Here is a 106,031-nt window from a genome sequence, read left to right as displayed (position 1 = left end):
GCCAGCCGCCGCGGGGAGAGTGTGGGGGGTCTGCGGTGCTCGCTTGCCCTGGGGAGAGCCCCAGCAGAGTTCAAGCACCTCTCCAGTCCCTGGGCACAGGGAGCCGGCCCGCCTGAGCCGGTGTGCGCGGCTCCCCATCACCACCACCCGCACATCTGCACCTGGAGGTACACTGTGAAGGCTGGGTATGTTTTCCTAGGAGATCATCGTGACAGCATCAGGACTTTGCCATCGTCCGTGCAGAGGGTACCTGCAGGCCTCACCTCAGCTCGCAAAGCTGCTGAAGAGACGGCAGCACATTCCCGCATCCTCAGAGTGACCACCAAGCAGTGGGCACTGCACCCTGAACATTGCACACACCCCTGCAACACATACTAGTGTGCCAGCCTTAGCTGGAAGCCTCGGGCTGGCTCAGCAATCCCTGACAGATGGGGAGACACTGTCCCACGTGGGTCCAAAGCTGTAGAGCCTCCACTGCTGGCCAATGGCTCTAGAAAGCTTCTCATGCCTGCAGAGCACACACTCAGGCTTTGGGGCTAGTTGGTACCTCGGCAGCACTACAAGCCCACCAGGTACCCTGGTTGAGGCACTTGGCAAGTAGATAGCAATGCCCAAGATCAAAGGGCAGAGGATGTTTCCTTGGCCAGGTCACCAGCTCAGTTAATACCACTCTGGTCCTGTGTGAGCAGAGCCTGAGACACCTGGCTCATCTCCACGCTTTGGTCCCACGAGTCTCCAGGCAGCAGCGGCAGCTCAGGGCTGAGCCAGTGGGTTTGACAAGACTGTGAGACTGGGTGTCCTCCACAAGTGGGATGCTGCAGTTCAGGTGTTTCTGCTTTGATTCTGTGATGGTGAGACAGGAGTCACCCGGTCCCTCAGGGCAGCTGAAGACATTTGGGGGAAGGAAAAGCAGGCCCTTCACAAAGGCACTCCCACCAAATCCTTTGAGGGAGCTGAGCAGAATTTCAGAAACAACCAGAAGGCCCCAGGAGTGACCTCCATGCCTGGCTGCCAGGTGCCAGGCTTGGACAACTCAAGAGCATGAGACATAGCTGTTGAGAAGCACTGTCCATAGATGGAGTGCAGGAAGCAATCCAGCTGTGGACATGAATTGTGGCTGCTTGTGCAGCAGCTGTCCTGGACCCACCCTGCCTACAGGAACCAAAATGACTTCTGGAATCCCTCAGGACCCTTGCAGCACATGCTTACATCTTCACCGTGGAGAGGTACAAGACAGGCTGGGTACCAATGCGCAGATGATCTCCAGTGCTTTCTTTCACACACACTGTGCTCCAGCCCTGATTGAGCTGTAGAAGGTTGTGTGCAGGACTGACAAGGGGGACAAAGATGTCTTTGTCTGAGGTTATTGGTGGGAAACATTTAGGCTGCATGCAGCCCTGTCCACTGCAGGCACCCAGCTATGCCAGCCCTGCACAAGTGCCGTTCCTCGGAGCTGTTTTAGGTGCTGACAAAGTGGATGGGTTTGCTGCCCATTCCCCTTTGCAATCTAAGACTGGGTGACTGGGACTGGTGCCTATACTGGGGCATCGTCGGTGACTAGGCTGAAATCTACTCTCTGTCTCCTTTCCTGGGACTTCTCAACAGGTCATCCAACACCACAGACCTGGATGACCAACGGCTGCTGACAGCCTATGCCCACGGAGGTTGCTTGTGGCAAAGAGCATCCCCACACAACACTTGTCCTGCTGTACAAAAGGCCCCCAGCAGCCTCAAAGAAAACACTGCTGGTGCTTTCTGTTGGGATCCAATAGCAGAAGTTGGAGCAACGTGCCCTGTAACTCTCTGTCATCCCACATCCTGAAGTGCCAGAAATCTGGCCAGAGGCAGGTTAGTGTCACCTCTGGACATCTCTCCCCAGCCTGTGCAAATTAATTAAATGGGGAAAGGTACCACTGCTGACGAGCAGAGTTTATTACATAGGAGAGCCTGACAGCAGCACAAACACCACCACTGGCCCACTGCTAGCCAGAAACTGCGTGCAGCACTGCAGCCTGCAGCAAGCTGCTGGGAAGAGCAGAGCCGGCACCTGTTGTGACTGCTCTGCTGTTGTATGAGCTACATCAGCGTGGACGCACTCATGACATCTGCAGCTATGGGCAAAGCACCTCCCACCTAGCTGGGGCAGCTCCCAGGGAGCAGGATCCTGCCTTGCAGGGAGCAGTGGCAGCAGCGGATGAGATGAGACAGAATGAAAACAGCTTTCTGCTTCGTCCCAGCCTGCTGAGGATAAGGGGCCCGACATGCCCATGGTAGGTTTGGATGGAGCCACATGGAGGAAGCTGCTAATTAGTTATACCCAATTAGCATCATATTTAACAAGAACTTCCATAGTTCCTACCTCTCCTGGTGTTATTAGTTCCAGCCCTGCAAAGTCCAGTATCACTGACTGCGCCACGTGTATGGAGGCAGCTGGCAGGGAGAGGTAGGGTGGAGGCTGAGCCCACGCAACATCCACCAGCCTCAGGAGCTGATTAAAACACCATTGTGGTGGCACTGTCAAAACTGGAAGTCTTTTCAGAGTCTGTGGCATCAGCATTCCCCCTCCATGTGCAAGAGCCTTTATCACATTGAAAAATGTTAAATTATTGGAATATGAAGCAAAAAATATCAGTTGGTTTTAATTTCCTTTTGGAACATTTCCTCCCCGCAAAATGCCTCCATAACCAATACTTCTGTACTAACAGAATCACTTTATAAAAGAAAAAAAATAAAGGCATTATTTTTAGCAGGGGGCTGTGATGTTGGGCTGACTCCTGATTTTTTCCCAAGGGACTTCTTTGAAATTTAATTTTACTACCTTGAATGTTGCCTGAAGTCTCAAAGCTTCCTACTAACTTGACACCAGAATGTGCCAAAGAGATTCTGTATCATGAAAAGTAAGCTTAAAACCAGAGCAAATACGGATCCACCAGCTGGAATCTGAAAACCAGATTTCGCACTTGGCAGGAAGCCGTCAGTTAGCAACAGGAAGAAATGGGGACTTTGTCTCAATGGTAGTGGACCATGCACCTATGGCAAGCATCAGGCTGCAGCGGGACAGGGGACCCCTCACCCTAAATGTGCTCGCCACAGTTAGCGGTACCTCCTCCTTCCACTGACTGACCTGGTGAGCTCTTTTCATCCCTGGAGAGCTCCTGGAGCAGAGCAGCAAGCACAGTGGGGACACATATGGTCACGATGTAGCATCTCGGTGTGGCCCACAGCCTCTCACTGAACTTGAGGAAGGGGTTAAATTGCTCCTGAGGGCATTAAATTACAACAGCTTCAGTGCCATGGCTCTGCTGTGGGAAAGTGGTTTGTCTTCATGCACCTGGCATGTCCCTAGGCCAAACAGAGTGAATGTTCTGTAGAGGAGCTCTTAGGACTGAGAAATGGCTGGAGAAGTCCACGTTTTGGTTCAGGCCACCAAATTGAGCCCTTAAATGGGAAGAGAGCCAGCCCCAGGTCTGGTGTCTGCAATGGTGGCAGGAGGTTGCCCAGCCTTCGAGCTGGAACAGAAACTCAGAACTGCAGGGTAACTCCTGCTGCAGGGTGTTGTTGCTTCCCGCTCATGGGCAATGCCTTGTCCCTTAGCTCTCTCCTTCACCCTGCATGAGAAGCTCAAGCTTGGGATAAACATTAACCCAACACAGAAACAACCTCCCCAGGAACACCTTTTCCGGGGCCATGTGCCAGGGTACAGGGGTGGATCAAGTGTCAATGCTGTGCGGTAGTAAGCTCTTGCTTGCAAGGGCTTAGCCACAGCATGCAGAGGTAATGGTGGCTCAGACCAAAGATCCTTCCAGCCCAATACCACTCAGAGCCAAAAAGGGGGGAAGAAGGGACTCCTCCTAGCCTCTGCCTCTTTGGAGCTCAGGGACTTACTAAGCCAGCAGTGGCTTTCTGTGTGCTTGGCCACCCCCCACCAACTTGTTCTCTCAAAACCATATAAATGTTTGGTGGCTCCAAAGTCCTGCAGAAAGGTAATTACAGGTTAATTACACATTCTTGGGGGGCAGGGAATAGAGACCGTCCTTTTTAGGGTTGAGCTGGTATCCCAAGGTTATATTAATGCAGAGACAGAAGGCTAAATTTAACAAGTAATGTTATGCATACAGCAAAATTCAGCAAAGGCTGACTCTGGGGTGGAAAGATACCCGTTTTATCCACAGGTGCCAGCACAGACAGAGGGACCTACTGGGCTGTACAACCAGGTCAAACTGTTTTCCAACCACAGCTGTTGGCCATGGCACCACAAATTATCTCTATGCAATTCACACAAGGGTAACTTCTGTCCAAAACACCCCCAGCACTGACGATACTCGCTGCAGGTCTTGCAGAGGCCTGAGGGACTGGCATAAGGCTATGCTAACCTCTGGGCCCAGCTGGCATCTTGTGACACAGCTCAGCACTTTTCAGTAGCCCCGAATTTTGTAGAGAGGAAGGGGAGTAGGGCCCATGAGGACATGCTAGCTTGGCTGCAAGGTGCAGATATTCCTGCATCCACCACATTTTAGTACAGAATGATCGCAGATGACTGGTTGGCAGCATGACCAGAGGAAATGGCCCTCAGTGAATACACATGTGGAGCAAAACAAAGAGCTGCTAAAGACAAAACAGGACAGAAATTTCTAACAATCCTGAGATGTCCCCCCCTTCAGATTTCAATTAAAAATTATTTTCAGAATTTCCCACTAAGGATAACACCTTGGTCCTCTTCCTCAGAAATTTTTTTTTTAATGGTTCATTATATACAACATAAACCAATGTTTATTTATATACTGTAGACATATATCAGGCTATGGTTTGGTCCCATAATGCACATTTAAAATTACTTTTTTAAAAAATGTAAGGGCAGGATGGAAGAAAAGACTTCTAAGCTGTTTCAAAAGGCTCTAGGAAAAATACAATTGTAAGTATACTCCTAATTTCTATGGTCATGATTTAAAAGATAATGCCTTCCAAAAGTCCATAACAGTAAGTAAAAATCTGTATTGTGTGCACCCATGCACATAACAGTATGAGTAAATTAGGTTAGTGGTATCATCTGCAAGGAAAAACCTTCTGTCTTTTGAGCTTCTCCAGCTAGGTGGCATTATTTTAAAGCCAATGCATTTTTTTGAGGTAAGACTCCAGTAACATCTTCTTGTCATCCCACACTTGGAATGTGTTCAGCTGTCAGTGACAACCAGTGGATCTACCTCACTCTTGCCTATCTATCCACTCTTTTCCAAAACCTCATGCCCACTTTGACTACTTCCATACTGTGTGGTTGGCCTCCACAGCTCTCTCCAAAATCAGACTTTTACAGTCCTCTGAAACTGGGTGATCTGTCCAGTTGCACCTAAGGCAGAGTTGAGGCAGACCACATGTCTCAGGTGAACAGAGGTTGCTGCTGTTTCCACTAGAGTCTTTGACCTTGGCTACAGCCCACCTGGCTGAGAACAGTACGGGCTATGAATGCTTCTTTTCCCTTCCTATGCAAGCACTAATGACTTTGTACCACAAGATGTTTAAAGGTGGCATCATCCACTGGACAAATGGGTTTGGTTCAAGGTCAGTCTCAACACACAGAGCAGAGTCCCACTTACAGCAGGGTCTGCTGCATGCTGTCAGTGCCAGCGCTGTGGGTACAGCTGGAATAAAGCACTGCTCAGCAGCAACGCCAGACAGCAGGATCTGGCACCATGTTAGGGAAAAGCAGTTGTATTTATCTAAAGCACTGGCCTCATCCTGTGCCTGTGGAGGACTGAGCTGCACAGGCAGGGCATACAGCCCAGGGGATGGGAGAGCCTGGCAGGAGGCAGGGGAGAAGGCTGTCAGGCCCCATTCCCAAAGGTAGGCAGGGCATCTCTGTCTGCTAGACCCATGGAGGCTAGCTCCTTGGTTCAGGGGAAATTAGTATTTTTTCTAAAGAATATCAAGACATCTTTTGTAACCCAGACCAAGTGGTTTGCAGGTTCACCCCCAGAGTGCCACACTCCATGGGTCAAACACCTTCAGTATTAGACACTCCTAAAGAAAAGTCCTCCTCCCTCCCAATGTGAACAGGAGACAGAAACAGGGACATCAACATAGAAACCCAGCACAGGAGGAGCATAACTGTGAGGCAGAGAGAGATGGCCACACACTCATCCTGGCCAAGTGTGAGGCAATCAGAAGACCCAGATGTCCCCAGTCATCAAGGTCTCCATAACATTAGGCCCTGCCTGCACACAGGCTGCAGTCGGTTGCACACCAAGACGAGAGCTCCTCTATGGAGCAAACTCACCCCTGGAAGGCACTGTGTTGCCAGGGCCAGGCCAACTCAATAGATGGCTCTGGTCAAAGCTAAACAGAGGAGAGGCAGCTCCCAGTATTTCCCAGACAGGTAGGGAGACATATCTTGTGCTCCCATGGACTTCCACGGGAACCAAACTAAACTGGAGAAGCAACTCTGCTCTCCCACAACCCATTTCACTTGTCCCAGCCTGAGTCTCATGGGAAGATGTCATCCAGCTCCCAGGACTTCCTCAGGCCCAACACTCATCTGGAGACACTGTCATGACTCAGTGACTACAGTGTTACACACATATTCTTCTAGCAGCCTAGCCACTGGTGGCACCATGCCTTCAAAGAGCAGGTTTTCTTTCTGACCAATTCAGAATCTTTAGGAATGAGGGAGTGCTCTCAGTTCATTATTTACAGTAATTTTACTTATAGATAAAGGTGTCTTTCAAGCCCCCATCAGAAAAGGTAGAAAAGCTCTGCCTAGCTGGGTCTTTGGCACCATGTCAACTTCTGTCATGGTACCAAAATTGAGATTTCCTATGGACCTTCAGCTGTTATCCTGAACTGCACAGCACGGGGAGGCCTTAACAGGGAGAAACACAGAAGAGGATAAAACTCCCTTGACACCCTTCAATCCATTACAAAGTCTGGCTTGGTCCCCAAATGGTCTTGTACATACATCTTTGCTGTGTGGGGCAGATGAACTCCTGCTGTGACCACCTCTCCCCCTCTGCTCCATCTCTTAAAGACAGTTGCTGTTGAAGACCTGCAAGGCAGAAGAAAGTGATGAGGAACTCTGTTTTCATTAAATCTCTTCTTCCTCTTCACTGGCAACCTCCTGCAGGTCCTGAGGCCTCTGCTCTGCTCTCTCTTTTACATAGGCTGCCTTGACCTGTTCCAGCTCACACAGTTCTGTTTCCAGCTCTTCTCTGTGCACTGACCGCCGGTTCCTCAGCAGTTTCATGGGGAAAGGGTTTAAGTCATTGAAGGCAATGTTCATCAGCTTCCTACAATGGCAAAGACAGGTCTGGTGAACCAATTTACTGGCTGGTAACAGATGGCAACAGATACAGCAAGTGCATCCCAGTGCAGGCAAACAGTAGGGCCTCAGATTTCAGCTCTCTGAGCTCTGAAGTCACCAAGCAGCAGAGGAATCATAGGTAATTCCTTCTCACATAAACACCAACCCACACACTTCAAACAGCCTTACACTACACCACCTTTTAAGGTACCAGCGTGCAGCCACCAGTCAGGAAAGGGTGGATCACGTGCTGGTGGATCACATGCCGATTCTTTTGGCCCCTGGGGGAGCAATACCCCCGGGGTATTAAAAGTTACCTCTTCTGATGACAGAGATCTTCCTCTCAGATACATGTTGCCATTAGAAGTTGTCAGTAGTGCTGTGCTGCCAAATACTCCAACTAGAGCTGAGAGAAACCCAGGAAGTGGCAACACAAAGTTTCAGCTGCTGCAAAGAGGAGGCTGGCCCAGACTTTGTGACCTGCTCTGCTGCAGAATGCCTTTGCCCGAGCCAAAAAGAGTTTAAGTAACACCACGAAGGGAAAGTAAAAACATAACAAACCAATCTGTGTCCCACAGACCTGCCAACATGCGTGCATCTCTTTTAACAGACTGGTCACAACTCTTTTCAGGCTGACCTAACAGGCAAGCAAGTACAAGCCCAGAATGGAAGGCTGCCTACAACCCACAGTCTTACCTGCCATCCATGATCATTCTTGTGAAAAAGCGTAGGTACTGGTAGATCTCCACGCTGTCATGAATTCTTAGGATTTCTTCCTCATTGTATTTAAAAATAGCAAGAGCATAGCGGAAAATCACCTGGAGGGTTGAAAGGTATAGGCAGTTGAGGGACCAGGCTCTTCTGGTGTAAAACATGGGGTGGGGCACACAGCACTGCAGTACAGGCTGGACACTGGGCTTGTCCTCCTCTCAACAGGCTGTGTTAGGGCAGGCCTAAAGAAGCACAGAGCTAGTCCCAAGAGAATAACCATCTGCAAGCTGATTTACAACCCCAGAGCATACCAGATCCTCCAAAAGGACCCCACAGGGATTTCACAAAGGTTTTCCAGTTCTTCCTATGCACAGGATCAAGGCAAGTCTCACATTTTCAGATACTAACTCTCTGCCTATCTTCTGCGCCCTGTATCGGTCATACTCTCAGCTGCATCCAGGTCACAGAGCAGAAAACACCACAGCCTGTCAGACAGCTGTTCCATAGCAGGACTACCTGCTAAAAAGTGCCAGGGATACTGCGCACAGCATCAGGGACAAGATCTGCCTACCGGCAGCAAGTACGCAGACAACCCAGAGGCTGGGAGGCATCAGTCCGGCCAACAAACAGGCAGGATGGGACAAGAGGCTCAACCCTTCATCTCTTCAATACGTGTCTACGTTCATGGCCCTGCCGTCACATCACAGAGGTGGCACAGATGAGAGGAAGACCTAGACTGAGTCGCACCTTAGTTCCCTCATACAGGAAGGCATCCCACACTCGCAGGAGGATGTCGCTGACCAGGCTGTCCACAAAGACCACCAGAAACCAGTTGAAGGTGATGAGTGAGACATCAATACGATACTGCTCAAAATGAGCCATGAGGCGAGGCAGCTTCTCCGACAGGAAGTCTTTGAAGACTCTCTGATCTACCTAAAGTCGGCAAAAATGAAAACAATGAAGTCCTGGTCAAGAGTAGTCCTGTTGTTGGAGGAGAAGAAATGGTGCAACAGGACAGTGGCTGACTCTTCCCAGCTCTTCAAAATTACTGAGCTCTGTATGTGGACACTGTACCCAGTGCAAGGTGTGGAGCTGAAACAGGGCCAAGATACATCTCAGAGGATCATATTCCTTTCCAGCCTCAAAGTCAAGAGGGAAAATGCTGCTACCTCTTCCTGCATCAATCTTACTAGGATTTTCTGTGGTGTCACGAGCATCCAGTCGAATGGCAGGGATTAAAAGCTGCCCAGGTCTGAATGACTGCAGTGGCCCAGCAAAATAAACACCTAGAATCCCTCTGACTTGCAAGCAGGACCTGATCTTCTCACACAGCTTCTCTTTGTGGTCAGAGTACTGTCTGTGCTCTGCTCCTAGTTGCATGAGACACAGAAATGCAGTTGGTGACATCCTTGACCAGGTTTATTAAGGCATCATCTCAGGAAAGCCAAGGCTTTAGGAGGGGAAGTGCTAAGGAGCAAGATCATGGTTAGATCTTCCCCTAAGCTATATCATGGACATACCAGCCCCACGCAGCAGTACAGGCTGGGGCAGAGCGGCTGGAAAGTGCCTGGTGGGAAAGGGCCTGGGGGTGCTGGGTGACGGCCGGGTTAGGGGTGTGGTTTAGTGATGGACTTGGCAGTGCTGAGTTAACAGCTGGACTTGATAACCTCAAAAGTCTTTTCCAACCTCAACGATTCTATGATACTATCATACTAGTGCCCAAACTGTGTCAGCTTACTTAGCTGTGGCCCAGTGGTATAAATCAGATGAGGTGATATGCTTGGTCTTTAAAATCTGCAAGAGCTAAAACAGGGGTCCTCAAACTACTGCCCGCAGGCCAGATACAGCCCCCCAAGGTCCTCAATTTGGCCCCCGGTATTTACAGACCCCCTGCCCCCCCCGCCAGGGTTTGGGGGGGGGGAAACCAAGCAGCCGCAGATGACTGCCTGCCACTGCATCCGCGCCGGCCCCCTGGTTAAACAGTTTGAGGACCCCTGAGCTAAACCTTAAGTTTTGCAGCCAACTCAGAGCTTTCACTTTATCAAACCAACCAAAGCATCACCCTAGGCCTTCCTTTTTATGTGGGTCTTTCCTAGACTTCCAGAGATCAACCACAAGGTCAGAAAGTCTTCCTAAAAAAGGCTCCCTCAGCTAACAGTCTTTTCTCACGGAATGTAGGGGAGCCTCTGTGTCTTCAGTCTCCCATGTTTACCCTGTCAATCACTATTTTTCAAGTATTGAGCACTGCCTATAAAATCTCACAGCTAACACTACCTGCTCTGGATAGGCATTTTGCAATTTGCACAGTGATTTGGCTGCTTCCCCAGTCTGTGGGTTGGCCTCTCCACCAGCACACAAGTCAACCAATTCAGTGTAGCCCCTCTCAGCTACTGATGCCTGTAGCCTCATGTATTGTGGGCCCACAGATACAACACCCTTCTCCCTGGAAGGACACACAATAAAGACACGAGGGTGTCCTAGATTTGGCTGGGATAGAGTTAATTTTCTTCTTGGTAGCTGGTACAGTGCTGTTCCAGATTTAGGATGAGAATAATGTTGCTAACACGCCGACGTTTTAGTTGTTGCTAAGTAGTGCTTACTCCAAATCAAGGACTTTTCAGTTTCCCATGCCCTGCCAGTGAGTGGGTGCACAAGAAGCTGGGAGGGAGCAGGGCCAGCACAGCTGACCCCAGCTAGCCAGAGGGATATTCCATACCATAGAACATCATGCTCAGTATATGAACTGTGGGGAGCTGGCTGGGAGCTGCCCATCACTGCTGGGGGACTGGCTGGGCATTGGTCAGCACATGGTGAGCAATTGTACTGTGCATCACTTGGAGTTTTTTTCCCTTGGGTTTTATTCCTCTCTCTCTCTCTTGCTCTCTCTTTTTCATTACTATTCTTATCCTGATTATTTCATTTCAATTATTAAACTCTTCTTATGTCAACCCATGAGTTTCACCCTCTTTTCCCCACCGATTCCCCTCCCCATCCCACCAGGGGGGAGGGGAGTGAGCAAGCGGCTTCATGGTACTTAAGTTGCTGGCTGGGGTTAAAGAATGACAAAAACTCACGGCCAGGCTCACCAGATTGGGCACTGCTCACAGACTGGGTCATATGGGCACACGATTACTATTCCATTGAACTAAATTGGATTTATTTTGGCTCTGTGTTTGCCTGGGAGGATGAAGTATTTCTAATATAAGACAACACTTCTTGAAAACCTTGAAATGTAGTAACTTTGAACCAGGAGGGTATATTACTCACAGAGCAACATTTTACATCAAATGGTCAGAAGTTTTTCTGATCTGCAGAGAACTGCAAAGCCACAACACACACTGTATTTGATCACAAACTGAGGCAAGCACACTGCATGTAAACATCTCTATATTTTCTTCCATCTGCATGTGGCACTGAAAAGATAGGGTGCAGTTTCCAAAGAAACATTTGAAGGGCTGTAGAATGGTGCCTTCTTCATATTTGGTTCTACAGGTGTTGGAGTTTGCTGCTTCACCTCTACTAGGCCCTCCTTAAAATAAGTAACTGTGCAGTTAATGGGCACTTTTCCTTCTGACTAACCTGACCGCAGTGATTACTCTGGAGTGCTCCCCTGTTTCCTAGCGCTGGGGATCAGTTTTGCTGCTCCTGTGTGTACAGTTTCATACCCTCAAGTCTACAACACTTCTGCAATGGAAAGGATTGCAAAGTGGTGGTATCACTGTCCTGTGAGAAAGCAAACACACTGCAAGCTGCTTGCTTTCTTTTAAACTTTTACTGTAAATCACTGTATCAGGGTCCAAAGAGATGTGAGGGTACTCAGCTCACCTGTGATGTTATCAGTGTGTCACTGTAGTAGTCTGCTGGCATTATGTTCTCCACAATATGGACCAGGCACCAGAAAGCAAATTCCTCATCTTCCAGGACCAGTAGGGCAACAGCTGCCAATCTGTGATGGACAAGACATGTTGAGGCAATGAAACATAGGCCAGCACAAGAACTGTAGAATCCAAGACTTCTCTTGAAATGTCCGTAACTCCATGAGTGTCCAACAGATCAAATGTGGCAGAACAGTTGGTCAGAGAGGCAAGTCATCTGTTCTGCATGTTCCTGAAGGAACCATGGGGCTGTGATTTTCTTTCCCATGTGCCTCCATCAGCAAACAGGAAGCATCAAACACACGGGTGTGACAAAGACAGGCTCCTCGCTAATGGGATGTTCTATAGATCTGCTAAAGTTAGCAGTGTGCTGATTTTGGCTATTTCAATACAGGAGCTCGCTCAGAGATAGTCTATATTATGTGACATAACTCACCTTCCCATGCATTCTTCTACAGCCCTTACCCCCTTCAGCTCTGACTTACCCCCTTTCAGCCAGACTGGAAAGATGATACCTAATATTAAGGGCTCTCTAGAGTGGCAAATGTCTTTCTGAAGACCATCCAAAGAAAAACAGGCATAGCTTACATAAGCTTTCCTCATGTGAAAAGGTCCAACTGGAAATTCCCTTCTTGCAGCTAGTGCCCACGGCCTCTTTTACTTGACGGCACAGTTCTAAGAAGTCTGGTTTTATCTTTCTTAAAAGTCTTCTTTGGGAAGGAAAAGCAGCTTTTAGATTCCCTGAACCTTCTCCAGACAGAAGGACCCCAGTTTCCTCAGCCTCTTCTCATGTCATTTGCTGCAATTCTCTCAACTCTAACACTTCCCAACATGTCCTCCAACTCTTCTCAGCAAAAAGTAGAATCATGAGGGTGTTCTTCTGCTGAGCACATTAAGACTTAGAAATTCAGCCCCAGCCTCATGCTGTTATTCTGGGAGTGCCTCACTCTGCCTCCTGTAGCTGCTCCTTACTATTCTGTAACTATGGAGATGCTAAGCAAGCTTGCTTGATCCCAGCAACAACATGGGGTGAAAAAAAGACACCACATGCAGAATTCCACAAAAAAATACCTAGAGCCAGGACAGAACTCTAGAGGGGCAGGAGTCTGGGGCTGCTTGAGACAAAGCCTAGAGTATGTGTCTACACCTTCTCAGCGCTATCCCATGAAGAAGCAGTATACCTGGTTCCTCACCTGTTCAGTCCCTGGCAGTATCCAATGGCAGGATTGTGCCAGGAGAATGCCAGCAAAACCCTCCGGAGCTTGGGGATGAGCTGGGAAGTGGGAGAGGAAAAATATTTGTTGTTGGTCAGTGTGCGGGGCAGGTCAAGCTCAATCTGGCGGCAGGCAGGGTGCTCGGTGCTCTTGCTCTGCCGTAACAGCCGCTGGTAGTGGTCAGGCAGATGACTGCAGTGCCGGCTGACAATCCATCTCCAGACCCGTTGCCGATGCTCCACTGGAATGCCACTTCGGATCAGGCTCTTCAGCTCTGCAGAGGGGCTCAGCTCTCCAACACTGTTCCACTTGTCACGGAGGGGCTTCTCCACTACTTCCTGGCTCCGCAGATTGTTGGACTTTATCTCCAGGGCCTGGATTTTGGCCAGAAGCTTCCAGTCCTCAACTTCATAGTCTGGTACAGTCATAAACCCGTACTCATCATACTCACTGGAATGACACAAGGCAGAAGTTAGTTCAAAGGAAAGCGCTGGTACCAGTGTCAAGCGTCATTCACTGCCTGGGGCCATACCAACTACAGCCTGCTGCCAGGTCCCTGTCACCCACGCCAGACCACAGGTAGTCCTCCTTCACCTGTCTGGTAGCTGCATGGGAAAGCCTGCCATGCCCACTGTCTCAGAGCCTTGAAGACAGAGAAGAGTCTGCAGCAATGGCATACACACACATTACTCGAGTGTAACTTTGCTCTGAGCTACAGCCCAACCTCATCAGACCACTCTTACCTCACCTGCTCCCCTGCCCCCAAGGGAGTAGCTAGCGCAACTTGTGTACCTTCTCCCTAACATGTCCTAGTGTGAGATAGTTCTGTAGGAAGGGACTGCAAAGCCTTTGGGGCATCAGACCAAAGAACAGAGATCCACAGTCCCTTCTGATGTCTCCCCTGTACACAACACAAATCTCCTACTGACTGGAAGACATGAGGAGCACTGATAGTACAGCTCATTGAGGGTTTGTGCACCATCAGTCCACAGGCTGGGATACTTGTAAGTTAACATTATATTCTTGACAGAAAAACCAAGCGTGGCCGTGGGGTCTCATCTCCAAAGCCACCCAGAGAACCTGTGAATCTGACCAACCGATGAAATAGAACTGCTACAGAACTGGGGCACTGACTGGCCAGGAAAGCATAAACACAAATGCAACAACACCAGCAGCACTCATGGCAAGGCTCTCTGGAGGTCTCCAGTCCAGCTGCCCTTCACTGGCAGGATTTTCCCCAGCACCAGAACAGGGCAACAGTGGCTTTGTATGGCTGGGACTAGAAAACCCCAAAGGATGGAGATCCCCTGCCTCCCAGGTGACGTCCTCTCCTACAGAAGGAACTTATACTCATGTCCAGTGTTTACTTCCCAGGCATATCATGGCTATAGGTCACTTGTCATACTGTCTGCCACTGTCAAGAAAACTTTACCTGTACTATCTTCAACTTCCCCTTCCTACAGTGATACGCTGCTAACAGATACTCGTGGTCTCCACACCACCAAACTAAACCAGCCTCCACTCCTAAGTTATGGCTCTCAGTCCCTGCTATAGAAATGTCCCTAGATCTTTCTTGCCTGCACGTTCCCCTCCATGGCCAGACTCCTACAAGGGTGTGAATATTCCCATGCTCTTGCCTCTCACCTTACAGGATTCAGATTAAAACCTTCTTCTGCTTCTTCCTTCACATCCCACTGGAGTGCTTCCTGGATGAGGTTCCTCACCAACTCAGCATGGGAGCTAGGCAGCCCAGGCACAGCCTCCTGCAGCTTCCGCAAGACTGTCAGGTATTTGCTCTCCATCTGGCAGTTTCGTGCTTGCAGGCAGGCACACTGATGGGGAAACAAGAAGGAACGGGCTGGCTCACTGATGGTTCCTCCTGTGTTGCCACTGCTCTCTACTGACCTGGTCTACACATAAGGTGAAGACTCCAGAACAGCAAAGCCCCAGAAAACACATCCAGAATTCTTCTATAGTCAGTAGAATTGTAGCCATGAATGAGTCACTATGGTCTATGAACAAGCACAAGCTGCAGTAGCTAGCATGCAACAGAAGTTGCTTATTGAGTGGGAGACATACTACACCATCACTTACTTTAGGCAGACCACACCTTAAAACCCAGGGAAGTAAAATCCAGGGAAAACCCACAAAACAAATGCCAGCACACACCACCAGCCTGGGGAAGCAGTTCAGGACAAGAAGGCAGGATTACACAAGTCTGAAAGTAACCAGGTTATGCACACTTACAAGGCTAGAAATAAAAACAGAGCTTAAGAAAACATAAGAACCCTGATCTAGCTGCAGGACTGAGGGTGCTGCCACCTGGCACTGCCAAGCCTGGTAGAGAAATCAAGACTAGGTGAAGCCAGGGCTTAGTCTGCCAGCTCTCAAGAAAATGTTCTGATTCCCTACACAGTGTTGTTTTTTCATCTGTATCCAAAAGCATAGCTGAAGTGCAGAAATCTGGGTTAAGTTTCAGCACTCTTAAGACTGAGGTTTGCAAGTATTTTGCTTTTATTGAAGAATGAAAATGATCGTATCTAATTTGGGACCAAAACAAAGCAGAAGAAAAGATCTTAAAAACTAAAAAAACACACTGTGAAGAAGGCTTTTTCCTGGTGCATTTTGGACCAAGATCCATCCCAGTGCTGACTTTGGAAAGAAATTAGTAACAGTTCTCACCAAGGAAAAAAAGTAATTTTGCCTTACCTTCATCAGAAGGGCTTTTTCATTCTCAGCAACGCTTGTCCAGAGTCGAGTAACTTGGTGAATCTCTGAGTTGAGAAATTGGTTCTGGGTTTTGTATGCATCAATATCATCCTGCCACAAAGCAAAACAGACACACAAGGAGAATTTTTGAGGGGCTTGGAGTCCTCTCCCAGTTCAGGAACTCAAGGCAAGAAAATATTTCAATAATTTTATGCTCTGGGGAGAAGACAAGACTGCCCAGGACAAATATTTCCTACCAAGGAAATCAAGGCACAACATTAAATAGGAGTGTCATATGTGGACAAGACACTTGAAAAAGCTAAGTGCACTGCCTGTACATGCTTTGAAAACAGTCATCAAGGTGACATAAAGCTAAGGTGACATAAAGCACCTAAACAAAATGAAGAAAATACATGTTTTGTTCTATTTTTAAAAAAACTGACACAAATCTCAGCCCCATGGGCAGCAGCAAAAACAAACACTCTCCCACAATGCAGTAAGTGGCTCTTTTGACAGTTCTCCATCCCACACTAACTGGTCATTATAACTGTGCATATAGTGGCACACAACAGGCTGGATTTGAAAGAACCAGGGTGTATTGGGAAACTGTTTGCAAGAGGGAAACACAGAGGAGCAAAGGTAATGAAGGCAGCAAATGAGACTGCACCTGTGAAACAAAAGAAGAGCAAAGAAAGAGGCAGGCACTGAATGGTGACACCAAGTCAAACAAGCTCTGAGATGAAGCTGAAACTGACCCAGATGCTTTTAAGTGCCTTACTGCTATCAGGAGAGGCCCTTCCAGCCTGCCTCTAAGTTTGGAGACAGATGGAGCAACTAGCAGAAGTATATTCTGTGCTTCCCACAGAGAACACCCTCCCACCAAAGCAGAGGGCACAGAAATGGAAGCCTCCAAATGACTTGTGCAGTCCCACAAACCTTGAGGTGCTCAATCTCCTCCTGCTGCTTATACAGTGTCTCTGCAGTGATAGTGTTGGCTTCTTGCAATGAGTCAGAGAGCTCTCTGGCCATCTGCTCTGTCAAGGCCATGATGACTTCCTGTTTGGCATGGTTCTTCTCCATTAGAAGCTGCACATGCTCCTTGAGTTCCTGGATGTGGCTGTCTCTCAGAGCCAGTATCTGCTCCAGCTCCTTCTTTTCTTGCTCAAGAGCTTCCAGTCGACTGGTGAGATCTGCAATTTGTCTCACTTTGTGTCGCACCAGCTCCAGCCTGTCCTTATCTTCTGCTGCAGTGAGATACATGTTAGATACTCGCTTCTCCTGCTGGGCTGCCTCCAGAGCTTTATGGAGAAGTTTAACCAGCTCCTGAAAAGGGAATGCAAAGCCATCACATCACAGTGCTGCCCAGACAGCACAGATCCAACCAGTAATGGGTGAACAGTGAAAAGTCCTCAGGATCTTAAAACTGACTCCTTTAGAAGCAAAACCAAATGCAGCAACCTTGAAATCACAGTGCCTCCCCAAATAGAGAAGTTCTGCTTTCAGGGCTGAGCGCGGAAGATCTCTGCAGCAGGCCACAGGTGACATGACTCAAGGTGGATTGCTAACAGACAACCTGCTGCTCACACAGTCTGAATTCTGGCTTTTCTACAGTCATCATTCTTGGGAGGCCCACCACAGACCAGAGAAAATGGAGATCTGGTCTAGCCCTGTGGTAAAATGGGAGGGAGGGAAATAATGCATCTGTCTCTAGTACCAGAAGATAGTAGAGTCCTCCCTCTCTCCATCCCACATGAAGCTTACCCCAGCAACATGATGCTGATTCAGGCTCTGCCATCTCAGCCATTTAAGGAAGCCAATCAAGGATGCAAATGACTGCCCACACTGGGACCTGGCTCTCCTGCCTCTTCTGCTGGAAGAGCTATCAGCATCATTAGTGGAGAGCCTGGCATTGTTCTATGCTTTTCAAGAAGAACAGTACCATCCAGGAGAGACAGCCCTTGCTGTGACCCATGCATTGACTTCTACAGTCAAATCACCTCTTAATGGGGGATCACTGTTTGAAAAGAATGACCTGCTGTTAACAGTATAACTCAACCTGGCAGTTCCTGCTGGTGTCACAGTACTTATTCAGGACTCCACTTCGTACTTTGACTAATACAGATGCACAAGCAAGACACCTGCAGAGCACACTTGGATTTGTTTTACCTCTTTTCCAGCCCATTTGCTAGCTGCACTTCTGATAACTGAAGGACAACTCATTCTCCCTTGTGCGGGGCACAATCAGGCACATACAAACGGGCAACACCAGCAGCTCCAGCTGGTCCCCAGTGAGTGTCTGCCGAGTACTTCTCAGACTAACACCAAAATATAAGGCAGTCACTGTGACCAGTCTCAGGGCCCTGTCCTTAGCAACAGCAGACTCTCTGCCACACTCACCTTCTGTGACTTGACTTCCTCTGTAAGTGTCAGGATTTGTTGTTGTAGGACACTCACTTTATCCGTTGGGTTCCTCTCCCTAGACAGTTCTTCGTGCAAGCCTGGGAAGCCACTGTTCATCCACCTGGCTTTCCTAACCCAGTTCAGCCTGGGCTCCATCCTCCCATCCTCCGGGGTCCCCTCCTTAACTGAAGAGAAATAGGATTAATTTACACAGAACTGGGTTGCTACTATGGACTCCTGAGTCTTACTATGGCAGGACTCAGAACATTTCAGTAGAGAAGGCTGACACACAGGACAAGGAAAATCAGCCTGCTGGGATCCACAAGGCTGAAGCAGACTGTAGGGATCAGCCATAGGTACCCCAGAATAAAGCCATGATGGTACCTGTTAACCCACCACTGCCCATCTATCCTGCACACAGCAAATGCAAGTTACCACCATGAACAGGTAACTTCCCAGTCATGGAGTGGAGCTGCTGAGTTTAGCCTGTGACCGTGCAGCAATTTAACATCTACCTCAAAGAAATACCTGTATGGACTGGCACCATGGATGGTATTTTTGGCTCTGCAGAAGGTTCCAGAGGTAGGAGACAGACAAATGCAGCCTGAAGCAGAGCCAAAAGAGTCAGTCTTATGCCAACAACACAGGAAGGGAACTGAGACAATGTGACAGTTTTCACGTCCCATAACAACTGGTCACCCTCTTCCTGCCTTTCCTGATAAGTCTGACTCCTTGCTAGAAGCCCTCATACTCAGACCAGCTCACACAGCCAAGAAACAGGCACCTGTACACCCTGCCTCCATCTCTGCTTCTTGTTCTTCAACCAGGTTCTCAGGATGCTCCTGGAATTCACTGAAGTTGAAGACATGCCCATTGTTCCCCCAGAGCTGCTTGGAGCCACAGATATTGTAGACAGTGTTTCTGAAACAAGAAGAGATAAAGACAGCCTAGTGAACCCAAGTCATGATCACTGCAGTCAGTGCATATTCAAACTATTCCCTGCTTCAGTTCTCCTCATATCCCACCCCTCTTCCCAAAACGTATCTCCTTCATGCACTCAAAAAATTAACTGTTCACAGCACTGGTGGATCTGAGGGAAACCAGGCTGTAATTGGTGTAAATCAGGAAGGTGCCACAAAATCAGTACCAGCATAGCAATGTAGATCAGCTGGTGATCTTTCCCTGCATGCCTGAGCCCTGTTACATACAAAGCAGGCTGGACAGAGGGATTAAAGGTAACAGCAGACCAACACATCCCTCCTTTCCTTCTTTCCTTCCCTCTCTCCTTCTCTCCTTCCCTTCCTCCTTCTCTCCCTTTCCTTAGCGCAGAGCAGAAATCCTTAGGTGCCAAGAAAAGCTCAGCTACTCCAGCACAGCCCAAACTGCCACAGTGATCGCATCTGAAGCAGCCACAGGTCCTGTGCTCCAAACCCCATTTAATAATCTTGCCATTACAAACTCAACAGACTTCGATGCAGTAAAAGATTCAGGAACAAAACTGAAGTCAGACCTAGAACCAGTTTGTCACAACTGCTGCTGTTGAATATTATCAGAAGCACTAAGAGATGACTATACAGCATCACGCAGAACCACAAATGCACAAGTATTTTCTGTAAAACCTACACAAGAAAGTGAGGCAGTTGCCACTCTATACATGTCTTTTCCTTTCTCTTCCTGTGTTTTCCATCACCTAAAAGAAAACAAGCCCCTTGTTTTGAGGTCTACAAAAGACTCAGTGTCCACACCTTCCTAACTGTAAATGAAGTTGGCATTTAGATATTGTTCTCCTTTTGCCTTGCTTCTTTAAGGCTTCACAGCAGAAGATCAGACACTTCTGACCTCAGAGAACACATTGGCATATAAGATCAGCAGATCTTCATACCCTGTAGTCTGCAGTTGGCACTCACCCAGTGTAACTTTTCTGCTTTTCTCTACCCCATGCTGCACTCTGGTTTTCCTCTGAGACAGCAGCAGAGGAGCCAAGCAGAACCTGGCTGAAGTCAGACAGGATACTCTCACTAAGACCCAGCCTGACAGTGACAGAGCCTGAACAAATGTTCACAGAACAAGGGGAGCAATACAGTTTGAAGCTGAAAAGAAGCAATTGTTATTCAAGCTAGCAAAAGCAAGGCTGGGGAGTGGGGAGGAGATATTATCATATTATTTTTAATAAAGTGAGGCGGAGAGAATGCATAGCCTGCAAAATAGTACCGCTGACTCTGATCCTCTTTGGTCCCATGGGGGATCTTTCTTCCTATCAGTGTAAGATTGTAGTGACAAGAGTAGTAGTAAAAAACTATAGCCAACCTCCCCACTGGAAACATCTGGCAAGTGTCAAGCTACCTACCACACTCTGTTGCAACTTACACATTTTTGGTTATATGTTAATAAGTGACTAGGACACACTTAAGGAGATATTGATGGGGTTGTCTTTGTGCAACTGTAACTGCCTGAGGCTTGTAACTTGTAGCCCTGATCGAGCTACATATTGCAACTGCAGATATCAGGCACAGTGGAAATATTCACATACTAGGAACTCAGCAAGGAGTAACAAACTGTGTGGTGTTGGGCCATATTACAGGCTATAGGCCTTTTGCTTGGAGTTCCTGTTTTCAAGAGTGCACTACATTCAAGGTCCTTTGAAACCACTGGGAAGTGCTACTGACCTTCTGTCACTAGCCTACAGAGTACAGCTCAACCTGCCCATGTGCCTTTCCAAGAGCAACATGCAGATGCATTGGGTAGGGATGCAAATCACTACCTACACTGAAGAAATTTTAACCAAGCCCTAGGTCGGCCACTAGGATCTTTGCCAAGAGAGCTAAGTGATGTGAAATGCATTGGAACAGGTGGATGTAAAAGACCCTCTGGCAGGAAGTTTACTTTCACCTGGAATATCCTTCAAAAAGCTGCTTCATAGTTCCTCCTCCTAGGCAAGAGTCCCATTTCACAAAATACCTGACAGGCAAGGAAGGCACAAAGTGGCAGGCCAGTATGGCAACCGCACTGCAGCTCTCCTCACGCACTTACTGTATCTCTGTCCAAGGGTGCTTAAGGGAGATGTTCTGCAAAGCAGTAGATGTTTGGGGTGCAGGCAAAGACGCTGCCTTTAAACCCACTGCTTCTGTTGGCGTTTTCACCAGAGGCAGAAAGTCATCATTGTCAGCATCTGTGTAAAAACAAACCAGGACACAGAAACAAGTGAGCAAGACAGAATTCCATTAGACTTCAGCTCCTTCATGTAACTTGAGAGTCACAACATTTTATTACAGGTATACGTTCCATGTTCAAGTGGCCAGTTGTAACAAGGACAGCACAGCATGTTTCCTTAGTTTTAGGTCAAATTACGGAAGGTTCCATGTGCAAATAGAGTCATCTATTCCAGGGCAATCAAGTGACTTCAACCATTTGTATATGACAGTAACTAACTGTAAACAATCAAAAATTAAACTGCCTAAAAGAATAGGGAAGGGAGCTGGTGTTGTTCTTTTCCCCATTCCAAACATGTTTCACAGCTTTAATGTGTAGATTACACTCCACAAACACAGTTTGCTACCTGTACTGCCTGCTGTAGCAAAATGCCAAGGCACCCAGAACCTTTTAGATCAGACACTTACTAGTGGGTTATTTGCTTCAAACAAAATGTGCATCTAGTCATAACTAAACAGGTGGACACCCTGCTTGTGCCCTCCCCTGATCCACTGGTAGGAATGCACGTCTTCATCCTACCACCACTGAAAAAAAAGTTGCTTGCTCTAAATTTCACAGACCTCGCAAGAGGAAGGGGATATACCAAATGTGCTCACTTCACATGCATGAGGAAAATCAAGAGAATTCATGATCACAAGATACCTGAGCATCTCCAACCACTTGCTGTGCATTAGGAGACAGCCCATTCATGTTCACCCATAATAAAACCAGAAGCTCCAGACATTGACCAACCATTGATAGTTGGCACCTGCATTTAAAAGCCTGGCCAAAACGTCTTCCCACTTACCATTCATCACTGGGGGGCTGAAAGCAGAAGAAAGACTGATATACGCAACACCTACTTGTTCTGCCAGCCAGAGGTTCATTCACAAGTTGGGAGCTGCCCACAGGAAATCTGTTCTGAGTGCTGCAAAATTCCCAACGCCTCATTTGGAGCTGCTGCAGCCAGTACATCATTGCCTGTTTGCTGATTGCCTGACATAACACAAAACAGGAAGGGGAGGGGAGTAATCTCACCAGCATGAGACACGTCCTGAAGGGTGGACCACCACTTCACTGCACAAGTCAGCAGAAATAAAGGCCAGCTGTGTCAATCCTATGCTATATCCTCTGGTCCTAACACTGACTTGAGAGGACTGAGTAAATCTTCAGCACGGCCTTAGTAACAGAACCTTAGTGGATCGCTGACCTCATTTTAAACATTTCTTCGTTTACTATGTTCCAAGGCTAAGCAGAAATGTCACAATCATTTTAGCCAGGAGTCACGCACAAGGCTTTTTAATAGCAATTTTCACAGAGATAAAAATCTAGCAAAGGTTCCTGCTGGAGCAACCTTTTTAGACAGAGAAGCTCATTTCTGTTTAGCAATTTACATATGGACTGAAGGACTCCTCAATGATTTTAATGTAACACCCAGTTCAGCTTTTACTCCTATTCTGTTAAAACAACAACCATCTCACAGGTAATGGAGTCTCAGTTTTGTCAGAACAGTGCAAGTAATTTAGGTCCAAATGGTAACAGTCCAGACCGGGAGGACTAAAGTAAAACTCAAGCTAAAAAGTATCTTAGCAGAGATGTGTCTGTCCTGATTGGGAATGTTTCATAACAGCCCCCAAAAGAAGATGCTGCCCCTTACCTTCAAAGTAAAAACTCTGCTTGGTGTTCTGATCTCAAAAACCCCTTCCCCATTTTCCATCTTGCAGTCAAAGCTGGCGCTGGAGAGATCAATGGACCCCAAAGGGTTGATGTCCTGTGCAGTTCTGTAGTATAGCAAATGACATTTGGTTTCATCATAAAAGAACCAGCGAGACTTCCAGGTTTTGATTGGTCCCTTGATGCCCAGTTTGTTTAAATAGCCACAAAGTTTTTTTCTGGATGTTTCTTTGCTGGGCTTCAGCTGCGCATTTTCCAGTTCTTGGGAAGAGGAAAGCACGTCTTCCTCTTTTGCTGAGGCTCCATTGCTGCTGTTATTGTCCAGATTTGACTCCACTAAATTACCTGGAGCAGCAAGGGGACAAGCTCTGCTTTCTGGTCCTTTTTTCATCTCTTTCAGGAAACACACTCAGAACCGGATTGAAACAGGAAATTCTCTAGGTAAATAAGTAACAGCAGATCCTGACTATACCATCATTACAGAACCTGCAGCAAATTAAAAAGAAGGAATAAGTTCACATCTGGCATATGGAACAAAACATTCCAAAGCTTTCAAACCGCCCAGCTAAGGTCTCTGACTTGTATCTTTGGTCACTGCTCCCTGCCTTCCTTGGCTCAGATGACCTCTATGTATGTTTTTTCCCTTTTCTATCCCCAAAATTAGCCTGGACTAGCAGCCAAGAAGCAGTACCACAACCTCTTGGGTGAAAAATAAGTACAGTCTACGGGCATACCAAATCAATATCATATCCAGGACATCTGAAGCCACAGACAACAATGTTAAGTAAAAGTTGCAGAAAAATGGCAAGATAAGAAAGAAGCTCAGCTGGGGGTACATACTTGGGGTCAAGGGATCTCAGGTAAGTGTATGCTGGCATTTCCGCTCAGTGTTCAGCTAATATTTTAAACCATGGTGCCTGAAGAAAAACCCAACCTTATGCAGCATCCTCATAAATCATTTGTGTTACTTGAGGACTGCTGTTAAAAAACCTGCATGCCATGTTAGGTCTCCATCCAGTAGGCCTCATATGATGAATTATGCACAAGAGAAGGTGATTCTGTGATCCTTGCAAAAGAGATCTGGTTGCTCAGTGGCCAAAGTAACCTGCTGGGTTCCCAAGAGAAAAATAAGGCTGGAAGGGATCTGTGGAGATCTCTACACCAACTTCCCTCCCAAAGAAGGGGCAAACTTCAAAGCCATAGACAGCTGCTCAGGTCCACATTCAGATGAATTTTGATCATATGCAAGAATGGCAATTCTGGCACATTTCTGGGTATTTTTAAAAGTGCTTAACTGCATGGCAGAAGCAAGTTTTTGCTCAGAGCTGCAGACACCCATGGCCCTTGTATAAAGAAAGCTAAGAACACTCAAAAAAATATCTACAAATAATTTTTTGCATTTTTTCGTAAGTAAAAACATGGTTTAAAAATCAATAAATGGAAAGACTACCAGAGGCTTCAGTTCAGACACTAACATATCTGAAGCAAGTGCGTAAGCAAATAAAATTGTTGCAGTGTTAAGTTAGTGGGAATCCAACTGCAGACACTAAACTACTGAACACAACAGCCAGCTGTGTGACAACAAGTTAATGGACATTAATACAGTGGAGCACACAGAGATGTTGCCCAAGCTCATGCTCTTAGGAATGACTCAGCCTCGTGACTGAAAGAATCTTGGCTATCCTAGTGCTGGCTGAGCCCCGCCACATTTATTGTTCAGACAACCGTAGATGAATGTTCACTCTTTTTGGAAAGCTGCTGAACTTCTTTTAGTTCACTCCCCCTGACACCATGGATCCTGCTGCTGAACGCATTCACAAGTGCCTGGAACAAGCACCCTTCACGAAGGTGCTGCCTCAGCTAAGCTTCTGAAATACCCAAAAGCTTCACTTTCAGGCTATTTTTGTTTGACACAAGGAACCATCATGAGGAAGAAGATGCAGTCTCAAGTCTCCCTAAAAAAACCCTTGGGCTTTTATGGCTGTAGTAACATAAGGTCCTCCTGTACCATCTGAAGACTCCATCACACTTCTACCTCTTGCTAGCATGATGGTCCATGGGTTCACACTGTGAACAGGATCAAATAAGCATTTTGGGTTCAAGCACAAAGTTATACGGAGTCACGTCAGCTTTGCATTTCAAAGAAGAGATCTCACCTCCTGAAGAGAAGCAGAGAGATGCCCCTGGGAAGTCACCGCCTGCCGGCATCTGCTGGCACAGTGCTACCGCTGCAGGCGCTGCCAAGCAGGTAACCACAGCCTCCAAAACAAATCCAACAGCAACGCAAGAGAGACTTCTGCCTCAGGTTTCTTTCGCTTCAGTTGCTGCCTGGGAACTGTGTGAAACACGTATTATTTAGCTGAAAGCAGCCTCTGGCGCTGAATCATCGGTAAAACGAGAAGATCAGGGTGAAGCCCGCAGAAACCTTTACGGACTGCTGGTGTGAGCAGCAGAAGGAGCCCCCCTGCTCCCCCCCACCCCCCTTCCCCCGCCTCCCAGCCCAGCTGCACAGCGCCAGCCCGCAGGCGAACGCTGCCGGCGCCTGGCACAGGGCAGCGCTGCCCCGGCGCGCCGCGACCGGACCCTGGCACCGCCCAGCCCGGGGCGGGCGGGCAGCGGGGGCCGTCCGGGCCGGCGGCCGGAGGACGGCTTGGGGCGAGGGAGTGGTGCGGGTGTCCCACAGCCCCGATAGCGGCTACCTGCTGCGGCCGCACGGGCTGCAGCGGCCCCGCACCGAGCTCCCACGGCGGCGCGGCGCTGCCCGGGGGGCGGCGGGACGGGGCCGCGGCAGGAGCCGTGCCGGGCGGGGGGCGGTGGCTGCAGCGACGCGGGAAGAAAGGAAAAGGAAAAGGGCCGTTGCAGCGACAAGGAAATGATTCATCAGACTGACGGGGCACACTGAAAGCAAGCCCAGAGAGGGGCAGTTCACGGGCTGGAGGGGAGCAGCAAGGGCCCATCTGCTAGCGGGGGTGCACCCCAGGCCTGCAAAAACACTGGGGCAGCGGATGTGGACACGCTGGTCACCAGATCCCAAGTGGGAGAAACGGGTCTTTGCAGTCAGCTGGGGCAAATGGGGTAAGGCAAACACATCTCACACGGTAAAAATGGTGGTACCGCAGGAGATTGGCGGCCAGTAGGATCAAGCCAGGCCAAAGGGTCTAAACTGACCTTTGAAAAAGCCTCAGAAAGAGGTACTGCAAGGAACAGGGGTGTCAGAGACTGCCCTAAGCCAGCAGCACAGGTCTCCAGGAGTGCAGGGGGACAGGGCACACAGCTCTGCCAGGTTCACACCCTCTCCGGCAGCTGCCTCTCCTCCTGTCGGTGCTGCCAGGCCCTGCTGGGCTGGACTGGGCTGGGTGGCCACTGGGCTGGCCTGAGAACGCACTTCTTACACCCTGTCCCCAGGATAAGGTGTCTATATGGCTTTGACTTTCTCTGCGTGCAGTGGTAGCTCAGCCTTGATGGTATGACCATTCTGCTGGTCTTGGGAAACCCCTCTGAGTTTAGCCAACATTGCAGAGTTTTTATCACCAACTTTAGCCAACTGTAGTACCGGAGCAGCAAGAAGCAAAAGTTTACGGATGTCCAGTGGCTCATCCTTCCGCTGGCCTAAGCTCCCAAACTGCAGTGCACATGAAACTGATTACAGCACACAAACACTACACATTTCTGTAGCCAAAACCAGTTTGACCCAAAGTCACCTTGCACAGCAGCCAGCCATTACACTGGATCAGCTCCACTAGGCAAATGCGGAAAGCGTGAAGGCTATACCTGTGGATGCATGAAGTCCTTCTCTCCTCTGAAGCCTGAACTGCCTTCTCCTCCCTCTCGGCTACAGCTGGAGGGAGATGACCAAGTGTGGTAAAAAGGGTGGTATCAGGGCAGCACTGGGCTGTCTATGTGTAGGCTGCCCTGGAAGAACCTCAGAAGCCCCATGTGGAGTTCCTCAACTGGTCCACACCAGCACAGCTGCAAAACAACCATCCCACTCCCAGTGTTACCTTACACCCCGGCGGTGGCACAGCCCCTCACAGCCACACAGGGAAGTGAGAGCCAGTGAAGGAGCCGGAGCACCGCAGCCCCACGCGGCCCCAGAGCCAGCACGTGCTGCATGACTCACGAAGGGGACGGTGGCTGCAGGACCAGCAGCAAAGGTGGTGCAGGAGGAGCACGGGACACCGCCGGCTCCACGAGGATCTGACACGGGTAGATATCTGCCAGCCCCTCGCCGCACACACAGCAGGCCTGCCAGCGGCTCGGGCAGGGTCCCAGCAGACCTGGCGGGAGCAGCAGGCGACAGCGATCTGCACCAACACGGGCGGCACTGCCGGGCACAGCACTGCCAGCAGCAGTGCCTCTCGACCCCAGCCCGCACCAGGAAGGCTCTGATGCCTCCAGGAGCCGCTGAGGAGTGTTTGACGCAAACCCGCGGCGCAACGGGGGAGATGGCGGCCTCCGGGCCCAGGAGCTCCGGGCCCAGAAGCCCCGCCCGGCGCGCCCAGGAGCCCCGCCCCCCGCCCGGCGCGTCCAGGAGCCCCGCCCCCCGTCCGGCGCTCCGCCGGCCCCGCGCATGCGCCCCCCGCGCACCGAGCCGGCGCCGCCGCCGGGCTGCCCCCGCGCCCGCCCCGCGCATGCGCCCTGGCCGCCGCCAGCCCGCCCGCTGGCCGTGGAGAAGATGGCGGCGCCGTGAGCAGCGCGGCGTTGCCCAGCACCCTTCCGCTATGAGGAACCTCCGGCTGCTGCGGACTGGCGGGCGCCGCTCCGCCGCCTCGCTGGGCACCCCTCAGTGCTTCTGCCTCAGCGCCGAGCGCGGCGCCGTGCTCGTAGGCTCTCAGTACGGCCTGCTGGAGCTGGGCCCCGCCGGAGACTCGGTGAGAGCCGCCGCCGGGCGCACCGGGGGCCGTGCCCGCTTGTCGCTGTCAGGGCTGTGGCTTCGGGGCAGCGTGCCCGTGCCTGTCGGCTGTGGCGCGTCGCTGCAGACGTGTTGTTGGGGCGGCTTTGCTCCGCCCGTTGCAAAGCTGGGGTGAAGCGTTTGGGCCCCGCTCAGCAGGAGCCCGTGGGTGCCCGCCTCGGGGGGCGGCGGCTGCCCTAGGGTGCGTCCCGCTGTCCCCAGCGGTGGTTGCGGGGTTTTAGAGCTTCCTGCGGCTCCTTCCAGCGCCTGCCGCCGCCTCAGGGTGCCGGGGAAGCGGGCTCTGAGGCTGCGCGGTGATCTGGGTGGCTGAAGCAGTTTGCCGTGCTTTTAAAATGCTAAATCTGCCTCCAGGAGGGGGGTCGTGTTTGACGGGGGTCATTCCTGTGGTGATCTTCAGCCTAATCTGGCAAACGGAGACACAACTCGCAAAACAGAAGCAAACAGGCAAAGGGATACCGAAGAGTACGTGAGGAAGCTTTTGACACCGTGCTGTAGGGAAAAAGCGCCAACATATCGCTAAAGAAAAAAAGTGCAGTTGAGCCATGAATTCCTGTTAGAACTGTTGCAGTGCCTTCTCTGGAAGCACCGTGCACCCTCTTGAGGCGTCTCCTTCAGTGTGTGCAGGTCTGAAGTTAGCTGACAGAATAACTTTTGGGCTTTCCTGGAATCTCATTTTTAAGAAAGAGTGTTTTCTGAAAATTCCATTGTGGTCTGTTTGTGAAGTCATATCAACTGAAATCTTTCTAGAATTAGAAAAAAACCAAACCTCTGAAGCCTATCTGAAGTTGCTAAGTATGTCAGCTTCCTTTTCTGTTTTGGGAGGGGGCATTACTTCTGGTCTTTATTACTGTGGGGTTTTTCCTCATGACTGGATGTGTAAAACATTGATGCAGCTAAGCTAGAGACAGCTAGTTTAGCTAAAATTTTCTTGTTGTTCTGTGCTTGAATGCACATCCAAATGGCTTTCCTTTTAATTTCTTTATGCTGTGTCTGTAAAGTCTCAATGACCCTTTAAAAGTACTGGGACATCTACCCATTTACCTCTTAATGTTGACACTGTGTGAAGAAGTATTGAAAAAGGGGTTGAAAGATCAATGGCAAGACAAATTGGAGGTCATACTATTGCCATTTATTATTTGCTCCCTTATTTGAGTTTTCTTATTGTCTGTCTAGCGCTCTTTAATGTAAGAAGACTTTCACCGTTTCCAGTGCTAAAGTGAAGATACATACTTGCACATCATCTGTTCCCTGGTGCTATGTGCATAGTCACTTCTGCTGTGTAATGTTTTGTGCAGTTGCAGTACGGTGAAATATACTCATGGATGTTACTCTGTCATTTCTGAAAAAATCCTAGTGGTATGTATTTAATAAGTGATTGGCCTCTCTGTGTCAAGGTGACAAGAGAAGTTTCCTTGACTGCGGAGGGTTTCATGCCGGAGGATGGAAGTGGCTGCATCGTGGGTATTGAAGATCTTCCAGAGCAGGAGTGTGTGTGTGTTGCTACAGCAGCTGGAGACATCCTACTGTGCAATCTCAGCACAAAGCAGGTAACATGGCAGGAAGGACACAACAATACTGAGGGATTTCAAAAGGAAGGATGACACTTTTAATTTCTTCAGGGGATGGTTGTATATTACATAGCTGTGATTAGTCTCCCTTTTCTGAACAGATGAGCTGATTTTTGTGGGAGCTTTGAGCAGGGTTAAGGACGAAATACACACTCTGTAAAAGAACCAGAACTGAAATGGTGACTTCTCTGTCCACAGCCCTAGTAATGTATGTTTGCTCAGGGGTCTGTTGCATACACCCAGCAGCACATGCTCCACTAGACAGTCTTTCAGAAATAGGATATTGCTGAGACTAGGTACAGAATAAAGTAATCCATTCATAACTCATAGTGTAGCTACCTTGTTTATTATCGGTCAGTACAGAACATCATGCTGACATGCCTTAACTGAAGAGAGGATAAAATGTTGTGTGTTGTGATTCGAATAACATTTGGAATAAAAAGCCCTAGAAAACAACAAAGGGAAAGCAATATATCTTAGCTGAGTAAACATGGCAGGAACTGAGATCCTTGCTTTCTCTTCCTTCCTCAGTGTCAGATGTGTACAATCTTCAGCAAGACTCTTACATACCACAGCAGCACCCTCTGAAATCTGCATCAGCCCAACAGTGCAGGTGTAGGTAGGCATGAGATGGTAGTGGTCTGTCTGGGTTAGCTGTCAGATTGTGGTTATTTGCAGCTCACCTGTTTTTGTTCTTGTTTGGGTTTCATTTGCAGACACCACTTAAACAGACAATCAGCTGTACCTGAAAAATTCATCCCATATTGCAACTTAAAACTTCTCATAAGGGAATAGAGTTTAACAAAAGATGTGGTACCTGAGAATTTTCTTGCACTGATAAATGAGTCAGAGTTGAGGTTTAAGTTGAGATCCTTTATTTCAAGCCTTTTTGGCTTACTTTCTCAATTTTAAAGTTTTTCTGGTGCAATCTGAGCACCACGAAAGAAGTCTTGAAGGTTACTGTGCTTGTTTTGAAACATTTTGCATGTGAGTGACAGTTACTGTGCCCACCAGTGCTCAGTCCCACTTTATTTACCTGTAAAGATTGTGACACTGAAGCTTAATTCCTTGAATGGCATCATCTGGCTGTTTATCACAATTGTTCCGTTCCATGCCTTTTGCAAGTCAGGGTAACAATGCATGACAGAAGTTCTCTGCTCACTGCTATTGCTTATATACTCACAATGGCCCAGTAAAACTGGCCCAGTTTTTCATGAACTTTGAAATTTGTGCAGCTATATACAGTTATCAAGTTCAGCGCATGCAAGCTGGTCAGAGTTTTAATGGATATAGTGTCCCTTACCTGCCCATTGGAATTCTCTAGGAAAGAACTAATATGTCTGTGTTTTGTGATTTAAGTATGTTTACCAATGTAACCACAGACCTGATTCAGCAATACTAGTGTTAACTTTATACATACTGACATAAGACTGAGAGCTGCAGAGCAGAGCTCTTACTAAAACTGTGTATCGTAGAAAATCCTAATCTCTAGATTACCTGGGCTGTCATACGTAAACATTCTGGAACCATCTTTGAGTAGAAATGTTTGTTTTGTTTTGTTTAACACAAAGGGTAAAGTAAGACTTGTGACTTTTCTAAGCAGGAAGGGATTTCCCTGCCTTGGTGACTGATTGCTTTTCTGCTGGGATGGTGCTGCACTAGTATTCTGCACTTCTGTGATCTGATTTTGGTCTTGCAGGTGGAATGCGTTGGAAGTGTGGACAGTGGTCTGAGTACCATGAGCTGGAGTCCTGACCAAGAGCTTGTTTTGCTTGCAACAGGTATCAACAACAGCCTGTAAACTTTCTGCCTTTAGGAGTCAAATTATGGCCAAAATGTAAAACACAGTTAAGTTTAACATAGAAGAGGCAAAATGCAAAGTTATGAAATTTGGACTCAGGCTTAAAGAGAGAAAAAAACCCCACCTGATCCTATATGTGAGTTTCCATTTAATGATTCATGAGATGCTTTGGTAGTCCAGGCAGAAGCTATTCAGACCCAAAAACCTGGGTTTTACAGAACCGTAATTAGTCTTTCAGACCTTCCAAGGAAGCATATTTAATCTTGCTTCTAAAACATAAAAGGCTTCTGCTTTATATCCCCATTTGATTTCTTAGTAAAAAAAACTACTTCTCATCCTTTTGTAGGAAATACACATGTCACAGGCTCACCTCGGCTACAGATGTGTCTCACCTAGCAAATAAAGTTAGCCTCAAGCAAAACAGAATCACAGAATGCTTGAGGTTGAAAGGAAGCTCTGGAGATCACCTATTGCAACCCCCTTGCTCAAAGCAGATTGTCTAGATCAAGTTGCTGGGAACCATGCACAGTCAGGTTTTGGGTATCTTCAAGGACGGAGACCCCACAACCTCTGTGGGCATGCTGTTCCTGTCTGTGACCACCCTCACAGTAAAAATTTGGTTTATTGTGTTTTAATGGAATTTGCTGTATTTTAGTTTGTGCTCGTTGCCTTTTGTGCTGTCCTTAGCACCACTAACAGTCTGGCTCTGTCCTTCACTGTACCCCACCTTCCACATAAGAGATTTATACACACTGATGAGATTCCCCCTTAGTGTTCCCTCCAGAGCAGCCTGACTTCTCTCAGCCTCCCCTCATGTGACTGATTCTCCCAGCCATTAATCAACTGTGTGGCACTTTGCTGGACATATGTCCTTGTCTGTCTTGTACTGGGGAACACAAAACTGGAGCTGCCATTGCACATATGTCTTACCAGCACTGAACAGAGAAGGATCGCCTCCTCAACCTGCTGGCAACACTCGTAATGCAGCCCAGGATGCGGCTGGCCACCTATGCAGCAAGGGTGTAGTTCTAGCTCATGTTCAACTTGGTGTTGCACAAGAAACGCAGGCCACTTCTTTTGACAAGCTGCTCTCCAGCCTCTTGGCTCCCAGTCTGTCCTAGTGCCTGAGATTATTATTTTCCAGGTGCAGGACCCGGCTTTTTCCCTTGTTGAGCTTTATGAGGTTCTTGACAGCCCATTTTGCCTATATGAAAAGGTCCCTGTGGACGGCAGCACAACCTTCTGGTGTACTTGCTACTCCTTCCAATTTTGTGTCATCTACAAACTTGCTGAGGGTCCCATCCTCCAGGTCATTAATGAAGATGTTAAACATTGTCTCTGGTGTCCAGGGGCATGCCACTGGTGGAATTCCTCAAGCTGGAATTTTTGCCACTGATAGCAAGGTTTCGAGCTTGGCAGTTCAGCTGGATTTCAGTCCACTTCACTGTCCCCTTATCCATCCTGTCCTTCATGAGGTTGTCTATGATGATGTTATGGCAGACAGTATCAAAAGCCATATTAGAATCAAGGTAAATGACATCCAGTGGTCTCCCCTGTCCACAAGTCAGTCACCTCATTGTGGAAGGCTATCAGGACATCAGGCACGATTTTCCCTTCATAAACCTGTGCCAACTGCTCCCAATCACCTTGTCTTTCATATCTTGAGAGAAAATGTTTAACGGTGCCAGGTGCTTATTTTGAATGTGGAAAGAACTTTTTAAGGTTAGGCCAGGAAGCATGTTTTTGAAGAGAGAGACTTGAAAGTGTTCTGTTCCAGTTTGAGATTTTCTGCTGTGAAGGATGTGTTCAGTATCATATAACCATTAGAAATATTTCTATATTCAAGTCCATGACACAACAATAGGAGAACATCAAGTTTTTATTTGCTGGAGATACCATTACCAATGCTGTATTTAACATCTGCCCTGCAGGTCAGCAAACACTCATCATGATGACAAGGGATTTTGAACCAATTACTGAGAAGCAGATCCACCAAGATGAGTTTGGGGAAGGTGAGAGGTGCACTGAAATGAAGTTGTTCAAACTGATGTCATTGGTGTGTTGTAAGCACATAGAAAGTAAAGAAAGGGAGCTGAGCACTTAGTAGGGCCCAGGAGACGTTTTAGACTAATGCTGCTGGGCAGCTGTGGGGGAACCCTAATTTTTTACTTGTCAGTGTAAATTCAGGGAAGTTTCCTGAACTAGAGGACTTCCTGGGCTACGTGAATTTCCTGCAGGTTTTCAAAATTAAACATCAATGGAAGCTGTGGCTGTCTTGGAGCTGTGTTTACCACATGGTACAGGGTAGTGCTGTAAATCTTCCACTACAATGATTTTTTCTTTTTCAGGAAAGTTTGTTGCTCTTGGCTGGGGTAAAAAGGAAACACAGTTTCATGGATCAGAGGGAAAACAGGCAGCACATCGCAAACAGACGGTATTGTACTCGTTCTTTTATGTTAGGTCCATGCTGTCTCTGGGAAAACATGTATAAAGGGGATTTCTGTTATTCCTGTGGTTCCAGCATGCCAGCACCTTTCTGGTAGTTGTCCTCATAGGCTTCTTCTGTTTGTTTCTGTTATCTGAAATCCAGCGGGTTTGTCCTTCTCCTTATTCAAGACAGCAGCTGAGAGTACTTATGATTGTTTGTACAGAGCTGAAAGAAAGATTTGCAAGCACTAGTGCTTGCAGAGGTAAAGCCATATTTAAGAGTCGGTGGAACAGATTTTGCTGAATGTGTGCTATGTATTGAATTGTTCATATGACCAAGAGAAATACCGTGCTGTTTGGCTGAGAGGAGCAGAAGTAGTAGTAGTTTGAGCTCCCAAAAGGCAAGAATAGAGGGGTTTGGGCTGCTGAGCATCGCCGGTCATGTGAGGCAGCTCCATGGACATACACATTTTGGCTCTTCGCTCCTTTGTCTAACACTTATCAGGTAGCTAAAACACTTCACTGTCTTTTAAGTTTCAAATTAAAACTGTCCTGTTGAAACCTGGCAGGCTGGAATATAGAGACATGAATTGTGGCCTGTTCCAGCTTTACTGTTAGTAGGAACAGGATGAGGCTAGGCTGTATCTGGGACAATGTGCCTAGTTTGACAAAGTTAAACCTTTCTTTGAACAACTGCCTCTTTATGTGCATTCTGTTTTGAGTTGTTTTTTTCCTGTGTTGTTCTGTGAAGAACCTGTTTGCTTGGAAGATCACTACTTCTCATCCCAGCTTCTGTCTTGCCATACAGACTGCTTGGATGGCATGCCTTTCTCCTTCCTAGGGGCTGTGACTGCAGGCATCAGTCATGAACCCTGATTCACCCTTGGGTCCAGTTTATGCACAGCTGGTTTATAAGCAGAGAGAGACCCTGGTGGAGGGGAAGGATAATGTGTGATCATATGAATAAGACAGTCATATGCACTTGCAGGAGGAGCAGATTGGATTTACAGTTTTAATTCTAGGATTTCCTAAAATAACATTGAGTAATGAATTTTTAACTTTGCAGCCTTAAGATTTTTTTAATGGATTACTTTCATGCCAAGGCTCTTAAAAAAGCTGGCTTAGCAATACAGTCTGTTTAGACAAAACCAGCAGTTGCCTTCCCAATCTTTGATGCAACTTTCTTTTGTGTGACTTCAGGAAGTGTCACCTACTTCATCCTGGGATGACGGCAGGCTTCGGGTGACATGGAGAGGGGATGGGCAGTTTGTTGCAGTGAGTGCTGTCTGTCCAGAGACAGGTATGGGACCAAACTTTGAAATGCCAACATGTGTCAGAGGCTTAAGCAGAAACTAGGCAAGGCAAGAACTGGCTGGTGTTCATGGTCTCTTGGCCACTTGAAGCAAGGATGAGTTCGGCTAGATAACTGCTCTAGTATCTGTTTTGGTGTTCTCAGAGGCATTGTACAGGCACATTCTTTTGAACACTTTCTTTGCCATTTGGTTTTCAGTCCAGTGAGAAGCGAGGAGAGGTTACTACTGGGTAGTTACTACCTGAACTCTTCATTCACCAGTGTTAAATCACTGCTTAAACCCTAAGCAGTCTCTGATGGGCTCCCAGTGCCAAATGAATGAATCTGTTTCGCTTGCCGTAGCCACTGTGCCTCATCCTAGCAGTCTGGCCTTGCACATGTTAGTTTAGGTACTGGTAATACTTTTCCCTAGGTTTTGCCCTAAAGCCAAAGAGATGATGAGCACATACATTTCTTGTAAGACTGCAATTGTATGACTTCCATGATAAATATTACCTAACAGTTTTAAATTTATTGGTCAACACATTGACCTGCATGAGACTGCACTGCCCTTAAGTAGTTTGGGTTTTTGCCTTCAGTACTTCAGATGAGAGAGGATCTTACACTTGATTTTCACATTTCTGTGGTGAAAGTTGGAGGGGAAAACAGCTATGACTGAGCCACACCAGACTGAAATTCTTACTAAGTTCCTTTAGAGTCACAGAGTTACTGTGGGAGAAGTGCCTGAGACAGAATTAAGTTTTTACCCCGAAGGTGTGCAAGAGAAAACTTTTTATTCATGTGCATCAAAATCTGCTCTCCTACTCTCAAAAAATTAGAAAAGTCTCTTCCCAGTGCTTTCTTAGACGTTTGTCTCATTGCTCTCTCAACCTGTAGGTGCTCGGAAGGTCCGAGTATGGAACAGAGAGCTTGTGCTGCAGTCAACAAGTGAGCCTGTCTCAGGATTAGAACAAGCATTGTCCTGGAGGTAAGTAGCAAAGCAGTCTGCATGCTGGCCAGAGAGTGTCGCTTTTTATTCCCTGGTCACAGTCTTTGATCAGCATCAATTTCATTTCTCCTGTGTTTCTTTATTTTTCCCAAAACTCGCAGAAGGCTTCCTCCTGATCCAGCATGAAGAAGGGTAGCCCTTTACACCCTGAGAAACCTTGTACTTGCATTTCATGTGGGAAGAAGGGATAGATTCTTTGCAAAATCTCACTGTCAAGCAGTTTTGGACTCAACTGTATAAAGAGGAATATTACAGGTCCCTTTCCCAGTGCTGACATTTACTTGCTCACCTGACCATATCATGAGCCTTGGAAAATATCTGTGTTGGACCTATGACTTTGTCTGAACAGTGCTGCCCTTTTCTTCATGTCTCTGGAGAAAATGCAAGATGATTGGTGTTTTTAAAATGACAGCTAGTGATTAGGTGAACAATCACTTTTCATTTGGCTCTTTTTTTAAGGCCCTCTGGAAACCTGATAGCATCCACACAAGAAAAAAACAACAGCTACGATGTGGTTTTCTTTGAGAAGAACGGACTTCTTCACGGGGAGTTCACCCTCCCGTTTCAGAAAGGGCAGGTTAAAGTAAGTGCTGTGTCTGGGCTTTTATTATTAACTTATTTAATTGGAGTGTAATGGGGAGGAGGACTAGATCTTTTCCAGATTCTAGAAGGAAGTTTTTAACTTAACCCTTAGTGCTGGTCCTAATGGAAAAAAATTACCTGAAAAGAGAACAGTGAAGAAGCCTCTGGAGAATATGCAGTGCTCTCTGCAGGCCCTTAATTCAGAGACAATACAGAGGGGTTGTTCTGGTCTCAGTATGCTTTCTACAAGGCAAATGCTTAAAAAACACTGTTCAGGATGTCAGCTGGTGCAAGAGTAAGGTGAAATACATTATCCCAAACAAGGGAAGTGAGAAAATACTGCTAGGGTGTACTTCAGTTTCTGTGTTTGGATGCCAAGAGGTCTTTTTGGCAGATGCTTCCTCAGTGCCAAGGAAAGCAAAGAGAACACTGCTGTCATTTTTGTAGTTGTATCACCTCTTCAGCTGTGTGGAACCACTGTGACAGGTTCTGCTTCAAGTGGGAGCTTTGCAGTACATGAGGGCTATGTTAGTATATTAACTCATGCACCTTACGTTATTAAAAATAAGGAGCAACTCATGGTCTTGCAAATCAATTGCAAGCATACCCACCCTACGCAGAAGCAACAGTATCACTAAGAGCTGTGTTTGTTTCTGCAGGTTAATGAACTGCTTTGGAATGCAGATTCTACAATCCTGGCTATATGGCTGGAAGACCTGAAGGTGGAAAACTCCAACCCAAACAGTTACGGTGAGATCACTGTGTGAGGCTCTGGCTCTTACACTTGCCTGCAGATGTGGTTGGCAGTGGGTATTCTCTGCAGGTTAGGAGACAATGGGGGGGCTTACCTACAGCTTTGAGATGCATGTGCAGGTCAGGAAGAATTGATAGTTCAGCCTGAGCTCAAAGCATCTTCCAGGCTGCTATAACTGGATAACTGGAAGAGGTATTAATGGGATGCTAAAGGTGTGTGAGCCTCTGGTAAAACATGGGTACCTTTTCCCAAGGAGAGCTCAAAGAATTCTAGGACTGACTTTTGCACTAAGTCTGTTGTTAAGTTTTCTTATTGGGCTTTGCTGGGTGTTGTATGACACAGATTGTGTGCTGAAGGCTAGGATTATTATTTTCATTGCACTTAAGCCATCCCTAGAAGAGCAGTGGTGGTGGGGAGGGTTTGAGATGGATGTCAAGTAGCAGTCTGTAGTAACCATTTGTTTTTCTATAGTTCAGCTGTGGACCACAGGGAACTATCACTGGTACCTGAAGCAAAGTCTACATTTTGGTAGCTTGGAGAAGAATCAGTTGGTGTCGCTGCTGTGGGACCGAGAGAACCCATATAGACTGTATCTACTCTGCCAGGGTTGGCATTACCTCTTCTATGACTGGCATTGGACCACAGACCATGGGATGGGGGAGAACAGCCAGCATGTGGCAAATGTGGCTGTCATAGACGGAGGTAAGCAGTGAGACTGCTTTGCAGCTGTAGGGTCAGAAGAGTCTTTGGATAGTCTTTGGATGCAGTCTGGATGGGATTATTGGTAGTTGTTCTGTTAGCTCTTTTATCTACAAAGCTGATAAAGAGGGACACCATGTAATTGATGGAAGCTTCAGAAGTGGTTCAATGGAGTTAACTGCTAAAAGCACGGCAATTGTATTTTCCTGTGACATTGTTCCTACTTTCAATTTTTCCTACTAACAAAAGCATCGCTGGCATTTGGACTGTGTTACAGCTGGTGGGTTTTTTCTCTTTTTATTCCACAGATAAAGTGCTTGTCACAGCATTCCGACATGCTGTGGTGCCTCCACCCATGTGTACCTATGAGCTCCAGCTCCAACAGGCTGTTAATCAGGTTGCATTTCACACAGATCCCAAACGTAGTGGAGACATGGCTGTCCTGGATGCTGATAACAAGATCTCTGTGTACAGATATGGTGAGAGCATGTTGCACTGTCTTGCTAAAGGCAGCCAGCCTTCTGTCCCTGACAGCAATACCCTGGGGGACTAGTAGGGTGATGGTCGCTTAAGCTTTTAGGAATCAGGAGTGAGATGTATCTGGTTCAGCTGTGCGCTGAAGCTCAGTTCTCTTATCTCCAGTAGTTTTGGTAGCAGAGGAGCATTTTGGTGGTGTGTTGGCTTTGTGAGAAGGCAGCATTCAGCGCATAAGCATATGTGCTTATGCTGCTAATATTCCCCAGCCCAGCTTTGGCTTGAGTAAAGTGCAGCAGGTGGTATCTTGTGTACTCCGTTCGGATGGCATGTTACTGATTAACACTGGAAATGTCTGAGAACAGCTGCCTAGAGTGTATGTGAGGCAGCCAGCACTTCCCAAAGCAGTGCTGTATACAGTGTAATACTCAGTGTGCTGTGAGATGAGGCTGTTGTAGGGATGGTGTTTTCTGACTTTCATAGGAGTTTCCTGTAACATCTACTTTTTTATAAGAATGAAGATCGGGGGGTGTGTGTGTGTGCTTTTTTGGCAGAATCTCTAAACTCTGCTTTGTTCTGTGTTTGCTAGGACAGAGCGTAGTGAATGACCCCACTGTCAGATTTGGAGCTGTGGGTGGAAGTGGATTTAAAACAGCTATGGAAACACCATATCTGGATAAAACCTACAGGTAATGTAGAACTAGTACACTGTAATGGTAGTGTCTGGCTGGATGTTTTAGAGGTCACCCCTCTGACCAGTTGTCTCAAGATTCTGAAGAGGTTGTCAGATAAAGGGGTTTCATTGTGCTGACACTGTGGCTGCAACTAGTGCTAAGGACTGGACAACACAGTGGGCAGTTTATCTTGAGAAGTGCCTTTGAATGAGGTCTTGGTCCTGATAGCCTTTACTGTGCCTGGTGCTCTTGGCATTGTGGTGTTGGATTTTGTGCTCCTTCCAGAGCAAAAGGAATGGCTGTGCAGTGCCCAGGCCCACGATCATGGCACACTGAGTGACAGAGCTGCTTGTGTGGCATAGGAACAATAACAAAATAAAAAAACCCCACCCTGTTCTGTAGTTGTTCCTATACACAGTTGGCATGGGAGCAGTGCTGCCTGGGAAAAACAAATGGTGCTCCCTGGGTCTCATCCTTCGTCACCAGCCCAGCCTGTGGCAGAATTCATGCTTTGGGTGACTGTGTTTGTGCACTGGAGCCCTCCTAGCCATGCTGTGTGTCCGAAGAGCCAGGCTGCGCCTAAGAAGACCTTTGCCTCTCCCATGAGGTGGCCTACTGAAATCAGATTTTATTTGCTTCTCAGTCTCTTTTATTTTGTGACAGAGTTGATGTGGGCAGCGACTACAACGAAGTGATGAATCCTCTGGGACTGCGATTTCTCACCTGGCTGCCAGATGACAGCTTCCTGGTGGTTGGTCAGGGTCAGCATACTGCTCAGTCTGTCCTTCATCATCTGACTGCAGTGCCTCATGTGGCTGGAGCCAAAGAAGGGTGCCTGAATTTAAGGTATAGAGATCAGTCAGTTGTGGGTGAAGTCTGACACCCCCTCTGGACAGTGCCTAGAAGGAATTCATGTCTCTCAGTAGACATGCAGCCTGGAGTTTGTGGGTTGGGGAAATTGCTGTCTTCCTGCAGGAGAATCAGACAGCTCATGAAGCTGCCAACTGGTCAGCACTTGCCTGTAATCCTAGTGCCTACATGCAGCCTGACAAGACAGTATATGCTACATGCCTGTGTCAGTACAGGATGTCTCTGTTCCTCTGAATTCCAGGCGCTCAAGGGAACTGCATTCCTCCATTCTACCCTTTGTCCACCATTATCAATGTCCAGAAGGGGACTGGTAGTGCTTGTTACTCCATCTTCTTCTCACCTGCTGGGCTTTGTGGGATCAGTTCAACTAGAACCAGATCACAAAAGAAAGCCAGCTGGCGTACAGAAATCTGCTTCCCAAAGGGATCCTGAGAGTTGCTTTCTGTAGCACTCACACAGCAAAGGCTGATTTGCATATGAACTGTAGATTAGAACAAAAGAAGTGTGGGCTTTGCTGTGTGTCTTAAGTGTGCAGTGACTAGCACAGTTATGCAAATGACTGTTGGTTGGAGTTGCTGGTGTTCTGTGGTGCCAGTATCAGCTGACTTAGGTGTGAAAAGACTGCAGAAAATCCTTATGTGAGCAAGGTATCCCTCCATGCTGGAGGTGCGCATCCGTCCATCTGGCCACAAGAAATGCAGGCTCTAGGTTTTTAAAGTGTATCTCCTGTGGCTGATGTTCTCTGTCTTCTGTGTCTTGCTTCAGGATGTCTGTGCCTGTACATGGAGAAGTGATCAGCCTGTGCTGCAGTCCAGTGACCAAAACTGTAGCTCTCCAGCTGGCTGATGGACAGATCCTGAAATACCTGTGGGGTAAGCTGGGCCCTATTAAAGTACCTGGTCTGAGACATAGTTATTGGAGATGTCTGAAAAGGTTTAATGAGATGATTTGTCTTTCAGGGATACGGGTGACTCTTGCTGGTAGTTGGTTCTGCTTTTCATGCTCCCTCTGTTCCCAGAAATGGGCCAAAATGATTTGTGTCAAGAAGTTGTTCATGTTGTTGAGAATGGTAGTTCAGGCTTTATGGTTTGAAAAGATGATGACTGGTTTAGTGATTTCAGAAGTGCTGACTGACTGCCACATCCTCAGCACTTCTCTTTTGTTCCACAGTGGAATAAATGTGCTGCTGAGCCCCTAGAAGCTACCACCTTCTTGTTTGCTATGTCCTGGACTTCTGTGTCAGCGTTCCTCTTCTCTGTCAGATAGTGTAGCTTATTGCCAGCTCTAGTTTCCTTGAAATACATGTCATGTGGTTGTAATGTCTGAATCTTTGGCTGGAAAACGGTTTGATCTTCTTTGCTCTTTAGAGGCTTCTGTTCCAGTCCTTCAGCCCTGGCAAACTAGCAGTGGCTCTGCGGTTTGGTTCCCCTACCTTTGCATGCAGACTTCTATCACAAGGATCAGTGATGAGGTAAGTAAGATTGTGAGCAGATAAAATTCCCTACTCTGTTGTTCTCTGTATCAGATGTGCACAATGATCCTCTGCCCAGGGTCCAATGATACTTCTTAATGGCATTCTTCGTAAGGCCCTGTACAGAGCTGAGAGCATATATTCCCTTGTCTTCTAGAGCATTTCTGATGGCTTGCAGTTAAAACCCTATCTCCTCATTCTATGAATACAACGAAGAATGTCATTGAAGAGTGAAAAATTTCAGATTTAAAATTTCCAGCAGTCACTGCCCTAGTCTTCTTTTAAAGTAGCTTTTTGCTCTGTTTTATCTGAACTTACCCTATTAATAAATATGGCTTGCATTGGGTTACTGCAGATCTCCTGATGTTCCCTGTTGGTGATGGCTTCTTGGTAGTTACAACAGCTTAAGGAATGACGAGCTATTTTTCTGGTAGTTTCAGGGTTTCTTTCCTTCAGCATACATCCAGGTGAATGCAGTATGGAGTTGCTTTGCTCTGCTCTGTACTATGGTTTTCATCTGGTATCTTGGACCAGACACTGCTGAATAGAAAACTAAATTTCTGATTCTATTTTGTTACTGTGCAGTTTCTGTTACAGGGTAGACCAAGCTGGGTTTCCAGCCAGAAGTGTGTAAAGACTCTTAAGTAAAGCCCTGCTGGTATAGAGGTTGCTTGACTTCTTGTCCAGCTTCTCCAAGTAATTCATGTGAGATACTGAGTACCTAATTATAAGGTACTTCAATCCACTGCTAGTCAGTGTTGTGAAACATGTTGAAGGCTGTGAACTCTGATAGCTTATATTTGTCATCCTTTTTATTCACAGGAGGTGATCTTGGGCCTCACAGATCGATGCCGGTTTTTTGTTAATGATGTTGAGGTACCAAAGTTTTTGCCCCTCCTTTTCCTCTGCCAAAGACAACTTTCCTGTCCCACTGTGATAAACTTCTTCATTTTCCTACAGGTCGCTTCCAACATCACCTCATTTGCAACATGCAATGAGTTTTTGTTGGTGACAACCAACTCCCACACCTGTCATTGCTTCTGCTTGAAGAACACATCAGTGAAAGGTAAGTGCCAGCTCTGGCTGCCTGCTGCTGGCAGCTCATGGCCATTTTCTTGTAACCACAAAATGATCCCATTTTTCACATCTAAACCTGCTGTATTGAGTCACTCAGAGCAAGTACTTAAGAGATGGAGGAAGAGAGCTGTTTTCAGAAATCTGTCAGAGAGCAAGGAGCATAGGGAACTGACTTTGTGTATCACATGCTCCCTCCAGGGAGCAGGATTTGTCCTGTAGTTGTTGTCTCTTCACTGTTTTCAGTAGCTTAGCCCTGCATTCTCTCCCATCCCTCCACATCCAAAACCAGAAAGGGCCATGTGCTGTTTGAGGGTGTGTGGTAGAGAAGGGATTCTGGTGGCATCTGGCTATGAGAGGTATGAGGACCCTGGGAAAGGCAGGATAAGAACTTACTAGTCCCTCACACCTTTCAGCACTCCTTTCATCTGCTCTGTTGACCTTTTGTGACCTCGTTGTGCAGAGGCCATGTCTCTACTTTGTGTACAGCAGTGCTTAGCACTAAGAGGTCCTCTTCCTTTCTGGAACTGTTGAAGATCACTGCTGTTGACTCGGTTGGTCCAGTATGACTTTTCAGGGACACATAGGAAAGCCTGACTGGGGCACTGTGCTGTGGCGTGCCATGTGTGCTGATAAATATGCTGTCTTCAGCCCTTCAGGCTGGTCTGAGCAGTGCTGCACCCAACAGTGAGACCCTGTGCAAGGTGGAGCGAGGTTCGCGTATCGTCACCGTTGTGCCCCAGGACACAAAGGTCGTACTGCAGGTCAGTGTCTGCTGTCAGGGGATGTAGAGGGGCCATCTTGGTGGGCAGCTGGCCAACCTGCAAACAATGTGTGTACTGCTACAAAGCTGCTGCCCTGTACTGCTGCAGCACAGCACCTCACAAATCTCCAGCTGCCTGGGTGGATGCGGAGGGATTTTGAGCGTGCCTGTGGGAGTTGGTTCAGCACAGGCAGCTGGGTGTGTACAGAGCTGGGAAGGGCTGTTCAGATTCCCAATGGCTGAGGTAGCATAGTGCTACATATCGTGGCCTCTCACAGTGAATCTCAGACTCACCTCTTACTACTTGCTGTATTTGCTACCAGCCTTCCATTAGCCTTGGCGTAAAAGCTAAGCTTTTGTGAAGTGCTGAGCTCCCTCTTCTGAACCATTAGAGATTCACAGAATGGAGAAGGCTGTCATTTGAAAGGCATCTCCTGGAGGTGTGCAGCCCAACGTCTTCCTCAAAGCAGGACTCTGAAAGCTTGATCAGGCTGCTCTGGGTCTTGCTGGTTGAGTGGAGTCCAGCCTCCTGAGAAAGGAATGGTTTTGAGCTGAGAGAATTTCTGGATATTTTTCCGCAGTTGCTGAAATAGCACGTCCTTTGAAGTGAACGAACAGGCTCATGCACCTGCAAGTAGCAGACAGGCCTAGAAAATGGGCCAGTCCTCATTTTGCCTTCAGTGTAGGCAGAGTAACTACAAATAAAAAACTGTGTGAATCTTGCATTATAGATGCCAAGAGGAAATCTGGAGACTATTCACCACCGAGCTCTGGTTCTTGCCCAGATTCGGAAGTGGCTAGACAGGTAAATGTCGCTGGTGTATTCTGGTCTTCCCTCCCTCAGTCTGAGCTGTTGGAGGCTGGCTGGGCTAGTTCTTTTGTGCTGGAGAACAAGGGGAGGCTAAACTCAAAGGAATTTGTTAGTGTGAATGAAACTTTCTGGGGCTACCAGCTAGAAGCCCAGCTTTCAGCAGTCCAAGCTGCCCCTCACTTCACCCCTGAAGGGTTTATGTGTGCTGAGACTGTGTGGGTGGGAGAAATCTTCAATTGCTCCATTTTCCAGACATCTCAATCACTTGAAGCTTGCTGGTTTTTGTATTTCATTTGTTCAATCGATTTACATTAAAGTTTTCTGAAACACAAGTTGGTCCATTAGATTAAAATTTAGTTCTCTGTTTTAAGAGAAGAAAATAATGCATGGCCTGTATTGCTTCCTCAACCTGGTATGCTGGACTGTCCCACGGCAGAGGCTGACAATGAACAAGACTGACCTTGCACATTTTTTCTGAAAGGCAATCTATACAGTTTAGTGCCTAGGATATTCCCTTCCCAGGGGCCTGTGCTTACCTGTAGTCGGTTGCCTTTGTTTGCAAATACTGTACCTTTCACTATGTAAACTGTCCCACTTGATTAATTCCTCCAGGCTTATGTTCAAGGAAGCTTTTCAATGTATGAGGAAGCTGCGAATCAACCTCAATCTTCTCTATGACCACAACCCCAAGGCAAGTATGCCCACTTTTGTTGCGTTATTTTCCATATCCACCTAGCCTGGAATCCATTGAAATTGGACAGTGGGCTTAAAAGAGTAGGTGGTGCTGTCGGTTCTGCTTTGAGCAGAGGTGGCTGCTCTGCACTGCTGCATCCTCTGCACGCAGATCATATTTAGCATCTCTTCATCTTGTACATTCAGAGAAGGTCTTTGAATTAGTTCTTGTCCTTAATGTACTTACTCAGAATAACAGTAGTAGTACTTTCTGTTCATTTCAGGTATTTCTGGAAAATGCAGAAACCTTTATCAAGCAAATAGATTCTGTGAACTATATCAACTTGTTTTTCACAGAACTGAAGTGAGTATAATCTGTAAATGGAAGCATACGTGTAATCAGTGGTGGTACATTATTTTGTCAAAATATTGGCAGCTCTTCAGCGTGCGTGCAAGGAGTCAGAAAACTGGCATGTTGGGTCATCAAGACTCAAGTAAGCTCAGTAGTTTCAGAGACTGTCAATGTGTCTTGTTGGGAATTCCAGCGTGCAGGCACCTATTAGACCTTTCCAGCAAGGGATTAGTACATCATCTGACTGCTTTTACTTGTCTTCTGGTTTGCTGTACAGGGATAAATGTGAACAGAGAAATTGTTCCCTCATAAAGTAGCAAGACAGCACTGCTTATCTGAAGCCTTGAGGCTAAGGTACTTGCTTAGACTCCCAGTTTAGGTCCCCTGACCTCTTTCTCAAAGGTTGAGTGACAAGAGGCTTTATGGCTTTGGTAGCTTCAGGACTTCCCAAGCTTGATGAGGTAAGTAATTGTTTAGGAACTGGAGCTATCACTTAGCTGTTCTGTTTTATTTCTAAATTTTGACCTGACCTTAAATCTTAGTCTGGAAATAAAAGCAAATGGCTTAATTTTCAGAAGTGCTGTGAGCTCAGCATCTCAGTAATGAATTAAGTAGAACAACTGTATCTTGAAAAGTTTTGTCTTCTGATTATTTGTACAGCTAAGGTAGTTGCTCTGACCAGTTCTTTTCAATGCCTGTTTTAGCTGAGAATCAGTTGGGGTGGACGCAAGACACTGGAGAACTTCCTAGTAGTGTGGCAGGTGTATCAGTACTGAATGACATATGAGCTACATTGTTGAGTAGTTATTTTCTGCATATATTTGTGTTTTTTAATGTTCTTTTCTTTGTGCTGGGCTGTGTGATGGACCATGCTGGTATTCATGGCATCTCTTTTTATTTAGAGAAGAAGATTTCACAAAGACTATGTACCCATCTCTGAATGGTAGCAGTAATGCTCAACCACGCCAACATCCTGATCAGAAAAAAATAAACCTCATTTGTGATGTGATGAGAGTTGCCATGGAACGCATTGACCCTCAAAAGTGAGCATCTTATTTTCTCATTGCAGAAGGTGAAGCTGCCCTTAACATCAGTTATTTTGCTTCAGGGCCTCTGACGTGAGCCTGTGCTCCACAAAGCTTACACCACCATACCTTTCCTCTGCTAAGGATGCTGTCCTGAAAACCACAACATCTAATGAGCACAACTTTTTACTACAAGAATTAAACTAGTAGGTGCAGGATGCTTATGAGAGTTTAAGAAATACACTCAATTTAGGAGCCGTCTGTGTGGTGTAGGGGACAGAGAGACATGGGCAAGATTGTCATCTCAAGGAGATGCTGTCTTTTTGGAGCAGCTGGTCTTTCAGAAAGTTCTCAGCTGTTCCATTTTGAGACTGAATTACTTCTGTAAATCTTCTGCACATTTGTGAATTAGTACTTTTTTATTAACCATCTGCCTTGGATGAATCAACAGTGGACAAGGATAAAGTGTGGGAAAACAGGATAATAATAGTGGTTAGTGAAGCAGTGTTAAACCATTGGCAGCTTGTATATGAAACAGTGGATAGAGGAGCAACAGTGTGTTGCTGCTGAACCCTGAAAACCTGCACAGTTTCAGCAAACTATTTTGGAAAACAAAGCATCCCCTTGGCTGGGAAAGCTGTTTTGAAATAGTACCTGTGCAATGTATGAAAGTGGAAATAATCTAGAAAGCTTTTATCTTATAAAAAAGACCATTTTCATGCCAAATTTCAATTGGAAAACTGTGTCCAGCTACCTGAGCTTTCAGAGAGAGGTGTTCTCTCTCCATTATGCTGGCTGGCGTGGTAAGGAAGCTCGTTCTGCTGAGAACACACCTCCAGTCTTGTGACATGTTTGGGAAGACAAGTTGAGTAGGGAAAACCTTTGTGGTATATTCCGTTCTCTTCCCATTTTTCCTGCCATTCTGTAAAAAGATAGACATACCTGAGTAGGGTTTTTTTGTTTGTTTTGGTTTTTTTCTACTGAAATGTAAGCTAGAACTTGCACAAACTGTGCTAAAATAGGAATGAGCAGTGTTTCTGCCTTCTCACTTTTTCATTTGCTGTTGGTTTTTTTTTTTTTCTTCAGATACTGCTTATCAATACTGACAGCACACGTGAAAAAAAGTCCTCCAGAACTGGAAATTGCTCTCCAGAAGGTTCATGATCTTCGAGGTTTTGTATCTGGAACTCAAAAGTTTTGAAAATGGGGTGGTTTGCAGGAGCTTTCATTGTTAACATGGTTCACCCTGAAAACTATTTTAAAGGTGGCTGTTCATGGAGTCAGAAAAATGTGCTTGAAACTAGCTGTATGTTAATGCAGCAACATATCTGCCATAAGATACACTGCTGTACATGCCCTCAACTCATCCTTTTATCTAGGTATGTCAGCAGATGGCCCAGAGTTGGAGCTGTTTTCTCTTTCCAGTCAGAACTCTGGTTCCCCAGCATGGAATAGGAGGTTCCCATTCTGGGTCCTGATATCTTAAACTGGCAAATTTTGCTTTTACTCTGTGCTGATATTTCTGACTTGCTAAGTATTCAACAGTGACAAGTTACTATGCTTGAGCTGGTCCTTGAAGTAGCCTAGGAAATGCAAAGTAACCCCTCCTGCAAGATTGCATAAGCCTTTAGTTTGATGGTCCCTATCTGGTGTCAAGGATGTGCTTGATAATACGTCCTCCCTCAGAGCGGGGTTCCACTGCTGATTGTACACTTTATCTTGTTACAGAAAGCATTGCTCAAGATGTCAAAGCTGTGAGTGCAGAAGAAGCACTGAAGTACCTGCTTTTCCTTGTGGATGTCAATGAATTGTATGATTATTCCTTGGGGACATATGACTTTGACTTAGTCATCATGGTGGCAGAAAAGTCTCAAAAGGTCTTGGCTTATAGTTCCAGCCAAGGAACTATTTTTCTGCTTTCCCAAAGGTTCTTTGTAGTCTGCAGATCAGCCCACATGTTTTATTAGTCACAGCTCTCTACCCAGGCAGGATTCAGTTGCTCAGAAGTCCTGTGTGTGCTTGGGATGATGCTGGGATCATGTCTCTACATTCATTAATATTTCTTTAGCAAATTAGTACTTCTGCTCAGGGTGAAATAGAGCTCTTCTAGAGCAACACGGCAGAGCAGCTCTGGTGAAGGGAGGGACTGCAGTCAGAAGTGTTGTGACTGCATGCCTTAGCATTCCCAGTTCTGTACACTTTTGGTTATTGTTTAATTGGTGGTGGCCATAATAGTGTGCATCTTCCAGCAGATTTAATTTGAAATCTCTGACTGGAAATGCCCTTCAAGATCTTCAGAGTTTCCTAATGTTGCAGCAGAGCCTGCTGTCCATCAGTTAAAACACCCAATTAATGTTAACAGGTTTTATGACCTTTGTTGTGGGGAAATTGATCAGCTTTATAGCTGCAAATTTATAGATGATAATAGCTAATAGAAAACAGTATTTGGTATCATACATAGTCTTGCATTTTAAATGTCACCAGTGTTTAGATACTGCTGAAGTCTATGTGAGATCCTGGTAATTTAAGTTAGTTATTCCTGGCAACAGTACATATACAGAATTGATTCTTTGAGATGGCTTACATTTAAAAAAATATAAAAAGCTTTTTTAGTGTATTATTGTACAATTTCAAATATGGGACTGTCTCTTGGTGAAGATAGGGGCCAAATAAGGATCTTACTGGATTAGCTCAACGGGTTTTTATTATTCTTTGCAGGACCCAAAAGAATATTTGCCCTTCTTAAATACCCTCCGGAAAATGGAAACCAATTATCAGCGATATACAATAGACAGGCACTTGAAGAGATACAAAAAAGCTCTTGGGCACCTCAGCAGATGTGGTAGGTGTCCTGCACGTGCAGCATCTTTAAGGAGAATTTCTGTAGTGGAACATAACCGTTTTGGAGAGCCTTTAGGGGGAAATAGCTGAGGAAAGAGAAGGATTGCACAAGGTCATCTTACTTCCTGATAGTGGATGGTTAACTTACTTTTGTTACGTGTTTTTTGTAGTGTACATTGGCATGGGCAGAAAGGAGCAAGGATGTGTACTGCTCTGTGATTGCGAAGCATAAGTTTTGTTTTGTTCCTGTGGTAGGTGACTTGTCCCCAGTCAATATTGCTGGCAGAACCGGAGCAAGAGAATACCTTGATTTTACAATAGCAGAATAGGTGCTTGTGTGCTCTTCCACACAAGCACCTCTAGTTGCTTCTTGATCCAGTGAACCCAGACTGGCAGGGAGCTGTGAGAGACTTGCGCTTTCTCTTTTATTGCTATGAAAAATAAATTATTTCTGCAGGTCCTGAACACTTCTCCGAACTTTTGAACTTGGTGAAGGATCAGAATCAGTATTGTGAAGCCTTGAAGCTGTACTCCTCCAGCACACAGGAGTACAAGGTCTGTAAGCATGTGACACTGCAGTGTGCACACTTTTAGTCTCACGTGTGTGTTTGCATGTCGTCAACACCTTGAGTGAGGGTGGGAATGAGAGAGCAGCTGGTTGTGTTCAGGCTCTGCAGGTCATTGTTATTCCTTAGTTGTCTAAGACCCTCCTCTGAGATAATAGCTGGAATGACTCTCAGCATTAACCCTGCAAGGTCTGGTGATCAAAGGAGTGGCTGTTAGGTGTTTGATCCTGTGGCCCACAGAACACCTGGGAGTCCATTTTCTGCTGCACTGTCCTGTGGTGTGCTGGAGAACTCCTGTTACCACAGAAACACTTTTCTTCCTGTCTTCACCTTTGTGATACCAGCTTTCTGTCTGGCACTTGCAGGTTGTATGAGGACACTTTGTTATCTTTAAACTAGTCTGAAGAGTGCTGGAGAGCTTGGCACACTTTTAAGATGTGCTGTTCCCTAGCACATACTGTCCCCCTACTGGTTTCAGTATTAATGAAGAACTTTAGCTTGCTCAAGGCTGAGATAAAATGTAAATGAATGCATTTAATGTAATTTGATTTAGATATTGTAAGTAAGACACAGGCCTTTGTAAAAAGTAGATGAAGAAGTAAGAGGAGAAATACAGAAACTCAATCTGTTTGCAACACAGTGAAAGCAGAAATGACTCTCCCCATGGGGAAGGACTGTTCCCAACTGGCTCATTGGGAGTCTTTGTTTCCAGTCAAACCCACCTGCCGCTTCTTGATAGAGATTGTGAGCTTTGCCTATTGTAATGAGGTTCAGGGTATTGATTCACAGCAGCTTGTGTGCCTAGAGAGCTGCAGGACTTGCATAGTCCCTTGTGCCAGTATTTAACTGCTGAAGTAAGCTGGGTCAGGGAAACTGTCTAACGAAAAACCATTCATGTGAGTGGGGAAGAAGGAACTGGTTTCCTGCAGTATGTAGTTTACCCAGCCTTTGGTGTGGGGAGATAGGTACCCACCCAGTGTCTCTTGCTTCAGCTCTGTGAAATGTCTCCATGTGCTAATCATCAGCCCTTGGCTGGACACAAAGTTAAAAGTGGAAACATTTTTGCTGGAGTACCTTGGGGGAGGAGGAAGTAGACTTTTGTTGATGGGCACTTAATTTTTGCTAATGGAGGACTGCTACTGGCTCTACAGCTGATTTCTTGTTTCTCTTGTCACTTTCTTGCAGGATATCAGTGATGCATATGGGGAGTACTTGATTCAGAAGCAGCTACATGAACAGGCTGCACTGATATTTGCTCGTGCTGGCATCTTTGCAAAAGCACTTGATGCTTTTCAGAACAGTGGCAGCTGGCAGCAAGCCCTGTGCATGGCATCACAGCTTGGTTACACGAAGGATAAGGTGTCCAGCCTGGCACAAAGCATGGCAGGTAGGCCTTCAGGAGATCAAAGTGTGCAGGGCAAAACTGGCTGCTGTTATTTTCGTTCATTTGATTTTCCATAAAATTTAGTGAAAACCTCAGTCTTCAGCAGCATTTTTCTTAAAGGAAGAACAAAGATCCCATGTTTCCCAAGGGTTTGTACAATTGCACAACACCTTTGTTTCTCAGTGGAACCAAGAGATGTTGGAGCTGAGCTGGTAGGCACACAGGAGTTGCCAAGCTAGCTGTGGCCTTGGCTGCCCCATGCTGACTGTTTCTTGCACTTTTTCCTTGCAACTGGTTGCTGAACTGCTATTCCAAATTGTCTCCTTGGTTAACCTCAGGGAATGGAGACTCTTCGATGTGTCTGACATGACTGAGGCCTCTAGATATTAACATAAGTACTATGCCTAGTCACAGACTTCAAAGGCTATCGAATAATTCAGAGTTGTGTCTTACTTTTTTCTGCTTAAAGACTGTTAGCAGCTAGGACCAGCAGGAGAAAAAAGTAGCTGTTTTCAGAATTTGTGCTCACTAGGACATACCAGACTGCATTTGTGAGATGTATAGTGGACCTGGCATAAATTTTAGCATGAGAAATGGAGCATCATCCTGACTTCTTCTTTACTCAGAGGCAGAGTTTTTGAAGGGCTTATTTACGCAGTGGGAATATGGCCTCTGGGATTGTAGTCTTCCAGAGTTGTGGATAGTCCAGTATTTTCTTCTTCTGTCACTTAATGCAATTTAGATCCTTCATGTCCTGCCTTTTTCTGGTGCCCATCTTAAATCACAACTGTGATTTAGCAAAATGAGCAGACACAAGCTGTCTTGGATGAGATTGCTTTCCTTTCTCTTTCTGATATTGTATATCACTTGCTGTCTTACATTGCATTGGAACGTACTAACCACTGTCAAAGCTGGTTCTGACTTTAAGGAGACTAGAAGCCCTGAATCCCACAAACTCAGTGGCTGTCCATACCACAGAGAGCAAGCAGGTGGCAAAGTGCTCCTTGCAGACAGCAAGGCTGCTATACACTGAAGCTTTCAAAAGAGGTTTCCTTTTTACATCCTGCCCCCCTCCACTCAAGAGACTTCTCACTATTTCTGCCTTAGACTGGGGGGTGTATGCTCTCCAGCTGGCCTTTGCAGATGAGCAACAGCAATTTCACAAGCACCTGGCTGATGATGTTGCAAGTTACTGATTTCTTGGCGTAAGGCAGCCCTTCTTTTTACCAGGCCGATTAAATAAGTGGGTGAGCAGGTAGAAAGTGCTTCAGTGAGTGGGTTTTTCTTCTACTTTGTAGTTTTGTGTGGCACAAAATCCATATGCTTCTGAAAGGCTGAATTCCACCTTTTCTTGTAGGAAAACTGGCTGAACAGAGAAAGCATGCAGAGGCAGCCGTACTCCTGGAGCAGTACACTCAGGTAATGTAGTCACCCTCCTGTCTGTGCCCCAGTAATATCCTCTCTCAGAGAAATGCACTATCTGTGTTTTCTCTGTTCTCCTGGGGCACATGTGACTACGCACATGCTGACAGAAAAACAGTGTGCCATGGTCTCTCTTCAGGAGGGCAGAGCAGGTCTGGGTGATGCAGTGATCAGGATGGGGGTGAATGCTGTGTCCCTGAGTTTTGCTACTCACGAAGCTGCGTCTGCTTTGGTCTAAAAAGCTTTTTGTCTAGGAGAGATGGAGCATGGGGCTGAAGTAAGGAAGGTGAAGTTCCAGAGGGATTTCCCATCAGCATGGGAGAAGTAACATTGTTTGGTGTAGTACCTGGCATAGTACTGTGCTATGTCCTGACTGTGGTACTGTTGCATAGAAATGTGCATCTGAGTAGGTGCTACCTGAACGTGTATTGCTAACCTGCTAGCCTATTTCCTTCTAGGACTATGAAGAGGCTGTTGTCCAGCTCTTAGAAGGGGCTCTCTGGGAAGAGGCTTTAAGACTGGTAAGACATTTCAAAGCACAAGAACCAGAGTGGAAATACTTCTTAGACTGCATGAACAGAGGGGTAGGATCTGAGTTAGATCCTTAAATAGTACTTTGTTTCCTTTCCCTGATCCAGATTCACAAGTATGGTAGACTGGATATCTTGGAGACCAACTTCAGACCTGCTATTCTGGAAGGTGAATCAGTGCAAGAATCTGAGACTTCTCGGTGCTGTAGAGGCTGAAGAAGGTCTTTACTGGGTCTGTAGGAAGTCACAGCTGTCCAGTACTGGAAGCTGAATGAAAGGATGCTTTGATTCTGCCTAACTGATGCTGCCCAGTTAACTGCATTTGGCTCTGCTCGATGCAGCTTGAAGCCCTGCAGTGTCATGGACTCTTAGCTTAGTCAAGCTCTGTTTGAGCTTTTTCAGACCACACAGTCACAAACTGCAAGAGTGTCTGTGTCTGCATGTCCATGAAGAAGCAGGACAGTCCGTGTTCCAGAGCACATGTGGCAGAAAGCTATGGGCTAAGAAAATGGCTAGCAGGAGTAGTTTTTGAAAAATATGATTTGATAGCTGTATTATCCCTTCCGTCCAGAAGGGATGGTTGGTTACAATTGGTTGCTTTTGCTTTTCATGCTATGGGCAGTAGGCGTTATGAGTTGAGGGATTCTTTTCTTTAATTTGAATCTAATGAATGTAAAGAGATTTGGCCACAGAGCTTTTTGTTCTTCCTGTATCAGAAACAGACTCTTGTTCTAGAAAATGTTTCTCTGGCAGGTTAATTCAGTCCACATCCAGGTGTATCTTTTTCAGTGGGCTCCTGTATTACAAGGTTTGAATTTCCTTCCACTTGAGTTCTTTTGTGTGCTTTGCACCTGATGATTTCTGAGCTTGTTGAAGGACTGTGCTCCTTCCAATTTCTTATGTAAAAAATACGCTTTTCTGGTTCTTTTGCACAAATGTTCATATTCTGATTTTCTTACTAAGCAGCTCAGAGAAGTCAGATGATCTTCCTAGATTCTCAGAAAACAGCATTTCTTCACCATAAGACTCGTCTGCAAGTCGTCCGAGAGCTGAAGGAGAAGGCTTGTGAGAGCCTGCAGGGTTGGTATTGAAATGCGTATGACTTTCTCCTGCATAAGTAACTGATTTTTGTTTGTGATTTCCATTTGCTCTGGTGTAGCTGTGCTCTCTTCTAGCTCAGGTGGTATCTACAACAGCAGAACGGCATTCTTCTCACGCCTTCCTCACACCATATTTAGGATGTGAGATTGACCTTGCTTATTCTGTAAAGACAGCTTTATTTTCAGTGCTAGCTGTGTCACAGCTTTCGTGGGATCAAAATGCACCTGAAAGCTCTTCAAAATGACACAGCATTGTCTCCACAGTGCCAGCTTGGCTGGGTCAGACAGTGCTCAGCGTGTCCTTTGTGCAGATTCACCTGCCAGCTCACACAGGCTCAGGGACATTTTCTGAAAGCAGAATGCTTTGTCCTGGTCCAGATCTGCTGCACTGAGATTGTCATCCCTCTCATTGTGCTGTTTAATATCACAATCCTCACCAGGGCAGAGGAGCATTCTTCTCGCAGTTACTGTTCCTTCTTGTGTGCTGGCTGAGCGGAGTTAAGAGCTTCTAAGGCTGTGAAATGCCAGCAGGTAAATGAATCTGCCCAAGCTGCTTCTCCAACAAGCTACAGAGATTGCCCAGAGAGAAACTTGGAAAAACTGACCTTTTTCCGTACTGTGACAGCTGTTAACATGTTTTGCAGATTATGAAACGCCAAATTGCCCAGAATTGGATCTTTTTTCTGAAACCAGCAGTGTTGTGACAGCCAGTGACATGAACAGCAAATATTCACACAGCAATTCAAGAATATCAGCGTAGGTATCTGCCTCCAAATTGGGTAGTGGCTGCCCTGGCATCAGCATTTGGGAGTGCAGCTTGCTCATACTTGGCATGCCTCTCCTTGCAGCTGTGCATGCCTTGAAGCTGCTTTAATTACAGGCATTCTGTGGTTACTCTAACTCTTTACCAGGAGGGAGAGAGCAGAAAATGCCAGAAGCTACTAGTGCAACAGGAACTGAATGCCCAGCAGAGGAGCTGAGAACACAGACTTTGCGCAGGAGCTGGCTCTGTGGGTGTTGGGCATGTTGCCAGAGAAGCTGGTGATAGGAAGCTTGACACAGAATATGGGCAGAGCTCCTCAAACATTAACAGCTTGTGCATGTGGCTTGTGCTCTTTGTCCTTGATGGGTGTTCTTCTGCACTTCAATGGGTGGAGATTGCTACTATATGTCATACCTATGTTTTCCCCCAGCGGGCGTCTGCGTTTCTTTTGAGTGCTCTTGAGAATGCCAGCTGCGTGTGAGGTGCGGTGTGTTAAGAGGCCAGCGTAGTCTGTGGGATCACTTCTGAATTCCATAGCTGAAATGTGGAAAAATACAGTTGTGCGAAAAGTGTGGACTTTTTAGGGCTTTTTCTGTGGCCCGGATGAAAAGAAGAAGAAAATGCGACCATAGTATTCAGCATACCAGTGTCAGAGTGTGCTTATCGTTTGGGGACGTTATGCAGCTAGTACTGGCCTATGATGAGCAGTTGCTTTCCTGTGATAGTGGGCAGGAGCTGAGCCTTATTAGTGCATAGCTTGTGGAGATAGCAGAAATTAAACTGTGCACAGGCAACACAGACCCTAGCACCCAATTGTTTTAGATGGAGCTCAGCTTTGCCTGATAGTGACTACTGCCAAACAATTTACCCTACTTTGAGCTTAGAGCAGTGCCTTAACCTTGCTGGAACATAGAGCGGTCTACTTCATAGCAGAGAAACAGACCAACTACTGACTTGTGTTTCAGACCACAAAGGATATTGGTTGAGTAGCATTGAAAACAAAGATACATAAAGTTATATGCAATCCTCTCTCACTGGAGAGAGTAAGGACTTGAGTAACAAATTTCATGCGCACCATTGATGTTCCTTCAGATTTACCCTGTTAGAGCTAATCCTATTGTGCGCGTTATAATTAAGCATCCTCCTTTTCAGACGATCCTCAAAGAACCGGCGCAAAGCTGAGCGCAAGAGATACAGCTTGAAGGAGGGGAGTCCTTTTGAAGATACGGCACTTCTGGAAGTCCTGGGAGAAAATGTTCGTGCTGTTGAGACTGTGAAGGGTAGGACACTTGATCTTAATCCGCTCCACAGCTTGTGAGGACAGCTGAGGCAGTGTGCCCCCTCTTGTTCTGAATGGGTGTGCTGGGGAGAGAAGCTGCCTGGTTCATAAGACCATCTGTGTTGGACCTTGATTTAGTTGATCTGCCTCTGTGCCTGGAAGAACATGTAATAATGCGTTCTCTCCACATTTTAAGTTTGGGAGCAGAGAAATGAGACCTTGTCAGTGCCATGACAGATTTATCTCACATTTAGACACAGGCGCTGTAGGGGCTGGGTAGGGACAGAACCAGTTCTAATTTACTGCTCCCCTTCCTGTGCCCTGATACCAGAGAAATACAGCTGTTTGTTTAGCATACCTGTTTTAATTGCTATTGCTTGTGCTTCTGTTCCCTCCTGCAGGAGACATACACATCCTTCTGAAGCAGCTTGTGCTGTTTGGTTATGATGAACAAGCTGGGGCACTGCAGCAAGCCCTGGAAGATGTTTTGCAGTTGATAGAGACCTCGATCCCAGAAATCTGGACTCCAGACCTGCAGCAGAGCTGTGTCAACCCGGTCTGTGTTCATCTGCAGTACCTATCACACTTGCTATACAATACCAAGTATTCAGCAGTAATTTGCGTTCTCCAGCAAAGAGTCCAGAATCCTTCCCTGGCTTTTCAGACCAAGTCAGTACACTTTAGATATGTACAACAGGTATAGCCTGCTGTGTGCCTTGTACTGAAAGCCACGTTGGACATGTAGCGGTCTCGTAAGGCTTGTGTTACCTTGTCCTAGTGGTGACTTCTTTTTGTAAGCTGTATCTTAAGCAATCTGTAGAACATAGGAGCACTTGTTTTCTATTTTAAGCGTGATGGTTGAAGTGTTAGCACAGCTTTTACATATTGGAGTAGTGGTTGTCTAACCTGGTATTGTGAAGTGACAAGCTACCCAGACTGGTCAATTTAGTCTGAACCAGTATATCGTAATGAGGTTTGGGTGTTGGTTTTTTTTTTTTTTTTTCAAAAAGAAGGGTTATGTCAGCCTTCTAAGCTTCAGCTTAATGTAGAATAGGGAAATCATGACTGCACTTATATATGTTTATAACACAAATTTCTGAGTGTTCATGGTGAACACAAGATAGTCCCTAGTATCTTCTCCCTAATTACTGATAAGCAAGACCCTAAGGACAGATTAAAACTGTTCTATGTGACAGGGAGCTGAGACTCACACAGACTCAGCTGTGACTAATTTCAAATATTGCTGGCACTGTAATGAAAGTAGTCCAGAGTCATGACACTTACTGTGCTGTGAAGAAGTAGGTGCTGCCGTAAGGGTTCTGCATCCTGAGAAGCTGTCCAAAAGTAGTTCTCTCTTTCAGCCTCTGTGCTAACTTTTCTGAGACATTACCAGGCTTTGATCACATACTCCTGGTCAGTTTGTAGTGTTTTCACTCCTGCAGGCAGCTGCTTCTGATTTTGGAGACTTAACAGCAGAGTTTTCTTTGTAGGTATCCCTGCTCTTAGCCTTGCTTTGTGCAAGTTGTAACATGGGTATTGCTCCTTCACACAGGTCCTGGGACCCAATTCAACTGCAAACAGCATTATGGCTGCCTATCAGCAGAAAAGGATGATGACTCCTATTGTACAAGGTTAGTTGAGGCTCTGAGTTAGGTGTGGGTGTGAAATGTCAATGCTGTCAGTGGGCTTTGAGGCTTCCCAAGCATTGCTAACTGCCAACAGTTGTAGCATTTGGTCAGTTGGAGGAGTTTCTTGCTTTTGTGTTGTATCCTACTGCCCTGTGGCAAGTAAGCAGCCCTCTTAATAAGGTTTTATTTGGTCTGGAGTCCTGTGCCAATATGGTCTGAATTGTGTTTCTGGCTTCCTGTGTGTGTACTGCCTGTCTGTTGTGAGGGAATTGGAAGTCTGATTTCTTAGAGAGTGTGTTAGATAATTCTGCTTATAACTTACCCACTGAATTTTTCTGTCTGGCTTTGGCAGCTAGGCCAGGTTCTTGACCAGGCCAGGCTACCATCTGTCGTGGTGTTTGCCTTCTTGAAGTCCCTGCAGTTAATACAAACTTAGGACTGAGAGATGCAGCAAGGGCTAGTCACACCTCCCTTCTGTCTTCCCTCTTCCCCACTAGTCCTGCAGTCTCTTCCCCTACTAGTACTGGAGTTGCATGGAGAAAACATCTAGATGTGACCTGCCTATTGCCACTTGCCAGGGCTGGCTCCGAGGAAAACTACATGCCTCGTACTGATACTTAACACTACCAGCTGGCTGTTGTGTATGATGTCCCAGTCCTGACAGAGTTCTGCTTCCTGCCATTTATGGTTGCCTTCTCATTCTGAATGGTAACACTTAACAGAGGGGGGACTTGATTTGCCCCAGAGATTTATTTTTGTAAGCGGTTCTGCTGGGGTCACTTTTCCGTGCAGGCTGGTCATCAGTTACTAAAGGGAAGTGCTGTGCCACAGACTTCTCGGTGTCCTTTGATGTAAAGAAAAGTAAACAAAGTAGTTGACAGCTTCTAAAGAAACCATATTGCTGTTACCCACTGTTATGACACTGGTCTTGTTTGCCTTGCAGATCCGGAATTACTGATTCCACCAAAACTCAATAAAAATCTACAATGGAAGCTGCATCTTCTCCAATAAATAGAAGCAAAGGAACCCCAGTGGACTCTGAACTCTTTAACTTTTCATATTATTTCATTACATCTTTACAGAAACTATTGCTGTCCTGGCATTTCTGATACACTGTTCCTAGGACTGTGCACGTTCAGGGGCCCTCCACCTGATGCACCTGTGACTATGACTTGTATGGCAACATGCCAATGGGGACAGCCACTCATATCCCACTGCAGAGGTGGTTAGTGAGGCTGGGCAGTAACAGCATGTGCAGCTCTGCTGCTGGTTGAATCCAATATCTCCCACCACTGTTCCCTCTCTTCTGGACGAAGCAACTCCACCAGTGCTGGATGGACTATCTTCTCTGCCATCGCTCCCTCTCATGGGTGGTAACTGCCATGATGGCAGGTCACATTTTAAGCTGTTCAGCCTGGTTTAGAGATATCACTGTATGAACAGCAAATTGCTGTAGTTACTGAACACGTTAGTTGTGTTTTCCCTATTGAAGCTGGGTGTTGGTAATAGCAGATTCTCATCAGAATCGCTTTGTTAGATCAGAGTGAACCCTGCAGTACCAACAGCCTTTTACTATCCTGGAAGTGTGCCCATTTGCACCAGGAAGATCTTGCATAGAGGAAAATATGAATAAAAGCGGGGTGGGGGGATGTCAAGTGTCACAGAAAATTATTTGAGTTTAAAGATCAGCTAATGCTGCTGTATGGCACTGACAGATAAGCAGCTGTACCGTGATTATGCTATGTGCTGCTGCAGAACTGTTTCAGGTGGGAATGATCTAACCTCATACCTGAGAATTTGATTTTACCCCAGAATACTTCTGCAGCCTGACTCTGGAAGTAAGAGCAGCAGTCCTGGGAGGAGAGGAAGGGGACAAGCTCTGCAGGGGACACTGGAAACCATCCCTTAGTTAATTTTGAGCTGGCAGCTGCTGTGTTCAGTGCAAGCCATTTCAGTTAGGTGCTGTGGAAGAATGCCAGCACAAGCAAGGCACTTCCTGTCTGTTGGAGGTGTCCGATGACACAGCAGTGGGCTGTGTGCTCACCGCATGGTGTTAGCGTGTGCCTGGTGCTGCAGATCTTCGTTGTTGTGATGCGGGAACTCCATCATGTTGGGATGGCCACGTGGGCTCACACTGTATGTGCTGTACTGGCTTTGGGTTGTTGTAGCAGAGCGGTATACGTAGTTGTTGGTGTTGCATGAAGCATTGGAGTGGGTTTATTTCCAGCTGTCCTGAGTTACGTTGCATATTCTGAGCGGTGTGGGTATGGCTTAAGCCTGTTGTCAAGTACCATAACTACACCGGAAAGAGATACTCCAAGAGTAAAGCCCCAGGATGGCAAAACACATGAAAAGCTGCACAGGGTAGGAGTGTTTTAGTGGATCTGGGTCTTCAGAATGGCAGCAGAACATAGTCTGAACAGACCTGAAGAAAGTGGTTATGATGGAGTCTGCAGTCCTCTCCAAGGTATGGAAGGCTCTGGCCCTGCACCTGAAATGTGACACTGACGCTGCTAGTTCCTGACATTGCTAAATTTCCTGATGCCAGGAAATGCTGAGGTCTTATGCAGTCTGATCTATGGCCTAAAAAGAGATTCCCTCTTCAAAGAACCCAAGAAAAGGTAAAACTACTGCCAGCTTACTGAGATTTCATGCCTGTGCCTAAACACAGCAGTTCCTTTAATGTATGTATATGGGTTTTTCTGATTTTCTGTCACAGCACAATCACTTTAAATCTGCCATTCAGGCAGAAGACCAGTCTTCTAAATCATGCATATGGTAATTCATCACTGAACTCCATTGGCTTCCACGACCCTTCTCCCTCCTGAGTGAACTTTGACTGAGCAGCAGTGGAGCTGGAAGCATCACCTAGTGTGTGAGCCTCCACAGGGGTGTCCTGCCTCCTGCTCCTGCAGTTGCTGAGCCTTAGCTTCTTTTCAGCAGTGGCCAAGAGTCTGCTTTCCCTTGATTTCTACTGGGATGCTCTTTTACTTTCTTGGTGGTGCGTGCCATCTTGAAATACGTTCTGCCTTAGCTGCTGTCTTTACAGACGCATTGAGTTTGCTCTTCTGAGCTCTGTGGAAGCTCTTACAAACAGATGCAGTTAGCAGGAATTAAAGTAAGCCATTAATGCAGAAATACAGAGTTCACTTGAGAAATTTCCCAATGCCTGAACAAACATGGCTGTATGGAAGCCTCATTCTCTCACCTGTCTGCTGTCAAGCTTCATTAAATACAAAAGAAAGAAACTATTTCAGGCACACAGTATCACAAAAATAACACAGCTCTAGCAGAAATCTCTAATTGCAGCAAAAGGTGAAGGGCGGTTCTCTTTGATTTGGTTCAGGCACAGTGATGACACTGATCTTTTTAAGGCACCCAGTGTCTTACTCACAAGCGCTTCTTAAAAATGTGGGAAGGACCATGTTCTTCCATGTTCACTCCAGTAAACCCAGAGCTCCTGGAAAGAGTGGAGTGAGGCCAGAACAGACCCACCAGTCAAGACAAGACTTTCTTTGAGGAGATGCAGCTATGACGAGGTGGTCACTGGGTCACATCCTGGCCAGTTCCATCTGGAATTGGTCAGCAAAGCCGTCCATCATAGTGCTGCCCCTGCACAGCAGGGTGTTTCCCACCATTTTTTTGTTGACATCAGCATCACACTTCTTGAGACAGGTGAGCATCAGCTGCAAAAGCCCTTGCTGCTGTCAGCTGGTTTGAGGAGCGCTTCACCACCAAGGAATTTCCCCTTGCCTACAGTGACAACACGTCCACCTGGCAGCTCATAATCCACTTGTTTCTGTACAGGCAAACTCAAGTCCTGTGTAAGATCCAGAGAAGTGTAAGAAGTTCTCTTTTATATGATGTTGAGCTGTGAACACGTTTCCAGACTCATTTAGTAAATTCATGAGATAACATGTGATGTCCAAGCCAGCATAATCTACTCTCCCAGTGATGCTACGTATAATCTAACCTTCATAGATGGAACCACATGCAAAGCACCATGGCCACTTTCCACCACAAGAGCTGACATTTTTCCCTAAGAGTACATGGATAAACAGTACTGGTAGGCAATGTGGACAGCAGGCACATGCAGTCCTTCAAACATCATCTCAGCATCTCTCTCCTTGTCAGTGATGGAACACAGGGGAGGCACTGACACCAGAACAGCATGCTCCTCTGGCTGAGTCTTCATCTCTGTCCAGAAGACACATTCCAAAGTATCTCGGACACGGTTCCAATCCACCAGTATGCCATGTCTTCCTGGGTTGATGAGTGCTAAAGGTATGCTGCTAACAGAAAGAAACCAACAAAGGTTTCTTTCTGATTGTTCCCAGTCTCCTGTATGGGCTTCCCAACTGTAGATGAAGCAGTGTAGTAAGGCCACGCATCCCCTGCAAAGCAACACTGGAAGTAACCAGTGCCAATGTCTACAGCTACCATTTTAGTTTTCTTCATGGCCTTGAGGCTACCCTTGGTCATAGATACGTGGCTGTCTCCTATAGGCTTCAAACTGCTTGTGGCCGCTGCAGCTGTTCTTGCAGACCTTTTCTGTGCAGCTATGGCTTCATACAGTGAGTGCTGGACACACTTGTTACTACCACTGCCCTGCCACCACTCCACCCAGGGTCAATGCAAGCAACAGATGCGCACCTGGGGCACTCATGGCAGCAGTTCTGCCAACGCTGCTGACTTATGACATCATACATATGGTGGCCCCTCAGAAACCAGTGCTCCGCATGCAAGTGTGTGACAACTGTGACTTGCAGTGTTTGTGCTTCACTTTCACCTGCTCTGGGAGGTACTAACTAAAGAACATGACCCCCACCCAGATGTGACAGGCCACGGGGCATGAACAGCGCATGTAACTGTGAAGCAGCCTGGCTTTCCTGCCTGGCCTGTGTCTGCCGTGCGGGGAAAACCACAGTTCTCTAGCATTTGCAACTGCTCTTGGCCCAAAATAATTCCTGTTGCTAAGCGTTAGCATAACTACACCTCGGGGCCAAGTGAAGCCCTGGTTTGACTGGGTCAAGAGCGAATCCCTAAACAAAGCAATTGTCATTTTTATGGGTGGGTTTTTTAGTTTAATTTTGCTTTCTAAATTAAGGCATAATTTTACTAACATCAGGAAAAACTAAAGTGCAACTGGTGTTTCGAATTAGGCCACAGCCAACCCCCCACCCTTACTGTCCACCCCCTCCACTACAGGAACATCTTTGTTCTTTTCCTGCAGCAACAGGTCAGTATTTACCATCAGAGTGCACGCAATAACATGCAGCTCTATGGGGGCACAGAAGAGGACGCCTGCTACCCACAGAATACATTACCAAGAATTACAAACAGTGTTTTCCTTGTATAACAAAAGGTCTATGTGCTCTTCCTGTTGAAGTCATTTCACCAGAGGACATCTTGCTTAACAAGTCAAAGATGAGCTTCGAATGAAACTGAACCCTACAAACCAGTTCTGGACCATGAAACAGATTTTTATTACTCCTGCTTTGCTGCCTATCTGGGATTTCACATCTTGACAACAACTGAATGACAGGGGCTCACCAAAATCCCCAATGTGGAGAAACAGGGCAGCATTAAACCACACAATTTCTGTACCAACCTCAACATATGCAGCCAAGTAACTGCAAGCCTTGATAGTTTATTACTCTGGGAGCAGTAAAGCTGGTCATTGTGTATTATACATGTATTTTTGTATATAAATCAGAATCCTTGTACATGACAGAGGCTGCCCCTCTTAAAGCCTGAGCAGTGACTGTGCTGGCACCCTGGTGAGGCGAGGTGTCTGTTCCGTAGCTACAGGGAAGTTCAGCAGCACTGAAATCTCAAGCCATGGTGTGGCACAGCAAAGTGGCACACTGTAGCTGATGATCCTACCCATACTCCCTCAGTACATTCCCCTTTTACAGTTTTGCTGTCAGCCACAGCAGCCTCTGAAACGTATCACTCAAAGGAAATTTCAGTGATAGGCTGAAGACATCAAGAGAAAGACCTCTAAATCATTGTCTCTTTCCTCAGGCTCAACACCTCAGCTTCTGAATAAAAATAAATCCTTTCACCCAAACAAAACACTTCTTCCAGAGTTTGGTTCACGTACAGATCAGTGTGGCTGTACCACAAAGCTGCAAACACACCTTGAATTTCGCAAGTCACTTTATGTTGGGTTGTTACAAGGGTTTTTTGGCTAAGCTATTACAAAGTTAGTATGCTGCCTCATCCAGGGTACTTTTTCCCACAGTATAGTCATTCCAGTTAACAAAAACCATACATGTCCACCAGCATTTCCAGGTCTTAGTTTTAGCCTTGAAATCTGAAGATGGGTTGTAAGATGGTTTTTTGCAAAGTCATTTTGGCCAGTGTTTCCTGAGATGCTCCTTTAACTGTGGGATAGTGGACAGCTGTTGTTTGCAACAGTGGCATCTGAGGGGCAATTTGAGAAGTTCAGAGGCATGATCTTTCACCATCACTTTTCCCTTGCTTCTTACCATTTCTATCACATCTGCAAAAAAAATAAAGAGATCAGAGGTACTGGGACCATGTGGCATCATGAAACACATGACACTGCAGAATCTCTGTGCACTGATTTGCATGCACAGCATGTCATCACTGCATTCTAATTTAAACCAGTCACAAAATTCCGTTGACTTCTACTTAGTGCTATTCCCCCAATATCTGAAATTACACAAAACCTATCACTTACTAGAATAGAATTCACAGCTTACACATTTGTTTGGAAAAAAAGCCCATAGCCAGAACCCACAAGCAGGATTACCTGTTAAGAAATACCTTTTGTAATCATTACCTTCAGAGTTTAAGAAGTAGTCTGTGGTAAAACTGTTCCAGTGCTTTTTGGTTTTCAGGGCCGGAGAATCAAAATCCTGGCTGATTACATGCAAATGTAGCTGACTGAAGCAAATATATTGTGGAGATAAGAGAGAATAATGTTAATGCTTGATGTTTTTTTGCAGTAGTCCCCATTGCAAACACAACTCAGGCAAGGCTGGACTGCCAGCCGATGCTGGGACTGTGGGTCAGCCTTACGTTTGACTCATAGTCCTGCGACAGAAGAAAACTGATCTGTTCTGGAAGCACTGTCTCATGCCAAGCATCAAGGTCACTTAAACAGCCAAGGTCACTAGCCTGCATATTCCAGTGGCCCCTAACTACAGTCTAATCCCTGCTAGCTTCCAAAAAGGCAGAGACAGGGGGTTTAATAAACCAAAGGTTTAAACTTCGTAGAGTACCTGAACGGGACTCGATCAGGGACTCAAAGCTTCATTCAAGAACTGAACAACTTGGGAACACAGACTGCAATACACACAGGCATCTGGACGCTGTAAGACCTGGACTTACACACAAGACTCAGATCCCTGCTCAGGATCTGGCAGGACCTGATAGGCCTAAGAGTCACTCTCTGATCCCAGATTGGTGCCCTGGGATGGGGGATGCCCTAGCACTAGCATTGGCAGTGCTGTCTCTTTTGCTGGGACTGAACCACAGGCATACAGTAGCCCCAGTGACAGACTTCTGCCAGGGGAATCCCACAGGCATTTCCCACTAGACCCAAGACGCCTGTGTGGCTCATCAGCACATACACAGCAAGTACACAGCTGCACCCAAAGGACTTGGAGACCAAACTGTTTGCAGTGTTCTGGAGGATTAGTTGTTCTTCAGCAATGCCAGATCACGTTACAGATTCAGCCCCAAATCTGTATAACCAGGGCAGGGTCCCCCCGATGACTCATCTAAGTCTTACCTCATACTGGGTATAGCATGGTAGCCCAGTCTGAACTCCAGACTCTCTCTGGCAGGGCACTGTTCAATCATTTTCTGCCCAACTGTATGCATATGTTCCAGGAGTTCAAGATGGTCCCTGGTGAGTGACTTCAGGCTTGAAATGGGGTCCCATGGTAAGATAAGCCAGTGGTAACGTGCTTTGGGATATTTATCCTTGATGACTACAGTCTTTTCATCTTTGTAAACCTTGCAAAACAAGTAAGTAGATTATTTAGTGATTAAAAGTTAAATATATTATTCCTATAAGCACTACATTTAGTGGATTTTGAGATCTTACCCATGTGCATATCCCACGTATGTGTTGCTAGTGCAATTGGGAGTGCCAGGAAAAGAGCCAGAACAGATTACTTAGATGGGGAGCAGTATCAAGCAGGCAGAGAGTTCCACTTCAAGTAAGGCTTCTGGTGGAACTAAGCTGGTCCAGGATATGTACCCTCTCCCCTGTCAATGCACCAGGCAGCCATGGAGAGATGTTCCACACCCCTCTTTGTATACTTGAAGGAAAATGGTTTCTATTCTTGTAATAGCAGTAAGTTAACCATTGCTACAGATGGAAAAATCACCTGGACTCAGATACCAGTGAGGTCTAGGAAACTCTACTTCCACCAGGTTACCTTCAAGCTTTGTGATCACTGAAACAAAAATCATGGCACTGTGCTCAATATAGAGCACCTAGGAATGCACTGGACTGCCTCATCCTTCACAGATTTCTGGAGCACAACACAAATCTCAGAGGTGCTACAAAGAGCATCCTCAGCACTGCAGACTGCCGCCAGCATTACAAAGATTAAAACCTTCAAGTCCAAGCTATTTCAGTTCATGCTACCCAGTGGGCTACTTTGTAAGATCACCCACAAAAAGGCAAACAGATTCCTGTCTATCATGCCCTACTCCCCCTGGGGTTTTTTGGTGGTTTTTTGTTGTTGGGTTTTTTTTTTGCCTTCTGCAACAATTTGATGCAGCTGATAAGAGAAACAGCAGCAAAACACATGGACAACGGGGGGGGGGTGGGGGGGGGGTGGGCAACCTGCCCTGGCAGTGAAAATGTGTCAGGTTCTGATGCAGAAACTGTGCTGTGTCTCTGATCTCTTAGCAGCACATCTATGAGTGAGAGATGGATGATGTGTCTGTCATCTTTGCTAATTATTCTCATATGTTTATATGCAGAACTGATCAGTCCTGCTCTACAGGAAGGAAGATTAAAATTTTATCAGCACAAAAATCATAGGACTCCTTCTTTCGGCAGCAAGACTGGTTGCTGCTGTCGTATTTTTATAGACATGCATTAGTGTCTGCATATGCAGCCAGTGGGAATGGGATCAGGATCAAGTGTTTTCAGAAGAAATATTGCAATTTATTTAATACTTGATTAAAAAGGAAAGACAACAGATATATTGTTTATGTATTTAGTTCAGAACCACAACTAATAAAGCTAACACTAAGTCATAGACAGTTATTTATGTTCTAACATTCAAAGAATAGTTTTAAAATATTTTTTTTTCTTTTGGGTTAAGAAAGCACTGTCTTGGTAAGTGCTATATCAAATTCCATTTAAGGGATAAAGATTAAGTGTCATGTTTAAAAAGTAAGCAAGTATTTCAATAGCTCTATCACTCCCCATAGTAACACTGAAATTCCTCATTTGAAACTGCTGGCAGTTCCAGGAGAATTGGCATCTAATTCTCCTACAATTCTATGCAGTTCAACACTTTAGACTTGAATTTTTTTAAAAAAAAAAAAAAAAAAAAAACACCACCAAAAACCAAACCCCACGAAATAAAAACCAGTCAAGAAATAGGGACCTTCTGATTAGTTACCAAGGAAATTATTTTCAGCCTGAGGGTGATTACCACCTGAAGGGGCCCAGTGAGGCTGTGGGATCTTCACTTTTGGAGATTACCTCAACTCAAACAGACAAAGTCTGGGGTAGTCAGCCTGAGTGCAAGTGGTCAGATGGGGTGAACCTCCAAAGTTTTTTTCCAACTGAAATTACCCATGATTTCAAGAACCAAGCATCACAGATGTCTGCGATATCCATTCTCCTAAACACATACTCTTGCTGAGAAGTACAAAGGGAAGAACACAACTCTGACATTAACACCGCCATGCAGCAGTCAGCCAACCAAACCCCTACCTAAAACGCACCCAAGCTTCAAGGCCTTACTCTGTCAGACTGAAGTATTGATGGAGACCATTCTCCCTGTTTTGGAGTTGAGCTAAAAAGCTTGGTTTTGAGAAGGAGTTTATCTATTTACTGTAACTTAAAAAGAAAGTAGGCTCTATACATGGATAGGGAAGATTCTTTCAAGACTCTCCCAGAATACAGTAAAAAGAAAGTGCATATACACTGCAGCCACAAAAGCCATTTCTCAGATTTCTGCATCTTAAGTCTGACCTTCCTGAAAACAGGAAGCAGACAACAACAAAAAAAAGAGATGAAGTAAAGCCATTATGCAGCCACAGGGAAGCAGAGGGAGGGAGGTGCATCTGGTGCATTTGCAGAAGGTTAAATGAAACCACTCCGGAGACCTCTGTTGGCACAGAGAAACTGGGTGGGGAGGAGCCAGGGGTCATATCCTGTCAGCTAACACAGAAGTGTTGCATTTAAGAGTTTGCTGGAAACCAGGAAACAGCACCAGGCTTGGAAACAAGGCAGTGCTGGCACCAGAAAACAGGAACCTCCCCTACTTGCTCAGCTTCAAACCACACCCCTATCTCATTTGGTTTCCCTGAGGAAACAAAGCAACTGCACCACTCGCCTGCTCTTCCAACAAGCTTTTCCAAATCTGTTGGCCAAATTTGACAGTGTAGAGAGCTAAAGATAATGACATTCTGCAAGATCAGTATAGTCGAGACTCACAAAGTAATGCTACTGCAGAGAGATGCAAGTACAATTCCGCCCTTATGCAGTACTCCACTGGTCAATTAGATCATTAAACTGCAGAAGGAAGACAGAAGGCTCATTTAACTTTGTTAGACAGAAGCTACAGTAAAATACAAGTGTACAGCTCTCACCTGCATTTTTGGATCTTGCATGGAGCTCTTCAGACCCTGACTCCAGTGTCCTAAATGTTCCTAAAGCACAGAAGAAAAAATAATTTATAAAATAATTAAGGATCCAATTATGCTTTAAAGCATTCAGTTAAGTACTTTCATTAGTATACAACAGTAAAATAACAGCTAAATTATTTCCTTTCTATAAATGCCAACACACCTACTCCAACTGCCCCACAAAGCTACTTTTGAAAACTTTTAACTAGACACTGTTAAAGTTCAAAGTTAAGTTTTTCAAATGTTATAAATTTAACAAGATGCGGCTGTAGATCTGTTTGAATTTAATGATGTGCACACACGTTATGGCACAGTTCTTCAGTACTATTGGTGACGGATTATTTTACTAAAACATCCTCTGCTTCATGGATAGGAAGTACCAAAGGAAGTACAGGGATCTCCATTAACTGTCCCATCACATGCTGCTGTGCACAAAAGAAAGAAGTGGTTGTGGTGTGTGGCCCTACTCTTAGATGTACTTATTTTTTGACACTGTGCAAGGAGTGGCTTGTACAGAAAACAAGATAGGCACAGGAACATCAAGACAACACAAGCAGGTATCTCTCACCTTGGTTACCTAGTAGAAGGTGCCTCAAGTGCACTTTTTTCAAAAGAGATAATGTTTTATCTGTTCAGATCACTTTACAGTCATCATCTCTAAACTGGGGAGACGTGGATCTGACAGGTGGACTGCCTGGTGGGTAAGGAATTGGCTGGATGGTCACACTGAAAGTGTTGTGGCCAACATTTCAATGTCCAAGTGGAGAGTGGTGACAAGTGGCATTCCCCAGGGGTCTGTACTGGGATTGGTGCTGTTCAACATCTTTGTTGGCGACATGGACACTGGAACTGAGCACACCCTCAGCAAGTTTGCCAACATCACCAAGCTGAGTGGTGCAGTCAACACACTGGAGGGAAGGGATGCCATCCAGAGGGACCTTGACAGGCTTTCTCAGGAGGTGGGTCCGTGCAAACCTCATGAAGTTCAACAAGACCAAGTGCAAGGTCCTGCTCATGGGTTGAGGCAACCCCTGGTACAAATACAGGCTGAGCAGAGAATGGATTGAGAGCAGCCCTGAGGAAAAGGACTTGGGGGAGCTGGTGGACAAAAAGGTCAACGTGGCCCAACAATGTGCATTTGCAGCCCAGAAAGCCAACTGAATCCTGGGCTGCATCAAAGTGTGGCCACCAGGTCAAGGGAAATTATTCTCCCCCTCTCCTCAGCTCTGGTGAGACTCCCACCTGCAGTACGGCGTTCAGCTCTCCCTCAACATAAGAGGGACACGGACCTGCTGGAGAAGCCCAGAGGAGGGGCACAAAGATGGTCAGCGGGCTGGAGCCCCTCTCCTATGAAGACAAGCTGAGAGAGTTGGGGTTGTTCAGCCTGGAGAAGGCTCCAGGAAGACATTGTAACAACCTTCCAATATCTAAAGTGGTCTTCCAGAAAGATGAGGACAGACTTTTTAGTAGGGCCTGTAGCGACAGGACAAGGTGTAATGGCTTTAAACTGAAAGACAGTAGATTTAGATTAGATAGAAGAAATAAATTCTTCACTGAGGCTGGTAAGAGACAGGTTGCCCAGAGAAGTTGGTGGATGCCCCATCCCTGGAAGTGTTCAAGATCAAGCTGGATGGGGCTTTGAGCAACTTGACCTAGTGGAAGATGTCCCTGCCCACAGCAGAAGGGCTGGAACTAGATGATCTTTAAGGTCCCTTCCAACCCAAACCATTCTATGATTCTATGATTCTATCACGATAATCAGCGATGATGTCCATCATATTCTTACAGAGGAAAATGACCAAACATTATTATACTGCCAACAGAGACAGCGTGAATTGTCTTGGTCTCCCTGTTTATACCACCACAATTCTGGCCCTAATATAACTAGCATGAGTTCACAAATGAAGAAAGTGTTCAATCCAGCACAATCTGGGACTGAAATTTTGTCCTAAGGGTCTTCATTTCTGTGCCTTCTCCTCCAACAACCGCATTATTATAGCTCCAGATGCACTAAGCAGTCTTTTATTTTGTCCACATCAGCAGGGCTAAAAACTCCCTTTCAAAAGATTTTGATTGGTAACATTCATTCATGTAAACATGGTTCTACCATAAGAAATTACCAAAGCAGGAGAAAAATGTAATGCAACTGAAAAAAAAAAAAAAAGGTCAAGTTGTTCCATTCTCTATGCATAAGCTTTTAGATAACTGCTGCTGTATTTGTAACACTGCAGATTTCATCTCAAGAGCCAGCACAGCATCCCTTGTGTGATTCCACTAAGCTAAGCTGACCTCACATGGACTGTTCTTCTGGCGGAAAGTACAGGAAGGAACCAGATATTAAATCCTCACTGGATACAAGCAAGCCCCTTCACACACACACAAACGCCCTCAGCTCAGGTTAGAATGGGTCCCAGGTAACTTTCTCAGGACCTGGGTGATGTTAGGAGCAGTCTTTGCCTGAGCACCTCAGCTCACATGTTCTGAGTACTCCCAGGATTCGTGTTCACCTGAGACACTTCCCCATCAGCAGTACAAAAGCAACAGACCAAAGCCTGATGGAGGAGACAACCCCAGGACAAACACCTCAAGTACTAATAACTTTACACTTGCCTTTTTGCTTGAAGTTCCTTCATGTGGAGATACACCAGTACTGCTTCGCTTGGGATTTGCAGAACTCCCCTGTGTATCCACTACCTCCATCTTCATTGTTTTTCTGGGCACAAGTTCCACATCATCATCATCATCGCAGGAGTCCTCGCATGATGTCTTGTCAGTTTGTATTTTCTCTTCTGCTTCTGTAACAGTTTTCCCTGACTCTTCAGCAAATTGCACTGTGTAGGGGTAAAGTTTATTCACAATATGCAGAACTTGGCCTGGCTTGATTTTTACCTCTCTGTCCTTGCCAATATTCACAAGATCAATGCTAGTTGGGTTGACACCTATCTGGTAGGGAGAAAAAGAGGGAAAAAATAGTAAATGGTGTTATAACTGGAATCGCCAACCACCACTCCATTGTTATGGAGTAATGGAATATCACCATCCTGGAAAGGAAATGTTTTGTGTTCACTGAACCTCCTCCCCACACCAACCCACTCTAAAGGATCAAGAAAGTACAGCGCTGGAGACAACTCTCTATGACCCAGTCCTGCAATCACAGCTGTCAGCACACGAACCTCAGGGACACGGTGTCATAAGGACCTGACAGTTCTGTAGCAGCTGGCTACAGTTACAGCAAGACCTATGCTGCACTTTGCTCAAAAAAATTAACAACCTATTAAACAACTGTTTAAATAATAATGGCCTTAGTAACAATTACTTCTGAAGAGTAACAGTAGTGATAACAAATTATTTCAGTCCAATCATCCCCAGAAAGTTCCCTTTTTTCAAATTATTTTACTTTGTCTTTTTTCTCTTTTTCACTACATTCTGTTTTCTGTTTCTACCAATTGCTGCCCCACAAATCTGCCTTTAAATATGCAAGCATACTCTTCTGGCTTATTTCAAGAGGGAAACGAGCTCAGGCTCACAACCATGGGCCCACCAAGCGTAGCCCACTGCTAACACTTGCAACACACTCCCTCCTGCGTAGGCAAAAATAAAAAAATTAAAATAAAAAAAATAAAGAAAAATCAGGAAAAAAGTCTCTCTGAGCCCCCAGAAGAGTACACTACTACTTGTTCCTGTCTTTTCCTTCCCAAGCCAAGTGCGATAACCCTTCTCCAGGCCACAGAAGACTGTTCAAACAGTGACAACACTTGCCTGTTCCTTCAAGAGAGGCTAAACCTCTCTGTCTATATCAGCTTATACAAAGTATATACCAGCCTATCTGTACTTCACTGCTTTTATTTTCACTTTGCATCTTACACTTCCACAAAACCAACTCCATTATTCTGTTCTAGCAGAAAATGAGGACTGCAAGGTGAAATTTTTACCTGCTTCTCTCATTGCATCAGTTTACAGCTTTATGCAACTCTTAAAATAATTTTCCCCTCAAAACAGTGTTTTAAAGTCCGAGAAGTTACCTGAAGTTTAGCTGATAACTGAAAAGCAATAAATTTTCCTCTGTCTCAGACATAACTGATAACACAAGTGGTGAGGGCAACCTACAGCGACTGCTTGGTAGATGGATTTTGCCTGATCAGGAGGGCGACCCTAGGGAAATTAGGAGTCTTGAACTTCAGCAAAATGCTTTTGTTTAATGTTTATGCACGGAACAAGCTTTAAGAAACAAGCTCTTTCCTGTGACTGATAAACACTGTCACAGAATGTTTCTTTAGCTTTGTCACTGTGATACCTGCCTGCTTCACAAAATGGGACTGTGCCTCTCACCAATTGGTATTCACTACAACGAAGCACCTGCCTGATTCCAGACAGGATCTTTTCAGTCTACAGTTCCATGGTTTCACTCAAGTCAGCTACACTGCACATCCCCCGGGCCGATATGTTTGACAAACAACTGATCACTGGAACCCTGTGATATGTTGCACATGTATCACCTGCCAAGCAACTCTAGAGCAGGCAGCAAAACCATACTAGCACTTGCCACCAGAAAGTATTGCCCACCCTGAGATTCCAGTAACATGGTATTCAAATTGTGGCTAAGGCTGGCTTCTGTGAAAAACTGTCTGAGAAATCTTTGCTGGATTCAGCAGATACTGGTGAGGTCCCTGTGCTTACTGAGCTCCGGAGGTGTTTTGACAGAAAACATTACTCCTCAGTAGACAGAACATGTTGATGTGTTGTCCACACATGCCGATACTGCAGGTGTACATATATGCTCCAGCACCTGAAGTCAGAGAGCTTCTCCTTTGAACTATCTCAGGGATACTGCTCCTCCTAAGTATATGAGAGCAGGCCTACATCCATCCAGTTAGTAACATGAGAATGCCTTCAGTGCCGTCTCACATCCCATCCATTCCCAGAGATGACGACACCTTTGGCTCCACCAGCCACCAAAACAAAAACCTTCCACAACTGCCCAGTCCCATTAACACAAGAATCAATTTGACATTAAATGAAGGGCTGCCTCAGCTTTAGAAGTTTAAGGCTCAGGAAGCAGATCAGCAAGTTTAGAGAAAGAACTCCAAAATCTCCCAAATGCAGCAACTGGAAGAACAGGTTGAGGGTTCACAGCAGTGTTTCCTGATGCTGCAAGTCTGGCTGAGATGGTAAGATATCTGGAAGGAATAGTATAGTCTTTCCATTGAGGTACACGCGAAAAAAAAGAAAAAAGGACAGACAGATTCCCTCTGAGGTCCATTTGCTCTGCTCTCCTTGGTCATGAAACAGCTTCAGCCCCTTCAGACCTGGCGATCAGAATCATCTTTTGCCACATTTGTGAAGTTTCAGTACACTAACCAGCCCCGTAAGTAACAGAAATACCATACACCCATTTAAAAACATACCTGCTTAACTGTGACATACCCCTTGTTACAGTCTGCTTTTAACTGAACTGGAAAGAAAGAACAAAGTGTCACAAAATAGTGTAAAAAAAAAAAAAAAAAAGACCAGAACTCTGCCAAGCCACCCCTTGCAAAAAACACTCCTGTATTTTAAGATCTGCTACCTTCTGACTCTGATCTCTGTGAACAGATGCAAAGAATACTTCTGCTTCATCCCGCTTCCAGGACCACAGGTAAAACAGAACCAACCCATAGAGTCACACCTGAGTGTTTCATATCACAGATCAGCAAAACTACTTCAGAATAAAGATGAAATCTGTGGAAGTCTTCTACATGTCCTTCTATCCTCACCAGCCCTCTGTGACAAGACATGGAGCAGAACTGTGTCAGAGGGCAGAAAAGGCAGGGAAGGTGTGAAGGGGAGTATTTTAGAGATCACAGATATTTTGATATATTCTCCCAGCACATCTGTAAAATAACAAATGATACTAAAAATCAGTTAGTGGAAGCCTAGGGAGATGAAGTGCCATTCACAAAGAGTGCAAGCAGTGGAACCTGACTGTGGGCTTGAGGACTCATGTTAAGGTTCAATGCCTTAATTTATGAAGGTGAACTTCCAGTCATTAGGTGTCTTGTCTGATTTTTAGGACCCAGCGGTCTCCGTTAAGTGCTTATAAAAAAAGCTTGATGGCTTCAAGAATCAAAAAACACTATGGACCATGCAGAGAAAGGAGACCATAAACTGGTGAGTGCAGAAGCAAGCCTAAGGAAAGCCTGCTTAGATTTCAAGGAAAAACTGCAACGTCTCACTTAGACCCTGCCCAAAGCAGGCTTATGAATTAAGCCAAAACACTGGTCCATTATCTTCATGTAATTTAGCCAAACAAAAGAATGATGTTTCTTGATAAACACGAGTGCTGTTTCTCGTGTTTATGCACGTACGAGTGCTTATCTTACATACTTCACAGGTTTGGTTGCTGCTGCATGTAGAAAGCAGGATTTGAGCTAAACTTTACCTTGCTGCCGTGAGCACTTCTTATCCGTTATCCCAGTCTCTGGGCCACGCCCAATTATCACTGCTTCCAAGTGTGGCAGCTTCAGCCGCTGACTGCATTTCTCTTTCCCCACGAGCCAGCACACACGCATCACTGTGCTATACAGCAAAACAAACGGTATGTTACTAACATGCAGCTTCCTGATGGGTCACACTCCTAGGGAACAGGGTCTAGGAATTCTGCTGACAGCCCATTCATTAGCCAAATCACTTCTGCTAACTGGGCTCACGTTCATGAAATTGAAGGCAAGGCACAGTATTAATACAAGCATAACCTAAAAGCAAGTTCCTGTTGAAAGGGCAATCCCATTTTCCTTCCTTCTACATCACTACACATTCTCACATCCACAGATCACATAGGAAAAATCAACTGGATCAGCAGTTCCATCTGACAGAAAAAACTACTCACAAAAAAAGTTATTTGTTTCCCACTGAATCAGAGTTGATCTGGGAAATTAACTTACCTACAAAACAAAGAAAGCGATAGAAGACAGAGAGGACAAGAGAGTGGGATAGCTACATCCAGCAACCGTCTGCAGACAGACCATTATACGAAAATGGGCCCTCACGTTTAAACCAATTTGCCTCCGGGCAGCAAAGATCCCGCACCCTCCCCCCTGCCTGGTGTTCAGCGCTAGGCGCTCCTCTTCCCGACTTTGCGGCGGGCCTATCCCGGTGGGAAGCAACCCTCCGTTCTATGCGAACCACAGCACCGTCACACGCTCAATTGGCGCGACGGGCGCTCAGGCCCCCCGGCCGCACCTCCCGCCCGGCCCGGCTCGGGCCCCCTCGCCGCGGCCGACACACCTCGCCGCAGGGCGCCGCCGCTGACCCCCGGTGCCCTACCACCGGGGCGGGGCCCGGCACATAGGAACGAGCACCAGCACCACGCAGCCGCCGGGCAGCCCCCGCGGACCCCCCCGTCTCTCGCTCCCCCGCGGCGGCACCGGCCAGAAGGGCAGCCGGGCCCCATCACCGTGGCAACACCGCCCCCCACCCTTACCGCGCGCGAGCCGCCGGCCGGCGCAGCCAATCAGCTGCTGCAGAGCGGCCCCGTGTGACCAGCAGGCGGGCACGCCGCGCGGCCCGGCGCAGGCGCTCTATAGCCCGCGCCTTGCGGCGCCAGCCGGACCGCCGGCAGGCCTGCGCGGTAACCCCCGGCCCGGCGGTGCCCGGCCCGCGGCGGGGGGGCGCGGAGCAGGGCTAGAAAGGCGGCGGGATAGGTGCTGCCGCGTACCGGGCCGCAGTTCGGTGCCTCCCTGCCAGAAACGGCCACGCGCCGGCAGCGCTAGGGCGAGAGGTGCTGGGGGTAGGGCCTGTCCCGCACACACACGTCGCTGACAGGCGGACGCGCTCGCCGCCTAGCGCCCACTACCCGCCCTGCGCACGCGCACTGCCGTGTTCTGCCGGTGCACGCCGGGAGGGGCGGAGGCGGGCGAGCTATGCCGCCGAGGTGCGGCTCTGATTGGCCAACTGCTCTCCGCCTCCTCGCCTCTATTGGCTGTCTGCTCTCCGGGGGCGGGGCGGACGGTGGGGGCGTTATGTCCGGGGCGGGGCGCTGCCGACTCAAAAAGCGCCCGGATGCGGGACCCGCTCGGAACTTTCCAGAAAAGTCGCCATCGGTGCTGGGCGGGTAGCCGCCGCCGCGGGGTGCGGGACCGCTCGGTGCTCAGGGGTCGCCCTCCGCCATGGTGAAGGAGACTACCTACTACGATGTGCTGGGCGTGAAGCCCAACGCCTCCGCCGAGGAGCTAAAGAAAGCCTACCGAAAACTGGCGCTCAAGTACCACCCTGACAAGAACCCTAATGAGGGCGAGAAGGTGGGCGGCGGGCCGGGGGTCGGGGCCGCGCTGGCGGGGAGGGCGAGGGGCTGGCGGGAGGGGCCTGGCGAGCCGCGGGCGCGTTGGGGGGCTGCTTGGGGTCTCCAGGCCCGGGTGTCTGAGGCACGCTGTATGTCTCCCGCAGTTCAAGCAGATTTCCCAAGCTTACGAAGTACTGTCAGACCCGAAGAAGAGGGACCTGTATGACAAAGGAGGCGAGCAGGCCATCAAGGAGGGTGGCTCTGGTGGTGGTTTCGGGTCACCTATGGACATATTCGATATGTTCTTTGGCGGTGGAGGGAGGATGCAGAGAGAGAGACGAGGTAACGTGCATCTTCTGACGCTTTCCTGGGTTGTGCAGCATGATCGCTGTGGTAGACGGGATTAAAGCCTCCGACGACAATGCTGTAGGTGTAAGAGTTCAAGTAGCGCTAAAATGAAGTTATGGGATTGGTCTCAAAGTCGGAGGAAACATTATCTTTAGCTCCTAATACCTGAAACAAGCAGGGGACAGCGTTTGGTTTGTACGGCAGTAGTCTGGTCTCTTGTGTATTGTCTCATATTAATAGCTAAACAGATTTTAAGTCTCACAAGCCTTTGGCTCAGTGTAAGCCTAGCTGCTATTAAGGTGAATAGGAAATGGAGCAGTGACATACCTTAAAATTACTTTAGAACTGGGCTACCCTATGTAGTGTCTAAATGTGAATTTGGTCTTTAATTGCAGGTAACTATATCTAAGGAAGATAGCCAAATCGAATTCAGCCCATTTTCCTGTGCTGTCCAGTGGAATTGAGTGGAAGCTGCACTAAAATGCTGCTCAGAAATTAAGGTCTAGATTAATCACTCTGGGAAAGATTCTAGTGTTAATTAAACGGGGTAAGAGTAGTGCTGACCCTGTCACTTCTTAATGTAGACCTGGTGACAAAGGAAGAACAATGGGTTTGCATCAAAATGTTAGTGTTATATCAAAGTGTTTCTATTAAGCCAGAACTTGGTATCCTTCACAAAATTAAGCCTGCAGTAGCTGAAGTTCTAATTCATTCTGAAGTGTAAAACTTCAGTTGCTCAGGTCAGTTTCTAGAAAGTCCCCTCCTAAGAGGAAAAAATTGTTTTGCTAATTCTAGACAGTATTGCCCACTTCCTTTTAGGAGACATGCTCAGTCACTTTGTTAAAACTGAATTCCTGCAACATAAAACTTAAATGTCTATAGTTCTGTGCATTTTGTTTGCTGTTTTTTGTGCTTTTATGGAAGAGTCTTGACAAGACCATTAGAACTGTTACCTAATTTGATATCAGGTAGGAAGGTGCTATTGACTGATAACAGCAAAACAAGATAAAGCTACATTAAAGCTCATAGACTTGGTTTATTGTGACTTGAGCATAGTGATGTAGGAAGCTTACTGTTATTTGGAGACAAAGCTTTCAAACTTGAGTAAATACACATTCTCTTTTACAGGCAAAAATGTAGTCCATCAGTTGTCAGTAAGTTTAGAAGATATGTACAACGGTGCAACGAGGAAACTTGCACTGCAGAAGAATGTTATCTGTGACAAATGTGAAGGTAACTGAAACTGAACACAAGTTCCTTCTGAAGCTTGTGGGGTGGTTTTTTTCTGGCAGCACATAACCATCCATCTCCAACTTTTATTCTCTTCAGGTCGTGGTGGTAAGAAAGGTGCAGTGGAATGCTGTCCTAATTGCAGGGGAACAGGCATGCAGATCAGAATTCACCAGATCGGGCCAGGAATGGTGCAACAAATCCAGTCTGTGTGTATGGAGTGTCAGGGGCATGGGGAACGTATCAGCCCCAAGGACCGGTGTAAGAGCTGCACTGGCAGAAAAATTGTAAGAGAGAAGAAGATCCTGGAAGTTCACATTGACAAAGGTGAGGTGTCTTACTAAGTTGAAGTATTGAGCTAGGATATACTGACTTTGCAGCACTAAACCAGACGGTTTAATAAATGCGTAGTGTTGATCTAGTGTGTAACACTGCTGAATGCACGTACGGTTAAATCACCTGTTGCTGCCTTTAAAAAGTAGGGAACCTGGTTTTAGGGAAGTCTAATTACTTCTATGTTCTAATACCTGTGTACATAACTAAGAACGAATTCTGAAAGTTGCTGTGTTGTAAGCAGTAGGTTGTGCTTAGGAGATTGCTCAAAAATGAGTCTTGATCAGGTTGGTGGCATGATGAAAATAAAACTCAACCACTTGCTGGCCAAGCTTGCCTAAAGAGTTTTCCCTGCCAATGGAGAAACCCTGCAGACTCCGATCACTTCTGCTGTGTTTCAGTGTGAAGGGGAACCAGGTCTGCTATAGTAATAGGGTGCAGAGACAGTGCTAAGCCTCATGCTTAGAACTGTTTGCTATGCAACCCTGACAGTGCTGCTCAGTGCAGGTACTCTTTGCTTGGCAAAGTGGAACTCTACACAAACTCTTGCAGTGATGTGAGGATGCAACAGTCTTGAGTGACAAATGCAGTTCTGTTGAGGAGGCTGCTCAAAAGTTGGTGGGAGAAGTCTTCTGCAGTAGTGGAGCTTGCAAGGTGGAGCAAACTGATGCTTCTACAGTCTTGCACCTGATAATCACCTGCAATTCTTGTTATGTGTAAGCACACCTTGTGCAATGCCTGGATTTTTAACAGGAAAAATCCTACAGTAACATTAAATACAAGGACTAGTAGGGATATATTGCTGACATTTGAAATAGTGAAGTCACAAAAAAGTTTCTTTTCCCTTCCTTACAGAAAAACAGACTGAGCTAGCATGAGGCAGCTACAATTCATGGTAAAGACCTTTGTATGGGCAAAACGGGTTTCTTACGTGGCAGTTACAGTCCTAGGGAGAGTGCTGCTTGCACTTGGCAGGTACAGAGATCGTGTTTCGTAAGTAGCTCTGCCACATACATTTATAAAACTGGCAAAGCTGATTGGTCACTTACTCTCAAAATGTACTCTGAATTTCTGTTTTCAGTTTAGTACTTATGCATTTAACAGAAGCTGTTTTGATAATATTTCCCTTAAGAACTTTATTTCGGCAGGTGGCTGTTTTGCACTACAGTGAGTGAAGCTTAATGATCTTGAGACATAGTTCAGGTTGACACGATTAAAATCTGTTGGACATGTGAGTGGATTAAAAAAAAACATGAGGAATGCTTCAAGGGAAGGCCCTGATCTTCTAATTTAAAGATCCAGATCTCCCAGTACCAGCTTGTGCCTACATAAATATTTCTTATTGCTGTGTTTCACTTAAAACGGTGAAAAATATTTGTTTATTTTTTGTGATAGGAATGAAGGATGGTCAAAAAATAACCTTCCATGGTGAAGGGGACCAAGAGCCAGGATTAGAGCCAGGGGATATAATTATTGTCTTGGATCAAAAAGACCACTCTGTATTTACAAGGTAAAAACTGCAATTCTGTTGTGTTAACTTATGAGATGCTTGTCCACGTGCTTCCTTGGTTACCACTCACCTTTTTTCTACTGGAGATATCAGTGAATGGCATCATGTGGCTAAAGATCACCTGTGGCTGAGATAATGTGTGAATCTTGGCAGTGGAAGGGATGGAAAGCAAACAAAACCAGTTACGGTTGCTAAGTTTACAAATCTTGAATTTTAAGAGCTCTTGAAACACTGAGGTTTTGTTTAATAGATGTCAATATTTGTGATTATTTCCTTGATTTTTCTGGGATAGCATTCCATCACTTAGCTCAGAAAGTTAACGTGTGTTCGTTGCCCACAAGACACAGAAGACTTCTAGTGTGTTCACTTTTGCTCAGGGATCTTATGACAAACTTGGTGGATATAGCATGCACCCTTCTGACCAAAGGTAGTTTCCCTTGCTTCATTTCCTGCCTGAGTGCACTGGGCAGGGTAATCAGTCTTGTCTGTTCTTTCTTGTGAAAGCAAAAGTGACTCAAGCGGTATTGACCACATCTCAAGTACTTAGTGTTACCAGACAGTACTAGTTAGTGTTGCAAGTCTCCTAGTTTTGAGTTACTGTTCCTGGAATGAGTCTGTCCAGTATGTTTTGGTCTGATTAAAAGCAGTGCTGGTCATCTGGCAGAATGTGTTGCACTTGGTATCTTCACTGCTGCTGTTCACAGCAGTAGTAATGGAATGAATGGATTTAGAGAAAGCAGTTGTCTCAACACCAGCCACTGACATTGTACTTGTAAATAGGAATGGTGAGCCAGAGGTTCTTGACAAACCTGCAAGTGGTCTGCCTGATTGTCCTGTATGGTACTGAGCTCTGGAAGGTGGTGTCAGAATGCTGTGCCAAAGAACACTGAGCTCACAGGTTAAGAATCACTTCTGTTTGCTTTAGATAAACTTACTCAGCTGGTTATTTTTTTTCTTAACTTCTAGTGAAACCAGATACTGAATAGGCTATGCCAAAGGGACAATCTGAGCCAAACTGTTTGTATGGTTACCTGTTGCTGGCTTATTTTTGTCCATCTTTCACCCACTACCTTCAGTTCTAGTGTCCTTAGATAATCCTTGATATTACTGGTCTTGTGGGGTTATGCTGAGGTCATGCTCTGGAACAAGTGGAATGTTCCTCTTCTGTCAGAGTCTAAAATTAACTTTTCAGGCAAGCCTCCTTCCAGAGACCTTTAAAACAGGATGAGCGAAATCATGAAGTTATTTGAATAGTCTGGAGGGTTTTGTACCCGTTGAACATGGAGTGCACACGGATATCGCTAGTACTGCCATACTGGAGTCAGAATAGGCAATTTAAAAAAATGGCATTATCTCCTCCAGGTGCTTCTTGGTGCTTTCTAGAAGGTACTTCTGGCATAACCCGGAGTGGCCATCATCTGTTCAAACTTCCATAGTAACAGATCTTCAGAAAGCAAGTGTGATAGAATAATGTAGAGCTAGCTGATGTACTTAAACTATTAACCTACATAAAGGAAGGGTTTGATTGTCCCAGTTGCAGTGTTTAGGAGGCTGAGTGAAATTTTTCCTAGAATTGGGAAGGAACAATGCAGTGAAACTGGATGTAAGTGAACCTTACTGTATTTACTTCTTTTCAGTAAACATTTCCAGGCTCTGGATAGCTAGACTTGATCATAACAACTCTGGGTGGGCATCAGTGTCATTGCTGTAGTTGCTGACTTGAGGTGCTGCCTCAATATTCAGTATTCTTTTAATTGCCTGGGCTTCTATTAAAATTACAGCTTTATTGTCCTTGCCAAGTTAAATACTGAAGTTGGGTATGATCCTTTCACTGCTGCTTCCTCTCTGTGACTATTTTTGATTGGTTCTGCCTTAGACGAGATGAAGACCTTCTTATGTCTATGGATATTCAACTGGTTGAAGCACTATGTGGCTTTCAAAAGCCTATCACAACACTGGATAATAGAACTATTATAATTACCTCCCATCCTGGTAAGTCTTATTTTGCTTTCTAGTAGAAGTCCAAGCATACATTGAATGTAAGCGGAAACCTGAAGGAAGAGAAACATCCCACCTTGGTGTACAAGGGATGTGTACAAACCTTCTTTCCTAATCTTTTCAGTACAAATCTTTAAAGAAAACAGGATTTTCGGATAGCAGTCAGCAGTAACTTTCTTTGCATGATACAGTAACAGACCTTACCTCATGGACATACTTGTATCCTGAGGATACTTCATGAGAATTGAAGGCAATGGGTCTCTGAAAACCACTTTTTCCGCCTTGGAACTGATGGAGCACTTAATAAATTTGTAAGTATGCTTCCTTTGGGAAGCATAACAGGGTTACAAGAACTTATTGTAGACATGAAACCTGCTTTCCTACTTGGAAGTTAACCAGGCAGTAAGCCCCTGTTAAGACTACTACTTATTGGTGTAGCTGGCTAACCACAGTGTAGGTGGTCACATAAATGTTGAAGGGACTTTAAAATAAAGCTGCTTCTGTTGCGTGCATGGATCTCTTCTGGTTTTTGGTTTGGTGCTTTTTGGTGTTCTTTGTTTGTGCTTTTATTTTTTATTTAGGCCAGGTTGTCAAGCATGGGGCTATTAAGTGTGTGTTGAATGAAGGTATGCCAATTTATCGCAGACCATATGAAAAAGGACGTCTGATCATAGAATTCAGGGTAAGTGGATCAACTTACTTCCATGGCACAGTTCAGCACTGAGTATCTATACAAAATTTAACCTCTAAGCATTACCTCAATCCAGAAGAGATACAGATTATCTGGTGTCCTGGCTTAGTATTTATTTTTGACAATGGTGAGAGCATGTAGCCCACCAAGCAGAATTACAGTTCAGAAAAAGAGGGAAAACTTCTGGAGCATTCTGTGCTGAAAGTACATTAAGTACCAGAAGAATTTCTTCAGATAACTTGTAAATTTCCATTTGCTTGGCAATTTTCTTCAGTTTCCATCCTTCTGTAGGAGGGATGGATTAGTAACTTGCCCTGTGCTGGAGCAAAGGTGTAGGCTGGAAAATGGTAATTTTCTCTCTGGAGAAAAGCTAATGCTGGGACCTGTGGCAGCAGGCTCTGTCTGCTGCAGTTTTTAGAGGAGATTGAGTTTATCTCTAATGTTATATCCTGTACTTCTCTTCTAGGGTGATTTTAGAGGGAAGCCTGAGGCAGAATAAATGTTGGATAAGACTTGGTGAAGTTGCCAGAGTTGGTAGCTGACTTCTTGCAGGCATTAAAAAATAGCTTAGTGACTTAGATGAGGGGGGGTGGGTGGGTGTGTTTTAGCTTCAGAGCACTGGGTTTAAGTAATCTGTGATGATAAAGCTGACCCTGGCAGGTATTTGACCTGTAGTGGGCCAATTCAGGCAGACTTGAGTAACCCCAGTTCTTGTTGATTGCAGGTGAACTTCCCAGAGAGTGGTTTTCTGTCCTCAGATAAGCTATCTTTACTTGAAAAACTTCTGCCTACAAGGCAGGATATAGAAGAAACGGAAGAAATGGAACAAGTGGATTTAGTGGACTTTGATCCATCTCAAAAAAGAAAACACCACTATAATGGAGAAGTCTATGAAGATGATGAGCATCACCCTAGAGGTGGTGTTCAATGTCAGACATCGTAAATGAGCCAGTAAATAACTTGTGAAGCTTGTTTTGTATGCATTAGTGGATGAGTGAAGGACTACAAACAGTTCACCCTCACTTCCTGCTATTTGTTGTTCTATCCAGCCATAGTTGTTTCTAAAAGCATAAAGAAATAAACTAAGTAATTAAATTGACTTTGCAATTTGTATAAAGCTCCAGGATGCAAGCTCAAATGAAGTTTGATTGCACTTCACCCCTGCCTCTTGGTCAAGAAAACTCCTTACCTGCTTGTCCTTAATTCCAAGCCTTGTAATTCCTGTATGTGTGCAATTGCCCAGGCTTAAACTAAGATTCTGTGATACTCTTTTTAGGAATTCTAGATCTTATACTCTGTTAACAAAGTATGCACAAGTACTTATAATTCTTGGTAAGATATAGTTAAGTTTTGTACCAGTTAGGATAACATGTTAATGTTTCAGGCTTCTACTGGTGTTTGTTAAATAGGAGCTGGCTCTAATGCAACCACATGGTACAGGAGGCTGACAAGGAATGTGGTCGATCTTCACAGGCCCATTAAAGTCAAGTGATCCACAAGCTCTCTGAAGCTGTTGCACCTGAGGTCAAATAGTCCCTTCCTCTGCCAGCTTTAGTCCTGACCCTGGAGCTAGATGTGAAGCTTGCTTCGGTTCATCGCTGTCTGCCACCATACTGCCTATAGAGCCAGTGGTTGCTTGGCTGCTGCAGGAGCTTCCTTTGTTACTGTGCATGAGTAAAAACCTTCAGGCTTCATCAAATGTGGTTTGGAATCTGTCAGCCTGCTGGTGTGTGAAGCTTAATTTCCACCTCGATTACTGAAGTCTGATACCCCTCAGTGGTGTGTCATGGAAAGCAGTACCAGCCCTGTTGGTGGGCATATGTGAACCTGCAGAGGAAGAAAAACAGTGAATACAACCAATTGATGCATATAGAATGTTCTGAAATTAACATATTGTGTGCATTATTTTAAGCTGACTCTTGAAAATGCTGTATGAATGTTCTAATTATTGTAGATGAAGCATTTCCAATATAATTACAAAATTGTTCATTGCCTCTTTTCTTAGAACAGATGTTGGCTTAAAGACACCACCCCCTTCTTTTTAGGCAGCTATTCACAGAAAAATGTTAGCAAAGAACTTCCAGAAAATATGCTGAGAAGACAGGTCCAGATTTAACCTCTAGTGTGTTAGTTTAGTCTTGTTCTACCACCTGGCTTGGAACAGAGCTTACGCTTTTCATACTCTTTTGAAGCAAAAGTGTCACAAACAGAACTTGGGTTTTCTTCCTGGAAATAGCTGCTGTGTGACAATACACATTCTAACCTGAAAAAGTGGAAAGTCTCCTTAGAAAACATCTCTAGCTCTTTCAAGTGTGTTAGGTTTCATTTTATAAAGACAGATGGTACCACTGGGTTTTTTTTTTTTACCTCAAATGTAATTCTCTTTCAGGTACAGAATGGTGATTTCCCCGCCCCCTCCCTTTTTTTTTTTGCCCCATCATCTCAGCTGTTGGCAAAGTGTGTTCATAAATTCTGTTTGAATGAGCTCATCAGTGAGCTGTAGAAAAGTGACCAGCAGAACCCTTTGCTTTATCAGTAGCACAGTTTACCTGACCCAGGGGGAGTAACAAAAAGTAATGCTACCTCTGGCTAGGGCTGAGACTCCTGCACAACTGTCTTGAGACAAAACAGCTAAAATATGCCACTTGTTTTCAGTTCACTAGGCACATGTTTGTTTTCCCTTAACCACTGACCAAAACAGCTAGGGCAAACCAAGCTCAGTGCAGTGCCTTGAGGATGGTGACAGGACCTGGTTTTGCTTCAGATGTCTATGTATTATATAAAAAAACATTCCATAGCCAGTCACCACACCCACAACTGCATCAGCACAGTTGAGGTAGTGTTTCTGTTCTTGAACTTCCTCTCAACTATGATGGCCAATTCTGCTTCATGCTTTGATGATGCTACAGCCTGGTCTGGAGGATGGGCCTGGTCTAGTTTCTAGGCTGACTAAAAGCCTCCAGAAACCTTGGCGGAGCAGCCCAGGGAAAGATGCTAACTACAAATGCATCAGGAAACATGACAAGTTTATCATTCTGTTTTGAAATGAGCTAGTGACTGACACAAAAAGCTACGTCCCAAGAAAATACATGCAGCAGTAGAGCATTCAGCAAAAAGCACTAGCAAATGAAGGCAAGAGCTAGCAAGAAGGAGGAGCTGGCTCTTAGACCTTCAAGCAAGACACCGAGTACAATTTATGGTGGCCTCTTCCAGACTTAAGTTCTCCCATGATATTCTGAGTACCATACAGCTACAGCAAGCAGCAAATCGTATTCTGCAGCACTGGAAAAAGGCAATTTTTTTCTGACTTCTTGTTGCTTTATGTGGGATACATTTTCCTGTTTTGGGGAATGAACTGAATGGACAGCTGCAGAAATTGAGGATAACAGTAGCACAAAATAGCTGTTTCCATAACTACCAGCCTAGTAATCGAACCTATCATAACCTGAGCTGATGGTTGATGTTTGCAATTACTTCCAGTGCTTCAGTTTCAACACCAAATTCATATCATTAAGCTCATAGTCTTGTTATTACAGTGATTCATTCTGCTGTGTGCCAGCCATGTAGAACTTGGGCTTTTCCTAGATACCTAGCAGTTCCACTATTCAGCAGGTTTGCTGTGAAACAGAGAAAGCCCACTCCAGCCTCACTTAAGAGCCTGCTTTCATCTTTCATAGAATCAACTTAAGAGCCTGCTTTCATCTTTCATAGAATCATGGAATTACAGAATCATTTATGTTGGAAAAGACCTTCAAGATCATCAAGTCCAGCTGTTAGCCCAGCACTGCCAAGCCCATCACTAAACCACATCCCTAAGCACCGCATCTACATGTTTTTTAAATACCCCCAGGGATGGTGATTCCACCACCTCCCTGGGCAGCCTGTTCCAGTGCTTCACCACACTTTCAGTGAAGAAAGTTTTCCTAATCTCCAATCTAAACCTCCCCTGGTGCAACTTGCAGCCGTTTCCTCTTGTCCTGTTGCTAGTTACCTGGGAGAAGAGACCAACCCCCACCCGCCCACAGCCTCCTGTCAGGCAGCTGTAGAGAGCAGCAAGGTCCCCCCTGAGCCTCCAGACTGAACACCCCCAGCCCCCTCAGCGGCTCCCCACAAGACCTGTGCCCCAGCCCCTTCCCCAGCCCCGCTGCCCGTCTCTGGACACGCTGCAGCCCCTCTACGTCCCTCTTGCAGAGAGGGGCCCAGACCTGAACACAGGGTTCAAGGGGCGGCCTCAGCAGTGCCCAGTGCAGGGGGACGGTCACTGCCCTGGTCCTGCTGGCCACCCTGCTGGGGACACCAGCCAGGGTGCTGCTGGCCGCCTGGGCCCCCTGGGCACACTGCTGGCTCCTGCCCAGCCGGCCGTCACCCAGCACCCCCAGGCCCTTTCCCACCAGGCCCTTTCCAGCCGCTCTGCCCCAGCCTGTAGCGCTGCGTGGGGCTGGGTAACACTTACTTTGCTTCTCCTGCTGCTTTTGATTCTGCCTGTAAGACTCTGGAGCCCTAACAGTCCTCTTCTCCCTCTGTTTTGTGTACCCACCACCGGGCAGTAATGCAAGAAGTTTGCTCCACCCAGGGGAGTAAACTCAGTGATCCCAAATCTGCTTTAAGCTTGCAGTGTGACACAAGGTCAAGCAAGCAAGCAACTTGTCCTACAACTTTTTCATTAGGAACTTCATCCGGGAAGACATGGTCCTGTTTCCATTTGTGATTGATTGGTGCTTAAATCATTAGTAAGTCACACTGGGAGAAGCAAGTTTTGATTTAAGCCATCATTTTCCCAAACCACAGATAAATGCCAGGTTCCATGTTCTCTTACAAGGTAACATGGGCACTATTATAGTGCTCAAAGAGATGCCAGGAGGTCTGTGTGGATGAACGAGGAACAGCTGGGTTATTTCAAACACATGAAGGAAGCATGCAGAGAGTGTAAGCAAGGATAGGTAAGTTGGGAGGAACGCAAAGATGTTGTCCAAGCATCCAGAGGTAAAGTTATAAAAGCTGAAGTTCAATTGGAGTTGTATCTGGCCAGGGATGTCAAACACAACAAGTGCTTCCATAAATACATAGGTGGGAAAGCTAGGGAAAATGTGGGCTCATTGCTTAATGAGATGGGGCACCTGATTACATAGAACACAGAAAAGGTTGAGGTACTGAATGTCTTCTTCACCTCAGTCTCACTAGCAACACTGGCCTTCAGGCCCCTGAGACCAAGGGGAAAGTCTGAAGCAAGGAAAATATACCCTTGGTGGAAGAGGATCAGGTCAGGGAAGACTTAAGTCCTGTATATACCTAAGTTATACTTAAGTATATATATATATATTTAAATAATACCTAAGTCCATGGACCCTGATGTACCCTCAAGTGCTGTGGGAGCTGGCAGATGTCATTGCAAGGCTGCTCAGATAATCTTTGATTGATCATGGTAATGGGGGAAAGTGCCCAAAGACACGTGGAAATCAAATGTCACTCCTGTCTTCAAGGAAGGCAAGGAAGGTCCAGGGAACTAAAGGCCTGTCAGCCTGACCTCAATCCCTAGGAGGGTGATGGAACAACTAAACCTGGAAAACATTTCCAAACACATCAACAAGAACATCATCAACAGTAGTCAGCACAGTTTCACCAAGAGGAAGTCATTCTTGACCAACTTGATAAACTTTTATGATGGAATGACTGGCCTGGTAGCTGAAGTGAAAGCAGTGGCTATTGTCTACCTAGAGTTCAGTAGGGCCTTTGACATAGTCTCCCATAAGATACGCACAGAGAAGCACTTGGTGTATGGGATGGTTGAGGTGGATTGAAAGCTGGCTGAATGGCCAGGCCCAGAGGGTGGTGATCAGTGGAACAAAGTCTAGTTGGAGGCCAGTGAATAGCAGTGTACCCCAGTGGTCAGTACTGGCTGCAGTCCTGTTAAATATCTCAAGTAATGATCTGGGTGATAGGATAGCATATACCTTCCATGAGCCTGCAGACACCACAAAACTAGGAGAAGTACCTCATACGAGAGAGTCATGCTACCACCCAGAGGGGCCTCAGCAAGCTGGAGGAATGGTCTGACAGGAACATTGTTGAAGCTTAGCAATGGGAAGTGCAAGGAATAATCCCAGGCACCAGTACATGCTGGGAGTTACCCAGCTGAAAAGCAGCTGGGCAGAGAAGGAACCTGGGGTGTCCTGGTGGACAGCACATTGGAACATGAGCCAGCAATGTACTGTTTTTGGAAAGAAGGCTCATGGTATCCTGGTTGCCAGCAGGCTGACAGAGGTAATCTTTCTCCTCTACTCAGCACTGGTGAGGCCACACCTGGAGTACTGGGTTTGGGATCCCCAGTACAAGAGGCATGCGCATACTGGAGAGAGTCCAGTGGCTGAAGGGACTGGAACATCTATTTTATGAGGAAAGGCTGAGAGCTGGGCCTGTTCAGCCTGGAGAACAGAAGGCTCAAGGGGTGTATAAATACCCAAAGTGATGATGCAAAAAGATGGAGCCAAGCTTTTTCCAGTGGTGCCCAGTGACTGGACCAGAGGCAGTGGGCACACACTGAAACACAGGAGGTTCCCTCTGAACATCAGGAAACAGTTATTCACCGTGAGGGTGACTGAGCACTGGCACTGGTTGCCCAGAGGTGATGGAGCCTCCAACCCTTCCAACCTGACATCCTGTTGTTCTGTGAAAAAAACTTGGAAGAATGCTTCTTTGTTGATTTGGCTTACAAAGCTTCTAATTTGTGAAGACAGGAAAGGCTTAACTAGTTGGCAGCAGCACATGCCTGCTGGGAAGACAAGCAAATGCCATTCCCTTCCCAACAAAGCAGAGGCAGTGTCAGTTGGTTCTACACCAGGAGCAGTTTTATAGGCTAAGGGACACACAAAAACTGAAGAGTGCTTCATTACCCCATTTCATAATGCAAGCAGCACCTGGTAAAATTGTTATGAAAAAAGTTCAGCAGCATCTATCTCCTTGTATCTTGCTCCATCAGGAGCCAAGGATTTCCCCCATCTGATTCCTCCTCTGCCCCTGAAGTAAAGCATTTAGCCACCTTTCTCCTCAGGATTCACCTAAAGCCTATGCTTTTCCCTCTGGTTTCAGATCCAAGTTTGCTCACCCTGTCTCTCACAAGTCACCATAATACAGAAGGTTGTAGGATTTATTTATAGCTATCCAGTGAACACACTGGAGCCTGCATCATCAACAGCAACTGGAGATGGAGCAACCATGCTTAAGAAGGACCCCTCAAAACCCATGTAGACACTACAGAAAGTGAAGAAAATCTGTACTTGAAGAGCATTTATAACAGACATTAGCATCACCTTTTCTAGAAATCTCTGTCCTGGTTTCAGCTGGATTTTAGAGGGATAGAGTTAATTTTCTTCCTAGCGGCTGGTGCAGTGCTGTGCTTTGGTTCTGATGTGAGAACAATGCTGACAGCACACTGATGGTTTGAGTTGGTGCTGGGTGATGTTTATACTCAGTCAAGGACTTTTCAGTTCCTTGGGCCCTGCCAGCGAGAGGGCTGGAAGGGCACGGGAAATGGGGAGGGGACACAGCCAGGGCAGGTGACATGAACTGGCCAAATGGATATTCCATACCATATGACGCCATGCTGAGTATATAAACTGGGGGAGAAGAAGGAAGGGGGGGACATCTGGCATTATGGCATTTGTCTTCCCAAGTAACCGTTACACGTGACGGAGCCCGGCTTCCCTGGGGATGGCCGAACACCTGCCTGCCCGTGGGGAGTGGTGAATGGATTCCTTGCTCTGCTTTGCTTGGGTGTTCAGCTTTACCTATTAAATTGTTCTTATCTCAGCTCTTGAGTTTTACATTCCTTTCGGATTCTCCTCCTCATCCCTCTGCGTGAGGGGGAATGAGCAAGGGCTGTCTGGTACTTGGTTGCTGGCTGGGGTTAAACCACGACAACGTATTTTCTTTCTCTTCTTATCACAGACTGAACACTGGTGTTACCAAGCTGCAATTAAATCAGAGGCAGGTCCCCTCACCCGAGGTCATGGCTCAAAATCCTCAGCAACATGCAGAATCATGGATTCATAGGGGCTGGCAGGCACCCATGGAGATGCCTAGCCTCCTCAGACCTCACGAGAATTTGGCTGCTTTACAAAGACATTCACAAAGGATCTTTTCGTTTTAAGATCAAGTCTTCAGTTTTCAGTTGGTCAGTCTATGTCTAGGACTCAAGGGAGGGTTTGATTTTCCCTTGCAGATGGCAAGCAGGTAGTGATATCAGAGCAAGACTATATCCCGCATCTACAGACGCACCTGTTCCAATAACATTAAAAAAAGGACGTTACATCCACCACTTGCGTAACTGCAAGAACCTAAGGGCACTCATTTTATGCTGCAATAGCAGTAGCTCCTTCACATACATTCTGCAAAATACACAGACAGGGAGCTGGATTCTGCCCAAGCAAGGCTGAAACTCATTGATCCTCAGTTCAGCAACAGGAGGATGAACTGACTGACCCATGAGACTTTCACTACATGGCGCTCCCCCCAGCAAAGCGTTCTGCACTCCTCCATGTATGACAGAACTCAACAGCTTCAAGCTAAATAATTCAAGAATAAAGCAAGGCCCACAGGTGAATAACGTTTTCTTTAATATGATTAGTTACAGCACTAGATGTTGCCTTGTTCAAGTCCTACATACAGGTCACTGGTGTAATACCTGGCCGATTCTCCAGAGATAACATGTCTTCCTAGATTACATTACAAAAGATCAACACATTTAAAAAAAAATAACATTTTTATGATTACCATTGTACTTTTATGGCACCTGCTAACTATTTTACAAATCACAGCTGCAGCCCAAGAGTTAAGTTTTACCATTGCCTGTTTGTAAGTAATAGCACATGTTGCGTTTTTGAGTACTTGATGCAAGGAACTCAAACTCTTGAATAAAAAGCATAAGAAATGACAGATTTTCTCAGTTTTAAGCTGCCGAATTTATTTCAATCTTTAAACATTCAGGATTCTGACAGTTCTATTTGCTACAACTACTCTTCTTCTAAAGAACAACGTAAGATACAGTTTACATTGAGGATTAGCAGTTCTGTGTAATCCGAAAGCAATGTGAACCACAAGTTAAATAATATTAAAAAAAAATTGTCAAGATCTTCTCCTGTATCAAAAGTACTAACTACCTGCCAGTGGAGCTTGTCAGATGTATTACTGTCAGATGTTTCTGAAACACCTGTGTCTTTTCAGGCAGGAAAAATAATCCCTCTTTGCTACCTAAAAAATAATCCCTCTTTGCTACCTAAAAAATAACTTTATTGCCATATCTAAGGAAGTAAAAAAACTAGGAATTAAACAAACAACCCGCCCCCCAAAAAACCACCCTACATCTCACTGCCATGTTAGGCAGGTTTACAGCAGGAAGTACTAGGAGATGGGGAAGAATAGTTTCATTCTGAGGAAGCTATGTGACATGTATTATGTATGTATATTAATACATACATAAAAAACCGGAATAATTACAGTGAAATCTGAACACAGCAAAACCAACAGGACTAGAAAACACTCTACCTTCAAGCTGAGGACAGAAAAGCCTCATCTGCATTCCAGGAAAACTCTGATTTTGTTTCAGCAGTGGAAAAGAGAAAGCTTTCCCATTTCAGCTAATTCACTCAAAAAAAGCATTTTACTGTATTCTAGGAAGCCAGCAACCACTTGTAAGTGTGTATAGTTCCCAGCTTGTTCAACTTTTATAAACACTACTGTTGGAAGAGAACAGATTTCAGGAGACAGTTAAAAAACTGTCACTGAAGTTGCTTCAGCAACTCTGGAAAAAATACAACTATTTAACTGATGCTATATTTAAGCATAAATCTACCTAACCTTAGATAAAATAGTAAAAATTTCATTCTCTGGAAACCTGAACAGAAAATGGAGCAAATATCACACTCTGTGCATTCAGACCTTGTTAAAGCACAAACACCAATAACCTGCAACTAACAGGCACATTTCTTAGGTCCTTGTAAAATCAAGCTATGGCTTCCAGAGCTTGAGGAGGCCATCTTCACTGTAAGTGGCAATCAGGTTCTGGTGGGGGTGATGAGCAATGCCAATGACATCTTTTTCATGAACCTAGTGAATAAGCAGAAAGATGTATCAGGAGATTCTTCTTTTAGCAGATTCAAGCCAAATATCCTTTTCAAACAAGAACCCAAGGAAAGGTGGACTGAGGTTCAGCATGCTTTGTGTATACAGCAAAAGCAGAGGAAGGTACCCACACACACAATGTTAAGTTCCAGTTGCAAACAATTTTTGTGATGTAGCAGTTGCTTTTTGCTAGGCAAGGGAAGGTTCAGTGAAGGTTGACATTCACTGAAATCCATGAGATCTAAGTATTCCCCATTAAATGTGGACATTCAAGCTGCTATTCCTCCTTACTTTAATCCAAGGCAAATTTAAGCTTGACAGCTTTAAATCTGATTTAAATTGGTCAGATTCTACATCAGGTGGAGCCCAGGTCAAGACATGCTCCATTTCAAGTAAGTCTGAACCAATTCACTCTTGGCATGGCAGGTTAACATCTTCATAACTTTTAAAATTTAAATGGTTCTAAAAAAAACCTAGAGACATGCTACAGCCAAGTGTTCTGGAATGCATTCATTACCAATCATGGCTGCTAGAGGTGAAAATCCTTGGTACGAGACTTATCCTTATGGACCCTGTAAATAACAATTAGACCATCCTTGTGTTTAGCTTTTGCAGAGTTTTAAAGCCAAGAACTTACAGTCAGAGTTCTCTCCAGCTTGCCAGTCACTGTGCTAAAGCAATACAGCACGAAGTCTTCACCAACACAGTAGATCCATTCACCACGAGGTGAAAGTGCACAGCAGACAAAGTCACCACCTTCTCTCTTACCAGAGCTAAAACTTCTTACAATCTGTAAAGATACCCCCCAAAATATTTGGCATGATTAAACTGCAGTACATCATTACTATGATCAGGGCAAATATTTAGGCAGTACTAACTATGTTTAGAACACAGCATCTCTCCATAGCTGCAATTGCTTTCTGCAATCAAGCTGTTCTATAAACCTGGGTTTATGATAGTTTGTCATGCAAGTAAACTGGAAAAATTAGGTTTAACCCAATGGTATGTTATTAACTACATTTTTGGAACTCTTAAAATGACAGAGAGAAAGAGACTTGAAAGGACACCAGTAAGATCACATACTTGTCCTTGCATATTCATAATGACAACTGTATTCGATCTGTTGCACACAACGAAGTGTTCTGGGTTTTTAGGCAGCAGAATGACACTGTTCACTGTAATGTCTGTCCCAGCAGTACTGCCAAGAGATTTGAAGGTGTTTGAGCACTCTGTTGTCTTCACATTCCAAACCTAGTATGAAAAATAAAACCAATTAGCTTTAAAAAAATCAAACAAAAATTAGCTGATTCAGAGTACAGGATTCAGATTTTTTAAGGCTCCTGAAGGGAAAAATTACTTATCACATCTGTTTTCACGTGTGGACACCACAAACAATTTCACTATAACTGAACTGAAAGTGAATTTCCATTATCCAAATTCAGCCTGGCTCCCTTTCATTAAGCATATTCCCTGAGGGGTGAGTCCAGACTGGCTTTCTGGTTTTAGCTGGCATCTATGAATATATGTGCAGCCTCTGCAACATGCTATTTGCCTTACACAAGACAGACACCAAAAAAGAAAAATTGCTGAAAAAGCAAGCCTCACTGGTATTAGTGGGAGAGACATTCTAGCTCACAGCTGCTTCAGGCTTAACACTAGGCTGTTCTAGCTGTTAGAAACAGCAAATGGAACTGCCTGATTAATATTTAAAATTAAATGTAACTCACCTTCTGTGGAATACTTTTGCTGTTTATGTACTAGTACAATAGAAATATACCACATTCTTATGCTATCCCTATGACTGGGGCAGTCTAGCAAAGAGTGCAAGTTTGAAGTAACGCCCCATTTAATATGAGCAAAATCTATCACTCTCTCCTAGGCCACATATATAAACCAGATCTGTTTACCCACTCCCCATGCACTGCATCAATGCCCTGTATCGATCCCCTGCTTCATGTAGCTGTCTCTATATTAATTTATTTATTAGTACTCAGAAATGCCCTGTATACAACAATGATTTATTCCTCTTAACTACTATACATGGAGTAATTCCACTCTATGCCAAGACTGGAAGCCAAACCTATCACTTCTACAACCAGTATCATTAATGCTATATTACCCAATTTACATGGTGAGGCACTCCTATGCACCAGTAAACAGACAGGTGCCATACACCATAAGCAAGAAAAGCCATTACTTCAGACAAGGGAATTCCCACACTCTAGAACAAGAGGTGTCACAGTCAATTCTGTTTCTAGAATAAAGCAGGAGCAGGCAGGTAAGTACTGCACTGATGCTCTCCTTTCATCAATACAGCAGAAACAGGCTCTGCAGCAGTCTGTAAGCAAAATATGAAACTTAATCAGTTCTCCTTTACACCAATCTACAGCAAAGTTCACAAGCAGAAAGACACTGAATGAGTCTGAATGTGTTATTTACAAAGGGTAAATGCTATCTTACCTTCACTGTGCCATCAGAGGATGCACTGATAATGTAGTGGCCATCCTGAGTAAAAGTAGCTTCATTAACAAATGAAGAATGTCCACGGAATTCCTTTAAAGTCTTCCCAGATTTTAAACCATGAATCCTGTCACACAACAGAGGTCACAAACGAGTAAGCAACTGAGGTAGTCTGAAACACCCCCTGGCTTCACCGTATTTTAAATCTGTGATACTCTTTGACAGGCAACAAAATAAAATGCTAAAAAAAACACAAGCTGTAAGTCTTTATCACAAGCCCCTTCCATCAAAGGCATTATGTGTTACTCTGAAAAGCTTAAGGAAATACCATTAGTCCTCAGCCTCAAGTACCTGTATGTAGTACACACTGTATGTATTAAAAGATAGGACTACGAAAGGGGAAACTATGAAGCTGAAAAAAACCAAAAAATTACAGATTTAAGTTTGAAAGTCTCTGGTCCAACAGACTCTTAAACTTTGAGGTCAGCTGGCTCAGGGCCTTAACTAAGGCCTTGTCCAGATGACTTAAGAAAAATTCTCTTCTTACACTCAGCCAGATTTTTTTCTCTTTTACAAGCTGCTGCCATTGCCTCTTACTGTGCAATTCTGCAAAGAGTTTGCTCAGTCATCTAAAAGGAAATTATACTGCTAATCTGTATCAGCCTTAAACTGTAGTATCTACTGGCTACCGAAATAGGGTTTTCAAGCATGTCTGCAGCCTTGAGAATGAAATTCCTTATTCCATTTGAAGCTTGCTGTCCTTGATTCAACATCCAACCTTACATAATTTCAATTAAAATGCTTATGCTATAGTTCATATATATCATAATTTAAACAGATTAACATTTCTCATTAAGATGTTTTGTAATGCCTATTCAACTGTGCAGCTGCCTACAGATCCACACATCTCTTCTTTATCATCTAAAGCAGCACCATTGATACCATTGCGGTCTACAGTACAGGCACGAGCCTAGAGCTATTAAACATATTACATTCAATTAAACATAAAGCATACAGTTATCAAGCAGTGGATCAAACTGATTCCCAATATAAGGCCCATATACTGCAACTCAAGTTTTGAAAAGACAGATTAGAAAGCTGGAAACCTTGACAAACTGGACTGATGGACTGAGAGAAACCTCATGATATTGAGAACAGATTGCAGAACCATCTCAGGCATCAGAATCATCTGGGGGCTGACCAGCTGCAGAGATCTGCAGTAAAGAACATGGCAGGCCCTGGGGAGAATGAAGTGAAAGCCAGCAGTGTGCTGTGGCATTGCAGAAACCCAGCCACACACCAGATGCATTAGTAGAGGCACAGTCTGCAGATCAAGGTTCTTCCCTACTTGGCAGAGGTGTAGCCCCTTCTAGAGGGCTGTGTCTATAGTTTTGGACACAGATGGCCAGAGGGCTGGACCACATATGCAGAAGGAGAGGCTGAAAGGACCAGGTGTGCTCACCCCAGAAAAGTGAAAGTTCAGGAGCATCTAACTGCTGTCTTCCTTGTAGACAAAAAAGTTAAACAAAACAAATTATTATTTAGAGTAACGCCAAAGAAGAAAACCAACTAAACTAGTCAGAACTGATCTAAGCTGCTTTCAACTGCACCAATGTGTCTGCATAGCAACAGAAGAGCTTTGTCTGAAACCAAACCTGCCCAGCAGTAAGCAAATTCCACTCAGTTAACAAGACACCAAATAGGTGCAGCATCATTACTGCACTACACAAATGTTAAGCAATGCTTTCCAGATGCTAAGAACTGCAGGAACAAGGGTTTGACAAGGTTGCCACTCATCTGGTAGCTTAGATTAGAACCGAATTTGAGTATTTTTGTCACTATTAACCAGTATTGAAAGTTACAATGAACTTTCATTCTTGCTTTTATTCACCCTGCAATGATCCTTAATTAAAAAAAAATAATAAAAAAGAGGCTATCTCAATCTTTACTAAATACCTGAAAAACTTCTAACTCTTTGGTTAACATCATCACCTAGCTAGCTTTTACAGAGTAAGTGGAATCAGATTCTTCTCAGAGGTACACAGCTAAAGGACTTGAGGCAAAGGGCACAAGTTGTAAAGTAAAAAAAAAACAAAACCAAAAGGTCTTTCCAAATCCAAACAGGATTTTCTCCAAGAGGCTTGCACAGCCTTAGGACAGGTGCCAAGAGCAGCAGTGCAGTCTTCACCCAGAGAAGTTGAGAGCTCATCTGGACAAGGCTGTGAGCAAGCTGCCCTAGCCAAAAGGTTGGTTGTGCTTTGTAAAGATTACTAGACCAAAGACCCCTAGTGTGGATAACTGGCTAGCTGAAAAGGGTCACATAGGCATAGTCCAGCTGGCTGGACAAAAATGCACATCGCTCTCAGCTTATCTGAAGTAAAGCAAAATGCACTATCCTTGGCTGTTCTTGTTACACAATAACAGGAAGATTGCGGTGGGAAAAGAATGTTGCAGGTGGGAACAGATAACTACAGAAGAGAAACTAGGGGCGGGCTTGGTATTTAGGCAACTAACCAATAATGAGCTTAACTTTTGTAATATGTATGAGCTAATTATAACAAGGCATAAAAGGTGACTGTAAGAGACAATAAACGAAGTCTGCTGATCACTCATATTGAGTGACTGTGTCTTCCCTCCGTCGCGACACCCTAGAGGTACATTCTAAAATACTTTATAATTTATGTTTAGTCTGCCTTACACAGGTTGCCCAGACACTTGAGCTTTCTCAAAGCACAGATGCAAGCCTAACCACCTTCATACCTGTCCCACAGCGATCCACTGCTTTATCATGCTGTTGCTCAACAGATGATCTGCACACCAGAAAAGCTGCAGCAACTGTACGCATGTAAGTCTTAGCACATGGGAAGTGTCAGGTAATGCGAAGTTTGTTCAGTTTAGCCCATCCACATTAAGATGGATGTACTTCCTTGGATTTTCCACAGACAGACCTCCTATCCAACCACTGTAACTGAGCTAAAAACCCTACCAACTTGCTGAACTACAGTAACTGGAGTGTGCTCCAAAGCAACTCAAAGCCTGTAGAAGGACTCAACTCCCCTTCCTGGGTTGCCAAGATCTCAGCTTGTGGGTCTTCATCGTCCTGAACAGTTTCACTGCCCAAAAGGAATGCCACAGACACTGGGAAATTGAACTACATATTGGTTTAAAAAAAACCCCACAGCTCATAGCCAGACATGGTGCTGGTGCTACAGAGCAAGGGATGATTCACATGAAAAAGGGAAAGAATTCCCATGCCCAAAGGCAGAACGCAGAGACAGCCTGGAGAAACTGGAATTACCTTTAGGGACTGAAGAGAAAAATGATCCTATTTCTATGGCTGTTTTTCATCACTGAAAATTTTTTTCTTTCACCAGCGTAAATGCATAAACCATCTGGACACATGATTTCTCTCTAACAGATTCCAAGAACAGCGGTACATGTCAGAGAACCACAGAATAACACAGGCTGGAAGATACCTCAGAAGATCTCTGTTCCACTGCTCTCCTCAAAGCAGCACCAACTTCCAAGTCACTCATGGTCTAAGAAAGTCTTCAAGGGCTGAGATTCACCCCCTGCCTGACCCAACTCTCTCAGCATTGTCCAAGCACTGTTTCTTTCTCAAGGGGAAAAAAAGTTGGTTTTCCTTATATACATTCAGAATTTCAGCTCCTGGAGGTCCCTTGTAGGAACTTCTCAAGTGCACTTTGGGAACTTTGGGAAATTTTGTGCTCTTCAGCAACTATCAGGAGGAAAGAGAGAAGACGCACCAAAATACTTAAAGCTGCTCTCAGAAGATTTCTTCAGATAGTACAAGAAGAGCACACGATACTGCTTCACAAGGAAAATAAACTGGATGGAACCAACTACCATGTCATCTGTTAAAGCTAGTCAGTATGATCAGCCTGTTTAAAAAAAATTTACATCAAACTGTGATCTCAGATCTTTTCTACCCTAAGCTTATTATAAAAAATGTTATTCGAAGATTGAGATTACTGTTAAGCTAGGAGTCTCCCATAAAGAAAATGTGCAAGATCAACATAAATGACAATAAAGCAGAAGAAGAACTTGGCCTCTAGCCCTGGCATAATGCAAGTTAAGCAAGGTGAAAAGGCCAAACATTCACACTGTTCCTTTCCAACCCTCAGCAGTCATGCTCCCCCATTAGGATTAAAACTCAACGCAAAAAGATTGAATCCAACATCAAACGAACCTGTACTCAAAACTTTAACTGCTTAATATGAAAACTTTGTTTTCCCCTACACTGTAGCTCACATTCCCAGTTTATTTACCTGATTGTCTGATCAAAAGAAGCACTAAGGATTTGGCTGCTGTCTTTAGAGAAACTGAGGCATGTAACACCTTTACTGTGTGCTCGTTCAAATCTTCTCAGACACTGACCGCTCTGGATTTTCCACACCTGGAGAGGAAACAGCAAATGAAACAGAGGTGGTTACTTTGTTATGAGATCACAGAGTCTTAAAAAACAGAGATAATATGTATCTGTTTCTGAGCCATGCTAAATTTAATTTAGTTTTATATGGAATTGCAACATTACTGCAATCACAAGTGACTCCGGTCAACACCTTTAGCAACATAATGTACAAGAAGATCGGTACCTTGATCTTTCCGTCTTGTGCTCCAGTTGCTAGCATTTCTGTATCTCTACTGAAGCACATGCACAGCACTGCATCATCCATCATCATAAAATTATCTTGTGCCTGGTACTTCAGATCCTAAATGAAAGCAGAAGATCTACCAGTCAAAATGAGAAATGCAGACAAATAATCTCAAGGAATAAAACCAGATGCTGCAGCCAATGAGCTATCTGTGTGAAATTAGTTGCAACTTACCTTCCTAATCTTTCCAGTAGTGAAGTTCCATACTTCAATGAAACCATCAACAGAGCCAGTAACCAAATACTGTCCATCTGGGGAAAAGCGAGCGCATTCCACATGTGACTTCTGCCCAAACTGTTTTATAGAAGAACATAAAATAAGCCTAATAAGCAATTTTAAAGCAGCAACTCATTAAAACAAAACTGTAGTCTCATTCTGGTGGCAAAAATACAGTACTTTCTAGAGATCTGCATTCACAAATTTAATGTTAAGATATAAAAATACCTGTCAAGACCTACATACTAGCACTCCAAAAACAACAAGAAAACCCCACTCTTTTTGATCTGATAATATCTGTGCAAATTACATCAAACATTCCATGCTTACAGAAACAGTTGGGACTGTTGTATTTTGCAGTGAATTGTGTACGTTAACAAACTCTTTTCCAGCATCCAACATATACATCTAGCAGACATCAGAAAATTCTGAAGTAGTACAAGTTGCTTCACTTGGAATGATGTTTCTCCACTAAAATTTTCACAGACAATATCTGGTATTTTTATATATAATTTCTGATTTAAATTTTTTTAAATACAAGTGACCATGACAACTAAGTATAGAAAAGTTTTCACTAAACTCAAAAATCCAAAGATCAGTGCTGCTAGACAAAATATTTTCTAATAAAGCATTTTTACAAAGCTGCTACTGAACACAACAAACTGATTTCACAAGTTCTAATTACGACTTCTGAAAAACATTATCTTCTGTTCATTGTGGGAACTGGTAGAGCCAGTGAACTAACTAACACTTCTCACTCTACAGAACTGCTTGGTGAAGTTGAAAAGCTTTCGCAGAAGGAAACTGCCTACTGCAAACTGTGAGTTCTGCAGGACAACTATGTCACTACAGCACAGTTTTCTTTCTCTTTTGAAACATGTACAAGAAAATCCTTTAAAAGGAGATACTGATCACAGTAGTAGACCTGGTATGCAGTAGTTCATGATCAAAACTTAAGCGGTTTTGGAGGCCAGGAAAGAGAGGGAAATTATTTATAAAAAAAGAGAACAGGATTCAGAAGGTTTACTCTTCTCTCCCAACATAAAGCACAGGAAGGAACAAGCTGCAGAAGCTGCAGCAATACACAAAAGCAAACACAACATCACCTTAATATGTCTGCTCAGCTGTGTGGGGAACTTTTCTTCTTCTACATCTTTCACAGCTGCTTTGCCTCTGAACAAGTCAATCGTCATACCAGGAGGAAGCAGGCCCTGATGCTGCTGCCATTTCAGTGCCTTTTGAGGAGTTGAAAGCCTTATCGTTAGGTATCAGTTAACATACATCCTCCTCATCAAAACTTGCTTCTAATTAACACAATACAGCAACAGTTTCTTGTACCCTTACTAACTGTACAGTTTGAGACAAATATACTGCAGTTACTTGAAACAAGACTTAGCAGATTACTCCTCCTAACTCATCACCATAAAGAGAATAAAACATTATCCCCAAATGTTTTCTGAAAGTGAGAATGACTCAGGCCCACCCTACTCATTCTACCTTCAGTATGCAGTATACAGCACGTACATAGTGTGGGTTCAGTTGTGTGTTGATTTAAACTACCTGAGCTACTGTCTATTTGCTTAGAACCGTATACATTAAAATTAAAAATGACATCTAAGCTTTCTTGGAAGGCATAAGTGAACTTCAATCAAAAGACAGAATGTTATACAACCCCTTCATCAGGGAGCTGTCTTCAGTCACAGGACATACCTGTTACGCCAAGAGTATTTACCTGGCATACTTAAAAGCAAGATGTAAACCATAAACCAGCAAAATACAGGAAATACTGTCTGCAGAAAGTATCAATGACTACACTTTCAGAACCAAAAATGTTGTAAGTACAACAATGGAAACAGTGTATATTACCAGGTATTTTGAAAATAACCTTCTCTATGCACCAAGTATTTATTCTATGGGAAAAAATCTACTGCTGGAGTGCTGACTTTTCCTGCAATGGCTAAGTCCATGCCACATGGAGAAAATACAGTTTTTAACTATATCACATGTAAATGTGCAATACCTGATCTTTACTTTTATAGACTGTGAGAATGAACTACATCATAATCAGTTTCACACAGCAAAGATCTACAGAAACTGACATAGCTACTAAAACATTTTTCAATGATTACCTGTCCCAACAACGCCATAAGACGAGATGGAGGTACCACGCTGACTTCTCCCGCTAAAGCTTGTGCAATAGCAGCTCTCCGCTTCTCTTTGCTACTTCCATCTGGGTATGCCTAGAGAGAAATTATTTTTATTAAGTGATTCTTCTAAACTATTTTCCATTAAAACATTCTTTGCTCTGAACTGAAGCCCCTTCCAGATCAATGTTTTATCAGGCCTTCAAAATTGCCCTTCTCTTTAAACATGAACGCTTGAAACATTTGGGATATGCTTTCACTAAAAATGTCAGACTGACCTAACCAGAAATAATGCCTTGTTATTACACAACAGCAATTTAATTTACAAAACGCACATTTTGTTCCACATACAAGACAGGAAAAGCAAGGCACAGATCCTGTGGCAGGATACACGTATAAATCCCCAAATTTCCACCAGAAGTATACTTCAAAACCACTACTCTGCTGCCTTGTGATCAAGTGTTACACATCATTTGCCAAACACTTCATAAAGCATGTAAAATCATCAAACTGGGAAGCTGCAGTCTCACTCCCAGTATGGAAAAGAAAAGATGCCACAAGCCATTAGCAGCCTGGACCAATGCTTGGGGCCATGCAAGGTGGCATTGCCAAGTCTCTAGCAAGAGCATAACATACCTCACGAGGATCAAAGTAAGATCTGGCCAGAAGGTTTTCGAGGTGAATGTACCGCTCTGGCTGTGTTTGTTTTAGCATGATCATGGGATCTGTTTGTCTCAGGAGAGACCTGGCAGCACCTAGTTCCCGGAGCTCAATCAACTCCAGCACAACCTGCATCAAGAGATAAGCATCTGCATTAGCCAAGGGTAAGTGGAAAACCCCAGAAGGGAGCTTCCAGCCAGATCAGAAAAGTCCATACACAGCCTGCCCTCACTCACTTGCTCGTAGAGATCAATAAGAGTCTTGTCGGGCAGCTTCAGCGACTGTATGGCCTGCAGCACTGTGTCCCAATGCCCACTGTTGATGTCAGCCACAAAGCTCTCAATACTGTCCACAGTGTTGAGGGATACAGTGGTTTCCTCCTGAAGGGTAGCGAGGGCTCGGTGGAGGCTGTTCTCTTTCAGATACTGCATGATTAGCCGGATCACACTGCAGGGGAACAGCAGGCAGTCACGGCACCAGCCCCACCGGTTACCGCTCCCCGTCCTCCTCCACGGCTGCCGCAGCCTCCTCCCGCCCAGGCGCCCAGCCGTGGAGAAGCGGGCCCTCCCGCCAGCCCCGCGACGGCCCCCAATCCCCAGACCACCTCAGGGACAGCCATTTCCCCACGGCGGCACCGCCCCGCAGCGGCCCCCGCAGCGGCCCCCGCGGCGGCCTGGCCTCCCCGTCCTCTCCCGCCACCACCCCGCCACCAGGACCGACACCGGGGCCGGGGCCGGCACCCCTCCCCAGCGCCGCCATACACACTCGGAGGACTCGATTTCGATCGACATCTTGAACCGCCGCTACCGCTCACGGAGAACCCGCCGCCTCCTCCAATACGACTTCCGACCTTGCGCGCTTCCGCTTCCGGTCCACGCTACACGGCACGGGGCCGCCCCGCCCTCCCGGCCCAGGCGTACGGAACGTGGCGGGCCGCGGGGCGGGAGCGGGTGGCGCGCGTGCGCACCGGGGCGCCCCGGCCGTGGCGGGCCCTCACCGCGGGGGGGCGCTGCGGCCTGGGGCTCGGCCGGGGGGCCGGGGCAGGCTGGGGGGCGGCCGGAGCCGCCGGGGCCGAGCTGGTGCCCCCGGAGCGGCGGGCGCGGGGAGCGCGGCCTCGGCGGTGCTGGAGGCCCGGCAGCCTGCCTGTGCCCGTTAGGCGGGTGGGCTGGAGCGGGTGCTGGTCTTACGGCCCGTGACGTAGCACAAGCCTCACACAGTGTTTATGGAAGGAGAATTACTGATGAGCCAAATACAGTGCTGGCCTGGCCAGGAAGGCTGAGAGAACGCTTGAGGGAGAAAGCATCAAAAAGATTGGGACCAGTATTCTCTCAGGAGAGGCTGTTAGTTATGGGAACTAAAGGGAGTGAGGGGATGTTGTGTCCTTCAAAATAGCCGCACTTGAAACAGGGCGGCCACCTCAGTAAGCGTAACGTCAAGGCAAGCACACTAATGTATGTTAACCTGCATAGTGACTCTGCAAGCTGGCTTTTCAGTCTATGAAGAGCTTCTAGTGTCTTAGAAATATGGTCTGTGCCTCCAGCATAACCCTCGTTTGAGCATTTCACAGCCTGAATACAGACCTCAAGAGTTTTCCAGCTGGCTTCCCACAAAGCTGCAGTCCACCTACTGTCCCTCACTCATCGGGATGTCAGGAGATTCCCTGCAGTGGCACAGACAGGTTGGACTGCTGGTCTGGCCCGGCATGGATGTGGAACAGTTCCCTGGCCTGCTTTGCACGAGCAGGTTTGCAGATGCAAACCAGGGATCTTACCTTCTGTTTGCAAGCCTTAAGCTATTGTGAGCTCTGTATTTCAACAGTGTCGTTGTGTGTGAAAGAATGACACTGCATAAAGTAATATTTCATTGGTAAGGGAATTAATAGATGTCTTGACTGCCTTAATTACGGACTAAGAATTGGAAAAATGCGTAGCAGGCAGAGCCCTCCAGTGGTGAGGGGGGACGTGAGACAGCTGTCCTTTAAACACACAAAGGGTAGCTGTGGCAGTTCATCTGTGCCGCCTGGACTCTGGCCGAGACCAAAAGTCTTGACGTTTCAGTTCATGCTGGAAGATTAATAATGCTGACAGTGTCTCTCCTGGCTGCGTGTAGGCCTAGGTGGCCTGGCCGGGAACGGGGCTCTTCACTCCCTGGGCAGCACTGAGGATCTTGCTGCTCATGCCTCCCTGGCATGGGACGCTTCCCACCAGCTGCTAGTCAAGTTCCCAACACCATTGCTAGACTGCCAGCACACAGGGATGTGAAATCTGCTCTACTCAGCCCCCCCTTGGATGGACTTGTTCCTTGCTGTTTTTTTAGGCTTAGCGTACAATTTGCTGGATGAGCCATGGAAAATAGAACCATGTGTGAGAAACTGCCTGCCTTTGCCAACAAAAGCTGTTCTTTGCTGTCTCTGTCCCCAGAGTGCTTAAGAAAGTAATCCACTAGCGTAAAGTTGAAAAAATAGTGAGTGAGGCACATAGCTAATGTCTTGCATGCTGTTGTTTCCCCTCTGTGATCCCTGCTCATTTTTTTAAGTGCTATTACAGAGGTATGGGGGTTACTGCCGGGAAGTATCAGTTAATCATTTCAGGCGTATTTGTTTCCGATGACAGGTGTATTTATGTCTGTTGAAGGTTGTTTTGAAAACAAGTGTGATCCAGACTGTAACAAAGCAAAGACATAAAATCCAGAGAGGGCTGCTATTTTTGTGCTGGCAGCATGCAGGAATCT

The 106,031-nt window shown here is 45.6% G+C and overlaps 6 protein-coding genes across 13 annotated transcripts; 2 read left to right on the top strand and 4 right to left on the bottom strand.

The window, feature by feature from the left end:
* Positions 1–5,948: 5,948 nt before the first annotated feature.
* Positions 5,949–27,592, bottom strand: TBC1D2 (TBC1 domain family member 2). Of its 4 annotated transcripts, XM_080372972.1 has the most exons (16): positions 27,184–27,592; positions 26,835–27,032; positions 25,220–25,398; positions 23,047–23,549; positions 22,253–22,385; positions 21,231–21,369; positions 18,985–19,121; positions 18,198–18,385; positions 16,737–17,123; positions 15,801–15,911; positions 14,736–14,923; positions 13,071–13,541; positions 11,828–11,948; positions 8,750–8,935; positions 7,988–8,109; positions 5,949–7,277 (listed from the first exon to the last, which is right to left on the bottom strand). In XM_080372972.1, the coding sequence occupies exons 4-16, from the start codon at positions 23,452–23,454 to the stop codon at positions 7,076–7,078; spliced, it is 2,793 nt and encodes a 930-aa protein (XP_080229098.1). In that variant the 5' UTR covers positions 23,455–23,549; positions 25,220–25,398; positions 26,835–27,032; positions 27,184–27,592; the 3' UTR covers positions 5,949–7,075. The 4 variants fall into 4 exon arrangements, with proteins under 4 accessions (XP_080229098.1, XP_080229097.1, XP_080229100.1 ...); XM_080372971.1 differs by lacking the exon at positions 26,835–27,032 and having other exon boundaries at positions 27,065–27,592; XM_080372974.1 differs by having other exon boundaries at positions 23,047–23,170; positions 26,835–27,591.
* A 104-nt stretch (positions 27,593–27,696) lies between these two features.
* Positions 27,697–58,894, top strand: ELP1 (elongator acetyltransferase complex subunit 1). The gene is made up of 36 exons (XM_080372970.1): positions 27,697–27,934; positions 29,370–29,522; positions 31,243–31,324; positions 33,276–33,356; positions 33,693–33,778; positions 34,972–35,071; positions 35,960–36,050; positions 36,531–36,654; positions 37,313–37,403; positions 37,879–38,109; positions 38,415–38,585; positions 39,170–39,269; positions 39,918–40,100; positions 40,890–40,996; positions 41,492–41,595; positions 42,418–42,471; positions 42,556–42,661; positions 43,321–43,433; positions 44,164–44,237; positions 44,856–44,934; positions 45,200–45,279; positions 46,170–46,310; positions 47,379–47,464; positions 48,021–48,169; positions 49,011–49,134; positions 49,591–49,688; positions 50,885–51,086; positions 52,441–52,502; positions 52,964–53,026; positions 53,144–53,204; positions 54,002–54,115; positions 54,780–54,891; positions 56,051–56,178; positions 56,579–56,733; positions 57,730–57,808; positions 58,749–58,894. The coding sequence occupies exons 1-36, from the start codon at positions 27,785–27,787 to the stop codon at positions 58,814–58,816; spliced, it is 4,002 nt and encodes a 1,333-aa protein (XP_080229096.1). The 5' UTR covers positions 27,697–27,784; the 3' UTR covers positions 58,817–58,894.
* Positions 58,895–61,080: 2,186 nt separating this feature from the next.
* LOC308056974 (actin-like protein 7A) lies at positions 61,081–63,296 on the bottom strand. Its single transcript, XM_080372990.1, is given in 10 exon segments — positions 61,081–61,237; positions 61,239–61,311; positions 61,313–61,356; positions 61,360–61,514; positions 61,517–61,656; positions 61,658–61,773; positions 61,777–61,787; positions 61,790–61,844; positions 61,848–62,110; positions 62,113–63,296. Coding segments are annotated over 10 exon segments (1,074 nt in total). The 5' UTR covers positions 62,288–63,296; the 3' UTR covers positions 61,081–61,195.
* Positions 63,297–63,949: 653 nt separating this feature from the next.
* On the bottom strand, positions 63,950–76,592 carry APTX (aprataxin). Of its 4 annotated transcripts, none has more exons than XM_080372994.1 (8): positions 76,356–76,592; positions 75,081–75,217; positions 74,068–74,114; positions 71,273–71,605; positions 68,627–68,686; positions 65,571–65,797; positions 64,617–64,720; positions 63,950–64,313 (listed from the first exon to the last, which is right to left on the bottom strand). In XM_080372994.1, the coding sequence occupies exons 2-8, from the start codon at positions 75,208–75,210 to the stop codon at positions 64,159–64,161; spliced, it is 1,056 nt and encodes a 351-aa protein (XP_080229120.1). In that variant the 5' UTR covers positions 75,211–75,217; positions 76,356–76,592; the 3' UTR covers positions 63,950–64,158. The 4 variants fall into 4 exon arrangements, with proteins under 4 accessions (XP_080229120.1, XP_080229122.1, XP_080229123.1 ...); XM_080372996.1 differs by lacking the exon at positions 76,356–76,592 and adding an exon at positions 76,122–76,339; XM_080372997.1 differs by lacking the exon at positions 76,356–76,592 and adding an exon at positions 75,926–76,082.
* A 100-nt stretch (positions 76,593–76,692) lies between these two features.
* On the top strand, positions 76,693–85,016 carry DNAJA1 (DnaJ heat shock protein family (Hsp40) member A1). 2 transcript variants are annotated; one of them, XM_080372988.1, is made up of 8 exons: positions 76,693–76,938; positions 77,084–77,261; positions 78,396–78,500; positions 78,597–78,824; positions 80,226–80,340; positions 82,217–82,332; positions 82,920–83,020; positions 83,754–85,016. In XM_080372988.1, the coding sequence occupies exons 1-8, from the start codon at positions 76,807–76,809 to the stop codon at positions 83,970–83,972; spliced, it is 1,194 nt and encodes a 397-aa protein (XP_080229114.1). In that variant the 5' UTR covers positions 76,693–76,806; the 3' UTR covers positions 83,973–85,016. The 2 variants fall into 2 exon arrangements, with proteins under 2 accessions (XP_080229114.1, XP_080229115.1); XM_080372989.1 differs by lacking the exons at positions 76,693–76,938; positions 77,084–77,261 and adding an exon at positions 77,743–77,767.
* Positions 85,017–91,618: 6,602 nt separating this feature from the next.
* SMU1 (SMU1 DNA replication regulator and spliceosomal factor) lies at positions 91,619–104,206 on the bottom strand. Its single transcript, XM_080372985.1, has 12 exons — positions 104,067–104,206; positions 103,538–103,748; positions 103,278–103,430; positions 102,627–102,737; positions 101,604–101,732; positions 100,456–100,575; positions 100,222–100,338; positions 99,895–100,022; positions 95,606–95,732; positions 94,229–94,396; positions 93,783–93,935; positions 91,619–93,130 (listed from the first exon to the last, which is right to left on the bottom strand). The coding sequence occupies exons 1-12, from the start codon at positions 104,090–104,092 to the stop codon at positions 93,032–93,034; spliced, it is 1,542 nt and encodes a 513-aa protein (XP_080229111.1). The 5' UTR covers positions 104,093–104,206; the 3' UTR covers positions 91,619–93,031.
* Between the last annotated feature and the right edge of the window lie 1,825 nt (positions 104,207–106,031).

This window comes from Falco punctatus, assembly GCF_963210335.1.
Source record: "Falco punctatus genome assembly, chromosome: Z".
Taxonomy (NCBI): Eukaryota; Metazoa; Chordata; class Aves; order Falconiformes; family Falconidae; genus Falco; species Falco punctatus.
Note: the sequence above shows the minus strand (reverse complement) of the source record. Positions and strands in the feature narration are given on the sequence as shown.

Bases quoted from the DNA above. Each gene is read 5' to 3' on its own strand.
- TBC1D2 (XM_080372971.1), bottom strand. From the start codon at position 23,454: ATGAAAAAAGGACCAGAAAGCAGAGCTTGTCCCCTTGCTGCTCCAGGT. The intron at 15,912-16,736 runs GTTTGTGGGACT...GCTTTGTGGCAG, and splicing joins AGGAGATTGAGCACCTCAAG to GATGATATTGATGCATACAA. The intron at 8,110-8,749 runs GTGCGACTCAGT...TCAACCCTCCAG, and splicing joins TCCTGTATGAGGGAACTAAG to GTGATTTTCCGCTATGCTCT.
- ELP1 (XM_080372970.1), top strand. From the start codon at position 27,785: ATGAGGAACCTCCGGCTGCTGCGGACTGGCGGGCGCCGCTCCGCCGCC. The intron at 36,051-36,530 runs GTAAGTAGCAAA...TCTTTTTTTAAG, and splicing joins GAACAAGCATTGTCCTGGAG to GCCCTCTGGAAACCTGATAG. The intron at 56,179-56,578 runs GTAGGACACTTG...TCCCTCCTGCAG, and splicing joins TGCTGTTGAGACTGTGAAGG to GAGACATACACATCCTTCTG.
- DNAJA1 (XM_080372988.1), top strand. From the start codon at position 76,807: ATGGTGAAGGAGACTACCTACTACGATGTGCTGGGCGTGAAGCCCAAC. The intron at 76,939-77,083 runs GTGGGCGGCGGG...TGTCTCCCGCAG, and splicing joins ACCCTAATGAGGGCGAGAAG to TTCAAGCAGATTTCCCAAGC. The intron at 83,021-83,753 runs GTAAGTGGATCA...TGTTGATTGCAG, and splicing joins GTCTGATCATAGAATTCAGG to GTGAACTTCCCAGAGAGTGG.
- SMU1 (XM_080372985.1), bottom strand. From the start codon at position 104,092: ATGTCGATCGAAATCGAGTCCTCCGA. The intron at 95,733-99,894 runs GTAAATAAACTG...GTTGTGTGACAG, and splicing joins TCTTTTGATCAGACAATCAG to GATTCATGGTTTAAAATCTG. The intron at 93,936-94,228 runs GTATGTGATCTT...GTATCTTTACAG, and splicing joins TTATGAATATGCAAGGACAA to ATTGTAAGAAGTTTTAGCTC.
- APTX (XM_080372994.1), bottom strand. From the start codon at position 75,210: ATGCGTGTGTGCTGGCTCGTGGGGAAAGAGAAATGCAGTCAGCGGCTG. The intron at 74,115-75,080 runs GTAAAGTTTAGC...CTTTCTTTCCAG, and splicing joins GAAGTGCTCACGGCAGCAAG to TTCAGTTAAAAGCAGACTGT. The intron at 65,798-68,626 runs GTGAGAGCTGTA...TTGTTTTGCAAG, and splicing joins TGCAAGATCCAAAAATGCAG to GTTTACAAAGATGAAAAGAC.